Source organism: Lactuca saligna, chromosome 1 (genome assembly GCF_052625555.1).
Source record: "Lactuca saligna cultivar CGN05327 chromosome 1, ASM5262555v1, whole genome shotgun sequence".
NCBI lineage: Eukaryota > Viridiplantae > Streptophyta > Magnoliopsida > Asterales > Asteraceae > Lactuca > Lactuca saligna.
The window spans coordinates 13,531,798-13,675,976 of record NC_136417.1 but is presented as its reverse complement, the minus strand read 5'-3'; the positions used below and the strand labels follow the sequence as shown (position 1 = coordinate 13,675,976).

Below are 144,179 nucleotides of genomic sequence, written 5' to 3'. Positions count from 1 at the left end.
TAATAAAGTTAAATAAATATCAAACCTAAAGTGTAATTATAAACAAGCTAAATTTCAATATTAAAATAATATCTTTACTTCTACTTATAAAGTTATGTCTTTAACTTTTAATATATTATAGTTAATTTATTAGATTTAATACGTTGTTATATGTAAATCATTATCAGTTTCAAGTTGCAACATTTTAACAGTTTAGATAAACTACTTAAATTATTAATTTAAATATAACATTGCATGGTCAACTTAAATAAATTTTAATTCCACTTAAAAAAACCCGAAGAATATTTTTGAATACTTAAAAGTGATAAATTTTAGTGTTAAATGCAAAAATTAAATTGTAATATTAATTTAACTAAAATATTATCTAAATATATTTTTATAATCATTAAAAGTTTTCAAATAAGTATCTTAAAATAATATGTAATAACAATAGTTAACAATAACTCTATATAAGTTATTGGGCTAATATCATAAAAATCCTCAAGTTTTCAGGGTTTTGTCGGTTTTGCCCAAAGTTGAATTTTATGTCCGTTTTTACCCTAACATTTTCCAAAAAATGTTCGGTTTTACCCTTTTACCGGTGATAACAGGTTACCATTATATTAGCTTCGCAAAAAAATCCTTAAGTTTATAGTTTTTTACGTTTTTACCCTTAAGTTTATATTTTTTTTTACACTTTTACCCTTTGTATTTTTTTTCATATAATATGTATTCATGCAGAAAATTTATATTTATATACAAAAAAATTTTAATTAAGTATTGTATTTACATTTTTTTTAATGTTATTTCTTCATATATATATATATATATATATATATATATATATATATATATATATATATATATATATATATATGTGTGTGTGTGTGTGTGTGTGTGTGTGTGTGTGGGTTTTTTCATGGATAAACCATTTAAGATGTAAAAAAATGCAAATTAATATGTTTTTAGAACTACAAGTACATATTTTTATGCATTTAAAAATATACATGTCAATAAAAAAAACTTGTTGAATCATAAACATTTTATATAAGTATATAGATATAATCTTAGAAGTGCAAATATGTATTTTGATATATGTTTTTTTTAAGTATAAATATATTTTAGAAGTATGTATACATATTTATATATAATAATGTAAAAATATGTATTTATACTTCTAAAAACTATATCTATAAAACACGTATTCATAATTCTAAAAATAGTATTTATCTTTTTAAATGGTATAACATTGCAAACACACACACACACACAAACAAACAAACACACACACACACACACACACACATATATATATATATATATATATATATATTAAACATTAAAAAATATAAATACAATATTTAATTAAACATTTTTTCGTATATAAATACGATGTTTCTACATGAATACGTATACTATGAAAAAAATACTTAGGGTAAAAGTGTAAAAAAATTATAAACTTAAGGGTAAAAATGCAAAAAAGGGTAAACTTAAGGGTTTTTTTTGCGAATTTAATATAATGGTAATCTGGAAACCTGTTATTACCGGTAAAAGGGTAAAACCGAATATTTTTTCGAAAATATTACGGTAAAAACAGACATAAAATTCAACTTTGGGCAAAACCGACAAAATTCTGTAAACTTGAGAGTTTTTATGACATTAACCCTAAATTATTATATTGTTACCTTTTAAAAACAAAAAACAATGTTCGATGTTTTAAATAATTATAATGATAAAAATTAAAAAAATTAACTTAATAAATTTTAAAAAATTTATTAACAATAACAACAACTATAAATAATATTAAACCATATATATATATATATATATATATATATATATATATATATATATATATATATATATATATATTCATTCATGAGTAACCTTTGAGTAGAGGCCATTCAAATGATTAACATTATATAGTTTTAGATGTGTATATTATTATATAATCCAAAATGAACAATATATTATATCAACTTAGTAAACAAATTATTATATCAAATTTAACAACAACGTTATTGTTATATTTAAGAAAATATATATTTGTAAAGATTTCAACTATAAAGGTGTTTCTGCGTAACGCGCGAGTATTCACCTAGTATACTTATAAATTAAGCATTTTTCCTTTCATCATATTCATTTGAAACTTCCATGACTTTTTATTTTCTTTCTAATAATGATTATAAGTTGGTTAATAAGGTTAAACAATCAAACCTAAAGTATAATCATATATAACCTAAATTTTAATATTAAAATAATATATTTACTTCTATTTAGAAAGTTATGCCTTTAACTTTTAACATATTATACTTAATTTATTAGTTTTAATATGTTGTTGTATGTAAATCATTATCATTTTAAAGCTAGAACTTTTGAACTGTTTGGATAAATAGATAAATTGTTAATTTAAATATAAAACTACATGGTCAACTTAAATATAAATTTTAGTTCAACTTAAACAACTTAAAGAAATTTTTATAAAGAGTTAAAAGTGATAAATTGTAATGTCTTTCTAATAATATTTATAAGTTGGTTAATAAGCTTAAATAAATATCAAACTTAAAGTGTAATCATAAATAAACTAAATTTCAATATTAAAATAATATATTTACTTCTAATTATAAGTATGTCTTTAACTTTTAACATATTATACTTAATTTATTAGATTTAATATGTTGTACGATAAACTATTATCAGTTTAAAGCTACAATTTTTGAACAGTTTGGATAAAATATTTAAATTATTAATTTAAATATAACAGTCAACTTAAATATAAATTTCAGTTCCATTTAAAAAACAAAAAAAAAAAAATTGTGAATACTTAAAAGTGATAAATTATAGTACTAAATGCAAAAACGAAATTGCAATCTCAATTTAACTAAAATATTTCCTACAGTTATTTTTTTAATTATTAAAATTTTCAAATAAGTAGCTTAAAATAAGTTATAATAATAATAATTAAAAATAACTTTATATAAATGATTATATTCTTACCTTATAAACAAAAAACAATATTTAATGTTTTAAATAATTATAATGATAAAAATTAAAACGTTAAGCAAATAAATTTTAAAAAATTAATTAACAATAACAACTATAAATAACATTAACCTATATATTACATCTAATTTTATTCTTGAGTAACTCATAGATACAGATCATTCAAACGATTGAGATTATGCTGTTTTAATATAATTCAAAACAATTAATATATTATATCAACTTATTATATTAAATTTAACAAGAACTTTATTATTAAATTTAAAATATCATATATATATATATATATATATATATATATATTTGTAAATATTTCAAAACATATAGGTTTTAAGGCTACTAAAGCATTTTTCCATAAATACAAATTACGCTTGTATATTCTTTCCCGCATATTTATAACTTCACATTTTCTTTTAATAGTTCAAAACATATCATAAATGAAATCTATTTATCTACCTACTATGGACGAGGATGAGTTATAGTCACCGATAGTATTCAATATCTCTTTCAAAAATAGAAATCCACCATATGTTTTTGGCTGGTTGCCTGCCACCTTCCCCCACCCTGCACACCGTCATCAATAAACAGTGTGTCAAAGAGTAAGATTACAGCAACACAACCTTGGAGTCAGCGACAATGTTCCAAGAATCACTCTGATCAGTTTGCATTTACATTTACATGTTTCCACTCCATTACAAGTGTATTCTTCTCTGTCATCTCCACCGCTTCCGCCACCCTTCATTCAAATAAACCGCCATCTCCGCCATATGTTTTAGAGACACACACACACACACACCAAAAGCTTCGACGACAATGGAGGGCATCTCTGTTTACAAGCTTTTAGCTTTCTTCCTAATCTTTACACACCTGCATCTGATTAAGAGTACAGTGACATATGATCAGAGATCTTTAATCATCAATGGCCAAAGGAAAATCCTCATTTCTGGCTCCATACATTACCCCAGAAGCACCCCTGAAGTAATTCTTCTTATACTCTTTTTGCTTATAAACTGAATTTTCTTTGTAATTTGTGTTCGTGTTCTTGATGTGTCATGCTGCAGATGTGGGAAGATCTTGTAATTAAAGCGAAAAATGGGGGATTAGATGTCATTGATACTTATGTGTTTTGGAATGTTCACGAGCCTTCCCCTGGTATTGTAAGTTCTGTAAACAGAGGTCTTTTCTCCATTAAAGCGTGTGGTGTTGTTCATTTCAAATTTTGCTGAAAGTTTTCTTCTTTTTTCAGTATGATTTCAGTGGAAGATATGATCTTGTGAGGTTTATAAAAACAATAGCAAGAAATGGACTTTATGTGAATTTACGCATTGGACCTTATGTTTGTGCTGAATGGAATTTCGGGTACTTTAAATTTTCTCAAGATCCACCTTTCGTGGTGTCTTGTTTCTAGCGCCTTTTGTTTTTACAGTTTCTTGATGTTTGACTTTTCAAGTTTCAATCTTTTGTTGACTTTCTGTGTAGGGGTTTTCCTGTATGGTTAAAATATGTTCCTGGTATCAGCTTCAGGACAGATAACGAACCATTTAAGGTTTTATTTTTTCTCATTCTGAGTTTTCATGGAGGAATATTGTTGAATGACAAATATAACCCTGACTTTGTGGCTTATTTACTTGATGTTAATAGGCAGCCATGCAAGGATTCACACAGAAAATAGTTGGGATGCTGAAGGCTGAAAACCTGTTTGAATCACAGGGAGGTCCAATCATCCTCTCACAGGTTCTAAGTGGTTTTATTTACCTTTCCTTTATTTCAATTAGGGTTAAATGCAAGAAACATCAACATACTTTTTCATTTATTTATTTAGTATAGCATCATACTTTAATTTCTTTCTATTACAACATTCCATTATCAAAAAAAAAAATTCCTATCATGACACTGTACTTTGAAATATCTTCCAATAATGACATCGCTATTGTTAGTTAGCTTTTTCAAAGTAAAGTGTGTAACAGTTAGCTTTTCGGTAACACTAAGAAATGAAAGTAGGATGTTATAACAAAAGAATAAACAGAATTACATTTATTTCTTGTATCTAGCTCTAACATTTATCTATCATTGTTATAAAAAACACCAAAAAACATGTCATTTTGTTATATTGTTTCCTTATCGATTTTAACTAGATTGAAAACGAGTATGGTGCACAAGGGAAGTCAATTGGAGCAGCTGGAAAAGCATACATAAATTGGGTTGCAAAAATGGCAGTTGAACTAAACACTGGAGTCCCATGGTCCATGTGCAAGGAAGATGATGCACCCGATCCTGTGGTCAGTTTTCGCGACACTTTTTCTTATTTTATTTTTATAAAGACTTCCTTCATACTATACACATGAATGCAACGGATTCTATTGTGAGACTTTACATATGAATTCATGACAGATAAACACATGCAACGGATTCTATTGTGACACTTTTACTCCTAATAAACCTTACAAGCCAGCAATATGGACGGAAGCTTGGAGTGGCTGGTAAATTGTTATATCTTCTTCGATTAAATACAATAAATAGCAAAATACCTTCATTCATTTGTTTTTATAGCATCGTACTTTCATTTCTTACTATTACAACATTGTACTTCAAAAAATATATATCCGTTAAATCAATGTCATTCAAATACAAAAAAAAAAAATTCACTGTCTATTAATTATAGATTTTACGAAGAAAAAAAAATTAAAGGTACGATTCTGTAGTTGACTAATTGAGTATGATATTTTTTAAACTAGAAGGCCTTAATAAGAAAAAAGAATTTGAAGGTACAATGCTGTAATCAAAAGAAATGAAAGTAGCATGCTGAAAAAAAAGTTGTATAAAAGGAATTTACATTTAAAACCCTTTATTCTTCTACAACTTTTGGATTAAATTTCTTGTAAATATTATATAAATGGTTATATTCTTGCTTTGTTATTAAGGTTTACAGAATTTGGTGCACCGATTGAGCAGCGACCAGTACCTGATTTAGCATTTGCTGTGGCACGTTTTGTACAGAAAGGCGGATCATTTTTCAATTATTACATGGTTAGTAAATTTTCTGATAACAAAATACATTTCTTTAAACATTTTCTTTCATTTTTTTATTGAATTACTGTTTAAATTTGTGACAGTATCATGGAGGAACAAATTTTGGACGCACAAGTGGAGGACCTTTTATCACCACAAGCTATGACTATGATGCTCCCATCGACGAATATGGTGAGAAACATAAAAGGGTTAAATGCAAGAAATAGCTACAAACTTTCATTGATTTGTTTATTGTAATGCCTTAATGAGAAATAAATCAAAAGGACTCTATAATACACATATAAATTAAAAGTATGTTGCTACTCTGTGTAAATCGATCTAACTATGAATGATTTTTCAGGATTAATCAGAGAACCTAAATATGGCCATTTAACCGAGCTTCACAGGGCCATTAAGCTTTGCGAACCAGCTTTTTTTTCTTCAGATGCTAAAAATATTTCTCTAGGACAAAGGCAAAATGTTAGTTTTCTATAACCCATTTTACATTTATCTCAGATAGTTTGTTACACGTATATGTCATTAAGCATTTTATTAATAATTGTTAAGTTAGTTAACTTGTGTACATTCAGGCATACGTGTATGAAGGAAACGGAAATTGTGCAGCATTCCTCTCGAATTTTGAAACGGAATTCGCTGTTAGAGTTGTGTTTAGGAATCACCATTATAAATTGCCACCTTGGTCCATTAGTATTCTCCCCGATTGCAAAAATGTTGTGTTTAATACTGCAAAGGTAATAATTTTTGTTGGAAATAAAAAGCAAAAAAAAAAAAAAAGATTCTATTTGAACTTATTTCGATAATATCTTGTTTTTCAAGATTGGAACTCAAACTTCACGGATGAAAATGGTGCGGACGGGTTCTAGCTTAGAGTCATGGGAAACTTACCATGAAGATATTTCTACACTGGCAAGTGGGCCCTCTTTGACTTCAGTTGGACTCATGGAACAAATAAATATCACTAGAGATTCAACTGATTACTTATGGTACTCGACTAGGTATTTATTTCAAACTCTTGTCGTTTTAGAATATTTTTTAACTTTTGCTAAATGCAAGAAATAGCAATGAACTTCCATTTATTTGTGTAACTTCCATTTCTTTATGTTACAAACATTGTACTTTCAATCTTTTTCTTATTAAGAACTGTACTTTCAACTTTTTTTTATTAGAATATCATAATCTGAAAAATCTATTGTATTTGGATGGCATTGCTAGCATCGATACCAGATTATCAGAGACAGGTCCTCGTAAAGCCACTCTAACGGTTCAATCTAGAGGCCACGGAGTTCACATTTTCGTGAACGGACGGCTTTCAGGTATTTCAATGCAGCGTACTTTCATTTATTTTTGTAATATAGCATCCTACTTTTATTTCTTCCTATTACAACTTATTAATTCCAATTATTTTCTTAATAAGGCATTGTACTTTGAAAACCTACCCAACTATAACTTCTTATTTTCAAACGTTTTCTTATTCGAATTTCAGTCTATACTTCAAAATTTACCCAATTTATAGCCATGAAAAGTGTTTGTATTTAGAAGACATTGCTTGAATTGGGTAGATTTTTAAGTACTATCTTGTAATTAACAATAAGAAATGAAACTATGATGCTATAATAAATATAAGAAACAAATCAATAAAAGTACATTGTCATTTCTTTCATTTAATTAACACTAAATTACATGTACATATATGTAGGGTCGGCGTATGGGTCCCGGGAGACCACTAGATTTACTGTTAGAGCACCCGTTGAACTCCAAGGCGGAACGAATATAATCTCACTGCTTAGCATTGCTGCAGGACTACCAGTAAGTTGTTATATGAGCATTATTAAATTGAAATTTTTATAAATAATGTCAATGATTTTTTGCTATTTATAAAGAGTTACCGGTTCTATCAAAAACTTCTCCAAGTATATGAAGAGTTTTGATCTACTTTGAAGTTGAAAGCTATCTCATTTGATCTAAATACTCAAACTGTAACTTCCCTTTGACACTTGATAGTTTATTCAAATTGTTTCTTTTTGTTCAAGAATGTTGGAACACATTTTGAATCAAGGGATACAGGAATCCTGGGACCCGTTTCTCTCAATGGACTTGACCAAGGAACGATCGACTTATCAAGAGGGACTTGGACTTACAAGGTAAAGTGTTGTTTCCTTTTGACTTAATGAACTTAAGGGGGCATGACTTATTTCAGTAACATATATATGAGTGTTTTCATTTGACTAAATAAAGAAAGAAAGACTTGACTTAGAATCTTAGGAAATGAGACTTTTCCATTAAGTCCTAACATTTTCCCGTGTAATTTTCTAAGCATCATTGACACAAATCCTTAAAACAGGTTGGGTTAAACGGGGAGACGATGAATTTGAATTCACCAAATGGCATCTCGTTTGTAGACTGGAGTCGAGTTTCATTAGTCAACCCACATCAGCAGCCATTGAAATGGTACAAGGCTTATTTTGATGCACCTGAAGGCAACGAGCCATTGGCTTTGGATATGAAGAGTATGATTAGAGGTCAGGTATGGATCAATGGTCAAAGCATCGGAAGATATTGGACCAAGCATGCAAATGGAAAGTGTGGCTCTTGCAAGTATACTGGAGCTTTCAGACCCGGAAAATGTCAAGTGGGCTGCACTGTACCAACCCAGCGATGGTAAATAACACCATATAAGAAAAATGTGTCGCTAATCTGTCACTATAAATACATTGAGTGACGAATTTCTAAGACTTCATCTGTTTTTGTCAGGTATCATGTACCTCGATCATGGTTAAAACCGAGGCAAAATCTACTGGTGTTATTTGAAGAAGTTGGTGGGAATATATCGAAGATATCTCTGGTGAAAAGAAGTCAGGTGAATGTTTGTTCTTCTACATTTGAGCACCACCCTGTCATCTCCAACTACCAAACCGAGAGCTCAGGTGAAACCACTATGCTTCATGACACAAAGGTCCGCCTGCAGTGTGGGCTTGGCCAATCCATAGCTTCAATCAAGTTTGCAAGCTTTGGGACTCCTTTTGGAAGTTGTGGAAGTTTTCAACAGGGCATGTGTCATGCACCCAACTCTCTTGAGCTCATAGAGAAGGTGAGATTTTTATATATATATATATATATATATATATATATATATATATATATATATATATATATATATATATATATATATATATATATATATATATATATATATATATATATATATATATATATATAAATGACGTTTCACAATTGAATCTGTAGCCAAATATCAGAATTTCTAGTAGTGCTTTTTGAACATTCTTTTGGTGCTTGATACCTGAATGTTTTTTAATATGTTATATTCTCTAATGCTTTGCTTTTTCAACAGTCATGTGTTGGCCAGGAGAGTTGTGAGGTGATGGCTTCAAACAATTATTTTGCGACGGATCCGTGTCCTAATGTCTTGAAGAGGTTATTGATTGAAGCTGTTTGTTCTATCTAACCGAACTATATAGGTTAGATTGACCTATATAGTTCAAAAACCTAGATGATAGGATTTCATTTAAGGATTTAGAAACTAAGTTTTGGTGAAGAAAGCAATAAGAAGAAATAATATTTTGGAGATTGGACACCATGAATAAAGTGGTTTTGTGTATACCGGAGTGATAAATGTGTACATGATATGCTATACAAATGTAAAAATTATGGTGCTAGATGTTATATGAGGGAGATAGATAGTTGATTTGATGAGATGGATTTACCCGTTGTTAGAAAATTAGGTGTTTCGATTGTTTGAATTCACTGAGAGTCATGATGCACTTTCAGATTGAAATATTTCGATGTATCTGAAATATTTCGATGGTACAATCAAAAGTTCAATCGGATAAAACTCACTGTTTGAGGAATAGAGAATGAAAGAAGTTATTATCTTTTGTGTACCATATTCAAATAACCAAAAACAGGATATTAGCCACCGTATGAAAACTGACGAAAACTGCATATAGCAGTTTCATAACCATCACAAAACTGTCACTAAACCGGGTTCAAAATCAGGGTCAAAAACCAAGCTTGAAAATTCGGATTTTCATGTATTTTCCATAAAACAATATTAATCCAGGGTTCTGCCTCTTGGACCCTGACAGGGTAGCCTCCCCTTAAACCCTACTAGGTTGCCCCTAGACCCTCGTGGTTTAGGGGCGAAATTACCAGTATTTTTTCAAATCATAATAAACTCAAACAAGTGCGGAGTGTGTATTCTACACCACCCTTAGCTGTTAAAAAATTATTAAGATTACATTGGTTAAAAAATTCATACCATTACATTTAAATAATACTGGTGATTTGTCATTACATTTAAATAATATTGGTGATACAAATCACCAACATCCAAAAGTATATGGGAACACAAAAGGTAATGACAAGTTTTCCTTGTAGTTTTATATTTTGTTGTACAGTTGACTTTTGATATAGATTGTTACGACTGTTATTTTGATGAAATAAACAGATATAACAACCAAAGAATGTGTAGACATACGAACCACGTTAACACCTAGTGTAACACTTATCACAAAATATCATGCTGAAGTTCATCCTAATATCTAAAACTAAACCTCATCAGCTATTACCATCTAACCAGAAAACAGTTACATACTTCATTATCTAATCTATATCGAAAAGTAGATCAAAGTCAATGTGCATCATCAAAAATTCTTGAAAATGCCAAAAGAGTAATATGATATCTATTTGATGTAACCCAGATACTTTAGCCCATTCTAAGGAGCCCGCTAACGCAAGGCCCAAGATAGTAATTCAGGCCCAACTTAATTTCGTGAATAAAAAAGAATAAATAGTCAAACATGTTTCCTTCTTTTCTTTTTAGTTAGATTTGTTGCATGCATGCTACCATTTCCCCTTTAACTCCATGCATAAAACTGAGAGCATACACGATGCATAGTTTAATGGGGGAGTTGAATGAGGTGACATGCCTAATTGACATTTAATGGATTAAACTCTACCATTATGAGATGTCATTTTGGCATTCAATATATATGGAGTTCAATGGCCATTGAACTCTTCAATAGAAAAAAGGAAACCTTTTAACCATTAAATATATATATTTCATTAAACTCTATCGAGTTCAATGCATTGTAGGAAAATTAATGTAGAGTTGTATAACAAGTAAAATGATGATGTGTCAATCCATTAAACTCTAACAAGTTTAATACATTATAGATGCCCTAAGGCCGAGCTGTGTATTTGATTCCTACTATTTCATTCTTGAGATATATCTAGAAAACTGATCCAATCATTATTTCTTTATCTTATGTTCTTGGGAGATTGGCCATCTCAAACTAGATTATATTATTTGATGCTTTCGTTCCCTGTTCTCACAATGCATCCATGAAAAGAGGTCTGAACCCTAGAAGAACTATGCCAGGCATGTTGGAAAAGCTCGATTAAATCCTTATGCCACCACCAATTCCTCGTTCCAGAACAACAAGAACCATGACACCACCACCTCGATCCCAACTCGCTAAACAAATAGAGATGATTGCCAACTTCATCATCGCCATCTCTAAGACATAACCTTCTAGATTACCCTAAAAATCAACAAACCATACCACCTCCACCCCGACAACACACCAAGACCTCTACAGATGCTCATTCCCACCTTTGATGGAGCTAACTCATTGGATTAAATATTCCAATCTAATAGCAATTTCACATTCTATGTTATTCCACCACAACGAGTCCCCTTATTTGTGTTCTATTGCACCAATGATGCACTTAGTTGGTACAAGCACCTCGCAAATAATATCCTCTTAAGATCATGGCAAGAGTTCCGACGTGATTTGGAAATACGATTTACGTTATCATCCTTTAAAAATCACCAAGCCCACACTCTTCAAACTTCAACACACAAAAGATGTAGCTGTTTACCAAACAGAGTTTGAGAAGATTGTTAATTGCGTCATAGGCCTCTCATCACAAGCTTTACTTAATTATTTCATCTTCAAGCTCGACCACAACATCTATAGCAATTGGATACAGTTGGGCCTGCCTAGGTATAAAGTCAAAGGATTCTCCCATAAAGCCTTTAATTTTCTTTGGTTGTCCTACCTTATATCTTATTCCTACCTGAAGTTGCCTTACATAACCCTTAAACCCTTCACCATGCTTACAGACTCGCCAAGTTGATCGAAGACAAATTTGCAACTAGCCATCCTTGTACCCAGGGGCGAAGCCAAGAATTGTTTTAGAGTTTTCCTTATAAATTATTAAACATACAAAAACTACAAACATATATAAATTATCAAACATCCGCAAACTTCGTACATATATAGATTACAAATTCACTAAGGTTGTCAACGAGTTTTCATTTTATCAAACATATTGCTGATATCTTGATTGGCAACATCTGCAAAAACCTCTTTTTCGATATAAGCAACCAAGTTATCATTCATCTATTGATCTCCCATTTTATATTGCATATCCTATTCTTCAAAATCTTCATAGCGGAAAACGATCTCTCAACTGTTGCTGTTAAAACCGGTAATGTCAACAATAATTTGATGAGCAAGTAAACCATAGAAAACACGTTATCCCTTTTTGTTTCAACCATCTTCCAATCCCATTTAGATTCAAAAACTTTGACGAATTCAACATATCGAGAATATAAGTTTCTAGTTAATCATCAAGTATCTCCAAATCTATATCTGAAAAATCATTTGGATATAAACGAGCTAGCTGAATTAGTTTGTTTTTTTATCAAAAGCTGCAAATGAGTTATTTAGATTGAGACATGTCATGAAAAGAAGTAATTTGGTGCCAGTCTTACTAAAACGACTCTCTAGTTCTGTGTATTGTAAATCAATGACATTGTAACACCCCGTTTATTTATTTAATAGATAAATAAACTAATGAGTGGATAGTAGCCCTAAAATAAATAATTATATGTAAAAGGATGGTCTCACAGGGTTAATTGTCATAAATTTAGAAGTTGAGAGCTAAAGGGTAAATTTTGGACCTCAATTGAAAAGAATTTGTCAAGCAAGGGGCGGTTTTGTAAATTATGGATTAGTTTTCTAAAGATTTTAGAAGATGGGGGCTGTCTAGTAAATCCAGACTTATTATGAAAGAAATTTATGGATTCAAGGTTTAAATGGTAAATATTGTCCTTGCTTTGAAAGAAAATGTGAATAGAGGGACTAATTGTGGCATTATGGAAAAAATGCTTATGGGCATCGAGTATATAAGGAACAAACCTTAACCCTATCAACCATTTTTGCAGCCGCCAACCTTATGAATCTCACCAGCGCCACCATCCTCCCCCCTCCCCCCTGCCACCTTCTATCCCCATCCTTCCTCAGCCATAGTAACCCAACCGTCGTTAAGTGTCGCCACGTCACTGTTGCTGGAAATGTAAGTGAAGTCGAAAGTTGTCGAGACCGTCGGTGCCTCCATCGGAGGCTGTCAACTGTTGGGTTTTGAGCATTCTAACACTCCTAAGTGTACATGCAACCCTAAATACCTTGGATCTATGTTTTCTCTATTATACATGCAAATAAGAACATCCAAGGTATTATCCTAATCTAGCATACAAAACAATGAGTGTAACAAGATAGAATACATACCTCTTTGATGTAGAAAGTCTTCATGAAGCTTGAGTGCCTAGCCCCAATAGTGTGGAAGCCTCAAATGGAATCACAATCATCAAAACACTTAGAATAACTTGAGAGAGTCCTACACTTCATGAAATCGGCTAGCCCTTTGTTACACTCTCTAGTCGCCGATTTTTTGTCACGAATAATATCATTATATAGTGTTACAATTAGGGTAAATCCTTAATTGTCATGGCTTTCCATTTCCTTGGATCCATGGGTTCAAATACACCATGGAGCACCCATGGACCATCCTATGGGTTTTAGCCCAACTTGATTATCCATGGAGCATTAGCCCACTATATAAGTATGGATGATTTACACAATCAACCCATATATTTATTTAGTCTTCTTTTGATCACTTAATTAATCCTAGATTAATTCTTGATCAATACTAATTAAATAATCTTATTATTCTTATTATTAATATACTAGAACTTATAATATATTAATAACCATAAGTGTCTTATTTCTCTCATTATAGTCTATCCAAGTGCATGATGGTATGCAACCCAAATGGACCATGCCGGGTCGGGTCAAGTCTTACCAATTATAGTTATGGACTTAGACATTAATCCAACAGTCTCCCACTTGGATAAGTCTAAAACTATTATTGCGTATGACTTCAGGAACCAACTGGCAATCGTAGCTCTCAAAAGCTTCTATCGAACTCTGACCTTGTAGATGAACTCTGATCTTGTCAATGACTTGTCCATTAGATAAGGGATCATATAATCCTCTGTTCTCATGATATCAGCCGGACAAATACATGGAACAACGTCGTACTTATTATCCAGCAGTTTGTTTCCCGATTTTCGATTTGTTTGACAAAGAACTTAATCGAACACATCAATTCAGTTCTGACCGGCCGGTACATAGGTCACAACAAAATCATCGAGGGGCCCAGATATCGCTTCTATTTCTAGAAGGAACAGATAAACTTCGACTCATATGCTTGTTCTACTACTTGTTGAATTGTACACAAAGGCACGTTTTATAACATCAAGTTACTGATGCGTTTACGTGCAATCAATGCACAACCAACTCATAGGTAACAACTCATATCTCTAGGTTTGAAGATTTATATGATATTACCGTCTCACGATCACTCGAGATAAATTCCATGAAGTGATACAAGTGAGCGTGGGTTTAATCCAATACTCATAACTTATGAGCACTCATGAATGTTGTAGCAACCATTGCCATGACTAAACCCATTTAGCCATCTACAAACCCGATTCATGACAGTCTTGATTCATACCTACTTCCAACATATGAACGACTGTGGATTGTTTAAATAATTTAGTCATTCGGAAAGAATAACCTAGCTATTTTGGAAGTCAAAACATGCAAAGTGAAACACAATAATAATCGAATCTAATATGGTCTCAGAACCCTTTTGAATATAAATAAAACCACCTTTTATTTATCACCATATTGATTACACATTATTCAATGTTTCAAATAATCAACTTAAGACTTGAATAAAAACAACAGTCGTCTCATGCTCCTAGCATGTACACTTTGTTTTTCTAAACAATAGTTATGCCATACCCCAAGTATGCACACTATGTTTGTCTATGATCCTTACATTGTGATGTAGATAAATTGAACATAATTCCTATGATACTCATTTCACAATCCCAAATCCTTATTGTAAATGCAAGAATTCCAAATTCATGTCATTTACTGAAATCTGTTAGATTCTAAACTTATATGCATTGATCCTCTTGTAATGATTATGCACGAAGTCAGAAAGACTTGACAACAACCATTACAGAGCATTCCAAAGGAGATCAGCTCCTTGGGAACATCCTTCTTGCATTAAGTTTCCTAATCTTACATAGATTTAATAACTTCCACCTATGGAGACATTTCCATAGTCCCATTTGACTATCACTTCCGAACAAGAGTTACCTCTTTTCAGAAAATGTCAATATGGTCCTACCAAAATTAACACTAGACTTCCAAATGTCCCTGAGCAACCAATCTTTGGCGAACCTCAGATTGTCCTCGACAATTGCTTAATCACTTTAGTCATATCCAGTTCTAGACTTTTCCCTTCTAAATGCCTTAAGCATTTGGAAAATTTAGAAAGGATGAATATTATAGCACATGAAATCGATCCTATATCCGAAGCATATGGGATACTATTCATGATGTTTGACATAAAGACATGACACTAGACCAGTCTTTTGCTACAATATTTTTCATTTGCCATGTTTTCAAAATTTAACTATGAAGAGGGATGCCGTAATCATAATCGAATTTTGAAAACGCAATATATATAGAATTTCCTTAAGTCGAACCATTCAGACATAAAATTCATATATATATATATATATATATATATATATATATATATATATATATATATATATATATATATTCTTGACTAAAGATGATTAAAATCTCAATCTAAGCTTTAGAATTGAAATGAAGTATAATTTCCTCTCCCTTAATTATAACAAAACAACCTTTCAACCCCTGCAACTTCACGAATTGAAACTTTGTTTTCTATAATTAACGTTGCTAACTTGCAACACTAAACGTAATAATCATGCTCCCACTAACATGATGATTATCAGCATAACACTTATGCTCCCACTAGCTCTGACATATTTCCAGAAATCTGTTGGACTTCTGAAATTTAGATTCATACACCCTTTCTTAGATAGCTCACATGTGTGTCTAAACAATTTTCAGAACTATGAAAAGGGATGCCGTAATCATAGTCTCAATTGCTTAGGCATTTGCCATTTCTCACAAGTCCATGTTAGTGTGCCGGTTAACCACACGCGCTCCACTAATGACTTTTGAAAATGCAAATGACACAATTGCTATCTACGTAAAATCTACTTAGTGAAAGCGTTTCCTCACCATCATTTTCATGAATCGGAGAGAAACCTTATGACACTTAGATTTTATAGTGTATGAGTTCCTATCCATGCGAATTTGTCAAAACCATAATCACAAGATAAGGTTAGTGACAAATTCAGCCTTACATGGATTAAACTTATTCAATCTTAGTTTCTTGTCACCTTGGTAACACAAGGCCCACCAATGCTTCCAAGTTGAACTCTGATAACTCACATGTAAATTCAACTTATTTGAAGTAAGTACAAAAATAAGAATTATGTCAACACGATAGGTTGCAAACCTTAAGTCGTGTGCTAGTGATAAATTACAGGTTTCACTCTTGATTAAATCTTGAAACTCTTTCAGGATCTTTAAGGCTCCCATTGTCCTCTTGACATATAAGTTTTCCTAGTCAAGAACCATTCCTTGACAAAACAAATATTCAAGGGATAGTGCGGATTCTTATCAAGACTAACACTTCACACAATTGGTCTTAGTTGGTCTTTGTCTCATCCAAGACATCACATCTTACCAATCTCAAATGTACAAGAGTAGAAAACATTTTACTCTTACATTTGATAAGTGTTTTATACCTTACTTTATGTCACTCAATGTTACAATCTTGGAGTGTGACTCTAAGAATTGTTTTGGAACAAAGTATGACTCATCTCCTTGATCTTAACCAATCCAACAATTCATGACCTCTCTTCTTAGCCATAACAATGCACTAAGACGTCCTTAGAGTATGAATTTGTAATATGGTTTCTAAATCATTAAGATGATCATAAAACTGATACTAAAGTACTCTCCCATCTTTTCAGATTTGAGATACTTTTATCTTTCTGCCTAATTTAATTCTTCTTATTCGTTTTGTCATACATTGTATCCTTTCCAATGTTACAAAATTATACTTAACCTTATAAGTATAATCATATTTACTAATCTTTAGTAAATCATGACAAATCAATCTTTGTGGTGGACCTTGACCAGCGCACACCCAGTGTACCTAATTCCTTAGTCCTTCAATTGACTCACATATACATGTGATCAAAGAATTAGTCTTAATTTTTCAAAGATGAAAATTCTCATTCATCATACAATACAACTTGTATGATTCCAAGTTTCTGTCCAATTGAAACTTGGGTGATGAAAAACTTTCTTCATTTGGTAAATTCAGACACTACCACAAATGAAAGAATCAAATCCACTTTCCAATATTGCTATTACTGGAAACATATAAGCAACAATTTTCCACCGATGCCATTGTAAGGATATTTTTAAAATAAATAAAATTAAAACCTTTTTTTCCTTTTATTTTAAAACTTTGCGGAAAAACTTATCCTTACAATCCACATGAAAAACTTGTTGTTATCTATTCACAAGCAATATATTATAACTCCTAAGAAGTAGCTCAAGAATCCGATCTTCAAACTACGCGATAGAAATCCATCTACGCGATCAGATTCAACATATTCTTTCTTTAAGTTTATTTACCTTTTCTTTGATTCTTAAAACATCACCATGTGACCCAGTCACATCATGTATCAAGAATCTCATAATAGAAACTTAATAGAGTTAGACAGTGGACTTTACCTGAAGTAGAGTCAATCTTATCGACTTTAACATCCTTAGGTAAATTATGGCAGCTTTGCAACCAATGCCCCTTTCTTTGGCAATATAAACATATGGACCCTTTGATAATGGTACACGGGACTATCACAGACTTAGTTTTTCTCTTTACCATTTGGTCAACCGAGTTGACTATGGCCGGTCCCTTTCCATTGGGAAGAGAATGCTTTTCTGGATTTCCTGTGTCACTATTGTCAATGTCCATCAAGTTTTGAGGAAGTTGATCTTAACAAATATATAAGATCATTAAGGGTCTTGTCATAGTCTGTTTCATAGGTGTTCCAAAAGAACTCACTATGTGACTTAGAAAGTGATTGAACCACCAACTTTCTCAAGACTTTGACACCCAACTCTCCCGGCTTGTCAATATGTTACTACATCTCCAAGATGTGACTACACCAAGACCTTTACTTGCCAATAGGGCTCGAGTGACCTTAAACTTTTTCAAGAACTTGTGGGTGAGGGAGAATAATTGGAGGAGATAGAGGAAGTAAAGCATGATGTTGAGGAACATCATCTTCTAGAGATTTGGGAAGATCATAAATGTCTAAACCAGACATGTTTTGGGAGATATTCAAGATAGTTGATTTAAAGTCCTTAATATGACACCCAATATGAAATATTAAGGCTAGGACCCAACACAATATTTTATAATTTGGAAGAGGGATGCCGTAATCCAAGCTATAAAATATTTGAAGGTAGGCGAATGACGATTCACCAATTTCCACCATGAAAAACGAAATAATTTATTAGGTTTTAATTGGATTTGAAATTCCTAGATCTTTTGAGATTCATTGAACTTTTCAATGGCATGTTTCAATCTCGAGTGTGCCCTCTCAAATTTTGTGACTGGGATGCCGAGGATCACAAAAAAAGGTGTGAATAACCATACCAATTCACTTGGTACCCTTAATATTATCACCTAATCAATGTGCCGGTTAACCACACACGCTCCATTGATCTATGACAAACATTAAGTCACCCTTCGTGGTCCTTACTAGTCCAAGTTAGTGTGCCGGTTAACCACACACGCTCCACCAACGACTTGGTAAGGTACAAAGTGTGAATTCCATGGGCTAGCACCAAATTCACATTTTTCCTAAAGTAACTAAGATTGGGAATTATTAAGATTTTAGTTACTTAGTATTTATCATTAATACTTTTAATGAAGGGAGAATTTAAAGTCATTGTCCTATCCGTTCGGCTAACGACCATCCACCAGTCAAGCAAGCGGTGGGTGAGAGTAGACACCCATTAAGTCGCCATTTTATAGGCAACAACCTTATACCCACCTTATAGACCGGTTTCGTGAATGAGGCCTACTAACGGTAAAACGACTTGTTCTTATACATATATATATATATATATATATATATATATATATATATATATATATATATATATATATATATATATATATATATATATATATATAATAATTAACCATTAATGTTATAAATAGTATAAGTGTTGAATTTTAACTTTTAAAATTCTAAGGGCTAACTTGGAATTAAAGTATTCATAAGTGAAAACTTTTCAAATTCCAAAACTTGAGGGCAAGTTTTGAAACTATTCAAAACTAATTAATTCCATAACTTATGTGTTTAAAGTAGTTTTAATCCAAAAACTCTTCAAGTTCCATAACTTATGGAAGACTTTAAACTAATAAAAGAATTAATCTTTTCTTTATTTTTATAACTTATGGAATTAATTAAGGTTACACTTTATTTATTTATTTATTTATTTATTTATTTATTAATGAAGTGACTCTTGAATTTCCATAACTTGAGGACAAGTTATGGAGTCATAAAAAAAAATTGAATGACACAAGACTCTTCATTTTGTAACCATTACCAACTTTTTTATGAGTTTTATGAGTCTTTAATGTGACTCTTCATGTAACTTGAGGACAAGTTACACAAACACATTTTATACTCAACTCTTAGATTAAAATGGATTGAAAACAACTATTTCAATTAACTTTTCTATTAATCTAAGCAACTCATAAGAACAAGATAATTCATATCAAACTTCTTCATGTAATTAGTCTAAACCTTAAACTAATACAAAACATGAATCTATTGACAATTATCTTTGAAAATGGATTAGCATGAACATTACCACATTAAAAAACAAGTTTATAAGTTCAAAAACAACGTAGGGTAATGTTCCTAGTCCATTTCTAGCCAAAAACCTTGAAAATATGCTGTCTGGGGTCCAACTCGTCGAGTGCATGAACAAAACTCAGCGAGTTGGATGAATTTTGCCTTGGACTCGTCGAGTCCCTTCTTGGACTCGGCGAGTCTGCTGGGCTGACAGCATCAAAACTCGATTTTTCAGCTCCATCTGCAAGTATAACAAGAAAACAAGCCTAGTCTCTGATACCACTGTTGGGTTTTGAGCATTCTAACACTCCTAAGTGTACATGCAACCCTAAATACCTTGGATCTATGTTTTCTCTATTATACATGCAAATAAGAACATCCAAGGTATTATCCTAATCTAGCATACAAAACAATGAGTGTAACAAGATAGAATACATACCTCTTTGATGTAGAAAGTCTTCATGAAGCTTGAGTGCCTAGCCCCAATAGTGTGGAAGCCTCAAATGGAATCACAATCATCAAAACACTTAGAATAACTTGAGAGAGTCCTACACTTCATGAAATCGGCTAGCCCTTTGTTACACTCTCTAGTCGCCGATTTTTTGTCACGAATAATATCATTATATAGTGTTACAATTAGGGTAAATCCTTAATTGTCATGGCTTTCCATTTCCTTGGATCCATGGGTTCAAATACACCATGGAGCACCCATGGACCATCCTATGGGTTTTAGCCCAACTTATTATCCATGGAGCATTAGCCCACTATATAAGTATGGATGATTTACACAATCAACCCATATATTTATTTAGTCTTCTTTTGATCACTTAATTAATCCTAGATTAATTCTTGATCAATACTAATTAAATAATCTTATTATTCTTATTATTAATATACTAGAACTTATAATATATTAATAACCATAAGTGTCTTATTTCTCTCATTATAGTCTATCCAAGTGCATGATGGTATGCAACCCAAATGGACCATGCCGGGTCGGGTCAAGTCTTACCAATTATAGTTATGGACTTAGACATTAATCCAACATCAACATCACCGATAAGCATTGCTGCTTGAGCTATGAACGGCGGGAGGCACACTGTGGGCTAGCTGTAACCCACTTCTTCTCCTTCGTCATTGTTTCTAGTGTGTGTGACGTAGAGGACACCTTTACTGCCGCCGCCAGCCTCAACTGCCGCTTCCTCTAACTCCAATGCTTCCAGCCGCTAAGTCGATGGTTGAAGGCCGCTACTGTGCGTCGTTTCCCTTAGGTGGGGATGTGTTGTTGGGGCAGAAAAGCAAGTGGGACCATCGCCACCACCGTGAGGTGGTGGCTTTCATCGCAAATCATCACCGTGAATCGTTGTTGTCGCCTTTTCGTGGTTTTTGGTTTAGTCGCTGCTGCCGTGAAGAACCACCATGGCAGCCCCATGGTGGCTGTTGTCATCGCCAACCGACACCAGGAGGGTGGTTGGATCCATTTGCAAACAAGAAAGCATGTAGGTGATTGTTTTTGATGTGGTGTGTGTTGTGTGTGTAGTTTGTTTGGTTGGAAAAAAACTAAGAACCACCACCACCACCACCACCACCACCGTGAGGTGGTGGATGCCACCATGCACCATCATGTGTATGTGTGTGTGTGTGTTTATATGAGATTTAGCATTGTAAACTGTAATTAAAAATTGGAATAATGACAGGAAAACTGAAAACCGCCACCATGAGGTGGTGGCTACCGCCACCGGCCACCGTGTCGGGTAGCGGTATGCTTTAATGGTGTTTTGACTCGTTTGGATGGTTGGACAAAGGGACTAAGAAACCCTAATGGTCCCAATGAGGCTTAATAGGCTTAATAGGCTTAATAAGCCCCAATGGGGCCAATGAAGCTTAATGGACGTAAAAGCCCAAACAGATGACTAATGGGCCTAGTGAACCCTTCATGAGTCTAATGAACCTTAATTGATCAAAAGACATATCAATTGGGCCTATTAGGCTAAGATGGGGTTGGAAACCCTAATTAGGGTTTAGAAAACCCTAATATTAGATTTATGGGCTTGAACTTATTGGGACCCACTTTTGGGCCATTGGAATGGAATTCTGTGATTAAGCCCAATCACACCATATGACTTATTTAGAAGAATGATGAACTTAATGGATTAAGTCCTTAATGGGTTAAGTGAGAAACACTTAACCCTAATTGTTATTTTATGTGAAAACCCTAATTTCACTCGGGTTTATTGTTGAGCCTTTTATTGGGCCTTGATGATTGGATTTTTAATGGGCCATCCAAGATCAAGCAAATGGATTAGAATAATTAATGGGCTTTGAGGTAAGGCCCATGTGAGGAGTTAGGCCCAATTTGAAAAATTGGGCCATATATGGGCCATAGTTTCGGCCTTTATGATTATGTGATATTGGGCCATTAGAATGTTGAATGTTGGACTGGACTAAATGGTTGGGCCTTATGGTAAGACCTTGTAAAGGTTTGTGCCCAATTTGGAAAATTTGGCCATGTGTTGGGCTTTGACCCATAGTTTGACTTTTAGGCCTTTAGATTGGGCCTTGTACTTGAATCAAGCCCAGAGGGGGTAATGTAGCTTGTTACTCCAAGAACTTATGGTTATGTGTTGGGACCCAATTATTAATTGGGTGTCATTTTGGTGTTAACAGTTTGGGAATCTATCATCCAGCAGCTGGGGTTGAGTCTGCGGGACTTCAGCAGTGTGAGGTGAGTTACCTTCCAGTAGAAGTGGGTTTAAGGCCACAATGTTGGCCCACTTGTAGGAGTTGTATGATAGATGATTGTCTTTGTGATAATCATCTAGGTTTGCTATTACTTGATATGTTTTATGTGTAATGTTGTTATGTGATAGTGGTAGTAGGGGGAATAGTCCTCGGTTACCGGTCGATGGGTGGAAGGGGTAGTTCAGTACCCAGCTATGCTAGACAGATTATGATATGTGATATGATATTATGTGGTAGTAGTAGGGGTGAAATAGTCCCCAGAGTTCGATTTCCAGGACCGACAGTAGGTCAGCACCCTAGAATGGCTTACCACGGGTATGTTACCATCACAGAATGGCTGGACATGGGTAGGTCGGCACCCCATAATTGCCCGATAGTATGTATGCTATGTGATTGTATGGTATGTGGTACGATGGGGGAACTCACTAAGCTTTGTGCTTACGGTTTTCAGTTTTGGTTTTAGGTACTCGTTTTTAAAGGAAAGGAGCCGGCTTGATCGTAGCGCATCCCACTATGGTTTTCCGCGCATGTGATCTTTGGGATTACACTCTGATATTGTTTTATGATAACATGTTTTGATTACTTCTACTTTGGTTTTGATATGACATGATATTATGGATGATTTATTATATTGTTGGTTTATAATAACGTAATTAAAAATGAAGATGTTGGCTTGTATTTTTGGGATGTTACAGACATCATAGAATAACTCTACACGATAGTAGTGTAAGTTTGTCATCTTTGGATATTTTCGTCGCAACCGTCCAAGAAGTAAGAACATTGCATCCATGTTGCAAACATCAATCTCATGTTTTTTACAAAACAATGTAGTATGAGTGAGCATAAAATCTCATCCACTATCCCTCAAATTTTGCAATTGCATCTTGCAAATTCTAACCAAGTTCATAGCATTTACAATATCTTTATCTTTCCTTTGCAATGCTTGGGACAACTCATTAGTAACACCCAATAATTTTTTTCATGAAGTGCAGAGAAGATATGAAATCAAAGGTCTGCAACAATTTAATTAGCATATCAGCTTCACATTTTTGTTCTGGGGTTGCTCCATCTTCCACAATAATCTCAAGAACAAATAAAACAGATGGAAACAATGTAATCATATTTATCAAAGTACCATAATGGGACCCTCAATGTGTGTCAACTGGTTTGATAAGAGATGTTTATTGATTGAGGCCTCGACCGCTTATGATTTCGCCTAAACTAAGTGCTTCAATAACTTTGGAAGCTTGTTGTTCTCGAAGACAGTCAAGATGCTTGCAAGAACCTCCAACAACATTCACAACATTGGTTAGCAACACAAACAAAGAAACTATTTTTAAATTATTTTATGCCATGGCTACAAGAGTAAGTTGAAGCTAGTGAGCAAAACAATGAATATAATATGCACTTGCATTTTCATTCAAAATCAAAGTTTTAAGGTCACCTAGTTCACATTTCATATTACTGGCCCCATCATAACCTTGTCCGCGCAAACTGGAGATGCTCAACCCATATCTTCAAAACAAATTATCAAGTGTCTCTTTAAGTGTAATAGTTGTAGTATCTGGGACATGCTCAATACCTAGAAAGCATTCAATTACACGACCTTCTACATCTACATACCGCATCACAACACTCATTTTTTCTTCAATCGAAATATCACGAGATTCATAGACAAGGAGAGAGAAAAAAATATTCGCCAATATCATATATAATGAGCTTCGTTGTTTCAATCGCAGCTGCATGAACAATGTCTTTTCGGATATCTGGTGAAGTCAACTTCAGATTTAAAGGAGCGTTATTGAAAGTAACATCTTTAATGCTTTGATTATGATCAGCCAGAAATTGCAATAACTCTATAAAGTTCCCTCTGTTATTTGAAGTTTCACGTTCATCGTGGCCTCTACATGCAAGACCTTGTCTTAATAGAAATCGAATACAATCAATTGATGTATCCAATCATATATCATAGTCTATTGAACTTTGTGCTGAATGCTTTGCGAATGCAACATCAACGCATTATTTTTGTTCAATAAATCCTTACACTTGGACCAAGCTTAGTTCTGAACAATGTTGAAACCTCCAATATGTTGATTCAACATTTTTTATGTCCCCAATTTTCAAATCCCAGACTAACGAATGTTTCACCGCCTCCTTGTGCTCCAACATATGGTTTGAATAAATAACAATATAGGAAATATGCAACATTTTGAGTTACACTATATACTAGCCATGTAGAATATTCTTTAACATTAGACCAAGCAACATTAAATCTTCATGGTTTTTTTTGCCAAAAAGAGTGTAAGGAAACTCGTGAGATTTAGGTTGGCAAGGCCCTTTTAAGAGGTATGCTCTTCGAACCTCCTCTCGAACATTAGGATCATAATCTAAAATCCTAGTCCTCATTCCAGGGTCTGAGGGAAAATCTAATAAATTTATTTCCACACAGATATGTTTACAAAAATCAACATTAGATGTCTCTGATGAATCCAAAATTTTTCTCTTTGCTAAATATTTATCCATGTCGGTTAAATGATAAGTGATTAATAAATAATAAGTAATTAATAAAAAATAAGCCTTGTTTCTTATAATAAACACAATAACTAAACAAATATGCAAAAAGAAAATATAGGTTCTATTTGGTCTATTCATATGTTTGCAGAGAGTAAAAAGAAAGAAAGATATAACAATTAACAAATATGTATATTCAAACATCGAAAGGCAAGATATAATAATTAACAAAGTTGTATATTCAAACTGTGACATTCTTGTTTCATTACAGCAAGTGCAAGTGTGCAACCAAAGAATTAAATAAACAAAGCCACAAAATGAATTAAATAAACAAATGGTGGGCTCCGGTTGCTATGTCTTTTCCCCATAATCTAAATAACCTAATTTATACATTAAATAATAGGATGCTAATCGTATCTACTCCAGTACTAAATTAAACAAATTAAGGGATTCCAATTCTTTTGCTTTCGACATATGCAATAAAGGTATACCCTAAATTCATTGAAAATATAAAATATTAACATACAATAAGTCAATAACTTGTTGCTTTGCTTGCTTGCTCGATCACAAACTTCAATTAAGAGAATTAGAAATTTAGAAGATGATGTTTGGCTGTCTTGCTTGCTCGATCGCAGGTTTCTCCATCTAATTTCCCACTAATTTGATCTAATGAGATTTAGGGTTCGGACTAATTAAATCGACGAGAGTGGTCCTGCCTGTTTGGGCTAGCAATAAAAAAATAAAAAATAAATAACAATCTAAGGGTGGGCCTAAGCTCCCTCTGGCCCCAACATGGCTCCACCATTTCTTATACTGCCATCACACTTCTCATTCCTTCCAAACACTATAGCCACCCTCCCCCACCCCTCCACCATTATCATTTATCCACCCAGTTTCTAGCCCACAACCTAACACTCCTCACGAGTCTTCCCAAAACCAACAATATCTTACCCTACATCAAACTTTGAAAGGATGTCTTGCAAAAACAAAGTGTGGAAGGCCTTTCCTTCTATTTCCCGAAAAGATATGCTCTCAGACAAAAGCGTAACCCACCTTAATTTCTTCTCACCGTTTACAACGAAGATAAGACCAACATAACTACATCGGCCCGATGTACATCATGAAGAACCTTTTAACCATAACATTGTTTAGCCATTCTTCCATTAGCATATATAATTCAATACATGTCGACCGAAGGAAAACGGGAAACAAGCGGCGCCAGTAGCCCTTTCTGGATGGCAAAACTAATTCTTTTGAAAATATTTGTGGATGTAGGAGATATAACATTAGAATGCATGACACGTTGGACTCTATTGAGGAGCTCCACCGCCTATGGTACGAGAAAACCAAATGTATCAAATGCAAAATGTACAAACACATGTTGGTTACTATACATGCATTCTCATGCTTTGCCACTTTGCACGCAACTACTTTCAAAGTGGCATGCCCTACTTTAAATTCTTTCATTTTTCAAACACTAAAAAAACAATACAACCATTTGTTTCAAAACCAATCAATGTATAAAGTGTTCTCAAACGTTAGAGCGAATTAACAAATAGTGTGGAATAAGCTCTAAGGTATGTTGTGCGAACATGTGAGGCCCTTCCCTTTGGAACCGGAAGTACCTGAAACATATAAACTACAAAATCGTAAGCAAAAAGCTTAGTGAGTTCACCAAAATACCACACAACCATACGGGCTGTAACATCCCGAGTTCAGATATACCTTGTAACCCTTGATCTTTTGAGTACTTATCCATTTTAGCCCCTTATTGAGAAAATGTGATGAATGAGTATGTGGGGCGTACGCGAGTGTACGCTAAGTGTATTCATATGCGTGCTTTTGACGCAGAAACCACCTAGTACGTTGGGCGTACCAAAGGTGTGACATCCCCATTTTCACGGCCAGAAAAGACCGATTTTGTTTACGATTTATAAAAATCAGAGTTCTTCTTTTAATAACAATTTTGCGGAATTTGTTCCTAGAAAAACATGATAAATACGTTATTAAAACATTTTCGAAGAAACATATTTTATTCGTTTCAAAACGTTTGGGATGTCATCGTTAATACAAAAACATAAGAATAAACAGAACTTACATTTGTTTACACTAGTGATCTACATCTCTTTAAATCTCTCAGTGTAATGTGACTTCATATCAACACTTGTGATATAAATAAACTGAGTGGGTCAGGTTGGGAAACCTGGTGAGTACATAGGGTTTTCAACCCATAATAATATAATTATTATGTTTAAACAATCAAGTAGTTAAACCCAATTACCCATCACCATTATCTTCTTTACTCTTAAGGATCTACCCTAAGAATCAGTTATTCCTCTTTCATTCATTCCTAAGGATTATCCTAAGGAATCGGCACAAAGTCCATCATTGCCACGGTTTACGCAACGGGCACTAAGTCTGCATAGTCGCTAGGGTTTAGGCATCAAGTCTGCATGATCACCAAGGTTTAGGCATCAAGTCTGCATGATCACCAAGGTTTAGGCATCAAGTCTGCATGATCACCAGGGTTTAGAGTACACCGGGTGAACACGTCGTTCACAACACCTACAGGTTGCGAGCCTGCTAGTGTTCCACTGGACTGTCTAGAATAGTCCGTGGTTGTCATCCATACTCTGCTGAATGACGGGGCCATCATTTGGGAGAAAGGCTTCTCACATCGTCCACCTCTCATCCTCACCTTACGGTCTATTTCACCTCTCAACTCATCATCCAACTCATATTCCATCTATTACATCTACCCATGTTTTACCCAAACATTATCGTAGATATGAAATACATATACAATTTAAATTATTTAAAACATGTATAGAATCATTCATCCAGCATAGACTACAAGTATTCAGATAATATGCACACATAGCACGTAATTTATATAAAATACTTCATATCTATGTGTAAGATGAAAGTAACTATGCACTCACTTGAAAGGTGGTGACTTAGTACTCGAACAGCGCTTCGATACTCTCAAAACAATTTCCTTCGATAAAACCTAGTACCAATACCACTAGGGTTTAATCTAACGATAACCGCGACAAATTAATTAGTCTGACTATTATTATTATATAAGCGTTAATAACACTCAATATAACTCATAATAATAGCCCAAATAATTATTTTAAGGACCTAATAACATTCCTATAATTATTTGAAAGCTATATTAAAATTTGTGTAGCCGTAGCACACTTACAGTGAATTTTATCAAAAACCGAAACTTTATTTGGAGCAGCGTTTCAAAACCGAAAGACCCTTTTTCTCGGGACTCTGGAAGCCTCGGGGCTTCCCTCGGGGGCTAGGGGTTTTATCTAGGGCTTAGGGGGTTAGAAACACTACAGAGAGAAAGATTTTAGAGAGAGAATAAGAAATGGTGTGTTTTGCTCGACAAACCTCGCTTCTATTTATAGCCTCAGCAGCCTCGGTTACGCTGGGCGTAGTTCCGAGGTACGTTGGGCGTAGTTCGCATTGGGCTACCAGATGGCTTCATACGAGACACGCGTCGGACATCGGCTGGAGCTACGCGGCTTCTTGTGGACCGAGGGTGGCAGCTGTACACGGCGCGTACTCAGCTTCGGACACTGGGCGTAAGCGAGACTTCGTGGCGATCATCGGATGCGAGGCGTGATCAGCAAGCAACGGTCCAGATCATGCCACGTCATCGATTTAGCAACAGAGTTCGCAAATTTCACTCTCGACTTCCAAAAATCGTAACATTCACATACGAGATCTATTTTTGACGTTATTTATATCCACGCGAAGGTGGGAACGTACTCTACAACTTTCGTTTAGACTCCATCGGCTAATTTTGATTCTCTTTTAAATTTTATATTATTAATAGGCCGGGACAGGATTGGTCCGTTAAATCCTCATAACTTCTTCATCCGAAGTCCGTTTTCGCCCATCTTTTTCTCGTTATTCTACTCTTAACCAGATCTTCGATTCTCGTTTAGGTCGTTTCGGCTAAAAATCGCTCAATCTAATATTCGAATTTCGGGTTGTACACTGCCAACTCGAAACTTCGAAAAATCATAACTTCTTCATACGAAGTCAGATTTGGGCGTTCTTTTTATCAATGTTTCTTAGTTTAGCATATTCTACGAGTTTCATTTACATCGCCAAGGCTAAATCTCGCTCTATCGTAAGTTCACTATTTACGCTTCCCGGTATCGTATCGGTTCCGTCGCGAAACTTCAACGGGTCATAACTTCTTCGTTATAACTCGGATTTCGGCGTTCTTTATATGTACGGAAACCTTGTAACATATTCTACAACTTGGTTAAGATTATTTATTCTAAATAATCTTTTGTCGAAAAGTCGTTTTCGACACTTATTGTCTCTAAATTGACTATCCCGGATCTACGGGCGTTACAATTATCTCCCCCTTAGGATGATTACGTCCCGGAATAATCAACGAAAAAGGGCTCGTATAATGACTCCATACGTCATCTCTTCATCCTAGGTAATAACTGTAACTGCTATGTTGCTTTGAACGGGTATCTAACTCTTGGACTCCTTGATTGCAGGCAGTGCTTGGTCTTGCACCTGCTTGTTGTGACCTTCTTTCTTTATCAAAGACTCCTTCTTCTTCTTAACAAACTTAGGATAAGTTAATTTGATTACTACAATTGACCGATGTGTCATATTCTAATGACCTATCATCGTATGTAGCAATCCTTAGACTCAGGTCTCTTAGAGTCAAATTCTAGAATGGAATTTGCCTTCCTTCATGGTCTAATGTGATATAATCACATTTTAACATGTAGCATTTCTAGCTACCAACATCTTTAACAATGAGAGCGATACTTCTATTGATCGCTTTGATTTCAATCGTTTGGTTTATGTCGGACGCTACATCAAACTTGGTTCTCTGAACCACGTAACCTACTCATCATAGTCGGACTCAATGTGATATGACCACTAGGGTCGGGATAACAACAATCTTTTAGTCTTTACCGAAACAATGGTAACGACATACTTGAATAAAAAGAAATCAATTTCTAGCTTCTTGGTAACCTTGTAACTTTCCATGATCCAAGTGTGAGTCATGTGCTTCCGATAGTATAGGCATCTACTACCATTCACACCTACTCATACTCGTCCCAAGTATTGTCGCGCAGTTTCCCAAGTCACCATACAAGAAAATCACATAACATTTTAACACATCAGATAACAAAACGAAGGTTTTATTATTTCTTGAAACTATTACATATGTGTTCAAGTTCACCCTAGACTATGCCTCTAATAGGCTACATCATACGACACTATGGCTACTGCATAACTTGATCTTCGGATATGAAGTCCTCATCCTTGATTCCTTGCATGGTTTTCTGCTTTGTCGAGGATCATGTGGAATGCTCTTGCCTTTGGTTTTGGCGGCACATTTGGCTTTGTAGCCCCTTCTCTCTTTGGGCAATCTTGCTTGAAGTACCCTTCCTCGTTACATTCGTAACACACCCTTTTGTTGAATTTACACTCGTTGGCATAATGCCCATGCTTCCCACACTTGAAACAAGTTACCTCCTCACCTCATTTTCTAGAGTGTTTCTTTTTGAACTTCTCGCACCATCTTTCTTCACTCCCTCCTCCTCTAAACTTCCTTGTACTGGACTTGCTTCTCTCATCGGGCTTCGCAGACCCCTCAAACTTTCTCTTTTCGCCAACCTTGGTCTTGTTGGCGGCTCTTCCCTTGATCATCTCCTCAACCGACTTGGCAGCCCAGATAGCTGCCTCCAAGGTAGGTGCCTGACGCACTGGCACCATGTACTCCCATGGAAGTCCTTTTGCATACTTGTCAACTTTCGTCAGCTCATCCGGAACAAGACATAAGGCAAACTCCATCTTCTCCGTGAAGTTGTTGGTGTATTCATCAACAGACATGCTTCCTTTTTTTCAAGGTAAGGAATTGGTTTTCTAGCTCGAGAAAATTTTGGGCTGAGCAGTACCTACGTTTGAATTGCACCAGAAATTCTGCCCATGTCAGTTGTAGGGGCTCTTTGGGGTTCAGAGTCTTCCCAAGGTATTCCACCAACGTACAGCGCCTCCTCGAAACTGACGCACTGCAAATGTGATCTGTTGTTTTCCCTTGCAACCGCACGTTATGAAAGCTAATTCCATCTCTGAGATCCAATCCATGACCCCGATCGGATCCTCCTTTCTAGTGAAAGTCGATGGCTAGCAAGTCAGAAAATCCTTGTACTTGCATCCATTCCTCTCGACTTCGTCGTCGTGGTTGTTTTGTCGAACTATTGGTGGGTTGACTTGACCAACAGTCCCACTGTAGTTCTCCTCCTCAGTTTGCCCTTCATTCAACTCGGGCCGTTCGATCTGAATAGTCGCTTCCTCTCGATTTTGCTGGAGCAAACGTCTGGTTTCCTCCATTTGACGATCCAACATCGCCTGGATCATTGCTTGCACTCCAGCCATCGTTATTGGCTCAGCAACGGCTACCACAACCGGTATTTGCTAAATCACTGGGGGCTGGTTTCAGTTACCATTTGCATTCACGTTTCCGCTACGGGTTCTTGCCATCTTGATCTATACACCGAATAAGGTGAATCTAGACCTTTACTTAGGATTGACGGTTAAATCATCCTTATCACTATGAAACGTTTATATGCTAGTTCTAATATCGTAGTTAAACGTTTAGAATCCTAAACACATAAGGTTTCCAGATCCGGTCGGCAACAGACCATAGATCCGAACAAATAACAGCATATCAGGCACAAGTATTTAGCACATAAAAGCATTTTAGGCACAATTCCTAAAATAATCTAGTGCTCACACCTCACAATCATCGCTTAGCATTCTAAGTTTAAGTCTAGAAATAAATCCATATTCCTAGTTCGCTTAAACTAATGCTCTGATACCAACTGTGACATCCCCATTTTCACGGCCAGAAAAGACCGATTTTGTTTATGCTTTATAAAAATTAGAGTTCTTCTTTTAATAAAAATAATACGAAATTTGTTCCCAGAAAAACATGATAAATACGTTATTAAAACATTTTCGAAGAAACATATTTTATTCGTTTCAAAACGTTTGGGATGTCATCGTTAATACAGAAACATAAGCATAAACAGAACTTACATTTATTTATACTAGTGATCTATATCTCTTTAAATCTCTCAGTGTAATGTGACTTCATATCAACACCTGTGATATAAATAAACTGAGTGGGTCAGGTTGGGAAACCTGGTGAGTACATAGGATTTTCAACCCATAATAATATAATTATTATGTTTAAACAATCAAGCAGTTAAACCTAATTACCCATCACCATTATCTTCTTTACTCTTAAGGATCTACCCTAAGAATCAGCTATTCCTCGTTTATTCGTTCCTAAGGATTATCCTAAGGAATCGGCACAAAGTCCATCATTGCCACGGTTTACGCAACGGGCACTAAGTCTGCATAGTCGCCAGGGTTTAGGCATCAAGTCTGCATGATCACCAAGGTTTAGGCATTAAGTCTTCATGATCACCAAGGTTTAGGCATCAAGTCTGCATGATCACCAGGGTTTAGAGTACACCGGGTGAACACGTCGTTCACAACACCTATAGGTTGCGAGCCTGCTAGTGTTCCACTGGACTGTCTAGAATAGTCCGTGGTTGTCATCCATACTCTGCTGAATGATGGGGCCATCATTTGGGAGAAAGGCTTCTCACATCGTCCACCTCTCATCCTCACCTTACGGTCTATTTCACCTCTCAACTCATCATCCAACTCATATTCCATCTATTACATCTACCCATGTTTTACCCAAACATTATCATAGATATAAAATACATATACAGTTTAAATCATTTAAAACATGTATAGAATCGTTCATCCAGCATAGACTACAAGTATTCAGATAATATGCACACATAGCACGTAATTTATATAAAATACTTCATATCTATGTATAAGATAAAAGTAACTATGCACTCACTTGAAAGGTGGTGACTTAGTACTCGAACAGCGCTTCGATACTCTCAAAACAATTTCCTTTGATAAAACATAATGGCAATACCGCTAGGGTTTAGTCTAACGATAACCGCAACAAATTAATTAGTCTGACTATTATTATTATATAAGGGGTTTTATCTAGGGCTTGGGGGGGTTAGAAACCCTAGAGAGAGAAATATTTTAGAGAGAGAATGAGAAATGGTGTGTTTTGCTCGGCAAACCTCGTTTTTATTCAGAGAGACCAAAAACGCAATGAAATTAGTTCAAAAGGACAATTAATCCAAAAAAATCGGAGTTTGGACTAAAACTCCAAAAAAATACATACCACATGTACCATTTTTGTAATTTTATCTATTATTTATTGTTCCTCATAAAAACTATATATTTTCTTCCTGCATTTGCTGCAAAGTCAAAGAAGATAGTAGGTCAAACAATGCAACAAAGCATTCTATTAATAGTGTATATTGATCAGGCGACTACCTGTAGACATTTATATTTGTTCGATCGATATAAAATTATTGGTGAATAATTATTACGGTAAAAGAAATATCGACAAATGAAATGACAGAAATACCCATGGAAACAAGAGTGGAGTAAAGAGAGAAGGTGACAGTTTCCATCTGTCCATCTGTGATGAGTGAAATGTGAGATATAAAGATGGGATGCTCATAAAAACATGGCGATGATCTACAACATATCCACAATCTGAAAACACGTGTGCAATGCCAACCTTTGCCATTTCACTCTCCTTCCACAAAGACACGTACCCAACAATGGAGAATATAATTCACACACAAACACTTATCTGTTCTCCACTTCTGCCCTATAAAGTCAGGATTTTTAACTCTGATTTTTCTCCGTACACTCCGTCCCAAGTGATAAGATTTACAGGAGATCGAGTTAAAGAAATGTTGAATTCTCTGATGAATGTCGGAAACAATGGTGGCGGCGGCGGAGGAGGAGGGAGGAAGCAAGAGCGGAGGACTGCTCAGGCGAGTTCAAGAAAAGGGTGCATGAGAGGGAAAGGTGGTCCGGAGAATGCTTCTTGTACTTACAAAGGCGTTCGCCAACGCACGTGGGGAAAGTGGGTGTCGGAGATACGCGAACCCAACCGTGGCAGCCGTGTGTGGTTGGGCACTTTCAACTCCGCCCGTGAAGCTGCCATAGCTTACGACGCCGCTGCCCGGAGACTTTACGGACCCAATGCCCATGTCAATCTTCCCGACGAGACAGCTCCGGCTCCACCTCCGCCACCTGCAGTTACTGAGGCAGCCAAAGAAGCCAGGTACCATCGGGCCATCGAGCAAATGAAAAAGCAGCAGGAATTCGAAAGGCAAATACAAATATACATGCATCAACAGCAGCAGCAGCAACAACAACAACATCATCATCAGATCAAAATAGAAAGCACTACAATTCCCGAAATCCCTGATCTTAATGCAAACACCGTTGCAAATTATCATACTTTTCACAATCATAAAATCAGCCACGAAGCTAGAACAGGAGAGAACTACGTACATCACAAGCCGTCAAATGGGAATCTGAACGCTAATCTGCCGGAGTTTGACGACTCTGGTTTATGGACGGAGGCGGCTTCCACGATGGATTATCAATCACAGGCGATCGATCCTGGAATTGCTGCCTCAACTTTCAATGACACTATTGGCATTGAACTGAATCACCCATTAATGGTATGATCTACCATCTTAATATTCCGATGAGCTTTAATAATCGGAATAAGATTGGTTGGTCGGCTTTCTAGTTAGCTTTTATAAGTTGGTTGTGTCACGTGACACAAATATATGGTGTGAATACTTAAATTATATATAGTATATGGGAGAAAGGGAATATATATAGTTTGTATAAATATATAGATAGTCACGTGATATGTCACATAGGGAATGATATAAGGATCCGAGTTTATAAGTGATCATTATGCTTATAAAAAAATATATATATAATATATATATGTGATGCGTATATTTACATGTGTGTAATAAAGTCGTCGAACTGATACGCGTATTATATATGTAGTTGGTAGTTTGTTTCAAAATTAAAAAGCATATGAAAGTGTGAGAACTTTCAATTGATATAGCTACGAGTATCGACTCTGATTCGGCGTCATTATACTGTCAGGTTTGTCATGAATATCAAAAATCTTTTATTAAAAAAATTTATGAGTATGATTTTTAATATTATAGTTATTTTCTAATGTTAAAATGTAATTATATTAGGTTATATGTGTATTGTATGATTTATAAAATAGAATAATATAATATTTAGACTAAACTGCACAAATGGTCCCTGTGGTATGTCGAAAATTGCCACTTTGGTCCAAAAAAGTTTGGACTAGCACCAGTGATCCAAAACTTTCATTTTGTTGCGTTTTTTGTCCAGTATGTTCTGATTTTTTATAAAATGACAAATTTGCCCCTATTAATATGATTTTCCCTTTTTCTTATTTGCTTTTCTAGTTTTTAGATTAAAAAAAATAAAATAAAAATAAAAATAAATATCTCTTTCTCTTCTCTCTCTCTCTCTCTCTCTCTCTCTCTCTCTCTCTCTCTCTCTCTCTCTCCCTCTCTATTCTTCCATTTTCGTTTGTTCTTTGTAATTCTCACGAACCCTTCATCACCGACTACACCACCGTCGTCGCCGTCAGTCACCACCACCTTCAACCCCTATCGTCTCCACCACCACCAACCTCTGGCAAATCTGAAAGCCGACATTACATACAACAAACCATAATCGATTACTACCACCGATAACCATCTTTTCACCTGCTTAGTTCCTCTTCTCCGTCGGGAAACCATCTCTGTAAACCCAATTTTTGATAAAAACCATCAATAATTTCTGAAACCCTAGCACCTCTACCTTATCTCATCTAGATTAGGGTTTTCGACGAAGAAAGACGTCGACGATAGATGGTTTTCGCCGAAGAAGAAGAAGAAGGATATGATAAGGACGAGACTCACCGAAGAAGAGAGAGAAACGAAGGCGGAGTTTGTGGCTCGAGTTTCCAGATGAAGGCGCCATCGATGTGTGAAGACGATGATGTGTATCTAGGTTTTTAAATCAGAACTACTGAAGGATGAAGCCACCTTCGACTTCGATCTGGGTTTTCACGTCTTCGCTGCCCTTCGTCTTCTTTAGTATGTCCCAACCTCTGTTTCTAACTAAATTCTTTCTCCGACCAAACCATCTGTTCTTTGGATTACTATCTTCATCGAGTTATAATGTTGTTGAGAGAGATAAAGAAATGGAGAGGTGGTGTTACTCCGATCGAGAATAATCTATGGTGGTCGGAACCCCCATTCGCCGGAAGTTGGTGGTGACGTTAGTTTCGTTTTGTGAAAATTCACAGAGAGAAAGAGAGGGGGAGAGAGAGAGAAGAGAAGGGGAAGTGCAGGGAGGGGTAGGGTAGTGATGCAGGTGAGTTTTTTTCTTTTCTTTTTAATTATTGTAATACAAATAAATAGAAAAAGAAAATACAAAGGGCAAAATTGGTATTTTAAAAAAGTTTAAAATAAACTGGACCAAACAAGCAACAAAATGAAAACTTTGGACCTCTGGTGCTAGTCCAAACTTTTTTGGACCAAAGTGGCAATTTTCGACATACCACAGGGACCATTTGTGCAGTTTAGTCTAATATTTATAAAAATCATAGTCATATAAATGTAGAAACAATATATATGTTATTAATATATACTTAATGTTATATATATATATATATATATATATATATATATATATATATATATATATATATATATATAGGGTTGAGATCGGTTGAGAACTCATAGTTTCCTGAGAAGCTGAAAAATAAATGTGCTGAAAACTAAATGTGGAGCGTTAGATCAAAATTAACTTATTAAGGGCATAATCGTAATCTTACCGATCTCATTTAATGTTTATTTTTTTGTGTTATTGGACAAAATTAACATAATAAATCAAATTTCGGATTTTAATTTTTTTTTAAATGGAGTTTTTTTAATTTTTTTCAGATATAAATTTTGTAAATAAATGAAAAAATGTAAATTTTTAAAAATACTGCAAATTTTTTCAAAAAAAACTAAAATTATTTTTAAAAAACTGCTTAAAAAAAAACACTGCAATTTTTAAAAAAAAAAAAAAAAAAACTGCAATGCTTTCAAAAAAAACTACAATATTTTTTTATAAAAAAGCTGCATTTTTTTCAAAAAAAAATATTGTAATTTTTTCAAAAAAAAAAACTCCAAATTTTTTAAATAAAACTGCATTTTTTTTCAAAAAAAAAAACTGTAATTTTTTATAAAAACAACTACATTTTTTTCAATAAATAACTAAAAATTTTCTTATACTATAATGTTCGTAAGTAAATTATAAAAGATCTTATTTTTATTAATGAATCTATAAATATAATGGTAGAAACATTTTGTTCGATACAAATAATATATATATATATATATATATATATATATATATATATATATATATATATATATATATATATATATATATATATATATAAGAAAAAACTTCAAAGAATATTCACAATGTTATCATTTCTTCATATCAAGATTTCCATATTTTCTTCAATTTATCACTTTTTGCATCTTCAAATTTTTTCACAAATTCTTTCAAATCTATAATAAGATTAAAAAAAATGATTAATGCAAGAACACTCACAAAAATACATATGTATATATCATGTAAGATTCATATTCGATTATATAATTTAATATTCACATGTGATTGTATCTTTTAAAATTCAAATGTGAAATTTATAATAAAATAAAAACGAAGAACACTCACACAGAATTACATGTGATTCATATGTGAATTACATTTGATTTATATGTGAATCACATGTAATTCATACTTGATTCACTTATGAATTACATGTGATTCATATGTGAATTACATGTGATTTATGTGTGAATCACATGTAATTCATATTTCATATGTGATTCGCTTGTGAATTACATGTGAATCATATGTGAATTACATGTTATTTATACGTGAATTACATGTGATTTATATGTAAATCACATGTAATTCATATGTCATTCACTTGTGAATTACATGTGATTTATATGTGAATCGCATTTGATTTATATGTGAATCATATGTGATTTATATGTGAATCACATGTAATTCATATGTGATTCGCTTGTGAATTACATGTTATTCATATGTGAATTATATGTGATTCATATGTGAATAACATGTGATTTATATTTGAATTACATATAATCCATATGTGAATTACAGGTTATCAACCTTTTTTGCCTATAGGAAATGACTAAACTTTCAAGATTTATTATGTTTGTAGTTTTTTATCAACCTTTTTTTGTCCGCAAGTATATTTGAATTTTTCAAGTTTGGTCCTGATAAATTTTTTCATGCAATTTTAGTTTTCGTAACATTTTTGGTCCACGTACTGGTAAAATGTCTACCTTTATCCCCTGAGTAAAGCTGATTTTGCAATTTTGGTACCAAAACTAAAGTCTTAGTATTTGGAATTAGGTACCATATTTGCAAAAACCAGTTATATTCAGAGATCAAATGTGTAACTTTCTCCAAGGAAAATGAATTTACCTGCTAAAAGAGTTCGGTTATAAAAAGGGTTTGACTCGGCACTTTCCTAGTTTTCATAATCCAAACAATAATAACATCAACATGCAATATATTAAAAAAAATGCGGTTATAACTTATAATTACAAATAAACTTAAAGCAGTTTCTAAATACCAATAATAATTATTATTACAAAATCTTCAAGGTATCATTAGATAACTTGTCAATTGGTGCCACTTCTTTAACCAACTTTCAGAATATCTAATGAATTAAACAAAACTTGTTTTAATAAAAAAAAACATCTAGAGACCTTCTATCAAATGCACAACCTTTTGAATTCCAACTTACTGTGCATATAAACTCTTTAAGCATGTGTATGACTTCATTTGGAATTTTTTTTAGAACATTCATATTTCATACATCCATTTTTCACTCAAAATACAAATTAGGCATAAAAATTTCAGTTTTCAAGTTGAATGTAGAAGTCTTATTTTGTCCGAATACCGGATTCCTTCCTTGTTTTAAATTTCTTATCACTTTAACAAATCCATAATCATTTCTGTTTTCAATTTGAAAACTTTAAGGATTTGCAAAGTTCACCATTTGAACTTCTTGAAACATCAACTTGAACTAAATGGTCAATCACAAGGTCTACTAGCACCTAGGAAATATGAAGATATGAAATAATTAAAAGCTATTGATGCTTTAAAAAAATATGTGAATGGGATAATTAGAATATTACTTACCAATTGGTTGATCTTCTTGGATTCACCACTAAGTATGTTCATAGAATCTCATATACAAACAAGGTTAACTACAAATAGAACTCCGATAAAATCCTAAGAAAATATCATGGATTATTATAAGTGAACAAAGGAATGCAAACTTGTATATTTGTATTAAGCCAATCTACCTTAAAATTAAAGCAAAGGAGCTAAATATGGTTCAGGACTTTCATCAAGCAACTTGTGTGCACTTCAGAAAAGCTGACACTTTGAATACAAATTGACTATATTTTCACCAGAAAGGTCCATGCTAAAGAGAACAACAATATTCATAAGGCAACACATGAAGGAAAAGAGCAGTAGAGTTTTATATTTTCACGAAAATATTCGTGTTAATAAGAAAACTTCTAAAATCTAAGTGATTTCAATATCACATCTTATATTGAGTCTGATAACTAAATCATAATACGAACAAGCATATAGATTGTCAACTTAATTTTGGTAATGCAGAAAAGCAAAAGTGACATTTGATCTAAAAAACCGAAGAAATGCAGAAAAATAAAAACTTATGTCTAGGCAACTTCTAGTGGAGGAAAATTGAGACCGATATTGAGAGTTATGGGATAGTCTGATAGGCTAAGGTCAAGTGCTTCAGGCGTAAGTATATCAATCGAGACCAGATGCACTTTTCATATTGATTGCACTTTGAATTCTTGATTAACAAAGAATCTTCTTCTCCGTTCAGGTCTTCAATCCACAGAGGAGGCCGAGATGAAGTCGGCGATTATGGTGTACTCCGGGGAACGAATTAATGGAGGATAAAACGATTCAAAATCAAAGCATCTTCATTGGAATTTTTCCTATGAAGAACGTGATATCAAGGAGTGTGGTGGTCGACAGAGGTAGAGGTGGCCAGTGAAGGTAGGAGGGAGGCGATCAACGAAGGATGATGGAGGAGGCAGTCGTCTTTATCGTCAATGAAGAACGCGAGAGGGAGAGAGATTTGATGATGAACATAGAGAAATAGTATAAAGAAAAGGTTTGACAGGATCAGATATAAGTTTTCTATCCCTAAAATGCCATCTAACAAATTGAAATAAGATACCTCCATGTTTTTTATTTCCAAGTTTTTACAAAAATGCCATAAATCATCTTGACCCTCTGTTATTTTGATCTAACGAGCCTTGTTTGGTTCTCGGGTTCTTGGGAAAGTATAGGTTCTCAAATGATCATTCCTCTCTCTCTTTCTCTCTCTCTCTCTCTCTCTCTCTCTATATATATATATATATATATATATATATATATATATATATATATAAACAGGATCGGATTAGGACTTATTTTAAAATGAGGACTCGTGAGGACAACTAAAAGAAATTTTAAAAAAATCTTTAAAAAAATACAAATTATAAAATCAAACATGGATTGATATCCAGGAGAAAAAAAAATTGGATCATTAAAATTGAATCATGGATCATAATGATATGCAAAATAAAAATTTAAAATTGAATTATGGATTAATTTTAATGATGCACCTTTTTTTTCCAATTTTTCCCCCTGAACATACACCTATACTCGATTTTATGATTTGTATATTTTTAATATATTTTTTTTTTCAATTTTGTTAAGGTGTCTTCACAAGTCCTCCTTTTAAAATGAGTCATCACAGGAACCTTAAGATGAGTCCTCACAGAAACCTTACCCATTATATATATATATATATATATATATATATATATATATATATATATATATATATATATATATACACGTTTTCCCGCGCAAAACGGTGGCGGCGAATAGTTTCTTTCAAGCAATTAGTTCCATTCGGAGACATGTTATATTTCTAAAAACACTTGCACCATTATTGATCGGTTTCACAAAAATAAAAAGTGCAATGCCAAAACCAAAAAATATTGTGGTGGTGGATTCCATGGAGGCAAAGGAGATGAAGATTTAAATTAGTTTTCAGTCAACTATATTTTATGCAAAAAATTAAGGAACCCCAATTTGAATGAGCTTTTAAATTTCAAATGATTTGTCGAAAAGAAGTGTTTCAGATTTCGAATGCACCAGATACCAGAGAAGAGATATTTTAGGAGTACAAGTTGGGTTAAAATTGATGAAAATACTAATTCAATCCCTAAAAATAAGGAAATACTAATTTAAATGTGTTCTTAATACTTGTATCCCAAGCATTATCATTTGTAAGATATATATTATAATATTTTTATATTAATAGTTGGTTGTACTTTAAGCTTAAAGACTTGAACGTATTAAAAGAAATATTATTATTATTATATTGATTCTATTTATAGAAATAGTAAGATTTCTTTTATAAAGTAGTATATATATATATATATATATATATATATATATATATATATATATATATATATATATATAATGTTGGTAAGTCATTAATATTTTTAATTCAATATTCTATTGATGTTATAATATTTTATTATATTTAATTATTTTTTTTTCAAGATCAATGTTTATAAAGGATTTATGGTTGTGTTTGACGCGTCGCAACTAATTAATAAGATAGTTTATTTTTTGAACTTTTTTAAGTTATTATGTTTGGTAAGCTAAAATGTTGTTTAGAAGTTAACTTTTTAAAAAAAGTTATTTAAACTAACTTTCTAAGAGCTTTTTAAGATTTTTTTTAAATATACCCCTTAATTAAACATAGAAATACATTTTCCTTTAAACATCCGTTTATATCTTTTTATATTTTTCAGCTAGCTTTTCAACTAGTTTTATGAAACATCTGTTTTTATCAGCTAATTTTTTTATTTAATAGCTAGTTTTTCAGATATCAACTAGTTTTCAGCTAACAAGAGTAAGCTACTATGCTAAACATAGCTTAAATGTCATATATGCTTGACTTTTTTTCAATGATCGATTACTCTAAATTGAAGTAATATGTTAGAAGTACTATGTGTCAAGAAAATGTGAAATGTTTTTTGGACTATCTTTAAATATTATTAAAAGAGAACCTTAAAATCTAAATTGAAGAAATAAGGACCCTTGATTTTATTTCACTCCTATTTCTCCACCATTGGATCATTTTTGATGACATCATCATCGAATATACAAGCGCCTTAATATGCATCTTGCCTCTTATGTTTCATACCCAATTTCATTCCTCACTTTTCTCTGCACACAATCAGCCATCGTCAAAGGCTCTCAAAGCAAATCTCCTCCGTCGTTTTGTTTTTCAGATTCATCAGCTTCAGGTGTGATTCCCCTTTATTCAGATTTTTTATTCTCAATCCTTTACATCTTTGGTTTCCCTTTCCAAGAAGATTCAATTTGATTATTTGATGTTATCTTATTATAATTCCCAATGGAAATTTAGGGTTGTACTTCCAAATTCTATTGCTTTGCTTGATTAACAATCATCAACCGTTTTATCTTTTGGATTTTAGACTTGATTGCTTCATATATTGTATATGGAACCTTTTTCACGAATCAGTTCAATTTATTTTTTTCAGGATGATTTAAAATGACAGAGCCTTCTAAAGTCACAACTACAACCGTATTAATGGACATGTTGAACCATATTGCTCTTATTCATGTGGTTAACACTTTTGTGTATGCTAAAATTAAGAATCTACCTTCCGGAACATTCTGGTCTCAAGATACGGACGCTACTAAGGAAGTAATCTTAATTGAAATCAAATCATCCCTCAAGGACTCCCTAAATCGATCATATGTATCCCTCTTGAGTTCTTCTTATGCAGATTGATTTCAATCATTAGTGAAGATTCATATTGCTTATTCAGTGTAATTGTACACAAAGATTCATGCCATATACGTGATTTAAGTATCATGACATACTTTAGACACTGTTTCCAAGTGACATGAGGATGAGTTCAATTAAAAAAAAATTGCTCAAGCATTGGCTGGTCATCCTCCTTATCAAGTTTCCATGTTAGCTGTCAACATTAAACACCTTCATACTCAAGTTTACCTCAACATGTCAATGGGACAAAACTTTGCATTTTATTGTCGCTCATGATCTCTCATCTGTGCAAAATACTTGAATGCCCTCATCATTTAATATAGTTTTTGTATAACACCATGTGCCGGAGGCTGAAATTTTCTACAGTTTGAATGCAAGTATAGTTGGATTAGCAGTTAGTTGTCTAGGTTCTGGGAATCTACCTCAATGTGTTAGCCTTGGTATGTTATTTTTTAAACATCATTTATATTGTATACAGACAACACTTAATGTGAAAAAAGAAACAAGGCCTAAGATATATAATGCATTTATATAAGAGTGGCAACTCTCGACCCAACCCGTAACCCGACACGAACCCGACACGAAAATAAGAGGGTTAGGGTTGAGATTTCTGACCCGCCAACCCGTTTATTTAATGGGTTAGGTTAGGTTACATGTTTGGGTTCGCGGGTCAACCCGCCAACCCGCCTAATATATTTAATTATCTATTTATTTTAATTTTTAACAATCTAAGATCATATTATACTATTAGTTTCTATTTATCATATCCTTAAATTTTAATTTGGTATTCGTTCGTAATTTCGTATATCATCAGCCATATGTTTGGGCAATGTGGCATTTTGTTGTGGGCTACTGTTAGGCTTGTGTCTCATGATCCCATCATCCATCTTTGACCGTGACTCCTTGAGTGTTGACTGTTGAGTCCTTGTGCAACCAACCATTACGTATTTGCATGCCCTAATAAAAAAATTGTTCCTCACCTGCTCCAGTCTCCACATTCATGAACGATTGAACGAAGGATAAAGATTAAGGAGTTAAGGACTGATCTTCGAAGGAAGCAACATCACGAACTCACGATTTAATCACTCATCGGTCCGATCCTCACCCGTTCATCATCTGCTCATCGATGTTCACACTTACTCTTTTCAGCTTTGACGTTTTCGACCCACCTTCCTTTCTCTCTACGGTAAGTAACAATCTACACTCTACATTATGTTTGAACAATTGCACTTTTCATGAATGTTTTGATTTTTAGAGTTTTATTTGGATGTTTATGACTTTATGTTTAATGTTTATTTTGGATGTTTATGAATTTATGTTTAATGTTTATGAGTTTTAGACTTCATTTTATTTGGATTTTTCAAATTTCATCTAAAAATGTGTTGTTTATTAAATGGGTTATACGGGTTGGGTTCGACCCACTGACACGTGAACCCGCCAACCCATATATTTATACGGGTTATATGGGTTGGGTTGGGTTGATGTTTCTAACCCGTCAACCCGTGACCCGCCAACCCATATATTATATGGGTTGAGTTGAGTTTCTGAATTTCAACCCGTCAACCCACTAACCCGAACTCAACCCAATTGCTGGGCCTACATTTATATATATTGCGTTCAGGAATTGTTAGGGGAGACCCTTTGAGACGTGTTCTCTGCATAATCACTCCTGTTCCACAACATCTTTTGGAGGATGTTGATCTTCTACTACAAGGCTTCATTCAGATTCCTACTTGCTTGTTGCACGTACAAGTTTTTTGACTTATTTTTGTTCTTAATAAATAACACACACACAGCTTCAGACAAACCTTGTTGGAAACAAGACCTTGGCGCTGCCTGTACTAGCATTCAATGTGATAAATGGAGGTTCACATGCAAGCAACAAGCTTGTAATGCAGGATGCCACAAACTGGAAGTATAACATAACTTAAAGTCGCATAAAAAGAAATATGGTCAGCATGCCACAAACGTTGGTGATGAAGGTGGCTTTCTAAAAACGCCCTTCACTTCTTACAATTCTCGCCATATTACAATTCAAGCTTTTCCATTCAAAATTTAAAACTCAAAAGGTTCTAATTACCCATTTAGTAGCACGATTTATCTCCATTCAGTAACCCATATGTATAAGCACATTTCTAGATTAAGTGTATTTTTAAATTAATAAAAATTATATAACTTTACTCATTTGTTCAAAAGGTAATAATCTTGTAACTTTAGTCCTCTATTACACTTTCCTGTTATTTTATGAAGACTAGAGAAAACACCGAGATTACGAACATGGTATAATCTGTGGGTTTTGGGAAATGAGTCTTAAGAAGAGATTGTTAACATAGATTTCTGTTATTTTATGAAGACTAGAGAAAACACCGAGATTATGAACATGGTATAATCTGTGGGTTTTGGGAAATCAGTCTTAAGAAGAGATTGGTAACATAGATTTCAAAAGATTGGAATTGCATAAAAAGAAAATGTTTTTTTTTTTGCAAACTACCATAGTATGTGATACATCTAATTGCACCAGCAGGTTGTTTGGGATTATTAAGGATGATCATATAATGGTCAATTTTAGAAAATTATAGAAATTGAATACATTAGAAATAAACGAATGCCAAAAAAAGTGAATTTGTTCTTTTTATGTCTATTTGGTTCTTTTATGAAATGATATTTTTGGAATTTGCTTCTGAAAGTGATCAAAATTTGCTTTAGTTTTAATTGCATCAAGAAATTAGTTTAGGTTAATGAGGATGGTCATTTTGGTTATTTCCTAGACAATTTCATAATAATGTTTTTTCTAGTGGTTTCATGAGGGTGGGTATTGTAGTCCTGTGATAGTGAAATTGATAGTGAAATCAAAAAAGAACAACAATTTTGGAAAGCATGTAAAATGTTTGAATTTATAGAAAATAAATAAATAAAACATTTTTCTCTCCATAGAATTATGGTTATATGTAATTAATGACTTTGAATCCAATTTTAAAATAATTGATGTGTATTAGGGTTCTCGGTGATGGTGCATAAAATTTTCTGATCTTGCATTTTAATAAAATACTCCTAAAGCCACATGTCACTCATTCCTTTGGGATTTACTCCATTGTGATTTTATCATCATGTCATTGTGCACTTTTAAATAAATATAAAATACTCCAACATAAATTTGTTATAAATTACATCTCAATACCTTTATATTTGTACATTATTTGAATCACTATTTTTATCCTAAATTAACCTAATGAATCCAACATTTAACCTAAATTAACCTAAAACATAAACAAACGTAAATAAACAACATAAATGAACGTTCATAAACATAATTGAACGAACGAAATCATTCTTCATGGTCGCTCGTTTAACTGAACGAACATAAATTTATGTTCATATTCGTTCATTTATTAAATAAACCAACATAAACGAACTTCCCGCCGAATGGTTCACGAACAGTTCCCTGAACGTTCGGTTCGTTTACAACCCTACTTACAATCATATTTTTCTATTTTCTTTTGTTCTTTCACTTGCGTTTTTTTATATTCTGTTTGTGTATGTGTGTGTGTGTGTCTATATATATATATATATATATATATATATATATATATATATATATATATATATATATATATATATATATATATATATATATATGATATTTTGTTCGAATACATTTATTAATATTTCTTTTGACTTTTTATTTAAATAATTTCTTCTATTTTTTTTGACATTTTGTTCAAATATATTTTTTAATGATTTTTTTACATTTTTTTGTTTATATTTGTTAAAAATTTCATGCTCACTTTAGGCATAATTCATAACTTAATTTACTTACAATCCTATTTTTCTATTTATTTTTAATATAAATAATGTTAAATAATTTTATTTTTTTAATTCAAAGATATAACTATATAACATATATAAGGTTGTATAATTATTATTTTTATTAAGGTTTTTTATATACATTTTTTTTAATATGTACAAAAGTTTGTTAAATGTGAATATGATTAATATAGATAGGCTAATCGGAATCCAAAATCGAAAACGAAAAAAATATCTAAAAGAATTAAATAACTCGAAAATACTAAAGTTAAGTCTAGTGTGAAATGACATAGTCGCTCCCGTCAAGATTATAAGAGAGTCTTAGGTTAGCCTATGTGTACCTAATTTGTATTAATCATATTCACATTTAACAGATTTTTTTACCTTTTTTTATAAAAAAAAATGTTTATAAAAAGCTTTACAAAAATAATAATTATACAACCTTATAAGGAAACTATCAGAAAAATCTCAATATTTTTGAAAAGGTTTCATTTTAATCCCAACAAAAATTGAACATAAAAGTCACAATTAATTCATTTTGGCTCAAATTAATAAACAAATATTTTCCTCTTTTAACAGGAAACGACATATTATCATGTAAAATCAAATAATAGTGACTTTTCTATTAAAAAAAATTATGACTAAAGTTAAACTTTTTCAAATGTATTGGGATTTTTCTGACAATTCCCCTAACCTTATATGTGTTATATAGTTATATATTTGAATTATAAAATAGGGAGAATTTTATATATGTCCCTCTTAAACTTCAAAATATCATATTCCTGGTTTAATTTATTTATATCATATTTACCCTTCATAAACCTTCAAAATATCATATTTGTCCAAATCTTTTTTATAACGTTTTTAATATTTTATAATAATCTTTTATACCTTAGAATTATTATAATAATTAAGAAATTTAACAATATTATTCTTATGTGTATGATAATTGAATATGAACTTCTAAATTGTTGGAATGTCGGTCACTTGATAGACAAAAAGATTCATCTTCAACCCTTTCTATAGAATGTATGTTTTGATTGTTGAGTTTTTGTTGTTGATTATTATCATGCTGTAGATATTAAATATTACCATTAATATTTTGATGTTTAAAAAGTACATATAATATATTTTGATATTTAAAAATGGCATATATAATATTTTGATGTTTAAAAATGACATATATGATATTTTGAAATTTTATGAAGGGTAAATATGATATTTAGAAATTTTATGAAGGGTAAATATGATATTTAGAAATTAAGTTTAGTAAATATGATATTTTGGTGTTTAAAAATGACATATATGAAATTTTCCCTTTTAAATAATATTTATAAAGCCTTATCTGTATATACAAACAAAAAAATATGATTGTAAGTGAAGTAAGTTAAAAATTATGATTATAATGACCATGAAATCTTTAATAAATATAAACATATATATATATATATATATATATATATATATATATATATATATATATATATATATATATAAACATTAAAATGTATATTTGAACAAAAAATCAAATAAAAATAGAAGATATTATTCAAACAAAAAGTCAAAATAAATATTAATAAATGTATTAGAACAAAATGTCAAAAAAAAATTAAAATTTACAAACAAAATATTAAAAAATGTAAAGGAAAAAAATATTAAAAAACACAAAAAATCTAAATCATAGAAATATGTATAATTTATATAAAACTAATGATAAAAAATAGACGAAGTTACATAAATGCTCCATGTTGCTGGAACAAAGTACATAAATGGTCCCTATGGTAGGAAGGGCAAATGTGTCATTTCACAAGATACTTAGCTGAAAAGTTAAGACTATTAGCCAAAATGATTGTCTTTCTAAGATTTTGAAACCATAGAGACCATCTATGCACAAACATTTTCATAAGGACCGAAGTTGGTCAGTTGTATCAACCACAATAACCATTTATGTAATTTTGTCAAAATTATATGATGATGCTTGATGTGGAAACTCATTCTAATAAATAAAGGATTTTTTTTCACTTGTCACACTCTTATTTAATTTGTTAAATGTCATTTTTGTAGTTATTTTGAATTAATTTTTTTTCACATGTCATTTTATAAGTTTTTATATTTTTTTAAATTTCACATAATATTTTAATGTAATAATTGCAATAGATATAATAATAAATGGATATCAATGTCATTAATGAATTACCTATTAATTTCAAAATTCTCAAAATTAAAGCTCATTAATTTTTTCGTTTATTTATTTAAATTATTTGTTTAAATTTAAAAGATAAAAAATCTTTCTATTATAATAATTAACTTTTTTTATTTTCTTATAAATTCCAAGTTCTCAAATATTCAGACCTTTATATTTAATTTTTTTTTAAAATAACCCATACAAAATATATTCAAATGAAATATTAAGTTGTAGATTTGTCATTTCACTCGTCGTTACTCCATATAATGTTTAACATGAACATTGACGAGATCAACCTAACGACTCATTTTATAACACACACCTTAATTTATTAAAAACAACATATAAAAATTCCAACGAAAGTATTCATTTGTGGATTTCAAAGTGATCTTGAAATTCCACCTCAGAACGATGTTGCCAAGGAATCTTGTGATGCTTTCCAATATAAATTTTCAAAACGTAAAGAGTCTCCTTCAACAGCATATCCATCTTGATTACGATGCCACCTAAAGTATGCATGAGTCTTATTCTTGATCTCAAAAATCCCATGCCCATAGCTCGGTTCTCGATATACTGAATACCCTGGCTGTGGATCAATCATTCTGTACGACATAATTATCAAGTATCTTTAGAATATTCACACGACAACAACATAACAGGTTGTTCTGTGTTTGAAATGCATTAGATTGCGATTGACACGTAAAAAAAAAAACTCTAAGTTTTTGTCTCACCCAAAAAGGTAGAGCAAAAATGGGACATGGACTCATTCTTAATCTTTCCCTCGTAAAAAAGACATAAATGCCCTCCTTGTCATAGGAACTAGCCCTAGAAAGCTTGTCTAGTCCACTCAAGTCACAGATATTTTGAGCAACATACTCGTAGAGTAATCCTTCTTGGTTTCCTCCATCTCCGATAGTTATGTAAACAGGGGCAAATCTGTCATTTCTGGGAGTGCACAATCTGTTTTCAATGTTGTAAGCAATATTTGATACGCGTTCCTGAAAATATTAAAGAGGTAAAGAATTTTTTTTCTTGATTTATGGAAAAAGTGTAGGAATGTAACAACTTCTTACAGTTCGTTCGTAGGCATGAACGTGTCCTGAAAAGACAACATCAACTTTGTACTGAACAAAATATTGTTCATACATCACTCTCATTGTTTCACCTTCCATGTAATGATGCACATAGCTACTGTATAACGGACAATGCATAACAACAATAAGCCACGGTGTCTCACTTCGGTTCACTTTTGGTAGCTCACTCATGAGCCACTTATACTGAGGTGTTGACTTTCCTAAAAAAACAACGAAACATGTTACTATAAGAAATACCTAAATAGCATCATCATTCATGAGGCATTTCAATATTTTCTTGAAACGAACTCTGATAAATTCCGTTTAGAAAACACTCCATTTATATTCTTACCATAAGCTGAATAAGAAGACATGACAATTATGTATGCTGAAGCTCTCTTGATTGAGTACCAAAGAGGAGATGTGCTCCCGGATGATTTATATGGTACGTAATACCGGTGTGTGTAAGGCTTGAATGGCTCTGTCTCACCCTAAAAAATCAAAATGGAGAAATACTATAAATGTGTTTTTTCCTTTTTACTTAATATAGAAAGAAATATGACTTAACATAGAAATGGTTATATTTACAAGAATCAAATTATTTCTTACATATTCAGGAAGAAAATCGATTTCATGATTCCCAGCACTCCAAATCCATGGTTGGTAAGCAACACTTCTTTCAACAAACCTTGCCCATGAATCCCACCTGTTATTATCATGCAAAGGGTACGCATCCGCATAAGAAAGGTCTCCAACAAACAACACGGCTTTCCCTTTTGCCGGGTTTGACTCATAATGAGTCAAAGTCCGATTCGAGTCAAATGTTTGACCAAGATCACCTGTTGAAGCATACCAAAAGACGACATAACATCTCGGTCAAATGGGTCAATGAATCAGCACGAATTCAATTGTTGCAATACCAATAAGACCGAAAGTATATGGCACATCAGGGCCCACTTTAGGTGGCGTGGTGAACCAGAATTGTCGTGCGGCATTTCCAACTCCAACCTCATAAAAGTACTTGGTGTCATACTGCAAGTTTTATATAAAAATGTTAATATGACCACTTTGTTAATCACTGCAGAATTTAGTTAAAGTATGGATTTTGCTTACTTCGAGATTCTTGATAGTGCAGTGATGGATGTACGGTGAGCTGTAATTGTAGTACTTGTAGGTGACAACGGTTCCTACTGCGTGTTTTTTGAGCTCACTATTCTCAGCCCAATAAATCACTTCACTGGAACCAGGTTCATCCGGTGTAACCCAAGAAACAATCACTCCTTTCCCTTCGTGATCCCCTTGTGTTATGTGAACCTTCATTCAAACAGACATTCCTTCAGAAATCATGATTAGCTAGAAGGTTTAAATGCATGACATATTAATGCAGTTTTACTTATTTGTGCATCATAGCATCTTACTTTCATTTCTTTCTATTACATAATACAACTTTGAAATCTTTTTTTTTTTTTATTAACGCGTTATATATTGAAAAATCTACCAATTATAGTGTTGCACTTTTATTTATTTCTTATTAAGATATTATACTTTAAAAATTCTATAGATTTTAAGAATGAGAACTGATTTTGATGTTAATGACGTTGCAAGAATTTAGTATATTTTGTTAAAATGAAATTAAGATGTTAGAATAAGCTAATCAATGAGAGTATGTTGCTAATGTTTGCATTTAACCCTTCCAGAAAGTAAAGCTTACAAAATACTTCTAGTAATCACACATCAAAACAAAATCCTCTTAAAAAACAGTCCAATTGTTCAAGCTTGAAAATAATACAACCATAAGTGTATAAGTTTATAAGTTCATAACACACACATAAATCAAGTGTTTACAACCATAAAATATTATAATTATTTAAAATCTAAAATCTACACAACTCGACATTCATTTTCACCAACTCGTACAGTTACGACCCAAATTTTTTGAGAAATTAAAAATAATCATCAACTATATAAACAATAATATTAAATTAATAAAAAATAAAAAGTAATAAAAATTTTAAACATGTTGATGGGTTATAAACAGGTTTGAAATTTCAAGTCTAACCCAACACATTTAATTGAATGGGTTAGATGGGTTGATCCGTTTCATTACTAGGTTGGGATTGTAGCCCTTGCTGAAGTGTCTCATTGCATTCAATAAATAGACAATTATAACGAGAGATATACTAATATACATGGTAATGAGAAATACATGCATGGTAGATATACACAAAGATATATCGTCAAACAATATGTGATTATGTGTGCATATATGGATCTATATAGCCAAAAAAAGATTAATAGATACCTGCTGAGGAGAATTATAACCAGAAGGAACTGCAAAAACATCGCTGTTTAATGGCATATCAGCACTAATATCGTTGCTTCTGGCATAGCTACTGCTGATTCCTCCATTGCATGATCTTAGAGCTCCCAAAATCAAACCCACTAACAGATAAACGGATCCAACGCTGACCCAATTCATACCCAATCCAAATAACAGAAATTAAGCAAATTAACTCCTTGTTTCTTGTTCTTATATACATAGTGGGTTTCACCTTGGTGTGCGTGTTTGGATAAACTCGTTTGGCCTGTTTTAGAAGCAAAAATATCATTATCTTGATGTTGAATCAAATTGGCTCCATGAGGTGAAGTGGGGAACACGTGCAGCTTCTGGTCAATAAGACAATAATCCAAGTCCAGAATATTCAATTGCCATGAAACAAATGCATGTAGACCTTTAGAAGCCGTGGAGTATCTAATAAAGATAAAAGTTTATAACCGAGATTTGATCCTTATAATTACTATCAACAAATGTATTAATCATTGAGAACTCTCGTGTTTTCTAGTTGTCTGTAGTTCAAAACGTGCTAAATTATATCTTAAAATTAAAAATGTAGGAGTATTAAATTAAAACCTAAAATTCAAAAGAATGCCAAGGTTGTCACAACTTTATTCCTAAGATGTAATTTAGGGGTTGTTTTGTAATAAAATTTGGGGAATTGGAATTCTATACGTTTGATTCAACTTTTTGAGATGAATTTTGATTCCTAAATGAAATTTTTTTTCCACCAAATGAATGAAAGTGAATTCATTCAAAGTTTGGATGGAATTAATTCCAATTCATGAGGGGAAGTGCAAGATTACATTATTACCCTCTACCACCATCACTACTAATACCTACCACCAAACGCCGTCTCCACTGCTGCCACCACCACCACCATCGCTGCTGCTGCCACCAGCCGCCACCGGCACTGCCACTACGGCCATAACTACCACCTATCACCACCACCACTGTCACTGCCATCAAGCACCACCACCACCGCCATAACACTACGCTACATTTCATAGCCACCACAAGCACCCACCACCACCTCCACCTGCTACCACCACCACTACACCTGCCACTGCCGCCAAAGCCAAACATAACTTATAAAACAAAGTAAAATTAGAAAAAAAAAAATAATAATAAGAAGGGTAGTTATGTCATTTTATATCGTTTCAATTACATTTTCTTCCAACCAAACAAAATATGGAATTGGATTCCAATTCCATTTCCTACCAACCAAGCACACTATGAAATTGGATTTCAATTCCCAAAAGATTTCAATTCCTTGATAGATTTTAATTCATTCATAAACATTCTGCAAACCAAATTACCAAATTATTTTCATATTTCATTGCATTAATGAAAAACTTTACAAGTTTTGAATTTCATCTCTAACAAAGAAAGAAAAACTATAAAGGTGAGATTGATTTGAAGAAAGATATGGGGGTAGGTTGCAGTGTTAAACTACGACCTTGATTTGGAGTTGGCTTGGAGAGTTATTACAAACAACAATTGACAATTCGCATGAACGACTCATTTTATAACATACTTTTTGTCGATACCATGATCATAATCATAACAATTAACATTTACCATTATTACAAACATCATATGACAATTCGTATGAACGTATTCAATTGTGGATTTCAGAGTTTTATGATCATGAAGTTCCACTCAGAATGAAGTAGCCAAGGAATCTTGTGATGATTTCCAGTATAGATTCTCAAACCATAAAGAGTCCCCTTCAACAGCATATCCATCTTGATTACGATGCCATGCAAAATATGCATGAGTCTTGTTCTTGATATCAAATATCCCATGCCCATAACTCGGTTCCCTATATGCTGAATACCCTGGTTGTGGATCAACCATTCTGCACCAAAAAATTATCAAATCAACAGGTTGTAATCTAAAAAGGTGAAACAAAAGTGGGACATCGACCCTAGTACAAAAGACATAAATGCCCTCCTCATCATTGTAACTAGCCCTAAAAAACTTGTCTAGTCCACTCGAGTCCCCATATAACATTAATAATTGCACACATATTTTAAGCAACGTACTCATAGAGTAATCCTTCTTGGTTTCCTCCATCCCCGATGGTTATGTAAACAGGGGCTAATCCGTCATTTCTAGGAGTGCACAATCCGTTTTCAATGTTGTAAGCAATATTCGATACGCGTCCCTGAAACATATCAACAAGGTAATGAATTTTTTCTTGATTTATCGCAAATGTGAGAAAGAATGTAACAACTGCTTACAGTTCGTTCATAAGCATGAACATGTCCCGAAAACACAACATCAACCTTGTACTGAACAAAATATTGTTCATACATCACTCTCATTGTTTCACCTTCCATGTAATGATGCACATAGCTACTGTATAACGGACAATGCATAACAACAATAAGCCATGGTGTCTCACTTCTGTTCACTTTTGGTAGCTCACTCATGAGCCACTTATACTGAGGTGTGTACATTCCTACAAAACAACAATACATGTTACTATAAGAAAGACGTAAATACCCTCCTTATTGATGTGACATTCTTACCATAAGCTGAATAAGAAGACATGACAATTATGTATGCTGAAGCTCTCTTGATTGAGTACCAAAGAGGAGATGTGCTCCCGGATGATTTATATGGTACGTAATACCGGTGTGTGTAAGGCTTGAATGGCTCTGTCTCACCCTAAAAAATCAAAATGGAGAAATACTATAAATGTGTTTTTTCCTTTTTACTTAATATAGAAAGAAATATGACTTAACATAGAAATGGTTATATTTACAAGAATCAAATTATTTCTTACATATTCAGGAAGAAAATCGATTTCATGATTCCCAGCACTCCAAATCCATGGTTGGTAAGCAACACTTCTTTCTACAAATCTTGCCCATGAATCCCACCTGTTATTATCATGCAAAGGGTATGCATCTGCATAAGAAAGGTCTCCAACAAACAACACTGCCTTCCCTTTTGCCGGGTTTGACTCATAATGAGTCAAAGTCCGATTCGAGTCAAATGTTTGACCAAGATCACCTATTGAAAGACAACCGAAACAAATTAAGTCCCATCTCGGTCAAACGGGTCAATGAGTCAGCATTATTTCAATTGATGTTTATACCAATAAGACCGAAAGTATAAGGCACGTCGGGCCCCACTTCAGGTGGAGTAGTGAACCAAAATTGTCGCTTAGTGTTTCCAATTCCGACCTCGTAAAAGTACTTGGTGTCATACTGCAAATTTTATATAATAAGGTTAATACAACTACTTTGTTAATCATTGTAAATTATGATAACAACATGTTTTGTTTCTATTATTCTTCCAGCAACCCCTGAGTGGGCCCACACTGATCATAGACATAAGAGCATAGAAGCATTGATTTTGCTTACTTCAAGGTTCTTGATGGTGCAGTGATGGATGTACGGTGAGCTGTAATTGTAGTACTTGTAGGTGACAACGGTTCCTACTGCGTGTTTTTTGAGCTCGCTATTTTCAGCCCAATAAATCACTTCACTAGAACCAGGTTCATTCGGTGTAACCCAAGAAATAATCACTCCTTTACCTTCGTGATCCCCTTGTGTTATGTGAACCTTCATTCAAAATTAGGTACAAGGTTTAAATGCAAAAAATAGCAATGCAGTGTTAACATTTTGAACAACCTACCAATTATAAAATCCTACTTTCTTTTCGTTCTACTATAGTACTACACCTTTTATTTTGAAAAATCTACCAATTGCATTGTACCTTTTATGTGGCGTTGTTATAAGTAGGTAGATTTTTTGAAATGAATTTGGAATTTTTATAATAAACAATCTTATACATTATAAAGGAAAGAATTCAATAATTACGTTGGACTTAAATGAATAAGCACACTTGAAAATTGGTGAATTAAATCAAGAATCACTATACCAAATGTATGAATTGGAAAGAGAATCTCATAGTTTGCTTAACGAATCTAGCCAAATTGTAAGATCTGAATCACGAATCGTATATTCAAAGTTGCAAAACTAAAATTGGAATCTATTTTGAATTGGAAAGTTGTGTAGAACTTCAAAACCATATGTGAGATTAACATTAATTTGTGATAAGTAAAAATTTCTCAACTGAAATTTTCAATGATTTTCATCAAAAATACCCACTTCAAATCCAAGCATATGTATGATAAGATAATCAGAACTCAAATTAAGGTTACCAAAACCTACTGATGTATATACACATATATGAATGCACAGATAGAGAGTATTAGAAACCTGTTGAGGAGAATTATAACCAGGAGGAACTGCAAAAACATCGCTGTTTAACGGCATATCAGCACTAATGCTGTTGCTTCTGGCATAGCTACTACTGATCCCTCCATTGCATGATCTTAGAGCTCCTAAAATCAAACACGCTAGTAGATAAACGGAGCCAACGCCGACCCGGTTCGTGCCCATGGATCTTAGCTTGACCCAATAAACCTAGAATCCAGATAGCAGAAATTAAACAAACCCCTTTGTTTCTTGTTCTTATATACGGAGTGGGTGCGAGTGCTGACCTTGGTATGCGTGTGTGGATAAACTTGTTTGTGTTGATTTAATTTAGAAGCAAAATTATTGATTGATTATCTTGATGAAGTGGAGGACACGTGCATCTTATACTCAAATTACTCAAGTCAGGAATATTCCCTTGCTATGGAGCATATGTATTTAGAAGTCGTGAAGTATCTAAATAGATAAAAATTTATAATCCAGATTTGATCCTTAAAATCAGGTATTAGTTATATGTTTCTGATTTATCTATTTATCAATTATTGAATCGATTGGTTAAAAATGAAAACATTCTGATATATTGGTTATCTTAAGAGTCATGACTAAATTCCAACATTACGATCCCTAGAATTTACGGACCCTTGGCTATTGCGGGGCCCTGGTCACACTCCCTAAATATGGTCGGATCCGAAAATAGCTATCAGCGAATTGGTTTATCATATGGTTTTATGTAGGGATAACAATTGATGATACCACACGATAAAAATACACGATACAAAACGAAATTTGAACGAAACTGAAATTTGAATTTTTATTCGTATTAAGTGTAAAAAACGCAATGTCGTGTCGTATTCGTGTTCAAAATTCAACATGAAATTGACACGATTTAGCATTTGTTTTTCGTGTTTGTCGTGTTTTGTATGATTAAGGGGAAATGAATTATAAGTCCAAAGAAGTTTCCAAACCATTCAAAAAACCCCAATTATGTTTTGTCTGTTCAAGAAAACCCAACGAACATAATATTTTGTCTAAAAAAGCCCAACTAACTTACACTTTCGTTCACTTCTCATTTAAGGTCAACCGGTAAATGAAAGTCAATGTATGACATATGAAGTGTAATTAAATATCGAAAACTGACTTGTAAGACCAACGAAGTTTCAAAACCGTTTACAAAACCCCAATCATGTTTTGTTTGTTGAAAAAAAAAACCCAACGAACTTACGTTTTTGTTCAATTCTCGTTAAAGTCAACTAGATTCATTGGGTATACAACTAGTTGGCAAATGACATAACATTATATTTAATGACATGGAATAAACATATTAGAATTGTCATTTATATATCGATTTAGAGCTTAGAGAAGAGAAAAATGAACGACGTCTATGTTCGATCTCTTGTAATAGCTACTTCTTCTTCCTCTCAATCGTTAATGTCAAACTCAATATCTACAAAGAGGATATTTGATGATGCAAACTCTTGTGGATGTAGACGCCCCTCTTGGATTTGGACATCTAAAATGAAGGATCGTCCAGAGATTATGTTTAGGGCTTGTTCGAACAAATGGGTAACTGTAATTGAAAGCTTTATAATGTCTATTTTAATAAGTTTTTGTTTTGAAAGAAACCAAACAAATAGATAGAATATGGAGATGATAAAGCTTTCAATTGCACTTACTCATCTGTTCGAACAAGCCCTGAACTTTTTTTTCTGGATGATCATCCGTTCTAGATGTCCAAATCCAAGAAGGGCGTCCACATCCACAAAGGTTTTCATCATCAAATATCTTCTTTGTAGATCTTGAGCTGGACATCAACGATTGAGATGAAGAATAAGAAGTAGCTATTACAAGAGATCGAACACAGACGTCGTTCGTTTTTCACTTTTCTAAGCCCTAAATCAATATATAAAGGGAAAATTCTAATCTGTTTATTCAATGTCATTAAATATAATGTCATGTCATTAGCTAACTAGTTGTATATATAATGGATTTGGTTGCCTCTAATGAGAATTGAACAAAAACGTAAGTTCGTTGGGGTTTTTTCAACACACAAAATATAATCAGGGCTTTTTGAACGGTTTTGAAATTTCATTGGTCTAACAAATCATTTTTCGATATTTAATTACACGTCATAAGCAATATCATTCGTTGACTTTCATTAGTCAGTTGAACCTAAACGAGAAGTGAACGAAAGTGTAAGTTAGTTGGGTTTTTTTAGACAAAAGATTAAGTTCGTTGGGTTTTCTTTAGACAAAACATAATTTGGTTTTTTGAATGGTTTAAAAACTGGGTTGGCTTACAAGTCATTTTCCATATGATTAAATATTAAGTAAACAAACTAATTGTTATATTATGTTACCTTAATCGTGTCATGTCATGATTTTCATTTTTTAATTAGTTAGTTTTCTGTTAATTAAAAAAGCACTACATTGTGTCGTGTCATGTTCGTGTCACATAAAACTTTGGTGTGTCGCGTCGTGTCAGATAAAACACAATACGATAGTTTGATTTGCCATGTAAGTTATAGAAAAATGTAAATTTTTGTTTTTTTTTTAATATTCGTTTTCACAAATTCAAAGTTCAGTCTTACATATAATTAAATGTAATCATACTACAAGGTTAGTGGAGAATTCTACTTATCACAAGGAAAAGAATGAGTATATGTCTAGAGTTTGTACTAACTATAAGAAGTTTCATGTATGCAATTGTGTACAAAGTCGAACGCAACACACTCGGTTAGTATGATGTCATATTACATAGAGGATCTACAAGAGGTCATTACGCATTCTAATACTTGAAAGGCACTTAAGATTTTGGCCTCATATATGTTAATGACACGATATATGTTAATAACACGGAGTGTATCTTAGTCTACTATTTAGATTCCTATTATGTTATTGATTTAGATGCAAAGTAGGTGTTGACCTGATATCTATTCATCCTCAATCATGCAATTGTTACTTGGAAGTTGAAAGAGGACAACGAGACCAAACGGTGGGAGAATTAGCTGATTAATGATGTCAACAGGACCAAACAAGACGAAAAATAAGCCTCCCCACCCTTGCTCCCAAATTCCCCTGTTTCCCCCACCCTTAACCTAGAACTTGAATTCCATTGTTTCCCCCAGCCATGTACCCAAATTTCAAGATCACCCCCTCCTCCTGCCCCATTTCCTTCGAATCCTCTGTTAACCTTGTTTGACACAGAATCTACTAATTATCCCATTCAACATTCTTTACCATATTTTTCACTTGTTTATGTCTTTTAACCTTATATATTATACTAATTATTTAAATATAAAGCATATATTATTAAATGGTTACTTTAAAATTAATATTTTTTTCTCTCCAAAATTAAATATAAAGTAATTATTTTTGGGGGTTGGAGGGTATTTTGGGATGGGGTTGGCCCCACTATCGAAAACTAAACAAAGGTAAAACCTAAGTCATACTCACTCCAACCCCCGAAAACAATGGAAATTGACCCCATAATGAAACGACCTATCTTGGAAGAAAAATAGGAGATCTATAACCTAAAGATTATAAGGATCCATTGAAGTTTGGAGATGAAGGGTGTGTTTGGTAAAAGTAGTTATTAACTGGAAGCGTGTAGCAGGTAGTTGGTAGCGGAAAGCTATAACTTTTATTTGTTATGAGTGTTTGATAAAAGTAGTTGGAAGCTTTTGAAATATATAAAATTACATAAAAGAACAATTGATTAAAAATAAATAAATATATAAATATATTTTAAAGTTAATAATGGAAATTGATTTCAAAAGCTCAGTAGCGTTTTCTTAAACGCTACATGAAGTAGCTTTTAGATTTGGAATGTTTTGTTTAAACTAATAGTTAAATGCTCATATTACCAAACGAAGTTTTTTATTTAAACTAGAGCATTTTGTTAAAAGCTAAAAACTAGAAGTTCCCAAACGCTTCTAAAAGCTATATGCCAAACACGCCCAAAAATAAAAATTATCAATTTTTTTTTTTGAACTGCAAAATTTATATAAAGATGGACCGAGAACACAAAGAGTCCATTAATGATTAAGCAAACACACAAAACAACTAGAAAAACACTAGGAGCAACACCACTTTGATGAAAAAGAATGGCCCGATAAAGACTTGAGTAGTATCAAGACTTCATGTCCTTTCATAGCACCATTAAGGTCAAAATCGTCAGATCTCAAAGGAGAAAAACAACCAGATGATTTTCCAACTCGATCCAAAATATTATATCTATCACCAATTTCACTCAACATCAACACTGACAGGTGTACATCCACCAGGGCAAATCCGTCAAAAAACAGAACCAAATTGTGAGACTGGCATGTACAATCCCCCCACCCTCACCCAACCCCAAATTGATTTTACCGAAAAACTGCAACATATATGAAAGCCATTAATGGATTACTAGTTTACTACACCAAGTTTACCGGTCCATTTTTCCCTTATTACCCCTGTATTTAATTGTATCACGGCTTTTACTCATTGCTTTGACATTTGTACGTGCACTGGTGGTGATGGTAGGTCTTAGGAGGAGCTGGAATGGCAGAAGTTGTACCCAAAGGCTCCATAAATGTTGACACCAACCTTGAGCCGCTGAGCGTTGTGATTGCATGCAGATTTATCTAGTAAGTCAAGTAGTAGTAAACCATACATTACCTAACCCCAACAAACCTCATTTAATTAAACCGGCCCATCAACTTTAATTTCGATCGGATCATCTTCTTTACCTATACATTTCCATATCTAAATATACACCACCATCTCTCTCTCTCTCTCTCTCTCTCTCTCAAACACATATACACACAGACAAAAACACCACAGCATGAGATTTATCAGGGTGTCTGAAGACAAAAGATTGTGGATGATGATCAGGTGACTTCGCTTCTTGTTGAGGTTGGTTTTTAGTTATCTTTTCTTCGTAATTACCGTTTTCGTACTGGGTTTTAGTTAGCAACGTGTCACGTGTGCACAATAATAGAATCTGTTTGATGTGAATTGGACATCAAAGATTAAAACGAATGAGCAGTGTTACCATTTTATAAATATTAATGTATATAAAAGCATGAGTTATGTTTTATTGTTTTTGAAAGTGCAAAATAGTTTTTTTTAACGGCAAATACAATATAATACTAAATTACTTCTAAATTCGTCTTCGACAAGATTTGAACCTCAACCTCAAAAGAGAGAGAGGGCAACATGTGGAATGTTGAACACATCGTTTTCAAACTTTAAAGAAAATGAAAATAGATACACTATTAATTCTGCTTTCTGGAAAAACGTAAATATACGCTGAGCATAGTCGCTTGTCCATCCAAACATTTGATTACAAATTCATCTCAAATCTATTATATCATTCTTAATTACATAAGAAAGTTTTTAAAGGTATTTGTTTCTAACTTATATAGATTTTAAAGTATAGTTGTATTTCTTGAAGTTTTATTAACTTATTTATTTATTTTCAAATTTGAATCATACAAAAATTTTCTAGAATATATTATTAGACAATTATAATATTTGTCAAGTGTAGTATTATTTAGAGATGTATTATGTTCTAAACATTTTTTAAAAAATAAAATAAAACTAAGACATAAAAAATAAATATAATATTATATATATATATATATATATATATATATATATATATATATATATATATTAAAAATAAATATCAGTTTTGCAATATTTATAACAAGTAATAAACAATACAGATAAACAATCATTATACAAATAAAAAACCAAAGTTACATTAAATTTAAAGATGAAAACCCAAATTATACAAAAGAAACTTTAACACTAAGTATAACTTAAATGTATATGTATAGCATGACATGATATCAAGTGTTCTATTATTAACAAACACCATTTTTGATAAGAGAGACCATTTTCAAATTTAATATAAAAAATGGGAATTAATATTGTGTTAGAGAGATCATTTTCAAAAGGAATTTTATTTTTTCAATAGGAGCTTGCTTAGAACTTATAGATTTGTACATAACGATCCAGGTAATTGATATCATATGAAGAAAAGAGAAAGAGAAAACGAATTGAAAGAGGAAATTAATTGTGATTATTTTCTATATCTTCAAAATAAAAAAAATAAAAACCAACACAATACATGAGAATGACTAAAATATACACACTCGTATGTGCCATGGACGACCATGAGTAATGAATGCTAAAGCCACTGAGTCACCATCAATACACTGGAGTGTGGATAGACTAACAACCAACTAATTAATATAATCTCGTTCAAGTTATAAAACATGTTTTTTTTATAGATTTGATTCGTACAAAACAAAATTTTTATATATACAACAATTGGTACTTTACAAATATTGTATTGTACAATTATATAATATATAAATTATTGTGTTTAGCAAAAAAAAATGTTGTATACTAATCACTTCACTTTTATAATAAGATAGGTTTTGTGTATACTTCTTTATTTTACAAAATCTATTATATTTTTATTTTTTTTCTGAAAGGAAGCTATATATGTTTGCTTCGAACATAGATAAACTTCATTTTAGAGAGTTGATTTCATGCCTAATATTCATTTAATCATATTGGTGATGGTTTTTAAATTAATCTATAGACAATAAGTTGTTTGTTTCGATTTATACGTAAAATAAAATATTATTATATTTTATCATATGGGCGTAGATTATACTTACTGACTTGTAGCCTGCAAGTTGTGTTGATTTGCGACTACAAAGGTATTATTATATTTTATCATATGGGCGTGCATGTGTCATAAATACTTCAGTGTAGTTAATTTGTAGCCTGCAAGTTGTGTTGACATAATTTCATGTTCATTTTTGTTGCTCCAAATTTGTGTCATTGGGTAGTGTAGATTATACTTACTGACTTGATAAATTTATTTCATGAAAGAAGAGACAAACCTCAAATAAAAAAGATATTAATATACATATAAGTTAATTAAGATTATAAATTTATCATCAAGATGGCCACTATATTGTAATCCTTCGGAAATTAAACAATTCAAAAAGAGTTGGCAAATATTCGACTCGAATGGATCTACTTTAACATTTACATCGGATAATATGTGGATCAAAATAAAATATATATTTAAATTTATTGATCAGATTTTATATTCTATAACTCCTTCTTGGAATAGAAAATTACAGAAATGGTCCCTACAAGTGCATGGTATCCAAATTACTAAAAAGGTCCTATAATTTAAAGAATAGGTCCCTATATAGAATTATTTTTACAAGAATGGTCCCTATATTTCAAAACGTTATATAAATGGTCCCTTTCTAATAACAAATTTACAAAAATGATTCTTATGTTTCATAAAGTTAAAGACATGGTTCCTGCCTACATAAATGGTCCTATGTTTCACAATAGAAATGTTCTCTACTCTTCACAAATCACAGTTATAATCCCTACCAAAAACAAAAATACAAAAATCATCCCTACATTAATTTCACAAAACAAAACCAGCGAAATGGTCATTATTTAATAAAAAAATTATATAAATGTTCTATTTTCAATAAAATATTAAAAAAAAAATGTATAGAAAATATACGATTAAAACATAAGTATTTAAATACCTATACAAATAATAAGTTTAGAGGCAAATTGACATTAAAAATGTTATTTTTAAGGGAACTTATTCGTACACAACATTTTTTCTCTGTACACAACAATTTGTGTTTTAAAGTGTTATATTATACAACTCTATAATGCATAAATTGTTGTCTATGACAAAAAAATTATTGTATACGAATCACTTTCCTATTTTTATGGGTGCACTCACATATATTCAAGGTTTTAAATAACATAAAGGTGATATGACATCTAAGGTGTTATTTGTTTTTTTGAAGTCAAAATTTCTACAGTCTGTGGACCACATTTGCAAGCCTCTACGGCAGAAGAGGTGGATCAAATGTCTGCAGTCTGCAATAAGAGAACTGATTGTTTCTTAACGTCTGCAGCTGTTGAAATAAATTGATTTTTTCAAACTTAATTTCATATCATAAACATTAAAACTGCATTTTCAGCAGCAAAAAAAATAATTAAAAAAAAAAAAAAAAAAAAAAAAACTGGTGGCTTATGTTTTTTTGTTTAGGTTAAAATGAGGTCTGAAGACATTGACTCATGTCTGTGTCAGGAATAACTCGCGCAGACGTTTTTTGATCTGCGTGCGCACTTCCAAAAAACAAACACTCTGCGAGAACATATGTCTGCGCGACGGAGATAAAAATGGTTGCGCAGATCTTCACAAAAAAAACAAACAACCCCTAAGAAACAAGATTTCTTTTAAAAAATTAAGTAGGATTATTTAAAGGATATTAATAAAATTATCCTTTATGAACGATATAATAAATAAAAATAATTTTTTTCATACAGAATACATGCATTCCATATTAGTTCTGGCTATTCTAAAGTTGGTAAGATTTAACATAAAGATATTATGGAATTTAATTATACACGAACTAAGTGCATTTGGGAATGACGTCATGCATTTGAAATTGATATAAAAAACATTTGGAATGTACGAAATTTCGAAGTAACGTCAAGCTGAAAAAAAAATGGATCTAAATCATGAGTTCTTGGACATTTATTTGCTTATTTATGTTTTCGGATTTTGTTGAGTGTTCCAAATCTACATTTCTATTATTGAGAATGAGTTCATATTATCAGGTTTTTGGAATACATGTTTGTAGTGGACAATTGGGCGAATACATGGTTATATGCATTATATTGCTCCAGATTGCATATAATTGTTTGATTTAAACAGTGATATCAACTTTTTTAGGTTTGATTAACTTTGTGGCTTCCAAGTTGAGGTTAAATACTAATCAAATTGGTTTTTCTTTTTAATATCTCATATCAAACATCTTTATGTAGATTATTGAAGACAATGATGTCATATAGTTTTTAAATATTTTAACTAGTGTGTCTTTTACCACAATACAATTGTATGTTTTAATCATTATGTGGAAAGTGGTGTGAATCGATTCGTTGGGGGGAAATTGTTGTGGTGGCAATGGGATGTCCAAAGCCGGGAGTAACCAAGTATGTAAATTATGTTAGGAATTAAGCATTTTCAACAAAAGTGATATACAATTTATGATAGAGTAATAAAATCATAACTAAAATAAAACATAATCAATTTATGTGGTTTACGCAATCGGATGATCGGTTACGTCCATGATGAACATGTGAGAGAGAGAGAGAGAGATTTACTACTTCAGCCATAAAGACTTCAATCTTACAATGATTAATTAGGTTATAGGAATTCAAGGAATATACGTACTAGTTGTTTGATCTAGAACCGACAATAACACCAAGTCTAAAAAAACACTAACGAAATTGGTACATGAAGAGAACTAGTTTTAACTTTAGTTTCAGCTCCAACTTTAGCAGCTAAAAATTATAAATGGCAGTTAAGAGGAATGTTTACAAAATTGGTTTTTGTTAGTTAAATCGGTATGGTGACCGGTTTCCGGTTCAATCACCGAGTCAACTGGTTTCTATAATTTCATATTTTTCCTATTTTCCTACACACATGTACATAAATACTACATACATACATAAATCAAGAATTTGATGTCTATAAGTTCAAACATTAAAAATACAATATCAATCCAAATACATTAAAAAAAACACATGACCATAAATTTTACATCAATACATGTGTTTTTATTCAATTTTACCGGTTCAATCAAGTTAAATTTTAATTGATTCAATCGGATTTTTATAAAAATCATCTGGTTCGTTTCGGTTCAGAAATAGGCATAAAACGGGTGCTAGTTTAACCACTTCCTTCCCTGGCTCCCTATCCAAATGGCTCAACTGACCGGTTCAAATCGGTTTTTAAAACATTAGTTAACAGCTATATAATGTAGGATTACGGAAACATTTAAGTCCATAGACTTATGGATGATCACAGCTTGCATGATAATTTGTTGTTATTCATATATAGCGGAACTTCAAAAGCTAGTACTACCCTATACGGAAAAGGTTATGGTTAGAAGGATTTGTAAATCCACAACGTGGAGCATATACGAGATGGATGAGGAAAAATATCGAATGGGTGAGCAATAGAAATATGTCATAGATAATTTACAAGCCAGGACATAATGCATGTAGAAATAGCCATTGGCGAGTATACCATGTATTGATGCCATAGCGACTTTCAAACAACCAAGGTATAAATTTTGTGATAAACTGGTAGAGCAGTATTTCACAATAGAGACGTATAGAACAACATATCAAGGATTTGTGCATCATGTGTCAGGCTCAAATGAATATAAAAAAAATGGAACAAGTCATGTAGGCTTTACTGTCGTTGATGGGAAAACGCCAAGACGTCTACAAAACCATAATCGTATCTCATTCCAATGATAGGACCTGAAACAAAAAATATCATTGTTGCCAACAGATGGGACACACACGTATAATCGATACAGTGTGAGTCATCACTAACATTCAATTTAGACTTAGACTTAGTCTTAAACTTAAATTTTAGTCATACTTGATGATTCAAACTTTATTGTAATGGTTGGGAACGGAGATAGGCAGCTTAGGTGTGCTTGTCACAACTGTTGGCAATGATTGCATATTTTTCTATCCAACCTTTTCCTTGACATGAGTTACGGTTATAATTTCATGGATATCCAACTTGGCATTTGTCCATTAACAATGGTAAAACATGCATGACTTGTTTTGGTTGTTCGTGTTTAGTTCGAAATGAAACATGATGCCCGACCTCCTTGTCGTTGGTGTGTTGCTCGATACGTTTTCATTGTGAATTAAATACCTCTATATTAATTTATTGTTGTATTTGTATCTAAATTATTTGAATTCATTATGATCTCATGATATTCACGTTAATTGCACTTTCCATTGTACAAGTCTTGCTTGTAAAAATTGACTAAATAATATTTGAAATATAAAGCCAATAAATTTATATCTACACTAACACCAAACATTTACTTCCAAATTATAATAACAAAATTAAACTAATATATATTTTAATAGTTATGTAAAAGTTCCATTTTTATTTTAACTTAATAACTAAAAATCTAACATATTTCAAAATATTCTACATATTATTTGTATAATTTTGAAAACAAAAAGAAAAATCTACTAAAAAGTTTTTATGTTTAGATCTTATAATCGATTCAATCTTTCTCTTTTTTTAGTCAATTAAATCCTACAAACCGGAAATTGTATTTCTTTTCATCCTTTTATCATATCAACAGGTCATCCAACTTTTGAAAATTATACTTTTGACCCATATTTTAAAATTTATTACAAATTTTATCCAAAATTTACAGTTTTGGCCTAGATTTCAATATTTTGTTAAAAATTCTTCCTAAATTAATCTTTTTACATCTTTTTTTCTTTAAATTTTATTTCGATTATGTTTTTTTTGCTTTATGAATCATATTTATAAAAATACATATTTTATAATAAATGCATTTTTATACAAACATATTTTTATAAAAATTTATACAGCCACGCTTGTATAAAAAAATGTATACAAAAATGTGTTTTTTAAAAGTATATACAAACACGATCTTATAAAAAAATGTATACAAACACATTTTTTTAGAAAAAAATGTATACAAACACATCTTTTACAAAAATATATACAAACACATTTTTATAAAAAAATGTATAGTAACACAATTTTATAAAAAAATGTAGTGAAACACGTTTTTTTATAAAAATATGTACTTCCTCTGTCTCATATTTCTTATCCATTTTTTACTTTAGAAGTTTTTATTTTTCAACTTTGACCTTAAAAATTTTTATATGTGTAATAAATTACTTGATGAAACTTAGAATAATGAAACAGACATTTAAAACACAATTTATTCATATATTTTGCATCAAGTATTATATATCAAAAACAAAATTATTTAAGACCGATGTTGAATAATAAAGACTTCAAAAGTCAAAAGTGGAAATAAATATGGGACGAATGTATTATAAAACATCTATTTGTATGCATGTAAATACATAAATATATACAAATACGTTTACTATGAAATATGTATTTGTATATTTTTTATATAAAAGTGTGTTTGTATACACTTTTATAAAGACACATTTTTTATACATTTTTATATACATTTTTTTAATAAAAACATGTTTGTATACATAACGTCCCATTTTCAAAAACAATTTTTTTGATTTTTAATTAAGTTAAAACACCGTTTTCATAAAAACTCAAGTTAAGAAAACTCATTTATTCCAAAATAAAACTATTTGAAAATCAGAGTAATATAATAAATGTGAAATCTTCAATGTTGTTGATAGGTGTGTACAATCACGTCTTCATCTTCTCACGATCACCAATGGTACCTGAAATTTAATTCATAACTATAAGTCAAACCTTAGTAGGTTCCCCTAAAATACCAGACACCACAATATACGTACAATGCATGCACACATGAGCCTTCAGTCTGTCTCGCTCGCCTCGTAAGTCCTACAACATGCCTAGATCGCTCTCTCGAGCCTACAATCTGATTGGATCGCTTTACAAGGATTACAATACACCTGGACCGCTTTACTACAACATACAATTGATCCACACCTAGCCTACAACACAATGTGGCCCCACCCGGGTATCTTGGCCTTTCTCATACATCAGGACCGCCTCAACGCACCACTCAATATATCGACATATAGATCAAACAAACAATCAAATAAACACATAAGCACAAGCAACTATCTACACTAGTCCACCTGTCTAACAGCCTTTACCGCATACATGGTATCATACAATACACTATGCCACACTGACAGATCTTCGAGGAATGCATAACTATATGTAACCAAATGTGAGATAGACATTTGAACATGTGATCCTAGTCTGGAGCCACAACCAAACAAGGAACAAGAAAGAAAGCATAGATCAAGCATTTGTAGGTTATCCTATGTGACTACATACATACCCTAGGGCACTCCACTACACGATTATCAACCTACTGGTATTCTAACCAGCATACCACTACTCTTAGATCCTGACACATAAGGATATACATTGCAACACATAGTATAGTGAGAAAAGTCACCTAAATCGAAGACCCAAGGAAACACATCAACACCTTTACTACCTGTATTGATCACTCTCGTAGACCAACTGACACCAAATAAAGATAGATCATTAATCAATAACCCAAGTCCTTCAAGTTTGACCGAAAGTCAAACTGGTCAAAATTCAACGGTCAACGGTTAACAAAAGTCAATGGTCAACCAAGTCGATGCCTACCACAATGTGGAGACCTCTTTGCCACACCGTGGGCATGCCAAGACAAGATAGTCATGATGCAGAGAACCACCACGTCATGGCTAGCCCTTTTCCACGCCGTGGTAACTGGCATATTGTCATAATCTTCATTGAGGTCTTAATCCTTTAAGCCACTCATTGATACTTTCTAGGAGTCTTTCTAACACCCAAATACACAATAAAATCATTGTTTTATGATCATGCATGTCCTTTCCAAACTAGGTTACTAATGAAAGAAATGAATGCCAAAGCTCATGCTTGGGACCAAGGACTCCATAGAACATTAGATCTGGAATATGTAACCATAAAAGGACTTCAATGATCCATAAAGTTACCAACTGTATGCAAACCACCCACTCAACCCACCTTAACATAGAACATTAGATCTGGAATATGTAACCAAAAAAGGACTTCAATGATCCATAAAGTTACCAACTGTATGGAAACCACCCACTCAACCCACCTTAAATCATGAAGAACTCACTTTTAAGCCTAAATCTAGAAGAATATCACATAAAGATAGAAACTTGGGGACCTACAAAAGTATAGAAGATGTGGAAGAAGGTGATGAGGAGGTTTGTTTGTTGGATCTTTGCTGAAAAGGCACCTTCGTCTTCTTCAAGTTGCAATCCAAAGCTTAACACTTCAAGAACACCACAACCACACCAAGAACACTCAAATGAGGCTAGGGTTTTCGATATAAGAGGGTGGAAGCTGTAGAGAATTACCTAAAAATCATGGGCTTTGGCTGCATCACCTGCCATGTTGTAGCGGCCATCAAAACGTGTTCTCATAATGGACATACCAAGTTGTGGTCCTCCATACTCCACGTCGTGGTACCAGGTTTTTCCCAAAAACCTTACATTGATCCCTCCAAGTGCTCAATTGATCTATTCTGAAAATGGATGCTACAACATTTCTTATAAAATATGTGTTTATATACCTTTTTTTTTATAAAATACGTGTTTGTATTCATTTTTTTGTAAAAACAAATTTATATTTATTTATATACTTAATAAACACATAAATTTATAATTAGGTATTTCGCATACAAAAGAGTTAAAATAAAGGTTTTTATATAGAAAAAAGAAGTTTTTTATGTAAAAATATGTTTTTTTTTTTTGCATAAATATGATTTTATAAAGCAAAAATACATATTCAAAATAAAAATTTGAAAATAATTACTAAAAAACTAAATTCATGATGAATTCCTAATAAATTTTGAAATATAGGCTAAAAGTATAAAATTTGATCGAAAACTATTATTAAAAAAAATCTAGATCAAAAGTTTAATTTTTTTAAGTTAGATGACTGCGGACCATGTAAAAGAATCAAAATGAATACAATTTTTGGTTTTTGAAAATTAATTGAATAAAAAGAAACAAATATTAAATAATTATGACGTCTAAATATAAGAACTTTTCAATAGATTTTTCAAACCAAAAATAAAAATACTTAAAATATGACTTTTATTTGTAGTGCTAGCTTACAATTGCCATCTATTAAATGGGTGAATTTTTTCTTTTTAATATTTTAATTAAAAAGGTTAATTCTCTAATGAAATCACCGATTTCGTATGTGTTATTTTTTGAAATATTTTAATAAAACAGGTTAATTCTTTAATGCTATCACCCATTCCTATATGCTAACTGTGAAATTGGTAGCTATTTTTTGAAATTTTTATTTATATATATATATATATATATATATATATATATATATATATATATATATATATATATATATATATATATATATATATATATATATATATATATATATATATATATATATATATATATATATTATTTTGATTAGCCTAATTTGTTATTTTTGTTATAAACCTCAACTATATCATAATAAATTCTGAGTAGAACTTAAACATCTAGAAGCCGAATTTAATATATACGTATTGATCAACAAATGACTATTATTTATTTATTTAAAAAATATATGAGTCCTACCATCAACGTTCCATATGCCAAAGCCTCAAAGGATTTTCAATACGATTCTTTTTCTAGGTACGTATTCTGTCTCTTAGCAAGCAATTGATTTAATCCACCAAGAGTTGTCGCCAACAAATCAACTAAAGTTAAATATATTCTCATGTAGGAGGCACAATTCGTTGTGTTTGAACTTGCAGTTTAGTGAATGGATATTTAACAGGTTAAGACTTGGTATTTGTTTGACATCTGGAGCGGCAGTTTGACCACATCTCTCAATTGTCAAGTCTTCTACTTAATTAGTAATAACCAACGACTCCAGCATTGGGTGCATCACCCATGTTGATGTTAAGTTCTAAAACTAATTATTTCGAAGATTAAATAATGCAAAGCTAAGTATATTACTATTTTAACTAAAGAATCACTTTCTCTCAAATGCTTTTGGATTGAAGTGGGTATCAATATTGATATTGGCAAAAGAATCTTACAAAATAAAGATTTTAAACGGGTCGGGTCGTGCATATTCATAACTCCTGCCGTCCTACTACTACTCAAACATCCGAACACCCTACAATATAAATTATATCCTCCTAGCAAAGCAAAATGAAGTCACATATGAAACACATTCTAAAACAATATACAACAATATTCAGTGTTAGAACTGAAATTGGAAGTTCAAACACATCGAAATATCATGGATACGATTAGTGAAAGGTCTGAGAAATCATCATATATAGAGCCCTCGATTGTAACAGATCATATAAAAAAACAACAATCGTATAAGGTAACATACACTATATATGATACCATCCTTATTTTCTATCATCGTTCTAACAAATATTTTCTTGGGATTTTTAGGTAGAAGAGCCGATACCAATCTCAACTATGACATTAGTAAGCAACGGTTGTGTTGATTATAGAGGGAGGATTGCTGACAAGCGAAAAACGGGAGGATGGAGGGCATCTCCTTTCATCATTGGTATGAAATAGTTACACTTTAACGATGAACATATTAAACAATCTATTTAATTAGTAGTGTATTTTTTTTATAGTTCTTCAAATGAATTATGGTGTTTTTATTTTATAGTGAATGAGGTGGCAGAAAGACTAGCATTCTTCGCAGTTGCAGTGAGTATGGTGCTGTATTTGGCGAGGGAGATGCATCAATCGCTACCAAATGCCGTCACACATGTGACAGATTGGATTGGAGCTGCTTACGTGCTTACTTTGGTTGGGGCTTTCATCGCCGATGCTTATTTGGGGCGATTCTTAACCATCATCGTCTTCTCTTTCATCTACTTCGGGGTATGAACAATATATTAATTGGATTTATTAAACTATTAAGTTAAATAAACATTGACAGTTCTCATTTTTTATATCAGTTTATGCAACAATATAGTTTTCACACCAGTTATACAACCATGTTTTAAGTTCTTTTTAACAATTCATAATTTATACAAGCATAACTTGGTAAAGGATGATAGGATCTACTTAAATGCATACATTAGTGAGAAATAAATGATAAATTGAACCTTAGGTATTCAAATCCATGATTTTTATAAAATTAAATGAACAAGCGTATCATCATTCTAGCTTTCATATATTTTTTAAATTTATTTGTTTACAATAGAACTCCACAAAATTCAACGAAAAATATGTAAAAGAATATTATTTACAAAATCTAATTTATGATATTTCTTTAAGGTTAAAAAGTTTAAATTTTTTTCTCACTGAACTCCAATATAACATCAAACTAATTCAACCTTTTCATTCAATTATGTAATTGTGTGGATGATCTAAACTATATGTCAAATTGGAGGGAATATTGTTATTTGGAGATTAATGAAAAGTAATTAATGCATCAGGGAATGGTGATGCTGACAATTTCAGCAAAAGTGGACAGCTTACGTCCACCACTCTGCCTGAAAAGACCATGCCCTCCAGCATCCGACGGTCAAACGGCGTTCCTCTACACTGCACTTGCTCTCATCGCCGTCGGCACCGGCGGAATCAAGCCTTGTGTTTCCTCCTTCGGGGCTGATCAGTTTGACGAAGAAGATGAACGGGAAGTTGTAAAAAAATACGCATTCTTCAACTGGTTCTTCTTCGCCATTAACATGGGTGCACTGTTGGGAATCACTCTTTTGGTGTACGTACAACAAGAAAAAGGGTTTGCTTGGGGTTTCGGAATCCCCACCATAGCCATGTTCACCTCCATCCTGATTTTGTTGGCCGGATTCTCGAGTTACCGGTACAAGAAGCCGATGGGGAGTGCTTTCACCAGATTTGTTCAGGTGATGGTGGTTTCCGTCAAGAACCATCTCCGGGGAGTTCGTGTAGTTTCCGGTAGCCAACTTTATGAGGTTTCCACTCAAGAATCAGACATATTTGGGGCAAGAAAACTCTTTCACACTCCACAATACAGATTCTTAGACAAAGCAGCAGTTATCGAAGACCATGAATCCTCGATTACTAGAAACAGATGGAAACTATGCACAGTGACACAAGTCGAAGAATTCAAATGCTTCATTAGAGTCTTACCCATCTGGGCAACCACCATTGCTCTCTCTATCTCCTTCGCTCAGATATCCACCTTCTTCCTCAGCCAAGCCGCTACCATGGATCGGAAACTAGGCTCCAACTTCGTCATCCCATCAGGCTCCGTCCCAGTGTTTTCCGCCATTAACGCCCTCATCCTTGTTCCCATTTACGAAAAGCTCATCGTCCCTTTCCTCCGGAGCAAAACCGGCCACCGTCGTGGCATCACTTCCCTACAACGCATGGGTATAGGTCTATTCATTTCCATTTTCGCCATGGCGTCGGCTGCAGTTGTTGAACACAAACGCAGGACTCATTCGAACCCGACAACCCTAAGCGTCTTCTGGTTGTTCCCTCAGTTTTTTCTAATGGGTAGTGCCGAGGTTTTTACATATGTGGGACAACTGGAGTTCTTTTACGACGAAGCTACAGATGGTACGAGGAGTCTAAGCAGTGCTATGTTCTTGAGCGAGATCGGGATCGGAAGTTGGTTGAGTACTGCGATTGTGAAGATCATTCAACGGGCAACAGGGAATGAGGAGAAAGGGTGGTTGAGGAACGATTTGAATGCGAGTAAGTTGGATTATTTCTTCTGGATATTGATGGCGATTAATGGTGTAAATTTGGTGGTTTATATGTGGGTTGCTCGACGATATAAGGGCAGAGATGGAGCAAGTGCCATCGGAAGTGTTAGAGATGAATCCACCACAGTGGTTGATCAAAGTTAACTACAACTCATTTAATTTTTAATGTTATGAAACGTTTTTTTTTTATATCTTTATCAAGTCATGTTGATTTTCGTTTTATTGTTAAATCCAAGTTGTTAATTTGTCTATTATCAATTTGGTCTTTTGGTGGAACACATCATCACGAAGATACTATTGAATATTTGAATCGTTATATAATTAAACAATAAGTACTTGAGTTCATTGATACACTACAAGAAATCAAGTTAGCGACTACACAATTAGCGACAATTAGCGGCGACACAACCCATTGTTGCCGCTAAAGCCTTATTGTCCGAATCTGTGTTATCCCTTCCGGTAGACCTCAGCTGTCCGATCGAGTATTTAGTCCAACGGTTGGGGCCTCTTTTTCGCACAAAACCAATATCCACGACAATTTGTCGCCGCTAAATGTCGAAATCGTTGCCACTAACTGTGGAATAAAAAAAAGATGTGATACCTTTCCCTCCGGATAGTCGTCGCTGTTGTTGGTTATCATCGGTAAAGCCTTAAGTGTCACCGTTAAAAGTGTCGCTGCTAAAAGTTTGTGCAAATAAAAAAAAATACGCAAACTTCACTTTTCCTTCCTGTGTTCGATTCATCTCGTTGTCTCATTCGTTCTTCCCCTATTTTCTGTGAGTTATCATCGATTCCAACAAAAAGTTTCCCCAACATTGTGAGATTATGGATCAAAGGGTTTAGGGCTTCAATTAAACGGGTTCAACTCACGGAAACAACATCTCGGGTAAATGGTAACTTCAACTTCTAATGTCTCTTTGTTTTTCTCTTATAACATCGATTGCTAGCTCCATTTGATGATTAATTACAAAATACTTTTCAATTTCAGTTTTTTTTGGTCATTTTGTCTTTGTCACCATCGTGGGTTTACTGTACCGGCAGGTAAGAGTATTTTCCGGTGAGGACTTATTTTTCCGACGACATTGAGTAATTTCTACCACTACATGTTCTATTTACTTCTATTTATTGTGAAATTTGAGTTTAATTGTAACATCCCAAAAATTCATGACCAAAAATTTCGTTTTAAACCATTAAATAAAATCATAGTTATCAAATCATTCCATCAAAACATGAGTCAAAGTATTTCAAAACATTATTATCAAAGTTTCCAAACCAAAACATTAAAGTAACATCTCTGGCTAAACATCATGGTGTGTGTAATACAATCATCTCGAACTCTTCTCTTTGCAACTGGAAGTACGTGTAACCAAAACTGAAAACCGTAAGCACGAAGCTTAGTGAATTCTCCATACTACCACATACCGTACACATAATCACATAGATTGCGCCCCCGCCCGACATCAGGCTCTGCCTAGCATCAGGCCCCGCCTGGCATACATATTTGTTTATCCCAGGCCCCGTCTGTCACTAGGCATCGCCCGTTACACATACACAATCAAAATAACATAATCATGCTAGCACATAAAGAAAACATACGCAATATTATCAATTCTAGTCCTAAGGCCTCGCCTATCATGGACCACCCCTACTCTGCTAACGATGAGATATGGAACCTCGTCCACACTCAGCTAGTGGTGAGATACGGGACCCCGCCCACACTCACTTCCCTAACCAGGCATATACAAGTATCATACAGACAACAAGTATAACTAAACATGCATACATTCATCGGGACCACCCGACATCGAACGGTAGTCCGAAAATATACATATAAGCATTCTTCGGGCACTGCCCGACATCGAACTGTAGTCCAGAAACATACATATAAGCATTCATCAGGCCCCGCCCGGCATCGCACCGTAATCCGGAAAGTATACAAACATTCATCAGGCACCCCCCGGCATTGGACTGTAGTCCGAAAAACATAAAATCATAAATACGGGTCGGCATTAATGCCTTCGACCCATTCAAATATGAGGAACTCACCTCGAATTTTGAAGCTCACTGCATGAAATCCTTAGTTGCTGCCTTGATAATTTCTCGAGCTATCAATATCAAAATATTACCTAATTAGCAATTGGGTCCTAAACCATGATCCATAATCCATACTTGGGGTTAAAAATGACCATTTTACCGCTGGTCCATCAAGATTCATAACTAAGTCCCGAATCCACACACAAATTCCTAATTACTAGTTAGGCTTCCCAAGCCCACTAGCGGCCCACTAATGGACCAATTTTCAAAATTGGGCTCAACCCCTATAATGGGCCTTACCCTAAAGCCCAAACATATTCTTAGCCCAAAATATCTTATTTTTGTTGGCTTACTAAGGCCCAAAGCTAAGAAGTCCAAAGAATTGCCCAAACTGAGGCCCACTTGTGCGAAACCCACTCTGACTGAGTACGCGGGGCATACTCAGATGTACGCAGCGGGTACTAGGTTTGTGACATGTACGCTGTGTGTACCATGTTGTACGCCCAACGTACTCCCATGTTAAGCTTTTTTGCTATTAAGCACTTAATGCTTCAAACCAAGGGACCAAATCAAAGATTTGAGCTCTACTTAACACTGACTTGATGACTTTGCATGTAACATCCCAAAATTCTAGACTAAAAGTTTCATTTTTGATACAATGATTCATAAAACAATTTAAAGAAAACATCATCAAGTTCTTTCATATCATAAAAATCATAGATCATATGTCTCAAAAGCATGTCATAAAATAGTGTGACATCCTTATTTTCACGGTCAGAAAAGACCGATTTTGTTTATGCTTTATAAAAATCAGAGTACCTCTTTTAATAAAAATGTTGCGGAATTTGTTCCCAGTAAAACATGATAAATACGTTATCAAATCATTTTCGAAGAAAAGTATTTTTAATTCGTTTTAAAACATTTGGGATGTCATTGTCAATACAGAAATATAAGCATAAACAGAACTTACATTTATTTACACTAGTGATCTACATCTCTTCAATCTCTTAGTGTAATGTGACTCCATCTCAACACCTGTAATATAAATAAATTGAGTGGGTCAGGTTGGGAAACCTGGTGAGTACATAGGGTTTTCAACCCACAATAATATAATTATTATGTTTAAACAATCAAACAATCGACCCAATTACCCATCCCCGTTATCTTCTTTACTCTTAAGGATCTATCCTAAGAGTCATCTATCCCGCATTCGTTCATTCTGAAGTCCTTTGCTTCCAGAGTTATAGGACTGGCACTAAATCCATAGCTGTCAATGCTCGTTTGTAAAACACTAATTCCATAGTTGTTGGGTACTAAATCCATAGCTACCAGTGTTTATCTAATAGGTACTACGTCCATAGCTACCAATTCCTAACAGGTACTAACTCCATAGCTACCAGTGTTTGTCCAATAGGCATTAAGTCCATAGCTGCCGATGCTATTTGTTAGGCACTAAGTCTATAGTTGTCAATGTTTACTCACATCATCTTTTATCTCTCATCATTCATCTACCCATCTCATACCCAACATACTTGTATATTTAAAATACGTATACAGTTCAAATCATTTAAAACATGTATAAAAAAACGTTCATCCAGCATAGACAACAAGTATTCAGATAATATACACACATAGCACGTAGTTTATATAAAATACTTCATATCTATGTGTAAGATGAAAGTAATTGTGCACTCACCTGAGAAGGTGGTGACTCGGTACTCGGACAGCGCTTTTACTTTTAAAAAATTTCCTTCGACGAAACCTAGTATTATTACCACTAGATTTTAGTCTAATATTTATTGTGACTAATTATCAGTCTTATTATTATATAAGCGTTTAAAAAAATACTTTCTAACCACTATGTACAAACAGGGTACAGACATAAAACATCGGAGGGCGGGACCATTTTGGCGTATAGCACTTCTGAAATCCAACAACCCTATGTGGCCCTTTAAACCAGATTCTCCGTACCGCGAGTAGTTAAAAAGATATTATAATAACACTTATATAAGTCATAATAATAGCTCAAATATTTATTATAAATTTATAATAACAATACTAATTTTAAATATAAACTATATTTAAAATAGGGTAAGCATAACTTACTTACAAGGAGATTTTAGCTAGGAGTAGGGCTCTGCAGGGGCAGAACTTCATCGCTGAATCTTTCTAAGAAAGATTTGTGCAGCGCTTCAGCACTCACCTTACTATACTAAAACTACAGAAAGAGAAGTCGAATCACGAGGGACCGAAATGCTCGGAGGATAAGGAGAGAAAGACTTTTGAATCAAGAGAATGGTGCAAGAAATATGAGAGCCCAATACTCTTATTTATACTAATTAAATTTTCAAAAACTACCCTCCATAATTACTTAATGACCTTTTAGTTATATAAACAACTAAACATCCCTTTATAATACTATTTTAAATAGATTTAAGGATATTTGTACTAAACTAATGTCGAAAGAACTCATCATTTGTTAGGTGCATTTCATGCATTCATTTTGTAGTTTTAGTTCATAAAAGTGCATTACATTTAGGTTTAAACTCATGCATTTTGCATATTTTCAGGATTTTTCATGATGCAATTCCATTCACACACTTTTATGATATTTCAGGGACTTTTGAAGGTTGGATCTTGATAGAGGAAGTTATCAAGAGTTGGAGACAAAGTTGTAGAAGTTTTGGAGCTTTGAAGAGAGAGAATGAAGAAATGAAGAATTTGGCTTCACAGGAGTTTACACGGCCGTGTAAACGTATACCTACAATTTACACGGGCCGTGTAAACGTATATGCAAGGGCATTCTACTTCGAAGACCTGGAAGAATTAAACATTCTACTTTTCTTGTTTACACGGCCATGTAAATGGCACCCTTTAATTTACACGGGCCGTGTAAACGTCTCGACAGTTTTAAAGTGGTTTTATTCCTTATAATTCAGACAATCAGTTTTATGGGGAGTTAGGTCGGATTTTGGGAGGAAAGAAGGCGATTTTCACAGCTTTTGCAAGTAGATTAACACTTGGAAAACACTTTAATTTCTTTTTGTAAGTCAATTTGAAGTTTAAACTTGTTTGATTTTTAGTTCAACCTAGACATGTGTGGTTTATTTTATTATCATTTCCGCATCTGAATTCTTAAGTATATGTTGTTAGGTTGTAACTTGAATTTGACTTGTGTTTAACATCTAGTAATCTTTGATTTGATCTTAATCATGTGTTTGGTTGGTTGTCTTTTTCACTTGATCAATGAACTAGGGTTCTAGTCAATCTAGTTAATCAAATCATGAAATCCGTATATGTTTTATGATTTGATGTTAGTAACACCCACTTACTTGGTTGTAATTAGATCAAAATTAGTGCAGCCAAAGATTAAATGTTTATATTCCCAAGCTTAGGAGGAATGTTAAACATTGTTGGTAATTAGTGCAAGAACTTAATGTCATTTAATGATTTGATGCAAGAGCTTATTTGAATTGAATCAATTAAATGAAGTTTTATTTGAAGAGCTTGTTTTGAATAAAATACTTTTTCCAATTTGGATATTAGAGTTTATTAATATCCAGCTTACCAACCTAGATTGAACATGAGTTATAATCATATTACATCTTTCAACATAATAAATATATATAAGAGTCAGAATCGGAAATGTATTTCTTTTACTGCGTTTGTTTTCAATCTTTCTTATTTATGAAGTTTAATTCAAGTTCAAACACAAACCCCCATTTTAATATTATTTGTATTATGTGTGAAAATATGGCAAGATAAGAAGTCCTGTATTCCTGTGGACCAACCCTGCTTACTCTATACTATCTTTAATATTAGAAATAGCAGTGATTTGAGCTATATTAGTATTATTTTATCCCATCATTTGTTGGTTTGACACCCAAATAGCATTAGTCTTATAATGACCGCATCGTCGATATCTTTCTAATGATATAGATATGTGTGTGTGTGTGTGTGTGTGTATATATATATATATATATATATGTACGTATATATTATTTATACTTTATTTTAATACGTAAATATGTTATTATAATTTGTAACTCGTTCATACGAACTCCGTTTTTGACGTTATTTATATCCACCTGTAGGTGAAGAAGTACTTTACAACTTTCGTTTAGACTCCGTCGGCTAATTTTGACTTTATTTTTAAAGTTATATTTTTAACAGGCCGGGACATGATTGGTCCGTTAAAATCTCATAACTTCTTCATCCGATGTCTATTTTCGTCTGTCTTTTTATCGTTACGCTACTAATAACGAGATCTTTGATTCTCATTTAGGTTGTGTCGGCTAAAAACCGCTCGCTCTAATATTTGAATTTCGGGATGTACATTGCTAATCCGAAACTTCGAAAAATCATAACTTCCTCATATGAAGTCAGATTTAGGCGTTCTTTTTATGGATGCTTTCAGTTTAACGTATTCTACGACTTTCGTTTAGATCGCTAAGGCTAAATCTCGCTCTATCATAAATTCACTATTTACGTTTCCCGGTATCGTGTCGGTTCCGTCGCGAAACTTCGACGGGTCATAACTTCTTCATTATAACTCGGATTTCGGTGGTCTTTATATGTACGGAAACCTTGTAACATATATTACAACTTGGTTAAGATTATTTATTCTAAATAATATTTTGCTAAAAGGTCACTTTCGATACTGATTGCCTCTAAGTTGACTAGCCCGGATCTACGGGCGTTACAAATAGTAACAATGTCAGAGTATAAATCCCAAGAATCTTATATATGGAAAATTGTGTGTACGATGCGCTGCTACCATACCGACTCCTTTCCCTTCGCAGAAGAAGTACCTAAAACCAAAACTGAAAATTGTAAGCACAAAGCTTAGTGAGTTCTCCTAGCATACCACATACCATACATAGCACATACTGTCTAACATATCCGGGTACTAGGTTCCCATTTGGTCTCTTTCAACCGGTAACTTGCCTAGCATATTAGGATATTGGCCTACCCCTTCGGTCCTTTCGACCGATAACTCACCTAGCATATTAGGGTGCTAGCCTACCCCTTCTGTAACATCCCAAGTTCAGAAGCAAGAGTTCAGGGTTGTAAAGTGTAAATGGAAAAGTAGACTCGGCGAGTTGGAGCTTTAACTCGTCGATTCGGAACGTGTATTGGGCACGTGGTACGTGACCTGACTCGTCGAGTTAGCGGCTGGACTCGACGAGTCAGTGCTAGGAAGAGAAACCCCTAAATCTTATGGTTTGAACCCTATTTAAAGGACCTTATGTACTCCCCTCAGCCTCCTTGTTACCCTTGATAGTCAATAAACCCTAAAATCGTGTGAGCTTCCATTGTTGAAGAGATTTAAGCTTTGGAGGAAGAATATAGAGAAGGAAGCTTGTAGATCAAGAGGCTAGCATCAAAGAATCCTTGTAGATCTGAAATCTACTTCATTTTGGGCACATTTCTGAGGTAACAAGATGCTACCTTGAGCCTTTCCCTTTTAGATCTATTCATGGTTAAGGTTTTGGGGCTTTTTAGCTTGACTGGGATCCATTTCGGGTGTAGGGACTAGATCTGAGGTTGCAACTTCAGATCTAGGCTGATTTTAGTCCATAGAAGCATAAAGCATCAGCCTTTGTGCATGTATAAGAGCATTCTTGTCTTGAACCTTATTTCTAGCTTGTGTTGAGCCTATATTGCCTTGCATGCACATAAAGTTGGAAACTTTACGTGTGAAACTAACCCTAGGAGTCCAGATCTATGAGTTGGAAGTAGTGAGATGGTCTGAAATAGTCTGAATAGGGATGAATTAAGTAGACTCGATGAGTCTATTCTTGGACTCGACAAGTTGGGTCGCAAACCCTAACCCAACTGGTTATGATGCAAATCAATGAGTTGAGTGGTGACTTAGTGAGTTGGATGGGCTAGGACTCGGATTCAAGGACTCGATGAGTCATGGGGTGACTCGGCGAGTCCAGTCGCAAATTGTGGGGTTCTGAGTTCATGAAATCATCGAGTCACTAGGATGACTCGGTGAGTAGAGTCAACCAGGAAGGTTGACTTTGACCAGGACTGTGACTTTGACCAAGAATTTAACCAGTTTGACTTCAAAGGGTATTTTGGTAATTTGGGCTCTGATGGTTATGATTTCTATAAAGTTTTAGGCGGTGGTGTTCGTGGCAGTGATCTGGAGTTTTGATCCCATCTCTTCAGTTCAACATTTGCAAGGTGAGTTATCCTCACTATACTCAAGGGTCTAAGGCACCAAGGTCGGCCCTTTGATTTGCTATTGGAGATAGTACTATGGTGATATGATAGCTCGGTATCCTGGTAGATAGGATGGTTACGTGCTAGTACGATTGGTTAATTCTGACTGTTTGTATGCTGGTAGGAGATTACATGTTATATGTGCACGTGGTTGTTATAGTAGTTGAGGGTATTCCATCTTGAGGATGATAGGGCCCTAGTATGTTGTCTGGTAGACTGTTATATGATTATATGATATAGGTGCACATGTTTATTTGATAGTATGTGGGCAATCCAACCCGATGGTTGTGGGCCGAGAGTATTTCATCCCGAGGATGATTTGACTCATAGTACGTGGGCATTCCAACCTGATGGTTGTGGGCCAGGAGTATGCCATCCCGGTAGGATGATTGGACTCATAGTAGGTGGGCATTCCAACCCGAGGGTTGAGGGTCTGGGGTATTCCATCCTGATGGATGATTGGACCCATAGTAGTTACTGTATGTGTAGGATTGTGGGCATTCCAACCAGATAGTTGTGGGCTGAGAGTATTCCATCCCGAGGATGATTGGACTCGTAGTATATTGGCATTCCAACCCGATGGGTGAGGGTCAGGGGTATTCCAACCCGATGGTTGACTGGACCCATAGTATGTTGTTCTTTGTTGTATGTGTATGGTTGTATGTGTATGGGTATTTTGGGGGTAACTCACTAAGCTCTCGGGGTTACAGTTTTCAGTTATTGTTTCAGGTACATCAGGAGATCGTGGCAAGGCAAAGGTGTGATCGTACCGCTCCTCATTTTTATGATGTTATTTATGGGATACTATGATAATATAATATTTGGAAACCTTTTTGTAATAACTAATGGAACATGGATTGTTTTTGAAAAGTTTAAATTGGTTGGAAATTTTTAGATGTTACACCTTCGGTCCTTTCGACCGATACCTCGCCTAGCATATCAGGGTGCTGGCCTACCCCTTCGGTCTTGTCGACCGGTACCGGGGACTAATTCAAACATAGTCCTACCACATAGCATCCTAGTGCATAACATATAAGTCATATACTGCCTAGCTTATCCGGGTGCTGGCATAACCTTTCGGCCCTATCGACCGGTACTGGGGTCTATCCTAACCCTCCTACCACTATCGCATAACATCATACCATATTAGCACATAAGCATAACAAATAGTTACATACCATATAATTATCACAAAGACAATCATCTCTACTATAGCTCTACTGGTGGGCCGACATTGGTGCCTTCGACTCACCTCAATGTCGTAAAGTAGATGAACCGTCCTCGGTGTTGGGATCAACTACTCTCAAACTCCTACACATAACAATTTCCTTTAATTACTCTTTCATACTCATAACCCCTTTAAGGGTCAATTCTTGTCAATGGTCAAAGTTAAAGTCAACATCCTGGTCAAAGTCAACATCCTGGTTGACTCAACTCGCCGAGTTGGTCCATCAACTCGTCGAGTTTCATAATCCATAAAACCTTGGAACCTCGACCCTACTCATCGAGTTCTTTCATTCACTCGTCAAGCTCCATGATTCGTAAAACTCTGAAACCCCCAATCCTACTCATCGAGTTCTTTCATGAACTCGTCGAGTTCCTCCTTATAACGTAGTCGGGACCTTTTACTCATAACTTGCCGAGTTCCTCCTTAAACCCGTCAAGTTCTCCTTCATACAAAGTTGGAACATTTTACTCATAACTCGCTGAGTTCCTCCTTGAACTCATTGAGTTCTCCTTCAATCTTCAAGCCAAACATGTCCAACTCGCTAAGTCACCTCCCAGACTCAACGAGTTTACTCAGTAACAGAAAAGGTTGGGGGACCACGACTCAACTCGCTGAGTCGTATGAGCAACTCTTCGATTCCCCCATAGACCAAATCCATACAGCCGTTTCTAGTTGGGATTAATGCATCCTAAACATAGATCTGGATCTGAAGTCTTGACCCCAAACATGCTTGCATCCATGAATGGTTCCAAAATAGCTCCTTAAAGCCCTAAACTACTCCATGAAGAGATCTAGTAAATGAATAGACAAGGTATAGACTTTATATCTCAAATGGACTAGAAATGAAGTTCTTCTTCTAGATCTAAAGCTCCTTCCTTCAACTGAACACTTCTAGCTTCCACTCCTTCAAGGAAAATACCAAAGAATCACTCTTTTCTCTCTCACACCCACTTACAAGGCTCAATATCATAGATTAGGGTTTGCTGGACTAGTTTCCACTCGAGCATCAAGATGGCACCTTATCAAGCTTTGTATGGACAAAAGTGTCGAACGCCATCATGTTGGCTTGAAGCTGGGGAAAAGCAGTTTATGGGACCCGAGATAGTTCATCAGACTGCTGAAAAGATGAAAGTGATTAGGGAAAGGATGTTAGCAGCTCAAGATCATCAAAAGAGCTATGCTGACAAGAAAAGACAACCGATATGATTCGAAGTTGGTGCTTTGGTTTTACTTAAAGTCTCGCCATGGAAGGGACTTAGAAGATTTGGTAAAACAAGAAAGTTGAGTCCAAGGTTTATTGGACCATTTAAAGTTCTTCAGAAGATTAGGAACCAAGCTTACAAGCTAGAACTATCTGAAGAACTTGATGGTATTCATAACACTTTCCACGTGTGTTATTTGAGGAAATTCACAAGAGAAGTTCCTGACATAATTCCAATTTCTGAATTAAGGTTGGATGACAGCAAGAGGTTAATCGAAGAACCAGAGGCAATCGTTGATCGTAAGACTAAGAAGTTGCAACACAAGATGGTCGAATTAGTGTTTGTGCGATGGAAGCATGCGAATGGGCCAAATCTCACCTGGGAAACGGAGAGTGACATGATGAATCGATATCCACATGTGTTTGTTGATGTATGATTCCGGGGACGGAATCATCTTAAGGGGGAGAGAATTGTAATGTCCGTGTTTCTAAGTTAGGCATTAATGATGATTTAATAATCTAGGTCAACCTTTATAACTTATTTTGAAATAATAAAGATATATTATTTGATTATTATGTGTTTATTGCTTAATTATTATGATTTAATAAGTTAAGAATAAAAATAAGCATCGAAAATAAATGTTAGATAAACCCGATATCTATAAAGAAAGTTGTAGTGGTTGAAACAAGGATCTCGGAGATATAAAGAATACCGAAATCCGAGTTATAACGAAGAAGTTATGACTTGTCGAAATTTTGTGACAGAACCGACACGACGCTATGTGACGTAAAAAGTGAATTTACGATAAAGTGCTTTTTAGCATTAATGATCTAAACGAAAGTCGTATTGTTCGTTAAACTGAGAGCGTGCATAAAAAGAATGTCCAAATCTAACTTCGTATGACGAAGTTATGAATTTTCTAAGATTTGGTATAGCAATATACAACCCGAAACTCGAATTTTAGATCAAGTGATTTTTAGCCGAAACAACCTAAACAAGAATCGAAGATCTTGTTGATAGTAGTTCAACGGTAAAAAGACAAACAAAAACAGACATCGGATGAAAAAGTTATGAATTTTTAACGGACTTTTCCTGTCCCGGCTTGCTAAAAATATAACTTTAAAAATAAGTCAAAATTAGCCGATGGAGTCCAAACGAAAGTTGTAGAGCACGGTCTCACCTACGCGCGTTAAAAACGAAGCTCGTATACGAAAGTTACGAATTTTTGAAGTTTGAAAATTCGGAGTACGCCTAGTGTACTCGTGTTCATGGCCCGAAGTTGGCCACGTAGCCTACTCCACTGCATGACAGGCATGTGTTCGTAGTTTGGACGCGTCCGGAGTTATCGCTTAGTACGCCCAGCGTACTGATTGAAGAGTGAGTACGCCCAACGTACTCTAAAGTTACGCCAACGTAACTCCTGGGATCAACCTCTATAAATAGCACCCGATGTCATCCAATTTTAGGTTGCAAACTTTCATTCTACCACCCTTTACTTTCCCTTTTGTTGCAAAAATTACCCCTAACCCTAATATATCATCCTAGCATCATAAGAGCCTGAAGATCCCGAGGAAAAGAGTTTTCGAGCCGAAACTCTGTCTACGTGAAGCCCGGTTTTTGAGAAAACATCCCAGTTTCATCAAAAGAATATTGTTTTAAGAAACGAAGTGTTGCCCGATTATCGTTAAATCAAGTGAGTGTGTAATTATTTTCATCTTACATATAGATATGAAGAATTTTCTACAAAATATGTGTTATGTGTATGTTTATTGTTTATTTATTTGAGATGGTGTTGAATGAATGTTTTATATAGGTTTTAAAATGATTTAAACTGTATATGTATCTTTATCTACAAATATGTTGGGTATAATGATGTGTGTGAAACCAACTAGTTTTAATCCTACTAACTTAAACACAAAGACAAACACACGAAAGGCAGTGTACCTATCGATTAACAGTTTAGTTCAGGTAAGTAGGGTATCGAACACAGGGAACGGTAAACAATTAAAATAGATGCTAATATTATCTAAATAAAACAAGTAATAGAAAGGGGGTTTTCTCTAGTTTTGCAAGACTAGAAACTTAAACAATTAACTAAAACTTAAACTAACAAACTAAGAGCTAAGCAAATAAAAATCAACTAAATTCAATAATAAAGAGGACTTCTGTTTAGGTTCGAATCATTTGTTCCCATGGATGATTTTATGGTAAATATATCGAATTAATTATTCATTGGTTACCGACTAAAGTGATTAGATTCACATTCACTATAGCTAATCCTTAGAAAACAGATTAATTCAAGCAATGGTCAGTTGTCTAAATTAATGAATTTCCTAGTTTGTTGATTCGGGTTTAGAAAGACTTGTAATTAGCTAATCAAATTGTTTATTCAATTAACCTCTTGTTGATGGTATATCACACAAGCTCACACATTAACTTACCTATCTTCAAGTTAATTCTAGTTTCACATTCGTTATTCCTAGACATACAACTATGTGGTCACGTAAATCATATGAAATTAGCAACTAAGAGATGTTCATACAACTTAATTACTGATTTATTAACAGAAGAATAGTTATTGTTAACACATAAGGTTCTTTAACAAGCTTAATAAAACATAATCACCAATTAAAATTAATCTTAATCAAATAATCAATCCATGTTCACAAATTCATCTACCTAAACAGAAGTTATGAGTTTTTAGCTCATGATTACAATGGAAACAAGCACAAAAACGAAATCAATTGGCAAAAACATAGTTCAAACAAGAGATTAGGTAAGAGTAAACTTGATTTTGACTTGATTCTCCTTAAAATTGAATGTAGGGTTGATTCCCTTGCTTCCCACGCTCCAACAGCACCTTTAGTCGACAATTGGCCTCCAAGGGTTCATCTCTATGCTAGGGTATCGATATTAAAGTCCCTTTATATAGATTTTCACAAAACAGGGGCTACTCGGCGAGTTCAGTGACCTACTCGGCGAGTCCATCACTTAAAACCCGTGTACGGCAAGTCAGCGCGTCCGGAATCGTGAAACTTCAGACCAACTCGGCGAGTAATCGACCCTACTCGCTGAGTACGTTTGGAATCAGCATTTTCTCAAAACACGAAAGTCATCCGAAATTGTGTCTAGTTTTCAGAACATTTTGAATCTCGTCAATCAGAGTTACAGTTCATGAGATATAGCCAAAACACTGACGAGGGGTCAAGTTGTCCAGCAACGTCCTTCTTTCTTCAAAATCCATGATCCAAGCGTCCAATCGCTAGTTCCGCTTCATTTTCCTTTCGAGCATGTATTTGTTGCTGAAAATGAAATATTTAATCTAATTAAGCACCTTTTGTTCATTAAATGAGACAAAATCAACATAAAGTATTAAGATAATGCATGAATTTTATAACTAAATATGCCCATATCATATAACATGGGTAGATGAAATAGTTGGTGTGTTAAAATGATGAGAGACCTCGATGTTGTTGTTGTTGTTGTTCTAGTCATCTAGCGAATTATAGATGACGACCACGGACCTTTCTAGACAGTCTAGTAGAACGCTAGCAGGCTCGCAACCTGTAGGTGTTGGTGAACTATATGTTCACTGGTGTACTCCATCCCCCTCATGGTTGCTTTATAGACATATATGGATGCGGAATCCCCTTAGCAATAAAGTCCATCCCGATTATGATCCTTAGGCTAGGTCCCTATTATAGGTGATTAGGGACGTAAAATGAGGATAACGGGAACGGGTAATCAGGGTTATTGGTTATTGATGAAATTAATAAATTTATTGTTGGTCGATGAAATTAATAAATTTATTATTATTTGTGGGTTGAAAACCCTATATGCTCACCAGGCTCCCAAGCCTGACTCACTTAGCTTTTTATATTATAGGTAGCGAACCCAGAGCATAGTTTGGATGATGAAGAGGGATTTTCAGATTATAGGTCAGTAGTTGTAAATAACTATTGTAAGGCTTATGATGTACTGTTTATGTTTTTGGTCTGTATCGGAACATAACATCCCGAGATTTTGATATATAATGAAAATACATATTTCTTTAAGAAATGATTTTATAAATTTTATCATGTTTTGTTTTGGGGACAAATTCCGCAACATCTTTTAAAAGATTACTTTGATTTTATTTTAAAAGCATAAATTAAATCGGTGTTTTCTGACCGAGAAATTTGAGGATGTCATAGCTAAAATCCCTTAAGTCTAACAACTTCAAAAAACTAAAATTTCTGAAAAACTAAAAGTTTCAAAAAGTTACTTGAATTAAGTTTTTGTTACGGATAAAAAATAAAAACACGTACTGTCGATATTTTTTTTCACTTTTTGTTTTTTCTTAAAAAAATAAAATCTAAAATCTTTCAAAAATTACATGACAAATCACCTTTATTCCAGTTAAAACTAGGTGTAAGGCTCGTGTATTGTATGGGTAAATTAAGAAATTTTACTCTAATAAATGAAGGTTTTTTTTGTCATTTGTCATACTCTTATTCAATTTATCAAAAAAAAATTTGTAGTTATTTTGAATTGATTTTTATTTCACGTTTCATTTTATGGTTCTTCTATTTTATTAATTTCATATAGTATTTATATGCAATAATAAATGCATATTAATTTTTTTAATGAACTTTTCTTTTAATTTTAAAACAAATAAATTAAAACTTCATGAATTTCATTTATTTATTTATCTAAATTATTTGTTTAAATTTAGAGAAAAAACACTTTAATTTTTATAATTCAATATTTTTCTTATTTTTCTTATAAATTAAAACTTTTCAAATTTTTAGAATTTTATATTTAGTTTTTTTTTTTTTTAAATTAACTCATGTAATACAGAGTCTTATACCTAGTTAAATATAAATATCTAAATAACTAATAAGTTTTAATTTGGTTATTTTGAAATAAAAGGTAAATCCATTAATTAAATGGATATTCTTTTATTACTACATTTATTGTAATTATTACATTTATGTGAAATTTATTAAAATAAAAATATTCATAAAATAACATGTAAAAAAAATTAATTCAAAATAACCATAAAATGATATTTGACAAATTGAATGAGAGTTTGACATGTGGTAAAAAAAAAAATAAGTATGTTGTTATACATAGAATTAGATTAATTTGTCCGTTTGAATAATTATGATGTCTTCTCCTTACTCTTGACGAAGATAGCATACCAAATTTGTATTAAGCTTCGCTTTAAAGTTTTCACTTTATAATTTGAACCCATGTTTGTAATCAAACGTAGGACATGAAGTTCCAAACCACATAGACCACTATTTTGTTGCAATTAATTGCTATTTATGTTAGCAAAAGCTTCAAATTGATAAATTATGCCAACAATTTACTTTATAATATACTTAAAAAAGACATTCATAGATTTGCATGGTTGATGGATAACGGCGGTGCTCCTACGTGGCTCAGTTTCGAATTGTTATCTTTGATGATTCTTTACTTTGTTAACTCTATAAAAAGACCAAAGCGTCAGGAGTAAAATCCATAGCAAAAATCAGAAGAAAAGGTGATTTTTTTATTCGAAGCAGAAATCCTTCGAACATTACATAGGCTCAGATCGAGGTTTATCAGCAATTAAAGGTAACATTCATGTAATTTCTTGAACTAAAAAGCTAGTTTCTGATCGAATGTAAGTTGTAGGTTGATTTTTTGTTAATCAAAAATAAAAAGAAAACGGTAGATTAAATGATCATGCATGTACTGGTAGTCGAAATTGGTCAAATACTCAAATTCAATGGCGGATTAAGCAAGAATTGAGCTCTGAGTGAGTTGATATTAGTGATGGATCGGGTCATGTGACCGGGTCAAGAAGAAGAGATCCGCGTCCCCCTCTGTTTTTTAATGTTTTTGCCAAGTTTGGTATAATTACATTTTTGTCCCCTCAATCTTAAAAATGTAAGTAAGTTTGAAAATTGAAATCTTCTATTTTGGCCACAGCTTTGGAATCACTATTTCGGCCATTATTTGCAAAATCGGGTTTCAGAATTAAACCATTTTCAAATCTTTATGTTATCTTCTTCCTTTTTTTTTTTTAATTTATCTTTTAAATTAAATAATGTGTTTTGTCTAACAATCATAATTTAATTACAAAGCCTTATCTTTATCCATCCAATTTCTTTTCCAACTAAAAATCACTATGGAAGCTATGCGTAATTTAAAAACTAATGTTTATGCATTCTATTTTAACTCAAATCAAGATCAAATAAACTAAGTATATTTCGTATACGTTTCTTGAATGATAAAGATTCATAATTAATTGACATTAAATGAAAGGATAATATTCGATACATCTTTTTTACATGAGATCAATATTTAAAGATTTGTCAATGATATGATTATGACGTAGATTTAGGCCAAACTCCCCCTTTTTTCTTAAGCAAAAACTTTAGATTAAACACCTACGAAATAAAAACAATTACCTTAAAAGAAATATTTATACATTTTATTTTACCAATTATATATTTTTATCTTTAAATAAATAAAAGAGAAGGGTGTGATCTTTTTTCCAGATAATCACAGGAAAATAGAAAGGTCTCCCAATATCTAGGTTTCCTTGTTTTTCAACAAATTACGCTCAATCGTATTTTTTCTTCTCGCAATTTTGGTAGTTAGTAGTGGAATCGATAGGAGTAGACCCAAATGATTCACTGAATCGGGACATATCTGAACCCTGACAAAATCACGAGTTTAATTTCCTCAGAAAAGGATTCAATCCGTTTCTCACCTGTGATCACATTTATTGTATTAATAGTCTTCTAATTCAAATCAATCCATGAGTTATCAGTTACTCGGAACCACCGATTCAACAACGATGGTTTCCGAATCAGATGCAACTCTTCCGTTGTCGTCGTCGCTGGATTTCGTGACCAATGGAAGTCTTGATTTCAAAGGCAGAGTCGCAAATAAACGGAAAACCGGTGGATGGAAAGCTACTCCGTTCATCATCGGTACCTTTTTTAAACTTCTGCATACACTTAGAACTGCAATTGAAGATTTGAAGCTCATCTACTATCTCATCAATTCATCATCGTGTTAATACATCGGTTTAAGTATCGTTGACCATATTTTTTGTAGCGAATGAGGCGGCGGAGAGGCTGTCAGCGTTTACAGTGTCGGCGAGTCTGGTGTTGTATTTAACGAAGGAGATGAAGGAATCGCTTCCAGATGCAGCCACACATGTGAGTGATTGGGTGGGAGCGACGTATCTTCTTATGCTTCTCGGCGCTTTCATCGCCGATGCTTATTTGGGCCGTTACCTCACCGTTATCTTCTCATCCGCCGTTTACCTCGTGGTATAATGTGCCCTTCCTGTTTTCATTTTTCGCAATTACCCCCCAAATAACTGCCAACATTTTTTTATATCAATGGAAAAGTTTGATCATAGCCATAGCCTGTTTTAATTAGTTGTAGTAAGTTGTACAGTGTTACTATTTTACCAGGGAATGATACTCCTGACGATTTCGGCATCCGTGGACAGCCTCCGCCCGAAACCGTGCACGGAAACATCAAACTGCCCGACAGCCACCCCAGGGCAATCCGCGTTCCTCTACTCTGCCCTAGCCCTAGTAGCCCTAGGCACCGGTGGTGTCAAACCAAATGTCCCATCATTCGGTGCTGACCAACACGACGAAAATGATGAGAAGGAACTCTCATACAAATACACTTTTTTCAACTTCTTTTTTCTTTCAATCAAAGTGGGAGCTTTATTAGGGCTCACAGTTATGGTGTATATAGAACAGGAGAAAGGGTACGCTTGGGGTTTTGGGCTTCCAACTGCTATCATGTTTGCATCCGTGGTGATTTTAGCAGCCGGGTTTCCAATGTATCGGTATAAAAAACCAATGGGGAGTGTCTTCACTAGATTTATTCAAGTTCTTGTGGTTTCCGTAAGAAATCATTTTAGAGGTGTTCAAGTGGGCCCCGAAACTAAGCTTTTTGAAGTTGCTACCGAAGAATCGGATATCGTTGGCGCAAGAAAACTCTCTCATACTCCTCAGTACAGGTACTACTTGTACTTTTATTACATTACCTAATATGTTTCTGCAAAACGGATTACTAAACCTTTTTGCATAAACCCTGAGCTGAAATGACATAATAAAATTCTTTTCTTTTTGAAAAGAATTTAAGAATACTTTTTTTTTTTTTTCTTTTCTTTTTGAAATGACATAATAAAATTCTTTGGTTTTCAGATTTTTGGACAAAGCAGCGGTAATGGAAGACCCCGAACTGCTAGACGTATCGGACCGATGGAAACTATGCAGCGTAACACAAATCGAAGAATTAAAAACATTTTTACGAGTGTTCCCGGTTTGGGCCTCAACAATAGCCCTCTCCCTCTCTTTAGCCCAACAATCAACCTTCTTCCTAGCCCAATCCAAAATCCTAAACCGCCAACTCACCCCAAACTTCACCATCCCACCGGGGTCCATGCAAGTGTTTGCAGTCGTAAACGCGTTCATCACGGTTCCAATTTACGAAAAATTCATCGTCCCAATCCTCCAAAAACGAACCAACCACCACCGCGGCTTCACCGCCCTCCAACGAATGGGAATCGGTCTCTTCATCTCCATTTTTGCATTGTCCGCGGCCGCAGTGGTCGAACGCATGCGTAGGACCCACGCGGACCCTGCGGGACTGACAGTGTTCTGGTTAGTCCCGCAGTTTTTTATACTGGGTGGGGCGGAGTCTTTTACTTACGTGGGACAGTTGGAGTTTTTTTATGATGAGGCTACGGATGGGATGAAGAGTGTTTGTGGGGCGTTGTTTTTGAGTGAGATTGGGATTGGGAGTTGGGTGAATAGCGCGCTTGTGAAGATTGTGGAGGGGGTGACGGGGACTGGGGGAGGGGGGTGGTTGAGAGATGATTTGGATGAGAGTAAGCTTGATTATTATTATGCCATGTTGGCGGGGATTAGTGCGGTTAATTTGTTTGTTTATGTGTGGGTAGCTCGAAGGTATAAGGGTCGACACCAAGGTTAGATGTGGCTTATAAGTTATAGATAGGGAAAATTTTAGCTGTAATTAGTGTTTGTTTATTATAGCTTTCTCTTTTCATTTTTTTTTTTTTCCATTATAGCATCCTACTTATGGTTTGTTTTTTATAGCATTTTACTTTCATTTCAAGTGAGAGAATGCCAGGTTTCATGTTTTTCAAGTAATAGGAGGATACTTATTGTAATGGTTTCATGTTTGTAATTTTGCAATATTGGATATAATCATTTCAAAGCAACATGAAACACCACGTGCATGATGTTGTTCCTAGTTATTGCTGACAACATTTTTAGACTGTATGTTCTTTCATTTAGTCTATTAATAATAAAAGTTCCCTTCAACATTTTACACTTCAAAGCCGGTGATGTTTGGCCTGGTCTAACTCGAAAGCTCAGGCCCAATGTTCACCTCTAACCTAAACTATCGAATTTTATAATGATCTCTAAAATGAAAAATCTAAATGGGCACAAACTACTTCAAGTATGTTTTGTGGAATTTGCAGATCTAGATTTGTTGGCGTGATGGAAAGATAAGGAGCCTAAGTATCCGATTTTGCCAGCAATGGTTTGTAATTTACTTAGGTAATTATGGAATTGGTTTATTTTATTAGTGGCAGAGTGGTAATGTTTAGACAAGAAAACTTACACTGTAATCGGTCGACATGTGTATGTGCCTAAAAGATGACATAGATAGAGTGAAATGAGTACACATCTTGTAACACATGAGTGTCCCGGTAAGAAGATGGAATACATTGAATATAATACTTGAACTGGAGATCGTTCAAGGTTTGTCAAGTTCCCCTGCCTTGTACCGATTATCTCGATCAAAAAAATAACATTTTACTATGTTTTTTAATGAAAACAACAATATATTTTGACTTTTTAGAAAAAAAAAAAACAACTAACTTTGACTTTCGATCAAAAAATAGCATTGTAATGTGACTTTCAATAAAGAAAAAACAACAAAATACTTTGGTTCAGTCCATCGTTGTCCTAGAATCTATTTACCAGACACCAAAATCAAACTGCTTACAAATGCATACATTTAGTTTGGTTTTCAATCTAAAGGTTGAGCTCTAATAAATCGGGACTACCTTGATCTAGAACTAACCCCTAAGCCCTAACCCAGACATATGCCAATGAGCGGCTTGGTATGGCCACTTGAGGCAAAAACCCAACTAGCACGTATTGGTCCAACATATGTACATCTCTATATTTAAGTGAGATAGAAGTTACAATTTTTGTGTCAATAGTGTAAGATATATATGGAATCCAATGTTGTTTCTTTAAAAGTGTTTTTTGTGGAGACTCCAACATATATAGATTAAGACATAAGGTAACTTGTCGCACCAATGTTGGGATATACTAACATTCCTCACCAGAGATGGAGGCTCGATGAGATCAAACAATGATATTTAAGCGATCGTGGTGCAAAGGTCGACTCTTATACAATGTTAGAGAGAATGAGACTCCAACATATATAAACATAAAAAACCATGTCGCACCGATATAAGATACACTAACACTCCTAGACGGAGGGTCAATGAGAATAATTTGGAATGTGTTAAGGCATGAGGGTGGAGACATCGACTTTTATACTATGTAAAATTTATGAGTCCAAAACTGTCCCTCCAAAAGATCTCCTATGAAAATAATGAAAACTCCAACATATATAAAAAGACATATGCGATTCCAACATATATAAAAATAAAAGAGATCATAAATATCGTGTAATGTAAGATACATTAAACAATGCACTTAGTTTATTCTCCAAAAGAACCCTAATAGAAAGATGAAAGACTTCAACATATATAAACATAAATGACCGTATTGCAACGATACAGTATACCGTATATATAGTATACCGTATATACTAACACTTAACTTACTCTCCAAAAGAGTCATTATGGGAAAATATAAGCTTCCAACATATATAGACAAAAAATTGTGTCGCATCGATGTATATGATATACTAACACTAAGAACTCCATATATATTTTACATCGTATCAAAGACACACATAGCTTGACACTTTCCATTTTATAGTTTATTTTCACTAAGCCTCCATCCACATAGAAGTGTTAGTGTATCATATATAAGTAGCAATATATTACATAAGGGCTATTTTAAATAAACAATCATGAACTCCAAATATATCTTACAAGAAGCAATCACTATTCTAAGTAGGATACATGTTATCAAACACTGTGAGGCACTTGACTTCACATTTGTAACTTCCAAATCAAAAGATGTCTTCATAAAACTAGTTGTGCATGCAAACAATCGAATAAAGCCCAGACATTCAATTAATGGTTCGGTTTCCATAAACGAGAGCTTTATGTTCAACAACCGAAAGACACCAAAACCAGGATTGCACAAACAATTCAAGATCATATATGCAAAAGCATGTAGCAATATATGTCTCTTTCATTTCTTGCACGATATAAGACTTGTTACAAGTTTGGTTTCAGTTAGAACAAAGAAAAAGTCTGTTTGGATCCCCATTGGTTTATTTATGAGTTTATTCAGCATCTGCATCCTCAATGGATTTCTTATACTCTGGCTTCAGCTCATACGTTCCTTGATTGGTTCCCCGTTTATTGTACACACACAAATCGTTCAATATCTCTTTCAAGAATTGCTGCATTCAACATTAAACCATAACCCATATTAATTTTTTTAAAATAAAAACAACGTGAAAAAGTAATGTACATACAGCTGGCTGATCTGTCTCTATGACCAACTGTTTTAAAGCCCAATTAGGCTGTCTTTCAAAAAGCTTAAACATGATATCTTCAAGTTCTCCACGATCCCTTCTTGTTCTCTTAACTTCTGGCCCTTTCACTGGAGCAGTAGCCTTCTTCTTTTCCTGATTGTCAGATGATTAAGGCTTAAATGCAAGAAATACACAAATACATACAAAGAACATTGATGATATGTTACCTTAGAATTAGTAGAAATCAAGCCAATCATTCCAGGCATAGGCCTCATATGCATACCTCGGTCATTATCAATCACCTATTCAGCAAACAAAAGAGACATCATGTTGTATCTGAATTTCAAAGATTGATTAAAATAAAAAGATAGGATCTATAATTCTATACAAACCTGTATCTGTCTATTCTTAACCATTGATTTATTTGTTCTTTCACGACACATCTTTCTGTATTCCTCCATGTTCTTGTTATGGGGTTTCATGTCAAACTTATGCTCAACTTTCCCTTCCATAGCAACCTTCCCTGAAACACACTCACAGTCACAGATGCATTACTTCCATAATTAAGAATCCAGATCAAATTGGAAGAATTGAGAATCTAATTCTAATAGGGAAAAAGAATTAAGAAGCTTTTCTTACCTTGGTTTGCTTCAGAAAAAATGCACATAGGAACAAAATCCTTGAACATATTTAAAGAATAGCTCTTTGGCACATTTGCAATCTCACCACCAGCCATCTCCATTGAGAACTGATTGTGGAAACCAAACATATAAAAGATTAAGTCATAGGCTTTCAATAAACCACAAAGGTCAAAAAATTGTTAATAAAAACAGCTAACACTTTCTACAAATAATGCCCTCAATCTTTCTAACCCTTTTTGCTACCAGTTACCATGATCATACAATTAAGCATCCACTTGATTGCTTGAGAAACCAACTGAGACTGAAGTACCTTAGTGCCATTAAATGCGAGGTGCATAATAAACAAGTAATCTTCTTGCAATGGGAAAATCAATTTGGTCAATTCGATTCTTGAGGCCAGATGCACCAAGCTTTCAAAGCACAGTTACCAAAAACGAAAGCAATACACAAAACTAGGGTTTCAATGGTACAACAGTAAATCATGCACATACCTGTACAAAGTAACACAAATTGAACAAGCCAAACTCCATTACTTTACTAAATTAAACATCTAATTCCGAACGGATTACAACAAAGCATAAACCGAGAAACTAATGATCAATCATCGAAGACCGATCAAAACAAAACGGCAACCAAATGTTGATAAACTTAATACATACCTGAAGCGAAGACGGATCTTCGGGATGGAGAGGATCGAGAGAAACGACGACCTTAGAGAGGTTTTGTTGAGAATCGGGCGGAATAGCTTGCCATGATTTAGCCACAACGAGGGGGCACTTCATCAGCCACACCGATCGGTCTGCTCGTGCAGTTTCCAGGTTTGTGTTCTGATCGTCCTCCATTGATTTAGATAGTATTTTCTTTCGCTCTTGTTCGTGAGTCAAGGTTTCTCTCTCTAGAGTCTTGAAGTCTGCCTGTATTTGATATCTCCCTGAACTCTGAGTCTTGAAGGATATCTACAAAGTACAAACCCCCGTAATGTCGGCACGGACTTTGGGAAGCCTTCTGTCCCTCAAGAAAGTGTTACGACTTACGACTATAAAATGTAAATCTTTTCTATAAATACAAGTGAATATTGATCCACTATTATAAATCTGATAAGACTAAAATAGGTATAAAATATTTGGAGATTGGTTGGTTGAATATATGTATATATTTTTTAAAATACTTATCTATTTTTTTTTTAAGAAATAATATATTTTTTTGTTTAAATTAATTATTATCGTACAAATAGTACAAAGAATGAGACGACAAAGGGACAAGTTGCACTGCAAACATAATTAAATAAGTAAAATACTTTTAAATCTATATTGGATTTTTTGGTTGTATTTTGAAGAATAGTGTGTTCACAAAATATGCAAAGTAAAAAAATTGTTAATCCGTTTGTTGCGTCTTTCATGATCGACATATAGTTCGTGACTTTAACACCCTGCTCCCGAGTTTGTTTATTAAAGGAAAGAAAAGAAAAGAAAGGAAGAACAACGAGAGAAAAGAAAAGAAAGGGAACGGAAATAATAATAATATAAAGTAAATTGTAAAAAGGAAAACCGCATGTTATTCAATTGTTTTCAAGATGCAAAACGAAAACCACAAACAACTCAAAAAAAAATCATAAACGCATTAGATCAATCCAGTAACAATCACCCAAGGTTATTCAATCACGTGCACCCGTCATATCTTTGAGGACACCCATCCGTATCTGAAGGGGACAACTGGATAATTTCCTAGCTTTTGCTTGATTTGTTGCCAAAAAATTTAGAGCCCTCGGTAATTCATGGGGTTCCAAACCCACTAACTCCAATTCTCTATAAATTTCTTCCCCTGTATATTCCCGAGGATAAGTTCTATCAAAAATTATATTACCCTCCCTGATAGCACCAACCACATTATCAGCCGATTTCGTTATCTTTGAGTTAATATCTTCTTCTTCTTCGTCGTCTTCAAATTTCTTCTTTTTACTTTTACACTTCTTTGCACCCAAAGACTATTCTTGTGAAAAAAGAGGTGGAATAACATCCTGAATGTCATCATCAAGATCAACATATTCGTTCTCTAAATGAATTTCATTGTTAGCTAACATGTCATCAACTTCTTTAATTGTTTCAACTTGAATATTTTCATTTTCATTTAATCGGGCATTTCTTTCCTTCGTTGTTTTAGCATGTGCACCAGATGCCCTATCCCTTGCAAATAATACCAACATCTCATCGAAGTATGCAATCTTTTTTGTCCTTAATGATGCAGCCTCAGGTTTTGACTGTTTAACACCACAAAAATAATTAATATTGCAAACGATAACATAAAATATTTAAAAAAAATAACATAGAAATAAAAAAAGAACACTTACTTTTATTAAATTATCTCATACTTCTTCCTCCGCTTCTATTAGTTGCGTAGACGAATTCCAAGAGAATCAGCTCAATGAAATTGCCCTAAACAGATCGTACCATTGCGAAAAATGTTTTTTTAAGTTTTTGTAGCGATTCTTCAAATGATTTTTGGTAATATCCATTTGATGCTTTGTGTTCAACTCCTCAACCATTTGAGCATATGCATTTGGTGTGAAACTACCATTCACCCTATTGCCCGTCTCTTGTTGTTTAATCATCGCTTGGATGTACGCATAATCCATTTTATCTGACTATTTAACTTGTTCCTTTTCACTACCACTAGCTTCCTGTTTGATCATGATGACTTTGCACATAGGAATAAAAATTAAAGAATGTTAGATTGTTAGACCACAATATGAAGCATAATACTAATCAAAAATATGAAGGGTAAATAACATAATTAATCTCAAAAACCAATCATCAATACAATGTGAAATTGAAAACAAAATGTATCAAAATGAAACTAGTTTTACATATTAATTTAATTGTTTGAATGTGTCAAATAATTTGCCCACATTTCATTTGCAATTGAATTCCTTAGTTGCTCTACCATTATATTACCCTCATCTGTTTCAATTGAATTACGACGATCTTGCTCTTGTGGTCCGTTTAAGATCTCCTGCGTCACCTCATCTTCAAGATTTATGTCGCGGTCTCCATCTAATAAAAAGTTGTGTAGAATACAACATGCCAAAAATATGGCAGATTGTGTTTCACAAGAGTAAAATGGTTTTGTTGTACTTCGAATGATAGGAAACCTTCTTTTAAGGACACCAAAAGCTCGCTCAATGGTGTTACGTAAGGAAGCATGACGAAGGTTAAACAACTCTTTAGAATTTTGTGGACCACGCATGGAGTACTCTTTTAAATGATATCTAACACCTCTATATGGCGCCATTAGTTTATTCTTATGAGGCAAACCCCCATCTACTAAATAGTATTTACCTATAAAGAGCTTAATCAATATTATTGAAAAATATTAGATATTGAAATTACATTGGTTTAATAAATTACCTGATGGAATTAGTAGTTTGTCATTTCTAGTAAATGCATTCTTTATTATTCTCGAGTCGAATGCAGTACCCTCCCAACCCGTTAACACATACATAAACTTCAAATCAAATGTACAAGAAGCTAATACATTTATTGTCGGGTATCCCTTACGACCACGGTATCTAGGGGCATCTCTATTAGGCCCATGGACACGAACATGTGTTCCATTTATTGCCCCTATACAATCCTTGAAAAAAGGATAAAATCTCCTACTTTCTTGAATTTCTCTCGGGACAACATCACCTGTAGGTTGCTGAATATAAAGACCTTCTATTGCTATAATCGATCGTAATACTCTATGGAAGCACCTACTCGTTGTTGATCTAGAGCGACGATACATCCACGAGGTAAACCGAGTTCGCAAATCATTACTTACAATATGCAAAAATCTAGCAACATGTTCCTCAACGGACATGCGTTGCGTACGTCGTAGACCACCTACAGTTTGTAAGATTTCACACAATCTCCTAAAAGCGTTTTCACTCATACGAATAAGGTCACGACATTGACTACCTTCTAAAAGATTGTGTAGCAACTCTTCCCGTACATCTTGTCTTTCTAAAATAACTTTTCTAGTGGGTAACCTAACCCGCTTTTGTTGGCCATATTACGTTGTGTAATATAGTCAACAACAAGCAAATCAAGTTAACGACTTGCAATTGTCGAGCTCTTAAAGCATGAGTAGGGTTGAGTACCGGAGTATCGATAAGGACTATATATGAAATAATCCCTTTTTCTGATACATGATCAAATATTTTGAGTTAAATTAAAACAACATTGATAAAAATAACATGTAATTATAAAGAGTTGATTTATTAATTATAATTAATAAACTTTATTTTGTTATAAAAGTTAAATGTAATCCAGGGGCAAAACAGTCATGTTGATTAATTGAATGTAATTCAAGGGGAAAACAGTCATTCTGATAAAAATAACATGTAATTAGCTTCAATTAGAGAATATTTATTAAGACCCCATTAATACAAACTTTTTTCTAAAGTGAGATTATTTATTAAGACCCTATTGATACAAACTTAATGCTTTAAAATTATTCATACTTATAGGATACATGTAGTAATGAATGATTATGGATATAAAACTTGTGACAACTACAAATACCAAACAATTCACAAGGATAATAAGATCTACAAGAATATGGGACCACTTTTTTCCTGATTATGGATATAAAACTTGTGACAACCATTGATAACTTGTTATTTCTAAATGTGACATTGATATAACAAATCTGATTACATCATCTTTAAAGTTGGGGCATTAACAATCAAAACAGTGTATCACTATTGTTATGTTTTGGAACACATGGTCAAACTTTATCTTACATGGTGATACCAAATACACATCGAGTAGAAAACAAGTAAAATATACCAAATTGCACTATGACACTATCTAAAGTAAATTAGATCAGTTTTACCTGAACCTTTTTGAAACTCAAATTACTAAACCCCGACTGCTTAAAATTATGTCATCATCTTGGAATACAGATTAGATAACATGATAGTCTCTTTGAAACACAGGTAGAATAGAAGACAGAAGAATAACAAAAAAATAAGAAGAAGAAGAAATTGGGTACCTGTGTTTGTAACAGAGAAGAAGACGAGGCAAAAAGCTGAACAATCAGGTAGAATGAGGGAAGATATCCTTTTATTATTAGGCTAAAGGGTATTTTGGTCATAATCTAACCTTTTATCTTCCAGGCGTTTTCTTTCTCTTCAATTCCGCCCATTTTGGGAGGAAAGTTTGGAACGGTACAAATCCTCCCAAATCTGTTCTCTTTATCTCTTCTCTTCAAAAAAAAAAAAAAAAAAAAAAAAAAACTAGGGAGCACCCAATCTTCTCTTCTCACTTCTGTTCTCTTCTTTCGTTAAGTGATACTCAGGAGCAGGGTGTAAATCTTCAATGCTCAGAGCTATGTCAATTTTGATTAACAAAAACTGCACGAGTTCTATGGACAAACTATGATATCTTCTAAATATATTTAGAAATACTCTATGTTTTAAATCCTAAAATTAATTGTATCAAGATATAGTATCAATTCATATCTTGCAAAATTTATAATGTGCCACGTTTTTACGTCATATAAAGAATGTAGTCATATAAAGAAAATGGAAGAGTTGAGCGTTGCTTAAACTAAAAGTATCATTCATAGGCCAAATCACTTTTGTTTGTTTGTACAATGTGGTGATGTTTCTAGCATGTTCCGTAGAGGCTCCATGAATGTCCATATATTTACGGAACACCCTCAAGCATAGTTGCTAAGATCCGATCTTAACCTTAAGATCCTACAAGGCTACAAGCGAAAAACGATCTTAATCATGTTAGTATCTATCTAAAGCAAGATATATATAGAGATCTTAAAATCCCGACTAGGATATTAAGTTCTTAACCCAATCAGATCCTACATCTTTAGTTTTCATTATATTTTAGAGTCAAAATTTCATCCATACAACTTGAAAATCGAGCATTGTGTGTCACAGGATGAAAAGTCTCATTGAGCATCACCATTTCATCCATTTATCTTGAATTAGTCTGAATATCATGACACTAGTGATATTCTCTTTATGATATTATGGCTTTAGTTATATATGATTACAATTATTTTGTTTTTTTTTTTTTTTTTTTTTTTTTTTTTATATTTTCTTCTTAATTTTTGCAGTAGGACAAAAATTATGGTTAATGCCTAAAAAAGTAAAGTTAATTCTAATATCGATGTTTTAATCAATAGCAAATTGTAATGAGTACTACACAAATAAATATGAAGACTAGTTTATTTTGGCATGATATTATGAATCGTTTCGATCTTACTGTCACCATCTTGTAAAATGCAAAACGGTCTTAGGTAATAATCCGATCTTAACAACCTTGCCCTCAAGTAGGTGAAGAATCTTTCTAGTGGTGGCATCCTTTTAGAGGGTTAACATATATAGTTTTGAAGATGAAGGCCAAAATTCATGAATTTCAATATGTAAATATTAAATCATATGTCCTCATTTACTCATTTGCCTACAAGTTGATTATAGAGAGAAACTAGTTTAGATAGAGAAAATCTCAACTTCATGAGTCCTTTGAACATTGAAGGAAAGTTGCTTGGATTATCGATATGATTCAATTTTATTTTATTTATAATCATAAAATGCTTGTCTATATGTGTGTTAAGAATTGATGAGGTACACTTGTGAGGTTTGCCTAGCATTTTGATATTTGATGTAAAAATGTATTGGTTCAACCCAATATTTTTTGTGTATAAAACTATTTAAAGATTTATTATTGTATGAGAACTAATATCACAATATGTTGATTAAATATTCCAATATAGTTGGTTTATGATGGAGTTTGTAAAATCAAACAGAAGAATTGAATAAGAATTCAAAGACTGTTTCAGTAATCAATTTAAATAAGACTGATTGCTCTCCAGACAATTGGCTTGGACGGATTAATTATTGGTTGGATTTGGATATCCAAAGTATTGGGCTGTTTCTCATCCGTTTATTATTTTAGTTAGGAAAAAAAAGTGACAATGCAAAGAATAAAAGAAAAAGAAGATAACAAATATCAATATCAACTAATATAAGATAAATCAAGTAATATCCAAACATTTTTATTATCCTAATAAACTTGTAAAATAATTGAAGTAGAAATTAAGGGTGAAAATCACCCCTAATTTACAAGTTCCATAGTGCAACAACTTGAATAAGATTGTGGAATGTTGGAGTGAACATTCATTCTGTGGTTCTAAATAGAAAACAAGGTATAAAACCTTTAACTTAAGAAAAGCTTGCAATTGCAAATACATACAAAAGAATCTAAAGAATAACTATAGCTAATAGGGAACCAAACCACCTCTGAGTAAGTTTGTTTAGGGGTAGGTGGCTTGAAAAAGTGTGTATCAAATCAATCATCTTCTTCACCAACAGAAGCAAATGAAAAGGGATCGAATTTGTAGCCATCTCCCTCATAAAACTTGTTCTGGAATTCAACCCAGTGAAGCCTCAAAGCATGCAAGAAAGCACTCAAAGTTTCCATCACAAGCAGCACACCCACAGTTGCAAAAACAAATACGATTATGCCAATTATAAGTATAACCACACTGTTATATCTGCACTCACAAATCATTATTTCCTTTATCACACATCACAAATATAACAACACTGTATTTATTGTATAAATAAATGACTTACCCCCAGGCAAGAAGGAGGACCTTTTCGTAAAATACACTGGAAAGTTCCGAGTGTGCTAAACTGGTAACAAAAGAAAACAAAAATGTAATTTAGTCTACGTAAGAGTTTATGGGAAGAGAGAGAGAATTTGGTAGGTGACCTTAGAGCCCAGAGACGAAGATAAGAGGCTGTGTTAGACACTGAGCCAAGAACAAATTCAATGGTATGAATTAATTGATGCACCAATACTTCACTGAACTCAAACTCCTCATGCCCACCATGGGATTCGTATGTCTCTGATTCAATATTTTCATCAAGGCTGTGAAGTGGTGCATAGGTTTGACCTTGGTGTCTCTGGTAAACAAGGTCAACATGAATCCTAATGCAAACAAAAAAAGAAAAAGAAAATTGGAGAAAGAATTGGGATTTTACTTACTTCCTCGTATTGCTTCTTCAATAGAAGTGGCTTGGGGATCAACATCCATGGTACAGCAACAAGTGCTGACAAAAGTAGTAGTATCTAGCAGTACGATTTCAGTTATTTATGAATTATGATTTCATTTATAAAAAAAATAATGAAGCTAATAAATAAGAGATAATGAAACCTGAAGATATTTTTGGCCCCAAAAAAGCTGATTTTCTCCTAAATCATCCATGGGACTAAGGAACATGTATATCAGTATATGGTATAAATCAGCTTGTGAACCAGTGCACCATTTCACAATGATGAGCAAAGAAAGGTAGCCGAATAAACTGTTTAAAAATATCATCTGGGGAACAAATTGGTACCTGAAAATCATATCCATGCTTGGTAACCTCAACATATGAGAAGGGCATTTATGTCTTTTACACAGTAATAGCCAAGACATTTCGATGATGGAAGATTCGGAGGGCATTTATGTCTTTTGCACAGACAAAATCGAAGCGAGTCCTTGTCCCACCTTTTTTGGGTGGGACAAAAAAAATTGCAATTTTGTGTCAACATCTGACAGGTATCAATATGCTTCAATCACAAATATCTTACCAGATATTAATATCATTTTTGAAAAACTTAGCATTGTAGTAGCTCAAAATAATTCCAAGATTCATCTGAGCAACTCCGAGTAAAATCGACATTTTCATTTTCAGGGAGTTAAGAAACGGTAATTCACTTCGTGTTCCATGCCAAATAGGATCCACACCAAACGGGTAAGTTTCCCGGACCTTAATCATTCCAATGGTAGTAGCATCCCTAAAATTGAACTCAAATGTTTAAAAAATAAAGTGGTAAAGAAAAAAGTTTAATAATATATTTAAAAAGAAAAAAGGATTTCATATTCCATACTTGCAGGAAGGATCACGACAATCATAAGCAGAGCGCCCAAAAAGTTCAAATGGCACAGAGAAAAACTCGTTATAAATAAATCCAGTGTAAATTGAGAAAATCGACATCATTATGATGACATAACGACCACCAAATGCCATTTCCATTATGTCTCCTAGTTTCTGTTAGTTACCCATAGAAAAAAATATATATATTAATATAATACAATAAAAGAAAATGCTACGCGGGTGTTTTTTTTTTTTTTCAAAAAGAAATTAATATTACCTGACTAGAATATTTCCTTTCCCTTATAATAAGAAATAGTGTTGCGAGAAATAAGCATATTCCATGTCCCCAGTCTCCAAACATAACAGCAAATAGGAAAGGGAATGTAACAATTGTGTATAGACCAGGGTTTGCTTCTCGATATTTTGCGACCCTAAAAAGTGTAAAGGATTACTTTATAATTTAAATTAAATGCAAGAATAAAAACCGAAAATAATATAATATATCACAGATACTTACCCATAAGCATCTACTATCTCTTGAAAGGCAGAAGTAAATTTATTTGTGCGAAAATATGTGGGGGGTGATTCCTTAGCATGCAGAATCTCCAATATAGCTCCAACCTGTGAGTTACTATCAATTGTTGCCTTTTGTAAAGCATTTTGGATCTGCAAAAATAAGCATCCCAAAATCATTTAATGTTCTTTAAAAGTTATAAGTATCATGAGTTGAAGAATATTATTGATGGAAATAAGGCGAAATACCTGACTTGTAGCAAAAACAGGACACCAGCCTTCTGCCACAAGGCACTTTTTTGTCACATCAAAACTGAGAGTATTCAAAGTGTGGTAAATGGATTTTTCTTTCTTGACCTTCATCAGTTGAAAACACAAGTTAAGAAGAGATAATTTCTAGAAGATTCTAGAAGGCCAAGGATGAAGACGAATAGACTCCAGTGAAACACTGAAACTTACCAAATTGTTCCACTGATCAAATTGATTAGCAATAGACTGTACCACACTACTCCAGTGTAAAATTCCAACATCAATGGTGGTTTTTAGCTCTGAAAGTTTTCCAGATACCTAAAGGTTCAAACTTACATTGTTCAGATTACAAGCTATTTTATATACTTTCATATACTCATAAGAAGCTTCTTAGTTTTATGCACATACCTCAGTAATCATTTGTTGTCGTTTTCCTATATCATCTGTAAAGGGATAACGATTTGCTCCAAATGCATCACATATCTTCAAAACCTTGTTTTTTGCCCTTTCTCCAGAATAAAATACCACAAAAACATTCTTCTCCACCTATAAAATAAAGTATTAGTACTGGTTTTAACTTTCAGAAGCAATTTAAGTTTACAAAAATGTTAATGTTATATAAATTTTATTGATAACCTTCTCTCCTTGCACAGGATCACAAACAGGTTCTTGAACAACATCTTGCTTCAAGAAAACATTACCCCTGGTTGCACGAAATAGGATCCTTTCAAAGGCCATTGATTTATCTCTTGGGACAAGACCACTTACAAATCCAAGCTTAACTTGCTTTGAAATATCAGTAGTCATTTCCTACAAATATGAAAATTAGAAGGATGGGATGTTATGAAACAATGAAATATAATATAGATATAATGCAACAGAAACCAACATGAAGCATGAAATAAAAATGAGTACTTGTTCTAATAAGAGAGGACTGTCCATTGATCCTTCAACAAGGCGATCTCCATATTCTCTCTGTTGAGATGTAGCACTGCTTTGAGCACGATGGAAAAACTCACTAGCCTGAAATAAAGAAAGCAACATTCTTTAGTTTTAAAGCATTGATAATAATAATAATAATGGATAGATGATAATATCAATTTGTATCATCACCTTCTGCAAGACAAGCTTATATTCCAGAAGTTCATTATAGGCACGCTGCAATTTTTCAGTGTTGGCATTCATTTCTGTCAGTTCAGCTTCAAGTTCTCCAAGTTTCACCTACAAAAATCATCCCCAATATATGTTAAATGGAGCTATAACCTGATAAGTATTAATGGATGTTAGTGATTTCACTTACCTCTAATTCGTCTAGACTATACTCTGAACCATATGAAGGCCATGATGAGGCAAAAAGACCAGCCTTCATCATCTGATCCTTGAAAAAACGTAGCCTGCGAGCCATCTCCCCAGACCTTTTAATCTATATCAAGAAAGTTTATAGAATGAAACAAATAAAAGTCATCTCAATCAGGAGCCAAAAAGAGAAAATCACATCATGCAGGTATAGTGAAAATGACTGGTCATTGATAATTGAGGTGACAGACAATGAACATACCTGAGTGGCGAATGTCCTCTGGAAAGGGCTTTTTCCTGTGTTGAGCTATCCACATAACAAGAATAAAGAAAAGGAAATTATCAAACGGAAGATCCAGACACGAATCTTAACTAGAGAAGATTTTCAAAAAACTGAAATGTATATAATTTTGGTTGGATTTGATGCATAAACACTGTTAGCAATACAATCTCGAAGATACATTAAATGAGACATATGTAGCATAATGGATCATGCATCAACGTATTCGTAAAAGTAATTATTAAGTAAAAACGAGCAGTCTATAATGATTTAAACACCACATCAGAAAGGAGAGGAGGAGATCATATCGCTTCAGTCGATATAAAGCACAGACTGGTTAATTATATAAACCTAAACGAGTTCCTAAGCTCCAAACGATTTCCGAAAACTGAAATAATCATAATGCCGATTAATTTGATAGATAAACAGGTAAAATCGACAAATTGTTATCGTCGTAATTATAATCATGTATAACGATGAGAGGTGTAGTGGCATACATCTTTAAACTGGAAAAGCCCCAGGTCACCGAGGTACGAAATGGTTCGATGAGCAGATTCCATGGGGATTATGATCCGAGCTAACTGCATTGGCTCTGATCGCATCAGATCCATCGTCGGCAGACTTCCACCTTCCCCCATTCCGATCGATTGGTCGTCTCAAGCTAAACGAATCCTAAGAACGTTTGATTACCATCAGCTTTTACCCTCCGGCGGTGATAATTTGATTGAGCAATTCCACCGACACGGTGGATTCGGTGATCTTTCTTAATTCCTCATCAATGGCTGCTTTTACGCAACTTAACGAACCTTCTTCCCTATGTTGGTAAGACGTGCTAAACGATAGCGTTTTGATCCCGTGTTGAAGCTGCCACTTTTCTCTATATTCCTTTGACGTTGACATTTGGTACGCAAAGGGGCCTATCTGTGAGTATAGTTTGATGAGAAACGTTCATAAATAGACGAAATAGCAAAATGGTCCTTTGGGTTTGTCATTTGCTTTGACTAACGTCCAAACTTTGAAAAACTTGCGGATACGTTCCTTTTAGACTTGTTTGATTGTGGATTGATCGGCATCGGACTTGAAATGTCTATTTTTTCTGTTATGTTTAAATTTCGTTTCATCTATTTTTGCATAATTAATATATATATATATATATATATATATATATATATATATATATATATATATATATATATGAAGTTTACGAATAGTAAACTGGGTATTTTTTTTAGTAGAAATGGTCACTGCATTTTGCTGTTCATTCTTTATCTATTTTGATATTTTTGGTCCTTGCAATCAATATATTTTACACTTTTTATGAACCTTTTAATATTTAAAGTTTGGTCACAAAACTTTAACGGTTTGAAAACTTTGATCAATTTTCTAAAAATTTGTTAATTTCTGCCTCTTTAATTCTTTAACCGTTTTGAAACTTCTGATCCTTGCAATCAAAACTTTTACATTTTTTCATAAAAACATGAAAAAAAAACGGTCCGGAGAAAATTTCGGGCTTTTCATCCTTGCACTTTCTACGTCTGTCATGTTTATCGATTCGAAAATAATATTGAAGCTTCTGGCCCCCGCGTAGCGGGGGTAACCTTTCTAGTTCTTAAATAAAATTACTCACGCCACTTCCACTTCATCTTTTTCATCTCTTATTTTTCTATACAAGTTTGCCCTTATATCACTCTTTCTTTATGTGTAAATACACCGCCACATATATTTAAAAGTGAAAAACACAAAAATAAAACATTGTTAAAATCTGATTTTGGATGTTATACAAATTTAAACCTAGAAATCTAACATAAATTTAATTGGAGATGTCATTTAGATGCAAACAAAGCAACAATAATTTAATTATGACAAAACATGGTCTCTATGGTATGTATTTTTTTTGTCCAAACCATGACATTTTGAATCGGTGGTCCTTTTGAGCTAATTTATTTGAGGTTTTGGCCCATCTGAAAACTAAAAAGACTAAAATATCATTCAGGTATAATTTTTATGTTTTTTTTCTATTTAATTTAAAGTTTTATTACTAAAAAACATCTCTCTCTCTCTCTCCCCCCTATCCTAAAAAGAACACACACACAGTTAATACTTGGGCTTTAAAAACGTTTTTCTTATTGTGTTTATGTTTTAGTGAAATAATCAATTTCACCACCATCAATCGAACCCACAACCCAATTGGGTACTCAAGCAAAAAACATTAATCCTTCAACAATGTCTATACAATCGGAAGCAAATTAGGACAGGTGCAGTTTTGTACAACCCATCTATACACACAGAAATTGCAACATTCATAAAATTAATGAAAATTTGAAACTTTTAAAACAACCCAAAACCATCATTGTTTACAAATAGTTTTCAAAACATGTTTAATATCAGAGTAATCCCAAAATCATGAAACAAAACATTAAGAGGTACACGATCACGCCTACGCCTTCGCCTTCCCGTTATCCTCTGAGGTACCTGAAACATAATCTAAAACTGTAAGCCCAAAGCTTAGTGAGTTCCCCTAAAATACCAATACACAAATAATTAGCACAAATATAATAATAACTTACAATGGGTCCATAGCTAACAAGCAAGATTACCCCTGAGCCCACAACATAAGTCTGGTTTGCCCCCTGGGCCCACGGCTTATGTCTGGCTTGCTCCCCGGCTTGATCAGTCCTCGGACTGAATACCACTAACGCTCAATGCGAGTCTGACATGCCATTCCCGACCCTCAGCTCGTATCTGGAATGCTCATGAGCCCTTAGTATGAGTTTAGCATGCCCTCACCGGCCCTCAGCTCATATTTGTTTTGCTCCATGGTTTGTTGGCTACAGCACGGAACAGTACAACTGTTGGGCGTGTCAAACCCAACAAATAAAGGGTACAAATGAATCCTTAAACACTACTACTATGCACTAATAATGTAGTACAAGGTAAGTAGGGTCGATCCACAGAGACACGGGACAAGTGTTTATACATTTTTGCGTAAGGTACAAAAATGGTCACAGAATGGGGGGAATTTATAAGCAATGATTTAAACTATAGAATAAAGCAATAAGTAAATGATTGATTTATGAAGTAGATTCAAGATTTGTAAGGACTCCAACTCCATGCAAGACAAATTAGCAATGTGATTCCAATGGTGAAATGATATTTGTTCAGTTCTATCTAAATTGGTACATGGAAATGCTAACAAGATCTAGCACCTCCCATTCACCACATTGATTAACCAAAATAATCTCTTTGATTAATCCTAACCTTACCAATCTAATCTAAACAAGTTCTTAGAATTAGGTTGAAAGATTGCATTAAACTTTATGTGAATGTTCCCAATAACACTCAATACTCCACATAAGCTAGGGAGCATAAGAATATGTGAATAAGATTTACACTAAATTCATTCAATAGAAATCAGTTTAGTGCTTGTTACCTAGTCCAATTTACAAAACAATTACGGATTTTGCAATTAGATAACTTGAATGATCTAACCCTAATTCAAATGGCCAATAAGAATCACAATTAGAATCAAACATTCGATTGAAACAAAATCAAATTCACTAGATAGAAAATTGAAAGAAAACATCAAGTCATAAGATTGAAATCACAACTAGAAGTCAAAACATAAAGTTGGAGAATCTAGGGTTCTAGCCACTCATGACTAGAACAAGATCACAAATCTAGAAAATGAAATTAAAGTTCTTACAAAATGAAATCAAATGTTCCCAATTGTTAATTGATGGGTTTTTGCCATAAGAACATCCTATGTGCTCATACAAACCCTAATGCTTGGATCTAGGTTTCTCTATTGTACATGCAATTAATCCAAGACTATAAACCCTAATTCTAGCATATGATAATCAATATTAACATAATAATGGGTTTAAGATATTACCTTGATTGTTATGTAGTAATAACAATCACAATTCCTTCTTGTAATGACTTTAGAAAGCTTAGAGTCACAAATGTCATTCCTCTAATGGTTCACAAACACCAAGAGCAAGAGGATGAAGAATAGAAGAGAAGGAGGCTGCCCAAAAATGTCCAAAACCCTAGAAGGAAGCTAGTACACGTTTTTGAGGCATAAGGGTTCTATATATAGTGAGGCTATTAGCGTTATCTAACAAGGAAACCCTAATTTAGATGCTTAAGCCCTAAGCAACCCATGGACTCCTTTAATTAAAAGCCTTGGACGATTTCTTATGGGTTTCCCCATAGAATTCGTCCAACCTTATAATGTAAGGTAATCCATTGCCCAATTGCAATTATCTTATAATTACAATTCCAGTCCCTTAAGTTTAATTAATCTCTTTTAGTCACAAACTTAATTCTTATTAATTCTTGACTAATATTAATTAAACAATATGATTTCTCCTTTAATATATTATTCCCATAATATATTAATAAATCATATTTAATCCTTTCTCTCCATAATTCATCCTATCAAGTTGCTTTGGTGAAGGCAACCCAAAAGGACCATGCACCATCGGGTCAAGTACATACCAAAATAGTTATGGACTTAGACACTAATCCAACAGTCTCCCACTTGGATAAGTCTAATAACTATTTTGCGTATGACTTCAGATCTTGATCTGCAATCGTAGCTTTCCAAAGCTGCTGTCAACTCTGATCCTATCAGATACGCGTGTCCTTTATATAAGGGATCATATATTCCTCCATTTTAGATATCGTGAGACATGAATTCTAATCATTCTCTCTATACTATTTCCTGACTTCCGATTTATGATGACTGACTAATTGAACAAATCAAATTAGCCCTAGCCCGGCCGAGCATTTACATTTGTCATCACTAAACATCGAGGGGCCCAAAAATATCGCTTTTATCCGTATTTAGATAAAAGGAACGGATAAACTTTGATTCAATGCTCGCTTGCACTCACTTACCAAATCACACACAACAATATGTTTTATAACACCAAGTTACTAGTGTGTTTACATATTATCAATGTGTAACCGACTCGCAAGATACAACTCACACATCTCGGTTTTAAGAATATAAGATGTTATCGTCTCACCAATCACTCGTGATAAAATCCATGAAGTGATCCAAGTGAGCGTGAGTTTAATTCAATGCTCAAATCATATTCATAAGCACTCATGAACGTTGCAGTAAACATTTGCTTATGTCTAATACTCTTTTAGACAATCCACACACCAATTCATGACAGTCTTCATTCATACCTACTTCCAACATATGAACGACTGTGGCCCGTTCGAATAATTTGACTGTTCTAAACCAATTAAATTATTCAGGAAGTCAAAACATGCAAAGTAAAACACAAGGATAATACTAATCTCATATGGCCTCAAACCTTTGAGTATAAATAAAACACCTTTTATTTATCACCATATCGATTACTCATTATCTGTTGTTTCGGGTAATCAACTTTTTACTTGAATTATTACAACACTTGTCCCATGCTCTTAGCATGCACACAATGTTTACCTATGTTTCTTACTTTGTGAAATAGATCAAATGAATACATTTCCAATCATACTCATTTCACAACTCCTAATCCTTTCCACAAGTGATAGAATATCAAATTCTTGCCACTTATAGAATATGTTAGATTCTAACATTTTATGCAATGATCCTTTCGTAATCACTAGTACTAGAAAACAGACCTTTAATGACGCGCTTTTTACGACACGCACTGATTAATGATACGCAAAAGGACGTGCCCTTAAAATAGTGTTATCTCTCCAAAAAAAAATTAAGGATTTACGTCACGCATTATTGCGTGCCCTTAATTTAGTGTCTCAAGAAAAACAAATAAAAACACGGAGGGCACTTTATCTTAAACGCGTGTCGTCTGTACCTGTCTCTTTATAATTTTAGTGGAACGCACTTTTAGTAGACAAGGGGGGAAACGAAATCCCCAAAATTTTGAAAACCCGCCTTGTTTTTTCTATCTTCTATCTATATTTCATCCTTGCAATCCACTCTCCCCTCTCTAATAATCTCTCCTCTAGATCTCTCTTCTATCTATCTTTCATCCTTGTTTTTTCTATCTTCTATCTATCTTTCAATATTTCTCCATTTCGTATTTTTGGAGCTCAGCACCAGCCAGGCACCACCCAAGCACCAGCCATACAGAGGTCAACGGTGGCAAATATTCTTTTTTCTCCACCATTTTCTCCCTCTCAAACGTCTTTATTTCCGTAATTGTTATCGTAAGTGTGAAAATCTCTAACTTATAGCTTTAATTTAAACTTTAAGTTGTTCTAGGGTTATATTGAACCATAGTAAGAACGCGTACTGGATATGGAATACGATTTCATACCGAACGCTTGGGAACACATCTTGGATGATCCAACGATTTTAAAATTGAACCGACCTTACCTTTATTCGTGTATCTAGAACATAGGAACGATGATTTGGATCGACGATTGAAGTTTGGGAACACCGATTAAAGTTTTGGAATGCTGACTTGAACAACATTTGTGCGTTGGGTGCGTAGACTCAATATATGGTAACAAAATCTCACATTTTCCAGCAATTAATTGTGTATATCTTAATTGTAAGGGGTAGCGATCACTTTATAGAACCATATACACGATTTCAATTCATTAATTTTAGTCAATTTTATTATATTAAGTTGGTTCTAAACTTCTAACATCGTGCGTTGGGTACATCTTACTGAATTAACCTCCTACCTCTATGTATTCTGTATAAACTTTACTACTCTTCAATATGAATTGAAGAATTTTTTTGTTAAACTCAGACCATGGATAAGCTGGGGAAAGCAAACGAAGTAGTGAAAGTTACTCTTGGACATTTCCTCAACCATGATGCCCTAATTGCTTGCAGTTCCAAATATTGAAAAGTTTGCTTATCTTATTAGTGAACAGAGGAAGGTTTCCATCTTTCTGAATTTCTCTTTCATAAACATATCTCAACAATGCTAATCTTTTTATCTATTTTCAACCAGATACTTCAACCAAAAGAAGTTGAAGAGGTGAAGGTAGTTCCAAAGATCGAAGAAGACACCATGAAAGAATACAGAACAACAACTAGACGACATGAAAATGCTAAACTGGTTTGTAAATTGCAATTCAATTATCCATCTTCCATCTTCCATGTTGGACAGTTTTTGATGTTTACTCGATGTAGTTCTAAGTATAGAGATGAATACAGGGGCTACAAGAGGAGAAGACGCAACAGAAGCAGGGACAAATATTATGGAAGGGACAGAGAAAGTAGAACCCGCAGTAGGAGTAGGAACCTTGATTATCATAAAAGAAATAGGTGGGGGAGGCATGATGGTGAGAGAAGCCTAAGTTGGTCTCCTGTAAGGTAAAAAGACATAAATGCCCTTATCATTGAAAATAACCCTAGAAAGTTTTTTTTTTCAGTTTTTGTTTAAAGTTGATCTTTTGTTTTAAATACATGAAAGTGAGAATCATAATTATTTATCGATCATAAAAGCTTTGAACCATTTGAACGAATAGAATGTTGTAGCTTTGAACCACTTGAGCACCACAATTCACTTATAATATGTCATTACAACATATCGCTTAATCCATAGACATTGGCTCTAAAATATGTACAAATATCCCTTTACTTTCGCCCCAGTCCCAAAAATGCGACATTTTCTCTCTTATTTCAGTTGAAATTTACATCTTAACTCATGTGCAATCTTGAGAAGATATCTATTACATTTATTTCGTCCCACAAAGTCTCTTATTCAACTGTGTGTACACCTTGTAATAATGTGGCTTAATATTTGACAGCCAACTCCTATTTGTTTCTTCAATGATATTATTTTCCAAGATATGTGGATGGTCTCTGTCCAGTTCTGTTATTTTGTTTGACACTCATGATAACCTTGTTCATGAAGCTACTAACAGCAGGGTTGCTTCTGTGACATGCCAATATTTCTCATCTTACTTCTCTGTTGTCTTATTTGCTAGTATGTCTGTTCTTATACATATTTTTTTTTCGTGCAGGTTATAAGCCCCGAGCTTACGTTCTATAATTCATCAAAATATGTAGGAGAGTCTTCTCTCTTCACAAATAAGTTTTTGCATGCAAGATTAAATGCCTTCTACAGGTCTCTCTTTCTTGCCTTCATGAATTTTGTTGATTAAATTTCACAGGTGCCTTAAATTTGTATTTGTTCCTTTTCATACTAAAGCTAGTGTTGCATGTTACTGGATGATTAGGGTATTGTAAAAATGCTTATAAATTTGTTCCTTTCTCTGGTATATAGGTACTGGAACTCAAACATGATTTTGCGATAGTCCATTAATCATTTTTCTTATTGTTTTCTATCCCTAAATGAATGTCTGTCTTCTATATACGGTTAAACATAAATTTTGTCTTGTTGATTATTTTCTCATTCCATTTTGTGTGTGTTAGTTTGTATGTGGTGGATGGGTCCAAAACCTGGCTCCCTAGAAACCTATATCCAATATATTCTAAACTGAAGGAAAGAGGCCAGTACTTTCTGAGAGAAATCTAAAAGGAGTAGGTTAATTCTTATGGTTGGGTGAGGGATCGCTGAATATTTTGAGAGAGAGATAGAATGATTCTTTTATAAATAACTTTTTGTTATGTTTCATGTTTATAAGCTGGAGGTTAAGGGTTTTGTTCTAGATTTATGATTTACTTTCTGAGAGAAATTTGAAAGGAGTAGTCCTCTATCTGTTGGAATAGTGTCTAAGGCTGCAACTATATTAGGCAAGTATTTGATCCGGTTGTGCATGGTCCTTTTGGGTTGCCTTCACCATAGCAACTTGATGGATGATTTGTTAAGAGAGAGTAAATATTATAAGGAATAATATATGGTTATTTGATTAATATAAGTCATAAATTAATTGGAATTAATTTGGTGACTTAAAGAGATTAATTAAATAAGAGGGTATAAACTGTCAATTGTTTGATAGTTAAACTTTAGACTATAAATCCATTGGGATATGCTTTGGACGAATTCTATGAGATATAGGATAGCTAAAATCGTCCAAAGGTTTATCTATGGAATGGATTTGGATAGCCTTAAGAGAAGATTATCCAGTTAGGGTTTAGGTTGTAACCCTTAAGGAGTCTACAAGTATAAATAGACCCTAGGGGTGAGGGAATTCGACACACCATCTAAAGTAGAGATACTCTGGCCGAATTCCTCCCCTCTCCTCTCTCCTAAATCATCTTGCTTGCTATTGGTGTTTGTAAGCCATTAGAGGAGTGACATTTGTGACTCTAGAAGCTCCAAGACAACAAGATCAACAAGGAATCCAAAGGTATGATTCTAGATCTATTTCAATGTTGTTATTTAACCTAATTAGCCATTAGAAGTCTTGGATTCAAAGCATGTTTAATTAGAAAGCCTAGATCCAAGCATTAGGGTTTTGCATACGCACATAGGAAAGTTCTTATGGCTAAAACCCATCAGTGGTATCAGAGCCTAGCTTGGTTTTCTTTAAATTGTTGCTTGATTAACTGAAACAAACCTGCAAAATTCGATTTTGGGTTTATGAGTCATGGACTCGGCGAGTTCCAAAGTGGACTCGGCGAGTAGGCCTGTACTCGGCGAGTTCGGGCGTCTGGATTAGGCAAAACCGGGATTTTTTCATGTTTATCTTATGGAAACTTACCTTAATCATATTAGATCAAACCTAATCCGTTTTTTTGATATATATGACTATAATCTTGATCTAATTAAAGATATTTATCATCTAATAAAATATTTAATTTCCTTATGTGATAAATGATTAATTATTTTGATAATTATCTTAAAAGAAATCTTGGATAAATCAAATAAAGATAATTAGGATATTAATTGTTAATTGGAATTATTTGTTATTTGATCCTTCATGTTTTAAATGTTTAAAACCTACCCTAAAGTTTTGAAATTTATATTTGTGATTAAAAGTTTTAATTTAGACAACTTAAATTTCAAACCCTAGATTTTGAAAAAGTTTTAAAATACAACCCTATACTAATATGATATTACTAGAATAATATATATATGTATAACTAAATGCTAGTCTTACCGTTAGTAGGTCTCATTCACGAAGTCGATCTATAAGGTGGGTATAAGGTTGCGGCCTATAAAATGACGCTTAATGGGTGTACACTCACACCCACCGCTTGCTTGATTGGTGGAGGGTCGTTAGCCGAACGGGTAGGATAGGGCAACCTCATCTTCTCATTAAAAGTATAATAAGAAATACAAAGTAACTACACGTTTAAAAATTTCCCAATCTTAGTTACTTTAGGAAAAGTGAATTGATGCAATCCCATGAAATTACACTTTGCACCTTGCTAAGAAGTTAGTGGAGCGTGTGTGGTTTACCGGCACACTAATTGGTTCTAAGCGAAGGTGGCAAAGGGTGATTCATTGTTTATCATAGTTCGATGGAGCGTGTGTGGTTTACCGGCACATCGAATAGGTGATCGTTACAATGAAGGCACCATGTGAATTTGCATGGTAATTCACACCCGCTTTATGATCCTCGGCATCCCAGTCACAAACAAGAGGGGCATATCGAGATTTAAGCATGCCATTGAATAGTTTCAATGAATCTCACCCGAACCTAGGAATTCTCAAAAACACTTAGGACTAATAGTTTAAGTTTTGTAATGGAGAATTAGTGAATCGTCATTCACTTACCTTCAATTTATTTGCATGTTAGATTACGGCATCCCTTTTCTAGTATGTAAATGTTATTGTTGGATCCTAACCCTAATTTTTCTTATTGGGTGATAATTAGGGATTCTTATTCTAATCTATCTTTGTCCTTTTTCTAATTGAAGATGTCGAACGCAAACAACGCTGCTGCTAGTTCTTTCACGTTGATGAGCCTTTTCCAAAAGGTCACCTTCGATGGAACGAACTTTAGCGAATGGATAAGATACATTCGCACCATTGCTCGCTATGAGGATAAAGAGTATGTCCTCGATGAGAAGCTCGAGAAAATCAACCCCAAAGTTGCTACTCCCGAAGAAATCACCGCCTTTGAAACTCATGAGCGAGATGCAACGAAGGTACATTGCATCATGATCGCCACCATGAACTCCGAATTCCAAAAGTCCTACGAGGACATGTATCCATACGAGATGCATCAAGACTTGTTGGAGAGATACCACCAAAACGCGAGACAAGAGCATTACGAGATTTTCACTAACATGATCTCCGCTAAGATGGGTCATGGAGAATCTCTTACCGTGCACCTGCAAAAGATGCAAAGGTATGTCGACCGCCTTCGCAAGTTAAATGTTGACTTCGGTGAAGACTTGGCGATCGACATGGTGCTTCACTCTTTGCCTCCAATGTAAAACCAATTTAGGATGACCTACCACATGAACAAAGAAGAGGTCACCCTAAGCAAACTCCAAGGTCTCTTGAGGGTCGCTGAGAGCAACTTCAAGGACAAGTCTGTTGCACCTACTCTCAATCCGTCTACTGCTCCTGTCTTGGCTATTGGTCAAGGGAAGGGAAAGAAGAGGAAAGCTTCATCGAATAACTATCGCAAGGTGAAAGCCCGAGATGGTGCCTCTTCTAGTGGGACCAAAGTTGATCCCGCTAAGCCCTGCTCCAACCCAAAGGAGGCAGAGTGCCACCACTGCCACAAGATAGGACATTGGAAGAGAAGCTGCCTGGATTACCTACAAGCGATCAAAGGAGGAAAGATCAAGCCATCTTTCGCAGGTATATACACAATCAAATCTAACGATTCTAATCATGCTATTTCTTGGGTTCTTGATACCGGTTGTGGTTATCACATTTGTTCTAATGTGCATGGACTAAGAAGAAGTAGGGATGTAGAGCAAGGAAGGATCAATCTAATCATGGGGAACAGAAGATCGTCGCCTGTGACCAAGATTGGAGTGTATTGTTTAGTGCTTAGGAATAGTTTGGTTTTAGATTTGAACAATTGTTGCTATTCGCCAGAAATGGCTAGAAACATCATTTCATTTCATGGTTTATATAGACAAGGATTTATATTTTCTTTTAATAATGAGAATGGTTCTATTTTGGCTTATCTAAATGGTGTCTTTTACTTTGAAGCTATACCATGTAATGGAATATATGAAACTGTTATGATTGTTGATAACTTAGGAAATGATGTTTTGAATATTGATTCTTCCACTAGTATGGATAAAGCATCCTTGTGGCATTGTCGTCTTGGACATGTCAACAAGAAACGCATAGCACAACTCCAAAAGGATGGAGTGTTGGAGTCATTCGACCTTAGGGAAGATGACACATGCGAGTCTTGTTTACTTGGAAAGATGACTAAGTCACCCTTCACGAGTACTTGTGAAAGGGGTGAGGGGCTATTGGACCTAATACATACCGATGTATGTGGACCCTTTAGATCAACCACGAAGGATGGAAACCGCTTCTATGTGACTTTTACCGATGACTATAGTAGATATGGGTATATCTACTTAATCAAGAAAAAGTCAGACACCTTTGAAAAGTTCAAAGAGTTCAAGAATGAAGTGGAGAATCAATTAGGCAGGAAAATCAAGATGCTTCGATCCGATCGAGGAGGAGAGTACCTAAGTCTTGAATTCCACGATTATCTCAAGGAGTGTGGAATAGTTTCGCAATTGACGCCTCCTAGGACACCGCAGTTGAATGGTGTGGCAGAAAGGCGTAATCGAACCTTATTGGATATGGTTCGCTCTATGATGAGTCGTGCTTCACTACCTATCTTCTTTTGGGGGTATGCTTTAGAGACTGCCGCCCATATCCTTAACCGAGTCCCTACTAAGAAGGTTGCCAAAACACCTCACGAGATGTGGACAGGGAAAGCTCCCTCGTTGGCACATATCAAGGTTTGGGGTTGCGAGGCTTTCGTAAGACGAGATACTCACGACAAGCTTGAACCTCGAAGTGAGCGATGTATTTTCATCGGCTACCCGCAAACATCCTTTGGATATCTCTTCTATAGACCGAAAGACAATGTTGTCTTTGTTGCGAGGAGAGGAGTTTTCCGAGTGCGAGAACTCATAAGCCAAGGAGACAGTGGTAGGCAAATCGAACTTGAAGAGATTCAAGAGTCGATAGATGAAGGAACCTCTACCGCTGGCATTCAACCCGGGGAGGAAACTCCGGTTGAACCGATTGACGAATCCTTACCTCTCAGACGTTCCGATAGAGTTAGAGTTCAACCCCAGTTTTATGGTTTTCATATTACTACCGAAGGGGACACGTAAATTAGTGATGGTACACTAGTAAATCTTGATGAACCTAATAGCTATAAGGAAGCCATGGCAGGCCCGGAGTCTGCGAAATGGAAAGAGGCAATGGATAGCGAGATCCAATCCATGTACGATAACCAAGTTTGGAATTTGGTTGATTATGTGCCCGAACGTAAGACCGTTGGGTGCAAATGGATCTTCAAAAAGAAGACCGACGTGGATGGGAACGTACACACATATAAGGCGTGATTGGTTGCGAAGGGCTTTACTCAAACTCCCGGAGTTGACTATGATGAGACCTTCTCACCAGTTGCAAAGATTAAATCTATTAGAGTGATGCTAGCAATTGCCGCATTTCATGATTATGAGATTTGGCAAATGGATGTCAAGACCGCTTTCCTTAACGGAAAGTTGGCTGAGGATGTTTACATGGCTCAACCAGAGGGGTTTGTGGATCCGAAGCATCCGAATAGAGTGTGTAAGCTTGAGAAGTCCATTTATGGACTTAAGAAAGCGTCTCGCAGATGGAATCTTTGCTTCGATGAGAAAGTCAAAGAGTTTGGATTTGTACGAAGCGAAAATGAATCTTGTGTATATGTCAAAGCCAGTGGGAGTATAGTAAGCTTTCTCGTTCTATATGTCGATGACATATTACTCATAGGGAACGACATCCCGACTTTGCAGGAAGTTAAGTCCTGGCTCGGGAAGTGCTTCGCTATGAAGGACCTCGGAGAGGCTTCTTACATTTTGGGAATAAGGATAGTAAGAGAAAGAAGTAAGAAACTAATTGGACTTAGTCAGAATACTTACTTAGAGAAGGTACTAAAACGTTTTAGTATGGAAAACTCAAAGAAGGGAGAATTACCGATACAAGGAAATGCCAAGTTGAGTAAGACTCAAAGTCCGAGTACCGAAGCTGAGATAGAAGAAATGAGCCGAGTACCATACGCTTCCGCAGTTGGCTCAATCATGTACGCTATGACTTGTACTCGCCCTGATGTAGCTTTCGCTTTGAGCATGGTTAGCAGATATCAAGGGAACCCTGGCAAAGCACATTGGATTGCGGTGAAGAACATCCTTAAGTAACTTCGGAGGACGAAAGAATGGTTCTTAGTCCTTGGAGGAAGTGATGACTTGAAGGTGCGAGGGTATAGTGACGCCAGCTTTCAGACCGACAGGGACAACTACCGTTCGCAGTCGGGCTGGGTCTTTACCCTAAATGGAGGAGCAGTGACATGGAAAAGTTCCAAGCAGGAAACCGTAGCTGATTCAATGTGCGGATCAGAGTACATCGCAGCGAGCGAAGTGTCGAAGGAGGCAATATGGCTAAAGAACTTCATTGGTGATCTTGGAGTTGTGCCGGCCATAAAGGAGCCCATGGAGATTTTCTGTGATAACGAAGATGCGGTTGCCTTGACCAAGGAACCGAGGGATCATGGTAGATCTCGGCATATCGACAGAAAATATCACTTCATTAGACATCGTGTAGAAGAAGGACAACTCGTAGTGAAGAGGATATCATCAGAAGATAACCCAGCAGATCCGCTTACAAAGGGACTGAGTAGGGTTAAGCACTTGCAGCATGCTAAGAGTATTGGGCTGAAGGATGATATTAGTAAAGATTAGATAGTATTAGAAACGTATAATAGATAAATGTAATTAACATTTGATGATTAAATAAAGGAGTTTTATTTATGAGTAAAGTTACTGTCACATGTTAATTGTTTAACTATTGTTTCACTTTGCATGTTTTGACTTCCAGAATAATTGAGTTTATTAGGAATAATCAAATTATTCAAATGGTCCACAATCGTTCATATGTTGGGAGTAGATATGAATGAAGATTGTCAGGAATTGGTGTGTAGAATGTCTAAATGGTGTTAGACATAGCAAGGGTTGCTGCAACGTTCATGAGTGCTTATGAACTGGTTTTGAGCATTGGAATAAACCCGCGCTTGCTGGAATCACTTTATGGAATACGATATAAAAGGTGATCGCAAGACGATAATATCATATAGTCTTAAAACCTAGATATATGATTTATTATTTGTTAATTGATTGTACATTGATAATGCGAAAACGCATCAGTAACTTGGTGTTATAAAACGAATTGTTGTGTATAGTTGGTTAATGAATAAGTAAATGCATATAAGTCGAAGTTTATCTGTAAATTTTATCCTAAGAGGGTAGAAAAGATATCTTGGCCACTCGATGATTTGATTTGACTTATGTGCCGGGCCCGGTCAGAACTGAATTGATGCGTTTGATTAAGTTCTATGTCAAATAAATTGGAGATCGAGAAATCAAATGCTTGACTAACCATTCCATAGGATTGTCAGCATGATATCTAACAGAGGACTGTAAGATCCCTTATCTAAAGGACAAGATTGATTAGATCAGAGTTGACTGCGTCTTTGAGAGCTACGATTGCAAACCGAATTGTACTTGTATAGTTACTAGACTTATCTAAGTGGGAGACTGTTGGAATAGTGTCTAAGGCTGCAACTATATTAGGCAAGTATTTGATCCGGTTGTGCATGGTCCTTTTGGGTTGCCTTCACCATAGCAACTTGATGGATGATTTGTTAAGAGAGAGTAAATATTATAAGGAATAATATATGGTTATTTGATTAATATAAGTCATAAATTAATTGGAATTAATTTGGTGACTTAAAGAGATTAATTAAATAAGAGGGTATAAACTGTCAATTGTTTGATAGTTAAACTTTAGACTATAAATCCATTGGGATATGCTTTGGACGAATTCTATGAGATATAGGATAGCTAAAATCGTCCAAAGGTTTATCTATGGAATGGATTTGGATAGCCTTAAGAGAAGATTATCCAATTAGGGTTTAGGTTGTAACCCTTAAGGAGTCTACAAGTATAAATAGACCCTAGGGGTGAGGGAATTCGACACACCATCTAAAGTAGAGATACTCTGGCCGAATTCCTCCCCTCTCCTCTCTCCTAAATCATATTGCTTGCTATTGGTGTTTGTAAGCCATTAGAGGAGTGATATTTGTGACTCTAGAGGCTCCAAGACAACAAGATCAACAAGGAATCCAAAGGTATGATTCTAGATCTATTTCAATGTTGTTATTTAACCTAATTAGCCATTAGAAGTCTTGGATTCAAAGCATGTTTAATTAGAAAGCCTAGATCCAAGCATTACTTCTCTGCTGTCTTATTTGCTAGTATGTCTGTTCTTATACATATTTTTTTTCGTGCAGGTTATAAGCCCCGAGCTTACGTTCTATAATTCATCAAAATATGTAGGATAGTCTTCTCTCTTCACAAATAAGTTTTTGCATGCAAGATTAAATGCCTTCTACAGGTCTCTCTTTCTTGCCTTCATGAATTTTGTTGATTAAATTTCACAGGTGCCTTAAATTTGTATTTGTTCCTTTTCATACTAAAGCTAGTGTTGCATGTTACTGGATGATTAGGGTATTGTAAAAATGCTTATAAATTTGTTCCTTTCTCTGGTATATAGGTACTGGAACTCAAACATGATTTTGCGATAGTCCATTAATCATTTTTCTTATTGTTTTCTATCCCTAAATGAATGTCTGTCTTCTATATACGGTTAAACATAAATTTTGTCTTGTTGATTATTTTCTCATTCCATTTTGTGTGTGTTAGTTTGTATGTGGTGGATGGGTCCAAAACCTGGCTCCCTAGAAACCTATATCCAATATATTCTAAACTGAAGGAAAGAGGCCAGTACTTTCTGAGAGAAATCTAAAAGGAGTAGGTTAATTCTTATGGTTGGGTGAGGGATCGCTGAATATTTTGAGAGAGAGATAGAATGATTCTTTTATAAATAAATTTTTGTTATGTTTCATGTTTATAAGCTGGAGGTTAAGGGTTTTGTTCTAGATTTATGATTTACTTTCTGAGAGAAATTTGAAAGGAGTAGTCCTCTATCTAAGCATGTTCTTTGTAACAAATACAACTTTAGTATTGAAAGATTTATCATGAAAGCTTTAGTCTTTTTCTTAAGTTTTTAAAATTTCAAAAATTTATATTTCAAGTTGGAATCAATTTGTAGAGCTTGTTCTACTAGAGATATCTGGAACTACTCACAATAGGCGAAAAGTAAGTTGAAGTTATCTTAATTTTGCTCCTGCTTTCTCATAATGATTTCAATTTATGTCATGCTAAATTGAATTATGTTTCTAATTTCAAAACCAGGAGCGACCTGGAGCAGGTTAAGGTAATTTTCATATGTTGTCATTGTTAGATTTATCTAAATTACAAATGATCTCCTTCAACTAATACTTCATGCTCTAACTTTAATTTAAGGGAATTGGAGAAATGATATCCGCCCGGATACTTGCTGTTATGCATAGGAGCTCATTGGAATCTGTAAGTGCTGCCTTAACTTGGTTGATTACGGACTAAATGCAAGGAACAACTTATTTTCAAATCTTTTTGTATTACAACATCCTACTTCCGTTTCTTTCTATTATATTATTACGACCTAAATTTTTTCTAATCAAGGAATTTTATAGCATTATATTTTCGAATTATTATATTTTCTTTTTCGTTATTAGGACAAATATACTTTGAAAAGTCTATCAAATTATAGTAGTGTAACTCTTCATTTTTTATTTTATTTTATTTTATTTTATTTTATTTTATTTTTGTCTGGATGATTCTGTACATATTTCAAAGTATGGGTTTTCATGCACTTGTAATAATTAATCTATCAAATATCAATCAAGTTTATACTATTTTATATTACTTGTGCGCAGTTGGATGATTTAGGGACGAAAGCCGACATTAAAGTTGGAAAGGTAGTACCATGTGCTCTACAATTTTAAAGTTGATCATTTTTAATCTAATTGAGAGATTTGTTTATATTTTTTTCAGTTAAACAAGATCATTTCAAAATCAATTGAAGAAATTTGTAAGGAGGCAGCGGGCAAAGGTAATGCATCCATGGAAACATCTATAATGACAAATAGTGATTAGATAGTGATTGAATGAAGTGCCATTACCGAGAGCTGCTTTAAACTCAAATGAGAAATAATAAATTGGAAAATCCGTACTTCGTCGATCATGGAAAATTAGGGCAATGTTCTTACACATGGTACTGACTGTCAATGTTGTTGAATTAACTGATTAGCATTCTTTATTTTATAAATTTAAGCTCGATTCAGAAATGATAAATCGGATAAATCGTATCTAATCAATTCACATATTACTATGTGCAGATCTTGCAATGGAATTGGAATCAGATACAGAACACAACCACAACATGATGATCGATCACAAGATTCCAACACATAACATGCAAATTGATCCATCAAGATCTTGTTTTCCATGTTGCATTGTATGGACACCTCTTCCTGTTGTTTCATGGCTTCTTCTTTTTGTTGGTCATATTGGTATAGGCAAAGAAGATGGAGTCATTCTAGACTTTGCAGGACCTAACTTTGTGTGTGTAGATAACTTCACTTTTGGAGCTGTTACTCGTTACATTCAAATAAGTAAAGATAAGGTACGCTCACTTCTAATTTGATCAAAACTAAAATTTGTAACATATCATTTATATAAGTAACTTAATGAGAAAGAATACATAAAAAAAACACTCAGACATAACTTAATGATGTATGGAGCACTTAAAAGTGGTATGCACAAAGTTTGTTTCTTCTTTGAACATATGAATAACATTAAATGGCCATTTTCCCTTCGTCTAGAAGTTAAAGAAGTAAACATACATTGACTACAATTCTCCATTTTACCCTTCATCTTCTACAACATCTGAATAACAAAGCTTGCTTCTTTTTTGAATGTTATGACTAAATGACCATTTTACCCTTCATCTTCTGCAAACAGGACTAAATGACCATTTTACCCTTCATCTTCTTTTTTGAATAACAAAGGTTGCTTCTTTTTTGAAAGTTACTTTTGCGCATTGATTCCTCATTACAACATGTTTTGTCATGATGGTATGATTTTATCTTTTTTCAACCTTTGATATAACAATATGTATTGGGATGTGTCTAAATACTTCAAATTTTATAATGTGAAGGATTTGTAAGGACAACATGGATAAAAGCTTTGGGGATTGTTCGGTTCCACAAGAAAAGTCGAATGCTGATATAACAAGGAGTTGGAGTTATCTGAAGCAACTGGTGAGGAAGATGCTTCTAATATATAGTCGAATTCCAGTCAATCAGGACAAAAGCAGCTAATAGGTACCTGTTGACTTGAAAATCTTTTGTTGCAGATCCTCAATAACTCTCTTGTAAGCTTATAAAGACAAACATGTTTCTACATCGCAATCGTAAAAATCAGACTATTGATGAGGTTATTTGTTTATTTATTTATTAGATATAACATGTAGTATGTTTGCTAAAATGTGTGTTCTGGAAATGACTATTAAATCATGGTTTGCCGGTGTAATCCTTCATTAGATGGGCGCATGGGATGTCGGGATGAATGTCTTATTAGGATGCTGAATATAGAATGTGTAAAGGGAACATGTCCCTGTTGAGATTTGTCTTCAAATCAACAGGTTATTTATAATTTAAATTTTGAGTGTAAATATAATTTCATTTTTTACATATTTTTGTAGGTGCTTGATATGCCTGCTTATGAGGCTTGACACAAAGAATATGCTCGAAAGGGTCACAAGCATTTCTATTTCATGACATTGAATGGCAGTAAGGTTAGTATGCCCTTTAAATACACCTTTTGGATGAGATAAGCAACATTTTATTTCAGATTTTAGACTATCATTATGCATAGTTTTTGTACTTATTCTTATTCAAATGTTGATAAACAACATTTTATTTCAGGTTATTTTTATCTCTGAGAAACTTGTAATTGGTGTAGGCTATGACTGCAATCCCATGGTTTTTGCAGCAGACACAATAAGATCATACATAGTAGGAAGGTAGATCCGATCACAATATACATGGAGGCTGATGAAGGAGACAATTACACACATATTCCAGTAAGAAATAGATTTGGATGATTATTTTTTAGCTTTATAGGAATTGCAATGTATTATTTTTGTTTAACATTTGAATGATTATTTGTATGACATTTTGTGCAATTTATTTTATTTTTTGTGTATGAAATTTTATTTTATATTATGCAATGGATTGTATTTTTTTTGTATATGGTATTTTATTTTCTATTATGAGATATTAAATACAAATTTAATTTAAAAATTAGTAAATCTATAAATAATATTTATTTTAAACATTTAAATTAATGATACGCAAAAATGTGTGTCATCTTCATTTATGACATAGCCTTTCTTGACAGGGGCTTTCTTGATACGCATTACGTATCATTAACACGCGCGTCGTAAGGTTACGACACGTGAATGCGTGTCGTTTTCCTTTATGACAAGTCCTTTCTTGATACGCATTGTGTGTCGTAAACGCGCATCGTAAATGAGCATCGTAAATGTGTGTCGTCTCTCTTTATGACAGGGTCTTCCTTGAGACGCATTTGCGCGTCGTCTGAGCCTTTTACGACGCGCAATGAGCGTCATAAAAGGCTGTTTTTCTAGTAATGAATGTCACTGCATTAAGGTCACAATGACTATCGCCAATGAATTACAAAGCTTTCTATCGGAAATTGTTACAAGACAATTCCATAGATGTGATGTCTCTCACTCAAAGTACATTTCTTTGAACATCCTTTTGCATAAAGTTTCTAATCTAGACATAGATTCTTAATATCTAACTCCGAATATGGAAACCTTTCCATATTTACCATATGACAACTTATTCTTAATAGAATCTTATCTATTCATAATAATGTCGATATACTCCATCCAATACTATACTCACAAGCGACCAATCCTCGACGAACTTTGGATTGTCCTTTGATAGTTTATCAATCTTCTGCCATAAGATTTGATACTTTATCAATCTTCTACCATAAGATTCTATGTACTATGTTTTCACAATTCGAATTACGAAGAGGAATCCCATAATTATAATCGAAATTTAAGAACACACTATGTATCCTTGACTAAATTTATCAACATTCCACAACCTAAGCCTTTAGATTTGAAATGAAGCATAATATTCTCTCCCTTAATTATAGCAAAACAACTTTACAACCCTTACGACTTTGCAAGGTGTAACTCTTGTTTTTCAATAATTAATATTGCTAACTTGCAATACTTGACTTAATAATCATACAATCATAACATTTATGCTCCCACTATCATGATGATTATTATAAACATAACACTTATGCTCCCACTAGCTTTGACATGTATTCAGAAAACAGCTTAACTTTTAGAAAAACAATGTCTATTGAATTTCTTAAGTTCATGTTTCTAATACTTAATGCTTTGATAATCTTTTAGCAAGGCTTCTTAATCTCATACACCTTTGTCTAAGATAGCTCATATGTATCTAAACAATTAATACTAATTGCCAAATCTCACAATTCGAATCATGGAAAGGGATACCTTAACCATAATTGAATTCGAGAATACAATTTTGCAATTGCTATCTTCTTAAAATCTCTCTTAGTGAAAGCATTTCCTCACAGTCATTTTCATGAAGAAGGGAATCTTATGACACTTAGATTTTAATGGTGTATGTGTTCCTATCCATGTGAATTTTTCAAAACCAAAGTTTGCGATAAATCCAAACTCATATGGACTGAACATTCTCAATCTTGATTTCTTGCCTTATAGTAACACGGTTGCCCACTATGTCTTCCAAGTAGTTAAGCAGCTCACCCTTTCATGTCAATGTACTTTTCATTGATTAAGGTCCTTGCCTTTTATGCATAATGAGAACTCGCAGGGCTCACATGCATAATTAACTCTATTGGAACGACACATAAACAAGATAATGTCAACACGATAGGTTATAAACCTTAAGTCATGTACTAGTGATGATCAATAAGGTCTATTTTGATTTGTTCTTGAAACCTTTCAAGACCATTAAGACTCCCACTGACTCTTTGACATATAAGATTCTCTTGCCAATAAACATTTCTTGACAAATATTCAAGAGTTAGTGTAGTTTTTTTCAAAACACTTCATAAATAGGTCCTAGTTGGTCTTTGTCTTATCCAAGACATCACAACTTTCCTCATTTGATGAATGTTATAAACCTTCTAATTTCTCAATGTCACAATCTTAACTCTAAGACTTGTTTTGGAGTGAAGTATGATTGACTTATTGATTTAACCATTTCTTCAATTCTTGATACCTCTTCTTAGACATACAATTGTACTAAGAATCACTTAGAGGATCAATTGAGATATGGTTCTTAATCATTAAGACCTATCATAAGGCGTAAAAGGTACTCTCCCTTCTTCTTAGAATGGAGAAATATTTATCTTTCTACCTATTCGATTCTTCTTATTCGTTCTGCTTATTGATTTAAAATTTTTTACAATCAATTCAGAATTATACTTAATCTTATAAGTGTAATCATATTTGCTAAACTTTTAGTAAATCATGACGAATATCTTTGTTACTCTTGTGGTGGACTTGATCAACACATAACCTTGTTTACTCGATCTCCTAGTCCTTCACTTGACACTTTGTCAACGAATTAGTTTAATTTCCAAATGTGAAAGTTTATTCATTCATCATACAATTCTTGTTGTACGATTCCATATCTCTATCCAATAGAAACTTGGGCGATGAGAAACTTTCCCTGTTTGGTAAATTCTCAACATTTCCACAAACACCATAATTAAGAATCACATCATTTGTTGTAAATATACGAACATTAATTTTTCATAACGATTTCATTGCAAGGAAATAAATAAATAAACACGTCAAACAAAATGTATTTTATTTATAAAAGCAGCGGAAAACATTTATCCTTACGATGCAAAATCAACTGAAAAACTATGTAATAAGTATTCCTAACAACTCTATCTAAGCTCAAAATCTAATCTTCGAATCCATGTCTTCGTAATTAGATTCATCTTGCTATTTCATCAAGTTTCCTCTCTTTTCATTGATCCTGCAAAACATTCAAATGCAATCTTATCAAATTATGTATTAAGAATCAATGAATAGGAACTTAATCGAGTTAGATAGTGGATTTTACCTGAAGTACAACCATACTCTTTGACTCTCCCATCTTCTGGACTCTTCAGGCTCTTAGGGCAGACTTGTATCCAACGCCATTTCTCTTGGCAACAAACACAGGTCGGTTCTCCTAGAACGTCCTCAGAAGCATGGTTGGTTGACTCTCCCAACAAATACGCTCCATTGCTTTGCCAAATCATTTCAGATTCAGTAGCAATGAGCATGTAAGTTAGGTCAATGAGGCTTTCGTCATGATCCATCATATAATACTTTCTTTTGAACTCATTATATGATTCGGGAAGTGACTGCAGAACCCAGTTCACAGCCAACTTATTCGGGAATGACACACCCAACATTCTCAACTTATCAATGTGTGATTTCATTCCTAGAATGTGGGCACACACGGGTTTACCATCTTCATGTTTCATTTCCAATAGGGCTTTAGTGACATTGAACCTTTCAATTCTTCGATCTTGTGGGTTAGGGAGAGCAACGTGAGGAGGAGGAGGAAGTGAATCATGATTTCTTGTTCCTTGATCGAATCGTGGAATATCATCTTCATGTGGAATGCTTGTTCTACGGGATTTGGGAAGACCATAGTTGTCGAACTTTGACATCTACAAAACGGGAGAAAACATAAATTCAAGTTAGTTGATTGATTGAGTCCTTAGTAAATCACCCAAATGAGATACTAAGGCTAGGACCCAACACAATACGCTATAACCTAGAAAAGGGATGCCGTAATCTAGTTGCAGAATATTTGAAGGTAAGTGAATGATGATTCACTAATTTCCACCATGAAAAACAAAAAATAAATTTAAGTTTTAAATCTATGAAAACTCCTAGATCCTTTGAGATTCATTGAACATTTCATTGGCATGCTTAAATCTTGATATGCCCCTCTAGTTTGTGACTGGGATGCCGAGGATCACAAATCGGATGTGAATAACCATGCAAACTTACATGGTGCCCTCACATGTTACGATCACCTATTCGATGTGCCAATAAACCACACACGCTCCACCGAACTATGACAAACATTGAGTCACCCTTTGCTACCTTTGCTTAGAACCATTTAGTGTGCCGATAAACCACACACGCTCCACTAATGTCTTCACAAGGGCACAAAGTGTAATTTCATGGAATTGCATCAATTCACTTTCGCCTAAGTAACTAAGATTGGGAATTTGTAAAACATTAAGTTACTTTTGTACTTCATTATACTTATAATGGAAGGTTTTTTCCTATCCTACCCGTTCGTCTAACGACCCTCCACTTGTCAAGAGTGCGGTGGGTAAGAGTGGATACCCATTCAATCGTCATTTTATAGGCAATTTCCTTAAACACTCCTTATAGACCAGCTTCGTGAATGAGGCCTACTAACGGTAAGAATGAATTTTATTCATACATATGTATAAGGTTAGACTTTTAATGTTATATATAGTATAGGGTGTATTTTACACTTTTAAAATACTAGGTGGTCAAATTTAACAATTATACTAATAATTCAATTAAATTGTAAACCAAAACTTTATGGATTTATTAAATCTCTTTTAATTATACACCTTAATTAATTAATAAAACCATAAGGGTGTGATTTGAACTTTTCAAAACAATACTAGGGTTTAAGAATTTAACATTTCTAATTAAACTTTTAAATTCAAAACTTGAGGGCAAGTTTTGAAACTATTCAAAACATTTGAGTTTTAACTATTTAAATTTCAAAAACAAAACTTTTGAGTTTAAATTTAAACTATAAAACCTAAAGGGGAAAATTGAAACTTTTCATAACACAATGATCAAATAAAAAATAATATAAATTAAACAATTAATTTTATCATTATCTATATTTGACCTAATTTCAATTTCTTGCAAAATAAGTTACCCAATTAATACAAATAATCCAATCTTTATCATATAAGGAAGTTATTATCTAATCAATTGGTAATTATCTTGTGTTTTGGCAAGGATATTCTTTAAGAAACAATAAGATTCGTATTTTATAGGTTTAAAACGAATATGGTAATTATCCTTAAGCAAAACTGCAATAAAATCCGAGATTTCCTCTGTCTGACGCTCCGACTCGCCGAGTCACACTCTGGAACTCGCCGAGTAGGGCTGACTCGCCGAGTCAAGTCGAACAGAAGGCCAGAAAATGATTTTCAGCTCTACAATGCATCAATACAATAGAAACCAATCTAGGCTCTGATACCATTGATGGGTTTTTGCCATAAGAACATCCTATGTGCTCATACAAACCCTAATGCTTGGATCTAGGTTTCTCTATTGTACATGCAATTAATCCAAGACTGTAAACCCTAATTCTAGCATATAATAATAGATATTAACATAATAATGGGTTTAAGATATTACCTTGATTGTTATGTAGTAATAACAATCACAATTTCTTCTTGTAATGACTTTAGAAAGCTTAGAGTCACAAATGTCACTCCTCTAATGGTTCACAAACACCAAGAGCAAGAGGATGAAGAATATAAGAGAAGGAGGCTGCCCAAAAATGTCCAAAACCCTAGAAGGAAGCTAGTACACGTTTTTGAGGCATAAGGGTTTTATATATAGTGAGGCTATTAGGGTTATCTAACAAGGAAACCCAAATTTGGATGCTTAAGCCCTAAGCAACCCATGGACTCCTTTAATTAAAAGCCTTGGACGACTTCTTATGGGTTTCCCCATAGAATTCGTCCAACCTTATAATGTAAGGTAATCCATAGCCCAATTGCAATTATCTTATAATTACAATTCCAGTCCCTTAAGTTTAATTAATCTCTTTTAGTCACAAACTTAATTCTTATTAATTCTTGACTAATACTAATTAAATAAAATGATTTCTCCTTCAATATGTTATTCCCATAATATATTAATAAATCATATTTATTCCTTTCTCTCCATAATTCATCCTATCAAGTTGCTTTGGTGAAGGCAACCTAAAAGGACCATGCACCATCAGGTCAAGTACATACCGAAATAGTTATGGACTGAGACACTAATCCAACATTAATCAACTTCAAAATCCTCAAGAAATTCTCCTTCTCCACTCCAAAAGTCGACCCCCCGAAGTAAATAGTCGGTTCCCCCCTTTAAGAATGGTGAAAAACTGCTTTAAAACCCACGTTTACGTTTACACGGTCCGCCTAAATTAACACTGTCATTTACTCGGCCTGTGTAAACGCAAAAATATATTGCGCAGAAATCTACGTTTACAAGGCCCGCGTAAACGCAAGGCTTGCATTTACACGGCCGTGTAAATCTATGTAAAGCCAAAATCTTCATTTCTTTGATATCTTGCTCCTCGGTGCTCCGCAAGTCTTGAAATTTTGTCCGCAACTTTTATTTCCCTCCTCCAACAATATCCTACCTCCAAAAGTCCTTGAAATATCACAAAAGTATTTGAATGAAATTGCCTCATGAAAAATCCCGAAAAACATGCAATGAGCCTAGCCCTTCCTATATAACATACAATGAGCCTAGCCCTTCCTGATCCGTGGGCCTAGCCAACATACAAATAGGCCTAACCTAACAGAAAAATAGGCCCAGCCCAACATACTAATAGGCCTAACCCAACATACCATGCAAGGATCACAAAGTCAACTAGCATAACATATCCTAATGGACCGACATTGGTGCCTTCAAACTACGAGCATAGTGTGGAGACTCACCTTTAGCTGCTAAAACACTCAAATAAATCTTTGACTGTTGGCCTGGAGAATTCTCGTGCTATCATCATGAAATGACATCCAATTATTATTTGGCTTCCTGCCCATAACCAAGAGTTAAACTATTTAGCCCATAACCATGGTAAAATACGATTCTACCCTTTATCTCACTTGTCCCAAAGCTAAGGCCCAAATACTTAATGATATTCCAAAGCCCAATATGGCCCAATCTTCCAAATTGGGCCCAAAACCCATCATGGTCCTAAATCTAAATGACCCGAAATATACAAACCCAAAGCCCAAAATAGTAGTCTAATAGCCTAACATGGGCCAAACTAAGAAAACCCACACAATGGCCCAAACCAATAATCCCAAGCCCAAATGTCCATATGCTGAGTACTCAGCTCGCACACTAAGCGTACTCCGTCCGGGGTCAGTACGCGCAGCGTATCAGCTGGGTGTCCAGTGTACTCCCCAGAATACCTTTTCATTCCAATAAGCACTTAATCGATTGAGACCTCAAGTGAACTCCCAAATCTGATCCTAAAGGGGAACTTATCACGTAAAGTTGGCAACTTTATACTCATGTGTAACAGCCCGGAATTTCAGGTATTTCTTTAAATTATTTTTGGGCAACATTTAAGAGGGGACTCGGCGAGTAGGTGCATGACTCGCCGAGTAGGGCCATGGTCTTGGTCGCAGTCGCAGATACGCGACTGGACTCGACGAGTCCAAATAGGGACTCGGCGAGTCGACGCTGATTCAGCTGAACCCTAGCCGTTTCATTTCTGAATCGTATATAACGATCTTATGGTCGTCATGTCGCGTCTTTTGGCCGATTAAAGATACCTTGGAAGTGTGTGAGCATCTGAAGCAAGAGAGAGGACTTGAGGAGGCTTAAAGAGATTGTTAGACAAGGAGGAGCAAGGTGGTGATCAAAGGAATCGAGTATTGGAGGTTTGGGGACACAGGGAACACGTTTCCAGGTAATTTTCGGATCAAAATCTGTAGCTTTTACGTTGTATGCGAATTTAGGGTTTAGGAAACCCATTTAAGGAATTGTTGATTATAGTGTTGTTATAAGTGTTTAAAAACCCCTGTAATAGTCTATGTGAAAGTCCAGGAAGCCCCATATCTATATACTTCGAAATCATGCGAAATACAGGAGGCAGCGGATTGACTGCATGGCGAGGACTCGCCGAGTCCAATGATCAGACTCGGCGAGTAGCTTGAAGATTTACTAGAACTCGCCGAGTTGTTCTTCAGACTCGGCGAGTAGCTTGAAGGTTCACTAGGACTCGCCGAGTTGTTCTTCAGACTCGGCGAGTAGCTTGAAGATCTACTGGAACTCGTCGAGTCGTTCTTCAGACTCGGCGAGTGGAGTCAGGGTGTCTATACTCGCCGAGTTGCCCTTTGCACTCGACGAGTCCGGTCAAGATTGACCGTTGACCTGTATATAACTTAGTAGGGTCAGTTGTCTTGTTTGATAAGATCATTAACAAAGGTATGTGGTATTATAGGGAACCTGCGGATTAGCGGATCGAGTGCGAGTAGCTCGAAGGGTTTATAGCTTGCATACTACGAGGTGAGTCTTCTCACTATACTTCACCCGGAAGGGTTTGACTGTGAGACCGGAAGGTCGTATGTGTTATATTCATGCTATGTCTAGAGAGGTAGATGCTTTATATGTGATGTATGCTTATATGTGATGTATGCTTATACGGGCCGGAAGGCGAGACTTTATGTGATAGAAAGGACGGTATGATGTATGACTTATGTGTTATGTGTATTATGTTACATGTGTTATGTTTTATACTATTATGGGCCGGAAGGCAAAATACTATGGGCCGGAAGGCAACTTAATACGGGCCGGAAGGCGATATGTTATGGGCTGGAAGGCGAATATGTTACAGGCCGGAAGGCAATGTTATGTGGACCGAAAGGTCCGGGCCGGAAGGCGTATGTGGGTAAGTCGTATACTGGGGAACTCACTAAGCATTTATGCTTACTAGTTGTGTTTATGTTTTTTTTTCAGGAACTAGTGATGACCGTGGGAAGGCGCCGGCGTGACACGTACACACTGCCACTGAGGAAGATCCTGGAGATTTATTATTTATATTTTTGAAATAAATTTGGAATAAACCCTTTTGTTGAATAATGATGTTTTGTTTTAAATGAAAATTTTATTTGAAAATTTGAGCTGTTACAATTGGTATCAGAGCCTTGGTTTGAGGGATTCGGGTGTACTTTCGGGTGCAACTGAACTCAGACCGGGGATTTGAGGAAAAACTTGTTTTTAATAATAAGGACACAACATTTTATAAATGGTAAGGCGGTAAAACAAGGATGGAGCAGTGTGTACGATCAGCCAGCGTTCGAACGGTAAAGATCCCCAGAATACCTTACGATGTTATGTTATGCACTGAATTATGAATTGTTATGCATGCTAGAAGACTAGGTATACATGATAGGACTAGAATTGCATGTTTTGTGATGCCTTACTCTAGGGAGATTGCTTATATGAGATATTTGGTAGCGTGCAAGTAGATAGTGCATACTAGAGGTAGAGTACTCACTATTCGGGATTTGGGGAGGAAGATTTGGGACGAATACTGATACGGTGTGGTCGGTAGTATTGGGCCCGTACTATCGAAGTCACCGGATCAGTGGAAGACTCAAATAAGAATCCCTGGAAATCGGAGACTGGGTAGGGCGCGTATCGAGTACAATTGTACTTGGTGGAGTCTCTGATGATTTTATGTTGTATTTCAGAGACATCATGGTTATCACACGCAATGGGGCGAGTTCGAGCGGTGCGAGTGACGAGGAGATTCGTCAGATTATTCAGGAAGAGGTAGCTGCGGCGGTCCGGGCTGAGATCCCGGAGATGTTTGGGTCTATTAAGACCACGTTGATGGAGGAGTTTGAGGAGCGGTACGCCGCACTTACTGAAGCTGCAGTTGCTGCCGCTACCGCAGCGGTGGCTGCTGCCAGGCCGCAAGGGGGTGATTCATTACTATTCAGGGAATTCAGCAACACGAAACCCCCTGAATTTGATGGGATGCAGGATCCGATTGCAGCTATGAGGTGGATCGCCGACATCGAGGGGTGCTTCTATACTTGCTCATGCCCGGAGCACTTGAGGGTACGGTTCGCCTTGAACCAGCTCCGTCTGGGAGCAAAGGATTGGTGGAAGTTCGTGACGGCGAACTTCACTCAGGCAGAGATTTCGGCGGTGACATGGGAGAGGTTTACGGAGATGTTCAGGGACGAGTACGTTCCCCCGGTAGAGAGGGAGCGATTGATTCAGGAGTTCTTGACCCTTAAGCAGGGTACTGATTCCGTGGAAGTGATCACACGGAAGTTTCATGAGAGGGCAATGTTCTGCCCCGAGCTGGTATCTACGGAGCAGTCGCGGATGAGCCGCTATTTGGGTGTTTTGAAGAGGGAGATCCGGGAGTTTGTGTCAAACTCCACCTATCGTACTTTCACTGAGCTTCAGGTGAACGCCAGGAAGCGCGAGATTGAGTTGGAGACTCAAGCGAGGGAGGAGGCTGAGTCTCGGCAGGTGGATCGACGGCCGGCCCAGTCTCAGCCGACAGCCAAGCGGACTAAGTTCGCTGATTCGAGGATGGGAGGTTCGAAGGGTCGCACTTGCGCGAAGTGCGGCAAGAGTCACGAGGGGGCGTGTCGAGCTGGTGGTTGCTACAAGTGTGGCAAGGAGGGACATATTGCCAGGGATTGCCCTAAGGGGTTTATGGTTTGCTTTCACTGCAACCAGACAGGCCATCGGAAGGCCGAGTGCCCGCAACTTCGTCAGGGAGCTACACCTACTACCCGGACTACTGAGACCCGACCGGCGAAGGTCGAGGCCCCGAGGGCTCGCGGGAGAGCCTTTCAGCTGACTGCGGAGGAGGTCCGCGCTGCGCCCGATGTTGTGGCAGGTATGTTATCATTCACGTATTTAATTAAAGGTCGAAATGTTATGCTTATGTTAATGTATGTGTAGGTACTTTCCTTGTGAACTCTATGCCTGCTCTAGTATTATTTGATTCGGGTGCGAGTAGATCGTTTGCATCGTTAGCTTTTAGTCAGCACATCGGCATTAGTCGTGAGCCGTTAAGTCGGCCCTTGAGCGTTTCTATTGCGGCTGAGAGGGTGATTTGTGCTACGGAGGTTCTTAGGGGATGTGTGCTAGAGATCTTCGGGGTCGCATTTCCGATTGACTTAATTCCTATTGCGATGGGTGATGTCTGTGTCATCGTAGGCATGGACTGGTTGAGCCGATTCAGCGCTGTCATCGACTGCGAGCGTCAGCTGGTGACTATACGAGACCCTAGTGGGGGAGTTCTTACGGTATACGGCGAGGGTACCCGTTCGGGATCAGCTTTTTGTTCGGCCGCTAGGGCAAGGCAATGCCTACAGCGGGGATGTAACGGTTTTGTGGCGTATGTGATGGATACGCGGGAGAGTTCCGAGAGACCGAAGACATTGAAGGAGGTTCCAGTGGTGCGCGAGTTCCCAGATGTTTTTCCCGAGGATTTGCCAGGAATACCTCCCGCGAGGCAAGTGGAGTTTGGTATCGATCTAGTTCCAGGGGCTGCGCCTATTGCGAAGGTGCCTTATCGTCTTGCACCTCCAGAGATGCAAGAATTGTCCTCGCAACTTCAAGAGTTGTTGGGGAAGGGATTCATTCGGCCGAGTAGCTCACCGTGGGGAGCACCGATTCTGTTCGTCAAGAAGAAGGATGGTTCACACCGGATGTGTATCGATTACCGGGAACTGAACAAGGTGACAGTTAAGAACCGCTATCCGTTACCAAGGATCGATGATCTATTCGATCAGTTGCAAGGGGCATCTTGGTTTTCCAAGATTGATTTGAGATCAGGGTACCATCAGGTAAGAGTGCGGGATGAGGACGTCCAGAAGACAGCCTTTAGGACGCGGTATGGGCATTACGAGTTCGTGGTGATGCCTTTTGGGCTCACCAATGCCCCAGCAGTGTTCATGGATCTCATGAACAGGGTATGCAGGCCGATGCTGGATCGGTCTGTGATTGTGTTCATCGATGACATTCTGGTGTATTCGCGGTCTAGGGAGCAGCATGAGGGACATTTGAGGGAGGTCCTTGAGGTACTGAGGTCGGAGAAGCTATATGCAAAATTCTCCAAATGTGACTTCTGGTTACGGGAAGTTCAATTTCTGGGGCACGTTGTAAATCAGGCAGGGATATTGGTCGATCCGGCCAAGGTGGAAGCGGTGATGAGTTGGGAGGCACCGAAGTCACCTTCGGAGATCAGGAGTTTCCTTGGGTTGGCGGGGTACTATCGAAGGTTCATTAGGGACTTCTCCAAGATCGCGGTGCCACTTACCAAATTGACCCGAAAGGGTGTTACATTCTCATGGGGACCCGAGCAGCAGACTTCCTTCGAGACACTTCGTCAGAGACTGTGCGAAGCACCAGTACTAGCTCTTCCGGAAGGGATGGAGGACTTTGTCGTATATTGCGACGCATCGATTTCAGGACTGGGTGCAGTGTTGATGCAGAGGGGCCATGTGATAGCCTATGCATCGAGGCAGTTGAAGCCTCACGAAGCGAGATATCCCACACATGACTTAGAGTTGGGGGCAGTAGTGTTCGCCCTCAAAATTTGGTGTCACTACCTGTACGGGGTTCGTTGTACCATATACACGGACCATAAGAGTTTGAAGTATTTGATGGATCAACCCAACCTAAACATGCGTCAGAGGAGATGGTTAGACGTGGTTAAGGATTATGACTGTGAGATCCTATACCACCCAGGCAAGGCTAATGTGGTAGCTGATGCATTGAGTCGTAGGGCGGAGAGTACTCCATTGCGGGACGTATGTTTGAGATTGACGGTGATGACTCCGGTATTAGATGCTATTCGTGGGGCACAGGCCGAGGTTGTGAAGTCTGGGATGCAGAAACAGGAGCGGGTCGTCGGGTTGATTTCAGAGTTCGTTACGGATGGGCGGGGACTTCTGACATTTCAGGGTCGGATCTGGGTGCCATTCGTGGGCGGTACGCGTGTTACTTTGATGGAGGAGGCACACAGATCGAAATTCTCGATCCATCCCGGTGCTACGAAAATGTATCTGGATTTGAAAAAGGAGTACTGGTGGCCTTGCATGAAGAGAGACGTTGCCTGGTTCGTTGAGAGGTGTTTGACCTGCCGTAAAGTTAAGGCCGAACACCAGAGACCGCACGGTAAGTTGCAACCCTTGGAGATTCCTGAGTGGAAGTGGGATCAGATCACGATGGATTTCATCACCAAATTGCCGAAAATTGCCAGGGGAGTCGATGCGATTTGGGTGATTGTGGATAGGCTAACAAAGAGTGCACACTTCCTTGCCATTAGCGAAAGTTCATCAGCAGAGAAGTTGGCAGAGTTATACGTGAGAGAGATAGTATCTCGGCATGGAGTGCCGACCTCGATTGTTTCGGACCGCGATGTACGTTTCACTTCCAGGTTCTGGAAGAAATTCCATGAGGAGTTGGGTACTAAGCTGCATTTTAGTACCGCATACCATCCCCAGACCGACGGTCAGAGCGAGCGGACGATTCAGACATTGGAAGACATGCTTAGAGTGTGTGTGTTAGACTTCGGGGGTAGCTGGGATGCGCATCTGCCGTTGGCTGAGTTTTCCTACAACAACAGCCATCATTCGAGCATTGGTATGCCACCTTTTGAGTTGTTGTATGGTAGGATGTGTCGGACTCCCATTTGCTGGGGAGAAGTGGGACAGAGAGTGATGGGCAGTACAGAGATTGTACTTCAGACGACCGAGCAGATTTAGCGAGTGAGGCAGAGGTTATTGACCGCCCAGAGCCGACAAAAGAGTTATGCGGACAGACGCCGATCCGAGCTCGAATTCCAGGTCGGCGACTTCGTTCTCCTAAAGGTTTCTCCTTGGAAAGGGGTGATTTGGTTCAGGAAGAGGGGCAAATTGGGGCCCCGGTTCATAGGTCCATTTCGGGTAATTGCAAGGGTAGGTCGGGTAGCTTATCGGTTGGAGTTGCCAGTGGAGCTGAGTCAGATTCACAATACCTTCCACGTGTCGCAGTTGAGGAAGTGTATAGCCGATGAGGCAGCAGTGGTTCCGTTAGAAGATATTCAGGTGGATGCGAGCCTGAATTACGCCGAGAGACCAGTAGCTATCAGGGATCGGAAGATCAAGGTTCTACGGAACAAGGAGATACCTCTGGTGTTGGTTCAGTGGCAACATCGGAAAGGATCGGAGATGACTTGGGAGCCGGAAAGAGAAATGCGGGAGCAACATCCGGAGTTATTCGCAGAATGAGACTTCGAGGGCGAAGTCTAGTTCTAGTGGGGGAGAGTTGTAACAGCCCGGAATTTCAGGTATTTCTTTAAATTATTTTTGGGCAACATTTAAGAGGGGACTCGGCGAGTAGGTGCATGACTCGCCGAGTAGGGCCATGGTCTTGGTCGCAGTCGCAGATACGCGACTGGACTCGACGAGTCCAAA

General features: G+C 34.7%; 9 protein-coding genes and 1 pseudogene across 14 annotated transcripts; 5 read left to right on the top strand and 5 right to left on the bottom strand.

Annotated features, from left to right (window-relative positions):
• Window positions 1–3,464: 3,464 nt before the first annotated feature.
• Window positions 3,465–9,720, top strand: LOC145011956 (beta-galactosidase 3-like). The gene is made up of 18 exons (XM_078970743.1): window positions 3,465–3,960; window positions 4,044–4,139; window positions 4,229–4,341; window positions 4,462–4,528; window positions 4,624–4,716; window positions 5,118–5,261; window positions 5,374–5,462; window positions 5,904–6,009; window positions 6,096–6,183; window positions 6,353–6,471; window positions 6,582–6,743; window positions 6,829–7,007; window positions 7,225–7,325; window positions 7,709–7,818; window positions 8,043–8,153; window positions 8,354–8,670; window positions 8,764–9,100; window positions 9,362–9,720. Exons 1-18 carry the CDS (start codon window positions 3,796–3,798, stop codon window positions 9,473–9,475), a joined length of 2,511 nt encoding a protein of 836 aa, XP_078826869.1. The 5' UTR covers window positions 3,465–3,795; the 3' UTR covers window positions 9,476–9,720.
• Window positions 9,721–34,350: 24,630 nt separating this feature from the next.
• On the top strand, window positions 34,351–35,223 carry LOC145002799 (uncharacterized). The gene has a single exon (XM_078961995.1). It carries the CDS (start codon window positions 34,351–34,353, stop codon window positions 35,137–35,139), a length of 789 nt encoding a protein of 262 aa, XP_078818121.1. The 3' UTR covers window positions 35,140–35,223.
• Window positions 35,224–43,235: 8,012 nt separating this feature from the next.
• Window positions 43,236–45,406, top strand: LOC145002791 (polynucleotide 5'-hydroxyl-kinase NOL9-like). Its single transcript, XM_078961987.1, is given in 7 exon segments — window positions 43,236–43,438; window positions 43,513–43,583; window positions 43,586–43,611; window positions 43,614–43,697; window positions 43,816–43,915; window positions 45,097–45,221; window positions 45,272–45,406. Coding segments are annotated over 7 exon segments (744 nt in total).
• Window positions 45,407–49,680: 4,274 nt separating this feature from the next.
• Window positions 49,681–53,031, bottom strand: LOC145011875 (purple acid phosphatase 2-like). Its single transcript, XM_078970652.1, has 8 exons — window positions 52,840–53,031; window positions 51,651–51,851; window positions 51,458–51,569; window positions 51,147–51,376; window positions 50,890–51,028; window positions 50,538–50,758; window positions 50,341–50,462; window positions 49,681–50,066 (listed from the first exon to the last, which is right to left on the bottom strand). The coding sequence occupies exons 1-8, from the start codon at window positions 53,014–53,016 to the stop codon at window positions 49,868–49,870; spliced, it is 1,401 nt and encodes a 466-aa protein (XP_078826778.1). The 5' UTR covers window positions 53,017–53,031; the 3' UTR covers window positions 49,681–49,867.
• Window positions 53,032–54,259: 1,228 nt separating this feature from the next.
• Window positions 54,260–57,409, bottom strand: LOC145011800 (purple acid phosphatase 2-like). Its single transcript, XM_078970560.1, has 8 exons — window positions 57,111–57,409; window positions 56,250–56,450; window positions 55,982–56,093; window positions 55,667–55,896; window positions 55,410–55,548; window positions 55,119–55,339; window positions 54,921–55,042; window positions 54,260–54,733 (listed from the first exon to the last, which is right to left on the bottom strand). Exons 1-8 carry the CDS (start codon window positions 57,291–57,293, stop codon window positions 54,535–54,537), a joined length of 1,407 nt encoding a protein of 468 aa, XP_078826686.1. The 5' UTR covers window positions 57,294–57,409; the 3' UTR covers window positions 54,260–54,534.
• Window positions 57,410–61,845: 4,436 nt separating this feature from the next.
• LOC145011481 (protein NRT1/ PTR FAMILY 8.1-like) lies at window positions 61,846–75,725 on the top strand. Of its 5 annotated transcripts, none has more exons than XM_078970414.1 (5): window positions 61,846–62,002; window positions 67,065–67,290; window positions 73,184–73,304; window positions 73,413–73,630; window positions 74,191–75,725. In XM_078970414.1, exons 3-5 carry the CDS (start codon window positions 73,211–73,213, stop codon window positions 75,589–75,591), a joined length of 1,713 nt encoding a protein of 570 aa, XP_078826540.1. In that variant the 5' UTR covers window positions 61,846–62,002; window positions 67,065–67,290; window positions 73,184–73,210; the 3' UTR covers window positions 75,592–75,725. The 5 variants fall into 5 exon arrangements, with proteins under 5 accessions (XP_078826540.1, XP_078826491.1, XP_078826601.1 ...); XM_078970308.1 differs by lacking the exons at window positions 61,846–62,002; window positions 67,065–67,290 and adding exons at window positions 72,257–72,403; window positions 72,495–73,109; XM_078970365.1 differs by lacking the exon at window positions 67,065–67,290.
• Window positions 75,726–91,683: 15,958 nt separating this feature from the next.
• LOC145011347 (protein NRT1/ PTR FAMILY 8.3-like) lies at window positions 91,684–95,407 on the top strand. Of its 2 annotated transcripts, XM_078970150.1 has the most exons (5): window positions 91,684–91,746; window positions 92,951–93,113; window positions 93,241–93,458; window positions 93,606–94,168; window positions 94,356–95,407. In XM_078970150.1, the coding sequence occupies exons 2-5, from the start codon at window positions 92,978–92,980 to the stop codon at window positions 95,143–95,145; spliced, it is 1,707 nt and encodes a 568-aa protein (XP_078826276.1). In that variant the 5' UTR covers window positions 91,684–91,746; window positions 92,951–92,977; the 3' UTR covers window positions 95,146–95,407. The 2 variants fall into 2 exon arrangements, with proteins under 2 accessions (XP_078826276.1, XP_078826211.1); XM_078970085.1 differs by lacking the exon at window positions 91,684–91,746 and having other exon boundaries at window positions 92,660–93,113.
• A 2,050-nt stretch (window positions 95,408–97,457) lies between these two features.
• LOC145011267 (transcription initiation factor IIF subunit beta-like) lies at window positions 97,458–99,502 on the bottom strand. Its single transcript, XM_078969988.1, has 6 exons — window positions 99,173–99,502; window positions 98,512–98,620; window positions 98,265–98,395; window positions 98,100–98,174; window positions 97,873–98,025; window positions 97,458–97,797 (listed from the first exon to the last, which is right to left on the bottom strand). The coding sequence occupies exons 1-6, from the start codon at window positions 99,353–99,355 to the stop codon at window positions 97,678–97,680; spliced, it is 771 nt and encodes a 256-aa protein (XP_078826114.1). The 5' UTR covers window positions 99,356–99,502; the 3' UTR covers window positions 97,458–97,677.
• A 665-nt stretch (window positions 99,503–100,167) lies between these two features.
• Window positions 100,168–101,202, bottom strand: LOC145048340 (uncharacterized; annotated as a pseudogene).
• Window positions 101,203–105,517: 4,315 nt separating this feature from the next.
• Window positions 105,518–110,614, bottom strand: LOC145011194 (V-type proton ATPase subunit a3-like). The gene is made up of 18 exons (XM_078969885.1): window positions 110,278–110,614; window positions 109,763–109,807; window positions 109,505–109,627; window positions 109,318–109,425; window positions 109,120–109,227; window positions 108,841–109,014; window positions 108,613–108,750; window positions 108,415–108,522; window positions 108,205–108,312; window positions 107,960–108,108; window positions 107,720–107,873; window positions 107,456–107,616; window positions 107,156–107,362; window positions 106,737–106,920; window positions 106,568–106,651; window positions 106,292–106,485; window positions 106,153–106,212; window positions 105,518–106,070 (listed from the first exon to the last, which is right to left on the bottom strand). Exons 1-18 carry the CDS (start codon window positions 110,416–110,418, stop codon window positions 105,866–105,868), a joined length of 2,451 nt encoding a protein of 816 aa, XP_078826011.1. The 5' UTR covers window positions 110,419–110,614; the 3' UTR covers window positions 105,518–105,865.
• Between the last annotated feature and the right edge of the window lie 33,565 nt (window positions 110,615–144,179).

Coding starts and splice junctions, on each gene's coding strand:
- LOC145011956 (XM_078970743.1), top strand. CDS start 3,796: ATGGAGGGCATCTCTGTTTACAAGCTTTTAGCTTTCTTCCTAATCTTT. Junction 6,010..6,095: donor CATTTTTCAATTATTACATG/GTTAGTAAATTT, acceptor AATTTGTGACAG/TATCATGGAGGAACAAATTT. Junction 7,326..7,708: donor CGTGAACGGACGGCTTTCAG/GTATTTCAATGC, acceptor ACATATATGTAG/GGTCGGCGTATGGGTCCCGG.
- LOC145002799 (XM_078961995.1), top strand. CDS start 34,351: ATGTTGAATTCTCTGATGAATGTCGGAAACAATGGTGGCGGCGGCGGA.
- LOC145011875 (XM_078970652.1), bottom strand. CDS start 53,016: ATGAATTGGGTCAGCGTTGGATCCGTTTATCTGTTAGTGGGTTTGATT. Junction 51,377..51,457: donor ATATACTTTCGGTCTTATTG/GTATTGCAACAA, acceptor ATGCTTCAACAG/GTGATCTTGGTCAAACATTT. Junction 51,029..51,146: donor TCGATTTTCTTCCTGAATAT/GTAAGAAATAAT, acceptor TTGATTTTTTAG/GGTGAGACAGAGCCATTCAA.
- LOC145011800 (XM_078970560.1), bottom strand. CDS start 57,293: ATGGGCACGAACCGGGTCGGCGTTGGCTCCGTTTATCTACTAGCGTGT. Junction 55,549..55,666: donor TCGATTTTCTTCCTGAATAT/GTAAGAAATAAT, acceptor TTGATTTTTTAG/GGTGAGACAGAGCCATTCAA. Junction 55,043..55,118: donor TTCATGCTTATGAACGAACT/GTAAGCAGTTGT, acceptor GATATGTTTCAG/GGACGCGTATCGAATATTGC.
- LOC145011481 (XM_078970308.1), top strand. CDS start 73,020: ATGGATACGATTAGTGAAAGGTCTGAGAAATCATCATATATAGAGCCC. Junction 73,110..73,183: donor AAAAACAACAATCGTATAAG/GTAACATACACT, acceptor TGGGATTTTTAG/GTAGAAGAGCCGATACCAAT. Junction 73,305..73,412: donor GGCATCTCCTTTCATCATTG/GTATGAAATAGT, acceptor TTTATTTTATAG/TGAATGAGGTGGCAGAAAGA.
- LOC145011347 (XM_078970085.1), top strand. CDS start 92,939: ATGAGTTATCAGTTACTCGGAACCACCGATTCAACAACGATGGTTTCC. Junction 93,114..93,240: donor AGCTACTCCGTTCATCATCG/GTACCTTTTTTA, acceptor TATTTTTTGTAG/CGAATGAGGCGGCGGAGAGG. Junction 94,169..94,355: donor TCTCATACTCCTCAGTACAG/GTACTACTTGTA, acceptor TTTGGTTTTCAG/ATTTTTGGACAAAGCAGCGG.
- LOC145011267 (XM_078969988.1), bottom strand. CDS start 99,355: ATGGAGGACGATCAGAACACAAACCTGGAAACTGCACGAGCAGACCGA. Junction 98,396..98,511: donor TTTTTCTGAAGCAAACCAAG/GTAAGAAAAGCT, acceptor AGTGTGTTTCAG/GGAAGGTTGCTATGGAAGGG. Junction 98,175..98,264: donor TTAAGAATAGACAGATACAG/GTTTGTATAGAA, acceptor TTTGCTGAATAG/GTGATTGATAATGACCGAGG.
- LOC145011194 (XM_078969885.1), bottom strand. CDS start 110,418: ATGGGGGAAGGTGGAAGTCTGCCGACGATGGATCTGATGCGATCAGAG. Junction 108,523..108,612: donor GACAACAAATGATTACTGAG/GTATGTGCATAA, acceptor TTGAACCTTTAG/GTATCTGGAAAACTTTCAGA. Junction 107,363..107,455: donor TGTCGTGATCCTTCCTGCAA/GTATGGAATATG, acceptor GTTCAATTTTAG/GGATGCTACTACCATTGGAA.